At 39.2% G+C, this 111,222-nt stretch overlaps 2 protein-coding genes and 1 long non-coding RNA gene across 8 annotated transcripts; 1 reads left to right on the top strand and 2 right to left on the bottom strand.

The window, feature by feature from the left end:
* Nucleotides 1–36,909: 36,909 nt before the first annotated feature.
* SLAMF6 (SLAM family member 6) lies at nucleotides 36,910–53,362 on the bottom strand. 4 transcript variants are annotated; one of them, XM_010955646.3, is made up of 8 exons: nucleotides 53,214–53,362; nucleotides 45,485–45,817; nucleotides 42,407–42,667; nucleotides 41,802–41,924; nucleotides 41,447–41,485; nucleotides 40,312–40,349; nucleotides 38,617–38,691; nucleotides 36,911–38,276 (listed from the first exon to the last, which is right to left on the bottom strand). In XM_010955646.3, exons 1-8 carry the CDS (start codon nucleotides 53,308–53,310, stop codon nucleotides 38,223–38,225), a joined length of 1,020 nt encoding a protein of 339 aa, XP_010953948.1. In that variant the 5' UTR covers nucleotides 53,311–53,362; the 3' UTR covers nucleotides 36,911–38,222. The 4 variants fall into 4 exon arrangements, with proteins under 4 accessions (XP_045373092.1, XP_045373090.1, XP_010953948.1 ...); XM_045517133.2 differs by having other exon boundaries at nucleotides 40,312–40,391; XM_045517136.2 differs by lacking the exon at nucleotides 38,617–38,691 and having other exon boundaries at nucleotides 36,910–38,276.
* On the top strand, nucleotides 51,418–94,091 carry LOC123617044 (uncharacterized). Of its 2 annotated transcripts, none has more exons than XR_006725133.2 (3): nucleotides 51,418–51,555; nucleotides 54,605–54,773; nucleotides 86,290–94,091. It is a non-coding gene; the product is annotated as an uncharacterized LOC123617044 (long non-coding RNA). The 2 variants fall into 2 exon arrangements; XR_006725132.2 differs by lacking the exon at nucleotides 51,418–51,555 and adding an exon at nucleotides 53,214–53,378.
* On the bottom strand, nucleotides 65,790–97,159 carry CD84 (CD84 molecule). 2 transcript variants are annotated; one of them, XM_010955647.3, is made up of 8 exons: nucleotides 96,783–97,151; nucleotides 81,579–81,926; nucleotides 75,573–75,824; nucleotides 75,059–75,178; nucleotides 74,373–74,405; nucleotides 72,834–72,931; nucleotides 71,900–71,962; nucleotides 65,790–70,237 (listed from the first exon to the last, which is right to left on the bottom strand). In XM_010955647.3, the coding sequence occupies exons 1-8, from the start codon at nucleotides 96,826–96,828 to the stop codon at nucleotides 70,172–70,174; spliced, it is 1,026 nt and encodes a 341-aa protein (XP_010953949.1). In that variant the 5' UTR covers nucleotides 96,829–97,151; the 3' UTR covers nucleotides 65,790–70,171. The 2 variants fall into 2 exon arrangements, with proteins under 2 accessions (XP_010953949.1, XP_074205788.1); XM_074349687.1 differs by lacking the exon at nucleotides 81,579–81,926 and having other exon boundaries at nucleotides 96,783–97,159.
* Between the last annotated feature and the right edge of the window lie 14,063 nt (nucleotides 97,160–111,222).

Below are 111,222 nucleotides of genomic sequence, written 5' to 3' on the forward strand. Positions count from 1 at the left end.
TAAGTCATTATGCTGCCTACCTTAAACCTATGCAGTGCTGGATGTCAATTCTGTCCCAATAAAACTGAGAGGAAAAATAAAGTCTATGAAAAACAAAACCAAACCAAGCATAACTTTGGTTCAAGACACAGATCTACTAATAAAGGTAATAGTATAGGCACTTGTGATTCAGAAAACACAAAAGTGATAGCATATGCCATTTCCCCAGGATTCCTTAACGTACGGGGTTTGGAAATCTGATAAAGCCAACGGAAGCAGAGAATTTGGTAGTCCATCAACAGAGTGACAGCTGAAAATGTGCAAGAGTTCACAGTGGTTTAACTTGGTTGTGGTTTTAGCTCCTGTCAAGTTCCTGTCAACGTTTGTTCTTTTTCTCATATGAATGTGTGACTTTAGGGTGAGTTGAGTGGGATAGTTTTTACTGCAGTAAAGAACGGTTGTTGAAGGGTACTGAACTTTCCCTTTTGAGAAGAATAATCCCTGGGGGTTTAATGTACAGCATGGGGACTGTAGTTAATAAGTCTGTGCGGGGCACTTGAAATTTGTGAAGAGAGTAGAACTTAAGTGTCCTTATCACACATATAAAAATAACTATGTGAGTTGATGGCTGTCTTAACCTGACTGTGGCAATCATCTCACAAAATATACATGTATCAGATCATCACTTGTCCACTTTAAATATATAACATCTTGTCAATTATACCTCAATAAAGCTAAAAAATACAATTGTTCAAGAACTGCTTGTCTTCTGCCTTCTACATCCTAACATGGTACCTCTGGCCTCAAAGATGAAAATCAGTTGAAAAGGAAGCAGAGAAGGAAAGCTGACCCTGAAGGTTTCATTTTCAAGGATGGCTAGCAGTTTGATGCTTCTGGTTGGGCACGTACTGAAGAATTTGACGACAAAGAACTTGCTTCCTGGGTTGAAATGTTCTGATGGTTTTTATTCTATCTTGAAGGAGGTCCCTAAGATAGAACTTCTCAAACTTTGATTGTGTCATATGGCAAGGAGGAAAAGCACTTGAAAAGTTTACAATAATGCAGATTCTGATTCCACTGGTCTGAGCTAGGGGCTGAAATTCAGCTGTTCTTACAAGCTCCCAGGGGTCTTAACTCAGGTTGCCATGAAAATTACCATAGACTGAGTGACTTAAACAAAAGAAATTTGTTTTCTCACAGTTCTTAAGGCTGAGATCAAGGTGCTTGTGTGGTCAAGTTCTGGTTAGAGCTGTCTTCCTGGCTTGCTGGAGAGAGAAAGCAAGCAAGCTCTGGTCTCTCTCCCTCTTCTTACATGGACAGTAATCTCATCGTGGGGCCCCTACCTTCATGACCTCATCTAAACCTAATTACCTCCCAAAGACCCTAACTCCAACCACATTGGGAGTTAGGGTTTCAACTCATCAATTTTGGGGAGGTTGCAATTTAGTCCATAGTGCCAAGCGATGCTGCCGCTGCTCTGCAGAACTTATTTTGAGGAGCAAGACCCTAAAAGAAGCTTTGTGTTCCTGTGACAGTTTGAGGGGCTCAAACGTACCTTACTTAACACTATAACACTTGATCCAGGAGATTTGTTGAGATCTAAATTTCATGAAGGTGTAAATAGCCTGGTAAAGTCATTATTGCTTATGTTATAGAATTGCACCATCTATATCAGATTGTCATTTATGAGACTCTTAAATGATATGTTGTGAGATGGCCTTAATGTGTAGAGTTTACACAAAAGCAGTTCATTGGACCTCTTAACTGACCCAGAGGGACATTCAAAATGACATAAAAAAAGAGCCAAGCTGGTGAGACTTTATCACTAGAGGCCACAAATTTCTTGCCAACATGAGATATAGAAGAGAGGAAAGTAAGAGTCTTACCAAGTTTGGAGAGTTTCAGATAAGATTCTTTAACGTGTTTCAATACTTATGTTAATTGCTATGAGTATAGAATGACAGTTAACTATCATCATAGGTCAATAATTTAGAAGTGCTTTCTCAAGTTTCTTTGGGAAAGTCCTTGTGATTACTATGCAAACTTCAAGATCATAATGATCACGTAGTTGATGTTGCTGGAAGCTGCCTTATCTGTGTCCAGTGTTTTCCACTCATTTAGTCATTCAACAAATATTTGTTGAGCATCTTCTATGTGCCAGGAACTATACGGGGTGTTGATGATATGGCAATGAATAATACAGCTGTGGTCTTTGTTTACAGATATTATCACATAATTTCAAATGTGATGAATGTCATGAGGGAGTAATGGGACATTATAATAGGAAAATAACCAAGAGGGGCCATCAGGAAAAGTTTCCTTGAAAAAATATCATTTTGGCTCCACGAAAAAACTTCTGCTTGAAAATGTGGGGCACAAAAACTTTTTGACCAGAAAGAGCCTTTCTTTCTCCCCAGTGAGGAAACTGTGTGCAGGTTATTGCTAAAAAGTGATTGTCAAAATCATGGAACTTTAGGAAGTTATCAGTAGGTTTCCTGGAGAAATGAGGGAATTACTTTATTAAGATCAGTGATGGTAAATGAAATAAAAATTATAAGTAAATTTTTAAAAAAAAATAAATCTTTTGTTTTAGGAATAAAATGAAAAGGGAGAGGGAAAGAATAAAATACCTAGGAATAACCTTAACCAAGGAGGTGAAAGATCTAAATTCTCAAAACCGTAAAACATTGATGAAGGAAATTGAAGACAGTACAAATAAATGGAAAGTTATGCCATGTTCATAAATAGAAGAATTAATATTGTTAAAATGTCCATACAACCCAAAGCAATCCATAGATTTAATGCAATCCCTATCAATGACATTCTCCACAGAACTAGAGCAAATAATCCTAAAACAATCCTGAGAAAAGAGAACAAAGCTGGAGGTTTCACACTTTCTGACTTCAGACTATAACTACAAAGCTACAGTAATTAAAACAGTATGAAACCGGTATGGTAATAAAAGCAGAAACATAGATCAGTGGAACAGAATAGAGCGCCCAGAAATAAACCCATGCACTTATCAATCAATCTATGATAAAGGAGTAAGAATATACAGTGGAGAAAAGACAATCTCTTCAATAAGTGATGTTGGGAAAACTGGACAGCTACATGTAAAATAATGAAATCAGAACACTTTCTTACACCATAAACAAAAATAAACTCAAAGTGGACTGAAGACCTGAATGTAAGACCTGAAGCCATAAAACTCCTAGAAGAAAACATAGGTCTTAGCAATACCTTTTTCAGTGAATCTTCTCAGACAAGAGAAACAAAAGCAAAAACAAATAAATAGGACCTAATCAAACTTAAAAGCTTTTGCACAGCAAAGGAAACCGTCAACAAAACAAAAAGGCAACCTACTGAATGGAAGAAGATATCAGCAAATGTTATGCCTGATAAAGGGTTAATATCCATAATATATAAAGAATTAATACAATTTAGTATTAAAAAATTTGATTAAAAAAAGAGCAGAGAACCTGAATATGCATTTTTCCAAAGAAGACATATAGATGCTCAATAGGCACATGAAAAGATGCTCAACATCATCAATCATCAGAGAAATGCAAATCAAAACAATGAGTTATCAACTCACACCAGTAAGAATGGCTATTATCAAAAAGAATACAAATTAACAAATGTTGGTGAAGTTGTGGAGAAAGGGAATCCTCATACACTGTTGGTGATAATGTAAATTTGTGCAGCCGCTGTGGAAAACAGTATGGAGGTTTGTCAAAAAACTAAACATAGAAGTATCATATGACTCAGCAATTCCACCCTTGGGTATATAACTGAAATAAATGAAAACACTAATTCGGAAAGATACATGCACCCCGATGTTCATAGCAGCACTATTTACAATTGTCAAGATATGGAAGGAACCTAAATGTCCATCAACAGATAAACGAATAAGGAAGATGAAACACACACACACACACACACACACACACACACACACACACGCACACACAGATATACAATGGCATTCCTTTCAGCCATAAAAAAAAAATGAAATTTTGCCATTTGCAACAACATGGATGGACCTGGAGGGTATCATGCTAAGTGAAATATATCAGACACAGAAAGACAAACACTGTAAGATGTCACTTATATGTGGAATCGAAAAAATAAAACAAGCTAGTGAATATAACAGTAAAGAAACAGATTCACAGATACAGAGAACAAACTAGTGGTTACCAGAAGGGAGAGGGAAGGAGGAGGGGTAATATAAGGGTAGGAGATTAAGAGGTACAAACTACTATGTATAAAATAAATAAGCTACAAGGATATATTGTACAACACAGGGGATATAGCCAATGTTTTACAATAACTATAAATGGAATATAACTTTAAAATTGTGAATCACTATGTTGTACACTGGAAACAAATATCGTACAGCAACTACATTTCAATAAAAAAAGAAAAGATATATACACACCAATATTCATAGCAGCATTATTCACAATAGCCAAGATATGGAAACAAGCTTAGTGTCCATCAACTGACAAATGGATAAAGAAGAGGTGGCATAGTATACATATAATAATCTATAATCTATAAAATAAGAGATCACTATGTTGTACACTTGAAACTAATATAATATGGTAAGTCAACTATACTTTAATTTAAAAAAGACAGAGAGGGAGAGAGAGAACTGAAGCATCTAATGTGCCCTGCTGATGTATATATATCTATACCAATTGTTCAAAACTAAAGAAAAGAAGAATTTTGTGGAAATCCCTCATGTTTAGACCACAGTGTCCAGACCTGCTACTCGCTGGTCCTCAGCTGCCATAGTTCTTCTTGAGGGCAAGGTCTTTGTGTTGTCAAAGCTTATACATAGTTGCTGAAACAGTGTGTACTGTTTGAGGAAAATCCTGAGTTAAGCATTTTCAGTTCAGAATTTCATTTTCCTTGAATTTTGAACAAGCCACATGGAACCCAACTTTCCAGAATTCCTGGAATGACATGCATTATGGCTCAAGAGATGCCCAGGAAAGCCAGCTGGATGCTTCAGCTAGGACCCCACAGAGTTTTAGCATCTTGGAAGGTCACCACTTGTCCAGACATTCTATTTTATTGATTAACCAAAGGGAAATAATGGAATCAAACCAGCCATATATACAATTACAAATAAGAATTCTATTTTATTAATTTATAACAGCTAGTAGGTCTCATTTGGGAACTGGGGTTGGTCATCTGTGCAGGCAGATTCTTGGTGAGACAGATCAAATTGATAAATCTTATCTGGTAAGCACAGAACCAGACAGAGGAAATTGTACATTCTGAAAGGACTGACTAAATGCTTACAGCCCTCCAGGGCCTTTTCTCTTCATCTACACACTGCCCCTGGGTGACCTTATCTGGTCCCATGGCTTTAAATATCATCGTGTACCAGGTAACATAGCATTGTGGTCATAAACCTGGGCTCTGAAGTCAGCCTGCATGGGTTTTTCTTCTGACTTCAACTCCATTGGCTGAATGACCTTGGGGAAATTTTCTCTGTATCTTCATCTTCAGGATGAAGGTAATAATCCAAGGCTGACCCCATACGCATATTGAGAGTGTGACTAAAAGAACGTTCATAAACTGCTTAGATAGTTCCCGGCACACAGTAAGAACCTCATAAATGTTAGTTATATGCCAAGGGCTCTTAAACCTCTATTTCTTGTCCTGGCTTCTCCCCAGAACTCTAGCGCTGATTCCCTGCTCAAATCTGCTTCTTTCCTGCTGATCCTGTTTCATTACACAGCATCACCATCCACTTATTTGCTCAACACAAAAAACATAGAGGTTATCTTTGATGCCTTTCTTTTTCTCATTCCCTGCATTCAGTCCTTCTGTCTGTTCCTGGAGCATGTTTTGCCCATTTTCAATGGAGGGTCTTTGCATTAGGTGTTCTCTGCCTGGAATGCTGGCCACGTGATCTTCACTTCCCAGGCTCTTGTCATTCAAATGCCAGCTTAATATCACCTCCTAGAGAGGCGTTCTATAAACAGCTCATATAGAGTAGCTCAACCTGTAATAACCTTGAAGACAAAGATAGTGCTTCTCTCTGGAGCAGAAGGCAATGACTTAACCAGATTTTTGAGTGTGGTTCTGTCTCAGTAAGCAAGTCTTTGCACTGATTTTCTGTGTAACATAGTGAGGCTAGGCTCAAGTACCAAACTTCTGATTTTGGCCTACCCAGAGCTCTATTTCCTCTCTACTGACACCATTAACTTTAACTTCAGGGCTATCCTGACTAAGTGACACTGCCTTATTGCCTTATGGCTGATACTTGTGGAGTGTGCTGTTGCAATTGTCACAATAACCTCTTTTTCCTCCCACTCCGCAGAAAATGAACAGCCAAACACCGTTTGGACAGCTTGCCTCAATCTTAACTTTCACTTCTCAGCTGCATTAAGAGGTAGAACTGGGGGACCCTCACTCCCCAGCTCTTGCCCACCACTCAGATGAGAGCACTTACCGCTGGGTCCCAGGGAGTCTCTCCTGACTCCCAACCACAAAAAGCCCTTGAGCTTTCCTCTTCAAGAAAGCCATGTGTCTCAGCATTTCATCCTCATTGCCAAAACTGTCAATGACTGTGATGGAGCTGAGATTTTATCCCACTCGCAAGCTAACAGGTTTGTCTGCCACTGTTCCACAGATGCTGACAAAAGACACAAGACTCCTGGATCAGAGACAAAGGGCGTTATTACTCACAGCCCAGGAGTCAGCAAGAGCTTCATGTTTGCATCTGTTTCCTTTGCCCCTAAGTCCCATTGGATGATGCAGAGACGTCTGGGGGGATGCTCTGCACACAGCAGGTTTGTGTCAGAGCTGAGGAATCTTGAGTTTTGGAAATCCCAGTATTACAAAGGACCTTTACGTGGGGCACAAATGTCTTTACACTTTGACCGTTTTCACAGATGTCCTTTTCACCAGTCTTCACATTTTGTTTTTCTTTGAAGAGTCTGACCAGTTTGGTCTGAACAGGCCAATCTGTTAGATGTGCACAAGTCACGTGAATACGAACACAAAGCCATCTCCTTCCCAACAAAGTGGACGACTAGATATGTGGCCTGGGGTTCTGCCTACTGGAGAGATTTTCTTCCACTGACGTTGAAACTGCCACTGAGTGGGGTTCTAGTGGAGAAGCCATTCTGTCCTGCTTGGAGCTGGCGTAGTGTGCAGATCCATATCTTCTCTTTCTCCACTAATGGTTCATAGGGCACTCACTACGAGGCCTAGGGCTGGGGTGGGAAAGCATTTGGAGCAGTTACTATGCCTCCTGCTTATGCAGCTCATGTGTGCGTGTTTTGTTTGTTTCTGCATATTCTGCCCAGGTGGCAAAACACTGCCTCCGCAGAGCGGGTACTCTTCTCCAAATTAACATTTAGACTGATGCTGGCTATGCTTCTGGGTACTTCATTAATTGTGAAAACAAGGGTTTCTCGCTTCTGGGCGAATAAACATTTCTCAAGTTCCTTTCTTTCTGGTTTGGTTGTTATAAAATGGTTAGTTTGGTTAACAATACAGCCAGGGCTGTGGTCATTTTCTATTCACAGGTATTTTTGTTCTTATCTTTATCAACTGACTATATTCCCCTGACAATTCTATCAAATATGGCACTTCTCCAAACTCAGAGCCCACATTCAGAATTCTTGGAGACTGATAAGGTGTTTTGCTTCCTCTTTATTTTGATACCCAGATCATCTTCAGGGCTCCTTAAGTGGCTGCTAGGTGGCCCCAGCCTTGTGTAGCCTATCACACGACACACATGAACGAGAAGGGCTCTGGGAATTATTAAGCAGGGCTGGCTTGCTCCGTGGGTCCAGAGTGGCTCAACGGTGTTACACAAGTTATCCTACTACCAAGCCTCAAGGGAGAGAAGGCAGCTCATCCTCCCTCATGGGGACTTTGGTAAATAAATACTTGGGTTGATTTTATACAAGTGAGATGTTGTTCACCTGCATATGCTTTAGTGACCGTGTGTACCTTTATTCCTTTATACCTTACAGCGTATACGTGTAAATACTTCATAAATACGTGCTTATGACCAGTGATGGTCAGCAAAAGATTTCTAAAGACATTATCTCTCAGTTTGTAATATCTTTGTCTACTAATAGTCATTGGGGCACACGTTTTATGGGAGAGATGATAAAATTTGAAAACCTGGAGATTCACTGCCTCAAGATCCAATGATTTCATGGCCAACTTCTTACAGAATGAAAAGAGGGCAATAAAACATCAATACAGAATTTAAAAAAGCCAAACTGGCCTAGGGTTGTGCCAGTTTATTTATCCAAACTATGGCGGCCAGACATTCTGTCTATAACATTAATAAATATGAATGTTATAGCAAATAGAAGGCTAGGATTTTTTCACATGAAACACCAATGGGTTGGCCCATGAGATGGCTGGTCACTATGGCCACACACTGGTGAAACACCTACGTGACGGACAATGTCGTGTTAAATTATCATAAAGTGTTAAGGGCAATTCATTCACAGGTTCAAGAAGCTCTGACTCGGTGAGTTCAAATCGAGTTGCATTTTCAGAGGACATTGCTTGAACTTTGCAGAGAGTTTTCAACTTTTCTTTTGTTGAAAAGGAAGTCTCACTTCTGACTTCATTTATTTGTTCCTGAAGTGTAATCTAGATTGTAACTAGATTCTTTTATTTGTTCCTAACTAGATTGTCCGCCTGTTGTGCCCTGCACAACACTTGCACCACTGCCTTCAACTCAAAAGTTAATAGTTTCTTGTGTATCCTTCCAAATTTTCTTTATATGTGTACGAAATACAATTATATCTTCTTCCCTACCCACCTTCCATACAAATGATAGTCTACTGTATCTTCACTACTTGACACATTGTATGACAACACAAAATGGGCAAACTGTAAAAGATAATATTGACAAATTTCACTGCATTAAAAGAAAACAACTTTTGTTCATCTAAAAATTTTCTTGAAGGGAGTAAGAAAGATACGCCATAGATTGGGAGAAGATATTTGCAATGCATATACTTACATTATTATAAAGGATAAATATATGTAGATCATCTATAAATCAAAAGAGAAAGACAAATGATTCATTTAAAATTGGGCTGAAGAGATGGCAGGTAATTCACAGAAGAGGAAACCAAAATGACCAGTAAACTATTAAAAGATCAGAGAAATACAAACTAAAGCTGCAATGAGAAGAAAACCTCATTTTGTATTTATAAGATTGGCAAAAATGTGAGTCTGATAATATCAGGTGTTAGTTGTAGGTGAGGCAACAGACATGAGAATTGCTTCAATCATTTGGAAAACAATTTGATAACATCTGGTAATCTTAATAAGGTCCTCATCTAATAAACTTGTAATTCTGCTGTTAGGTTGAGGGCCTAGAGAAACTCTGAATATGTGCAGAAGAAGACATGTGCATTTCAGCCTTCTTTTAAATAGAAAAAGCAAAGCAAAAGAAAAAATAACTCAAACATCCACCATTGTGGTTTATTCATACAGTGGAATACTACACAGTAGTGAAAGCAAACTATAGCATCATGAATAAACATGAGTGACTTTTTCAAACACAGTATTGTTCAAAGAAGAAAGTTATAGAAGACTGTATATAGTGTAGAGTCTAAAAAATGAGACAAATGAACTTATTTACAAAACAGAAACAGACTCACAGACATAGAAAACAAACTTATGGTTACCGGGGGGGAAAAGGCAGGTGGAGGGGTAAATTGGGAGTTTGGGATTTACAGATACTACCTACTATATATAAAATAGATAAACAATAAGGTCCTACTGTATAGTACAGGGGACTATATTCAATATCTTATAATAGTCTACAATGAAAAAGAACATTAAAAGGAATATATGTATCTATACCTACATGTATATAACTGATCACTATGCTGTACGCCAGAAATTAACACAACATTATAAACTTACTTTAGTTTAAAACAAAAAAGAACTCACAGAAACAGACTCACAGACATAGAGTACAAACTTATGGTTGCCAGGGTATAAAGGGGGTGGGAAGGGATAAATTGGGAAGTCGAAATTTGTACTTCTTGGGGAGTGATGGAAATGTCAGCTATCTTGATTGTGGTGGTAGTTTCATTGGTGGATACATCCATCAAAATTCATCAAATTGTACATCTGAAATATGTGTAGTTTACTGTACAGGAACCACACCATAATAAAGTTGATTAAAAAAAAAAAAGAACTCTTTGCCAGCAAGGCAAAGGCATTAGCCCAAGGTCACACACCTGGTGGCAGGGCAGGAAGTGAGGTAAGTGGTAGCAAAGAGACAGGATAATCTAGTAGAAAATTTTAAGCTCAGGCAACAGATAGCTAGGGGTGTGATTCCAGGACCCACTACTCTCTAGCTTAGTGACCTTGGACAAGTCACTTAACCACTTTTTGCTTGGATTTCTATATCTGCAAAATGAGAATTGTAATGATTAACTGGGTTCTTCCTGGTACCGAATAGGCACTCAACAAATATTTGATAAATGAATTAATAAAGCGTTCAGGCAGCTTGGGGAAATAAAGAAGAATATATATAGTACACTACTTGAACCCATGCGTCACAATACCTTGTGTTGTCTAGGGATACAGATGCAGTCAAAGTTTAAAAAAAATACACAGGAATAATCAGCATCAGGACACTTGGCAAGTAAACTTTAAGTTTTTAAGAAAAAATAATTTATATGTTTATTTTAGTTTACTAAACTAGGTGCTGACTACATCGCTTTTTATTATTATCCTTTTTATTTTTCTTTCATCTGGAATATTGAAAAATAAATTGTGTGATTCTGTGTAGCACTGTTAACTTTACATTATTGAAGCTAACTGAATATTTGAACTTTTAAACTTCCAAAGCATTTTCTTGTTATTTTATTTAATCTACAGCACGTGATTTTTGATCATTAGTTGTAAAGAAATCTGCTAAGTCACATAACAAAATAACAAGTTTACCAATATAGGGGGACTCTCTACATGAGCTACAGAGTCTGAGCCCAGGTACCAGCTTTCCATTGCATCCTTGTTTCCCTCTGTTGTCTTATCCATGGTTTTTTTTTTTTTTTTCCATTTATGCCATTATGGCCCAACAGTGGACTCACAAATTTCCACTTCCTTCCTCAGAGTATGACCAAGACCTTCCCTTCAGGAAAAACTTCACTCTTGCCCAGAGGGGTGAGGTGTTTCCTTGGGGCCTCAACAGATCCACCAGGTAAGGATTGAATGTCAAAGCTCCCCATAAGCAACATGTCATTGACAGGAGGGCTGGAGGAGTTAACTTAAAAAATCAATGGATAAGAACCTTACCTACCATTGTGACCCTCATCCACTGCAAGCTAATGACCAGGCCAAAATAATAGTGCAGACTGCTGCGGGTCCCTGAAGTGGTCTGACAGAGGGTAGCAGTCACTAAGATTTGCCAGGTTTCCCATCACTTGCAACGTGTCATTCTAAACTCAGGAACTGGACCCTTTTAAATGATTAATAGGGTGATATCTCAGTTTTAGCTTCACTATCTCAGACTGGAATAAGGATTGAATTAGACAAGAATCTTCTTCATATCCTGCTATGTCTGCAGCTGGACCACAATCTTCACTCAATTTTAACCACTGGATTTGTCTCTCTGAGTAACAATGGCATTGGATCAAGGTGAGTTTTGGCCAGTGCAACTGAGGAGCTAGGGCCTTTCTCATACAAGCTTAGGACTGAGAAGAGTCCATACAGTACTTTCATATTGACAGCCTTTGCAGGGTCCTCACAAGGTAACTCAACAGTAGCAGAACCATTCACAATTTTTCACTACTGGGCCACACTTCGTGGAATCGGCCAGCTTCACGATGTGAAATAAGTAATCATAGATGACTCAAGTCACACATACCCCTCCTTGAAAAGGGCTTCCTCTGAGTAAAAGATAATGCAAACTAAATGAAGGAAGTGTAATGTGGATGCTCAGTCTTAGTATTTATTTTCATTTTGATTTTTTAAAATAAGTGTTTTGTTTCTTTAGAATTTCTGCAGTAGTGCTGTGCCAAACATAATTTATGGTGGGGGTTACCAAGGGGAGTTTTTGTGCTAATAAATGATTAATTCAATAAAACAGAGGCCCAGTGATTAGACCTAGATATCTGTGATATCATGGGCTGAGGGTATCTTAGGAATTTTCTGAAGGATGCAGCTGGGCACTTGGCTTTCAATGTGCAGAAGCCCGTTGCTTTATCTTAATTCATCTGACAGTGCCAGCCAAACTGTAACAGTTCTTGAAGGTCTCATCAGAAATCTGAAAGAGAGAGATACACTATGTTTACATTTTTATATACTTTGCTTTCCTTTACATGCCTCTTTTTTTGTTTTAACGGAGCTGGTTAAAACTGAATATAAAATAAGCTAGAGATTTTAAGCGTTCTCTGGGTCCAGATTTTAGCTGAGCTTCCAGCCTTTGGTGCCTCTTGTTGATGGGGAGTGGGGTGGGGTAACTTATGAAGGTGGAATTGGAACTATTGGTATGGTCCATCCTGTTTTTGCAGGGGATAACACCCACTTCCTATTTATTTTTTTTAATGTTCTATATAGAAATAGCACAACTCCAAATCGAAAAATAGAAGAAGGAGTTTCAGAATAGAAAAACCAAACCGCCTGCTGACCCTGGTGAGGCAGAAATCCACCCTGGTTTGAGCAGCCTTCAGCTCTGTCTGAAAAGGGACCTTAGACACCCATGAGCTGCTGCCACTTCTGTCTTGGAAGTCTCGTTTGACCAAACCTCACTGGTGGAGCTGGGTCCCCTGCAAAGGCAGCTTGGAATTTGTCTTAGACTCCCTTCTGGGCTTTGGTTCTTTGTGAGTCTGGGAGGTTCAACTGGTTGACTTTTAGGTAGCTATTTGAAGTCTTGTTCTCTTGAGTTCAAGACTCCCAATTTTGCACTAAGAAGTTGAGGTTAGGAAGAGTATGGTTTAATTCTCTGTTGAGAAACCCAGGTGTTGTGTTCACCTCTGACACCATGTGGAAGGCAGTGGTGGCTCTATCCCAACTCCTCAGTATAGTCAGGGTGATCATGATAATGGACTAACGTGGACGTGTTAAACTTCAGGGATGTCAGCATCTCTAAGGAACATTGCTTATCTTTGCTCATGTCTTTCTGTAAATGGGTCATACCACATATGTTCTTGTGACTTACTTTTTCATTCATTACAATGTGAGATTGAGCTAGACTGATGCATGTAACTACAGTTTTTTGGGTTGTTGTATCATATTCTATTACGTGAATAAGTCATAGTTTATACATTTTACTGTTTGAAGAGCATTTGGGTTGTTCCTGGGTTTGAGCTAATAAGCATAAAGCTTCTGTGAACATTCTTGTGTATGTATCTTGGTGCACCTGTCAGGAATTGCTCCAAGTTTAGGGTGTATACTTATGGGTAGAACTTCTAAGTGGAGGAAAAGACTAAACTATTTATACTGAATTACTCTGCACCCAGTAGGTATAACTTATACTAAGTTTCCATTGCTCTGTGTTCTCTCTTACACTTGGTATTATCAGGCTTAAATATTTTTATCTGAGGATGTGTAATGGTACTTCATTGTGGTTTTAATTTGCATTTCTCTTATTAAAGAGGTCAAGCAACTTCTCATGTCTTCTTTGACATTTGGATTTCTCCTTTGCCCTTTGGGAAATGCCTGTTTATATCTTTTGCCTCTATTTTACTTCATCATTTTTCTCTCTCTCTTCATAGGAATTCATTATATGTTTCTGGATATTAGTCCTTTGTCAGTTATATATATTAAAAATATCTACTCCCAGTTTGTGACTTGGCTTTTCACTTTCTTCATGATTTCTTTAGGTGAGCACATATACTGTTGTATCTTTTACATTATACATTATATATGTTTAAAGTATATGCTACGACTTGGGATATTTTTAAAAGACTAGGTAGTCAAGTGAGAAGTTAGATCTAATGCCTGGAAAATTGTCTAGAGTATTTAAAAATGAATGATGTAAACTTTTAAAGAAATGAATGTGAATCACCACTGAAGCTATTCACTTATACTTTAAAAAATTATTTAATTAGTTTTAAATTTATATACAATGAAATTCATTCTTTGTGATATATGCTTCTGTGGGTCTTCTCAAACGCGTATATTCATATAACCACAATCACAATCAAGATATGAAACAGCTCCATCACACTCAAAAACCCCTTGTTCTGCCCATTAGTTCTTAGCTTGTCTTCCACCAGCTGGCCATGGCAACCACCGATCTGTTCTCTGTCCCTATAGTTTTGGCTTTTCAAGGCCATTACATGATATATAAATTTTGAAAAGATTTTCAAACTTAACAATTATTAATTTAATTTTTGACTGAGATAAATTTGACATATAACATTATGTTTCAGGTGTACAAAATGATGATTCAATATTTGTACATATTGTGAAATGATCACTACAATATATCTAGTTAACATCCATCACCATACATAGTTAACAGACTTTTTTTCTTGTGATGAGAACTTTTAAGATCTACTCTTTTAGCAACTTTCAAACGTACAATATGGTATTATTAACTATAGTCACCATACTGTACATTACATCTTTATGACTTATGTATTTTATAACTGGAAATTCTTATTTTTGGACTGCTTCTACCTATTTTGCAGCACCTCTCCAACCCCTCGCATATGACAACCACCAGTCTGTTCTCTTTATCCATAATGTTGTTGTTTTTCTTTCTTTCTGTTTTTTTGGAGTGGAGGGGAAGGTTTAGATTCCACATATGATGTCATACAATACTTGTCTTTCTCTATCTGACTTATTTCGCTTAGCATAATGCTGTCAATGTCCATCTATGTTGTCAAATTTTAATTTTTGAATTATAAACATAATGGCTATTTTGGGGTTGTGGAAATTCCCCTGCTGATAACTAGTCAGACTGAGAAGGCTGAGATGGTCACAGACAGGATGAGGTTAGTCTGAATTCAGTTATACTCACAGACTCACAGGCAGTTAGAACTAGAAGGATTTTTAGAATCATTTAACCAAAATCCTAATGGTAAATATGAAGAAATAGGTCCAAAGAGAAGAGTGAGTCTCAGGCTTACATAACTCATTGCAGAATCAGCTTAGCACTCAGTTTCTTATGAGTCAGCTTCAGTGTGATTTTAACTACTATATACCCTAAAAACTCCACACAAAAACTACTAGAGCTGATAAAAGAATTCAGCAACATAGCAGGATATACGATTAACATACAGAAATCAGTTGCATTTCTTTACACTAACAGTGAAATATAAGAAAAAGAAAGTAAAGAAACAATCCCTTTTAAAATCACATCCAAAAAATGAAATACTTAGGAATAAATCTGACCAAGGAGGTGAAAGACTTATACATGGAGAATTACAAAACTTTGATTAAGGAAATTAAAGGAACTTAAAGAAATGAAAAGACATCCCATGTTCTTGGATTGGAAGAATAAATATATGTAACAGTGGCCATACTACCCACAGTAATCTACAGATTTAATATGATCCCTATCAAATCACCCAAGACATTTTTCATAGAACTAGAACAAATAATCTTAAATTGTATATGGAATCACAAAAGGCCCAGAATTGCCAAAGTAATACTGAAGAAAAAGAATGAAGCTGGAGGAATAACTCTCCCAGATTTCAGATGATACTACAGAGCTACAGTAATCAAAACACCATGGTATTGGGGGAGAGAAAAAAAGACATATGGATCAATGGAAAAGAATAGAGAGCTCAGAAATAAACCCATAGGATTTTGGTCAATTAATCTTCAACAAAGAAGGCAAGAATATACAATGGAGGAATAGAAAGGTTCTGCAACAAGTGGTGTTGGGAAAACTGGACAGCAGCATGTAAATCAATGACTTTGGAACACTCCCTCACACCATACATGAAAATAAACTCAAAATGGCTTAAAGACTTAAACATAAGACAAGACACTATAAACTGCCTGCAAGAAAACATAGGCAAACATTTTCTGACATAAATCTTAGCAATGTTCTCTTAGGGCAGTCTAACCAGGCAATAGAAATAAAAGCAAAAATAAACAAATGGGACCTAATTAAACTTATAAGCTTTTGCACAGCAAAGGATACCATAAGCAAAACATAAAGACAACCTAAGAAAATATTTGCAAATGATGCGACTGACAAAGGTTTAATTTCCAGAATATATAAACAGCTCATACAACTTAATAACAAAAAACCAGCCCAATCCAAAAATGAGCAGAAGACCTACCTAATCAAGCAGTTCTCCAATGAAGACACACAAATAGCCAATGAAAAAATGCTCAACATCGTTAATTATCAGAGAAGTGCAAATGAAAACCAAAATGAGGTATCACCTCTTACCAATCAGAATGGCCATCATTCAAAAGCCGACAAATAATAAATGCTGGAGGGGGTGTGGAGAAGAGGGAACCCCCTTATACTGTTGGTGGGAATGTCGTTTGGTGCAGTCTTTATGGAAAACAGTATGGAGATTCCTCAAAAAACTAAAAATAGACTTACCATGTTATCCAGCAATCCCACTCCTGGGCATAAATCCAGAGGGAACTCAAATTTGAAAAAATACATGCACCCCAATGTTCATAGCAGCACTATATACAATAGCCAAGACATGGAAACAACCTAAATGTCCAGTGACAGATGACTGGATAAAGAAACTGTGGTATATTTATACAATGGAATACTATTCAGCCATAAAAAGGAATAAGATAATGCCATTTGCAGCAACATGGATGGATCTGGAGATGGTCATTCTAAGTGAAGTAAGCCAGAAAGAGAAAGAAAAATACCATATGATATCACTCATATCTGGAATCTAGAAAAAGAAAAAAAGAGGACACTAACGAACTCATCTACAAAACAGAAACAAACTCACAGACATAGAAAACAAACTTATGATTACTGGGGGAAAAGGCGATGGGAAGGGATAAATTGGGAACTTGAGATTTACAAATTCCAACTACTATATGTAAAATAGATGAACAACAAGTTTCTTCTGCATAGCACAGGGAGTTATATTCAATATCTTATAGTAACCTTTAATGAAAACAATATGAAAATGGAAACATGTATGTACATGTATAAGAGAAACATTATGCTGCACACCAGAAATCGGCACACTGTAAACTGACTATACTTGAAAAAAAAAAATAGTGCCGTATTTCACTGAGGTATTGTCTTTGTCCCTTAAATTTTTTTTTTCTCTGTTCTTCAGTTTGGATGCTTTTTATTACTATGTCATCAAAATCACTGATCATTTCTATTGCTGCTGTTAAGCTCAACTAGAGAATTGTCGTATCAGATATTGCATTTTTCAACTCTGTAACTTCTGTTTGGTTGTTTTCTGTATCTTCCATTTTTTCCCACGTGAACACAATAGAAAGTGGAAGATATAGAAAAGAACCAAATGCAATGTCTGCTTGAACTTTTTTTTTTTAAATTGAGGTAACCACAAAGTATGCCGCTGAGGTCTTTTGTTGCAGGAAGCCTAGTTGATTCATGACTCCAGCAGCATGCTCTGAATCTACTATTGTATGTACCAAAGTAACGGTTTTCATGAGCTGCTCCTAGTCAATGATTCAATGTGATATGAATACTAATGCAGGCCTTTTTCTGCAAGATGCAGACTCCCCTGATGGGTGACTTTGGCTTGAGGACTCATCACCCTAGCTGAGACTTTCTTAGACCTTTGTGGCAGTTGGAAACTATTAATTTAATCTTCCATCATTTCCTCTCTTTTTTCTAAGGGTCAGGTCTACATCATGATCTGAAGAGTCTCCTTCTCCAGCTCCTCCCTTTTTCCTCATAGCATCTCCCCCAATAAATCTTCGGCATCTTGTTTGTTGGAGGATCTTAACTAATGTATTTACTATTATTTTATTTTTATTTTCAGTCAGTACAGAGTTTTATTTAAATAAAAGTTTCCAGATCTAAAAGTTTTTGAGAACTAGTGATTTATTTTATGTCATTTATAGTTGAGAGACTGAAGCTCAGAGGTTCCTTCTGAATATTGAGTTTGCAAACTTAAACCAACCTAGATTATAGCAATAGGTCATAAAAGCTTGTTCTCCTATTTGGTGACCTGAGGCCCTGGACAAAGGATCAGCAGCCCTGGCACTACTACTAACTCTTTTTTGGTACTGGACAAGCCACTTAACTTCTCTAAGCTTGTTAAAGGGTTTGGGCTAGCTCATGTATACAGATATTTTAACTCTAAAATGTAATTTTGTAGGGAAGAAAGCTTATGCAATCATCTGACCAGTCATCTAAAATTGTGTTAGCGAATATCTGCATTGGGCTTTTTTTCTCTAACAGCCAATAAATGGCTAAGACTTTTCTCATATGGAATGGTCTTTACGAAAATACCTTGATAAACCATTTGTAGTAAACAATGTAATCTGAGGACATGGATTTTAGGACTGATATAATGAAAAAAGTAGGCAAACTGGTCTGCATACAGAAGGGAAGGCATTTACAGCAGTTTTGATTCTAGGAGGGAACAGAAAAGAGAAGAAGGGGAAGAGCAAGGAAAAAGAGTGAGTCATCAAAAGAGTAAGAAGCTAGAGAGCTACACGGGGGGACCATTCTTGGGGGTAGAATAGGGATTTTTAAGACTAGAGATACCAACATTTAATTAGGCTTCTTATGTTTGAAAGTGGCACAAACCCAATTCAAAGAAGTTTAAATAAAGAGATCTCATTGGCTCACAAAGTTTGGAAAGATACTAGGAGAATTTATATCATCTAAGGAAGAGTTACAGAAACCAGAGCTGCAGGAAACTGGAACCAGAAACTTGAATTAACATTGCCAGATCTCTCTCCTCTTTCCCTTTTTCCCTCCGTCTTTCTCTTCTTGTCTTGCTCATCTCTGCTTGACTCTATTTCTCTTTCTGTGTTGACTCCACTCTTCTCTACTGCAGACAGGACTTTGCCATGTGGCAGGAAACATGGTTGCTGCCCGACCCAGCTCAGCAACCATAGAAAGGGAAGATTTTTTTTTTTGGGTCCTGGTACATGTATAACAGTCCCAGGGACCTGTTCTAATTAGTTCTGCTTGGATTATATGTCTATCCCTTGGATCAACCATCAGTGCCAGTGACATAGAGCACTATGATTGTCCTTGACAAGTCATGTGACTACTTTTTTGCCTAGAAGTGACAGATTTATTTCCAGAAGAATGGGGATAGAAATGCTTGCTGGAAAGACAAAAATAATAGTCGATTCTTTGTGTTGCATAAACCAACCCCTCTTCCAAAAACCTTTGGAACAATCAGAACATTCTTCTAGCCATTCACAGCTTTGTGAAATGGGGCTTTTTAGGTGGAAATTTTGGAGAGGATCTTGGGCTTTGTATGGGTTTATGGCCATAAGGAATAGCGAAACACACATAGATGGTCAAATGATCCATAAACTAAACTAATTTATCAGAAGCAAGCATTTGGAGCCAGAAGTGACCATGAGGACAATGCCATGAAAGAAGGCATTGGATTGCCGAAGGATGCAGAGTAGAGATTAGAGCCTGTCTTATGTAACCCTGTGACCTGGAATGGGGCAGATGAACATTGTTGTCTTACTTTTTCTTATGGGGATTATAGGTTCTGCTGTGAATTTTTAACTGTAAATCCTGTCATGTGGGGGACACTTATTACCTGATTGACTAGTTTTAACTTCAGCTCTCAGGACTGAGCTTCCCACAGTCAATCACAGGGGACCTCTGTGGCGTGATAAACTTTCAGACTGACTCCAGCTCAATTCCATTTTAGCAAGCCTGTGCCTGGTATGAGGAAACACTCTTATTTCTGTTCCGCCATCTGTGGATGGTCAGTCTTCTTTCTTCTCTACTCTTTGGCCTCAGGCCCATCTGCCTGCATCTTCTTCACAGTCTTTATACACCCAAACTCCAGAGGATGCAGGTCACTCTGAGTTATCTGCTGCTTATGACTCTACTGAAGCCCCTATAATTGGCTTAAGGTAAAGGAAAGTCCCCTTTAGGTATACTGTCCCCATTTCACACATGAGGAAACAGGTTTAGAAGGGTCCTGTGACTTGTCTGAGATCATATAGATAGTAAGTGACAGGGCTATAATCTGAACCCAGATCTTTCTGACTCCAAAGTTTATGCTCTTTCCACTTTAAAACTGTTAATTGATTAGCAGGGAGACCTAGAGTCTTGTGGTTAAGGCTCTGAATCAGGCATAAGGAGCCTTGATCAAGTGCTGGTGCCTCTGACTCACTATGGTGTTTTTAGTCCATTTACCTTTGTGTCTAAGTTTTCCTTTATGTAAGCTGTGGAACATAAAAGTAACTTTTTTTTTTTTTTTAACTGCTTCCTTGTTGGTGTCATTGAGCAGGTTTGTGGGTAGAGAAGGACTTGCTGGGACTAAAATGTATTGAATATCCACTACTATGTTCCAGTCCAACTCTGTGACAGGCTCTCTACACACACTATTTAATCTAATCAGGATTGACTAAAAGCATTTAGCAATGGGCATAGCACAGTCAGTGACCAATCAGGATGATCCTGGCCATTAACAGCTGTGGGCTTTGCCCTTGAGGCTTGCCTGGGTGTGGGCCTTGAGGAAACAGTCTTACCGAGGTTGAGGTCTCACCCAGGTCAAACAGCCAGCAAGGAGGGGTCAGGACCACGCTCAGGGCTGACCCACGACAAAGTCCATGCTCTTTCCAGCTACCTGAATGAATCCTTCTGGAGAAAGTAGCCCCATAGAGTTGAGCTATTCTTATTCTTAGATGTAAGCACTCTGATGTTATTTAGAAAAGGTAAACAAGGCTAAGAGCTTTTGTTTTTATGGCTCCCCTTTCAAAGGAGAGCTGCTTTGCTTTTTTCTCTTATCTGTCTTTTTCTCATGCCTCTGGTGGACTAACGGTCATTCAGTTATGAACCTCAGAATCTTAGGCTCAGAATCTCACTTCCTCTCCTTGTGGAAGAGCACTCCTCAGTCAAGATATATGTAAATTACTGAGAACAACACAACAGAAAAAAGAAAGAAGGATGGAGGAGGAACAGGTCAAAAAGAAAGGGAGACATAGAAAGAGAACAAAAAGAAAGACAGAGGAAGGAGGGGAGAAAAAAAATTTAAAAAAAGAAGAAGCAAGCATTCAGCCCAGGGCTAGGTCTGGAGCTTCTATCTACAGTTTAATCAAAGAGACTCACAAGTGACTGGAAAGTTTGCAAATTTAGAAGTCGTTTCTGACTCCCAAACAGCTTTCAACATCAAAGTGCTTCAGAGTCCCGAGCGTATTCACCCAGCACCAAGGCTGCAGTAATCATCACCTGGGAGGGAGGTAAGGGTACAAGGTACAGACTCAACTTGTGGAAAAACCAGGGACAAACAGGAAGAATTAAAACAGGAAATGACTCACAACCCATAGGAGGGGGCACTCCCTTTACTTTGATCCTTCCTCTCGCAGAAAGAAGCATTTCCATTCTCTTTGCTTTTAGGATTTTTTCCCTCAACAACTCAGACTCTCCTAACTCCCACCTCTGAGGGGAGACTCAGCTTTTCCAAAGTCACGACAAACTTGCCTGCCGTCTTCTTTCACTCTGACTTCTCTTAAACATTTTAATACTGAATACTTACGTTCAGCATTTGTTATCGAAGAAAACAGGATTATTCAAAGACTTGTAAATGAATTGTTTGGGGGGAAAAAAAGCCCAACAAAACATGGCAGCAGTGGCAAATTTTATGGGCCTGGAAAATTCATGTTAGAAGTGAAAGGTTTAGAGAATCTCAGCAGGCTTCTTTTGTTCAGTTCTAGGCCCCAGAGCCTGTTCTGAAAAGGGAACTACCATGAAAAGGGTTCAGATGGGTCTGCATATAGAGTAACAGGTGTGTTTCAGTTTTCCCTTGAGGGGAGGGCAGGCGGTGTGTTAGCAAATATTTAAAAACCAAACTAATCAAAAACAACAACAAACAAACACAAAACCCCACAAAAGCCTAATTTTGTAGTACTTGCCAATTCTGTGGTAGTTTTTGCATAAAGATGTGCACCGTTGTATATAAAGTATTTCCACTCTGCAGGTACAATAGATGTAAATCATCTCAGGAGCGTAAAATAGTAAAGTCTAGTAAAATGATGAGGAAGTGATGCATTTTGAGTCCTTAATACCTTTTAAAAATATGCTTTATTTAAATGTAAGCTTATATAATTTAGTTTTTAATAATGGCTGTGTTTAACAATAAGCTTGTGAAATTCCTGAAAATTTAACAGTGGACTTACACAAGTCTGCTGGCATACCACTACTAGTTCTGGGAGCCCTGGACCTTTGAGAGGAGGAGAGAATGAGAATGGGCTCTCTAGAAAGGCATGTGCCAGAACCTAAAAATTGGGTATCTCATGAGAAGCTCTGAGCAGGGACGACCAAGGGACTTTGAGGACAGGGATTTAAAGAACTCAGTTTTAATTTGTTTTCTATTCCAGCCATTTCACTCAAATCTTTAAGTGCGTTAAAAAATGATTAAAGAAGACAATTTATGTGATACAAACTTTAACATTTTATCAAGCTGGTGGTCTCCATTTGGAGAGCTGCCAAATGGGACAGAGGGCAGGACGTTTTTACAAGATGAAGGATAATGAAAAAGCAAGTAAGTATCGAGCCCAGTTGGCTTGGCTGTTAGGGATTGGCTGACTGGATACACTGTGTCTCTAGTCAAGCAGAGTGTAGGAGATCAAAGCTTGCTACTCCAAAAATGTCTCTTTGGCATAAGGATTATTTTGAGGTGAAAATGATCAAGTCCCAAAAGATTCTGAAAGAAACTTTGGCCTTCCCCCTAATTGCCTAAAATAATTTAGATAGAGGGCCTTGTCAACTGAAATAAATGCACAGCATAAAAGTTGAGAGTTATATTTTATTAGGTGGACATTTTTGAGGACTTGACCCCCTTTGAGCCTGGGATGACAGCCTTTCTCAGATCACTCTGAGGGACTGCTCTGAAGAGGCAGGGGAGGAGCTAGGCTATACAGGAGCTTTACAGCAAAGACCAGGTAGTTGGAACATTGAAAGACTACTTGTTAACTAAAGAAAACCAGGCATCTCAAGTTAAAGAATTTAGCGCTTTTCTATGTATGGGAGGAAGCAAACATTTGGGCTCATTGAATTCATTCCTTTGACAAGCACCTAGCTATCTAGGGCCAGTATCCTGTCCTTTCTTATTCTGAGTCCCCTCAGGGTGCACCATGGTGAGTGGCTGCAGAGGCTGGGCTTCTTCACTGGGGGGTGGAGGCAGCCACTGATGACTTGATGGTTTCAGCATTCTTTGTTTGCGATATGGTTTGCAACATTTTTCGTTCACAGCCTATTCTTGGAACAGAGCTATCATCCGAGATGTCGGCAAAGAGTATGGGCTAGGTGTGGACTGGAAACTGCAGGGCCTAGAGATCTGAGTCCACCCTGTGTTCCATGTCTCTGCCTGGCCCAGCAAATTCTGCTTTACCAAATATTTGCTTTTCCATCTCCATGTGAATTGTCTTCCTCCCTTTGAAGTCCCAAACCACTACCTCCAACATCCTCTTTCATTTTTAACTGAAGATGATGTTTAAGTTCAGGGTTTTGGCTATTTTGGCAAGATACTCAATTTTCTTGGGTCTCTCCTAGGTCTTCATGTTATTAAACTTCTGTTTGATTTTCTCCTGTTAATCTGTCTCATGTCAATTTAATTCTTAGATCAGCCAGAAGAATCTAGAAAGGCAGAGGAAAATTTCTTCTTCTCTGACTGATGCAGGAAAACAGATGTGGGCCATGAGAAGTGCTGTGTCCCAGGCTTCGGTTAAGCCCCTGGGATGTGGCCTGCCAAGTGTAGGTCCTTGGCCTCGGGTAGGAAGGAATTCAAGAGCGAGCCACAGTTGAATAAATGTAGATTTATTCAGAGAGATACATTGAAGGCAAGAGGAAGGCCACGAGGTGTTGGGGTTGGGTGCTCAGATTAAAAGTACGTACACACTCCATAGACAGAGTGCTGGCTGTTTCCGAACAGAGAGAGAGTGAGAGGCGATGGTGAGGCGCTGTGTTGCCAGTTTTTATGGGCTTGGTGGCTTCAATATGCTAATAAGTGGAAGGATCAGTCTAGCTAGCCTGGGGAAGGGTCTGGGCTTCCCAGGAAGTTGGCCATCTTCCACTTTGACTTTTATAGCTAGCCTTGGAACTGCCACGGGCCTGTGGGCATGTTATTCACCATGTTAATATATTACAATGAATGTATAATAAAGCTCAAGGTTTACGAAGTTAAATCTCCCATCATCTTGAGCCTCAAGGCCTCCTGGGGGTTGAATCTTTCACCATTTTGATGTTAATTGCTGCAGCATTCCTTGAATGGCTGTGCCCCGCCCCTTTCCAGTCTCATGACAACAACATTTACTAGGACATGAAAGTTGTCTAAATTTTGATTTGATGACATGGCACCTGGGGCAGGCACAGCTCCATTTTGGGCCTAGAAAGTTATGTCAACAAGTGAAAGTGTGGTAGATAGACTAGTGTTTGGTGGTACTTTGAGGGTCAGAGTCCATGCTAGTGTAAAACAAAAAATGTTGCGCACCATCCAGTTCTACAAGAATTCAGTCCTTAGCTGCTGCAGTTGCTGACTGACAGTAGACCTTGAAAGGAATTCAGGATGAAAAACAGGATAAGGCATTCTGCTTTGGAAAAACAGTCCCCTTAGATAGTTAGATACCGCAGGAAGGACTTTAATAAACCCAGATTCTTGCATCTTCCCATACATAGAAAAAAAGCACTAAAATCGTTACCTGTTCTCCATGACTACCTGTAACCTCTTCTCCTCGGTAACTGTAAGACTGTTTACTAAGTCTGCGAGTCTGTTTCTGTTTTGTAGATGAGTTCATTAGTGTCCTCTTATTTTCTTTTTTTTTGATTCCACATATGAATGATATCATATGGTATTTTTCTCTTTCTGGCTTACTTCAGTTAGAATGATGATCTCTAGGTCCATCCATGTTGCTGCAAATAACATTATTTTACCTTTTCAAAATAAATGAGTAAATGTAAAAAATGTTTCCTTGAGTTCTGTGAACCTAAGGAAGGAGCTGTGGGAACCCTGATTTATAGCTGATTGGACAGAAGTATAGGTAACAACTGGGGACTTGTGACTGGCATCTAAAGTGAGGGGATGGTGCAGTTTTGTGGGACTGATATCTTAACCTGTGGGATCTGGTACTAACTCCAGGCTGATAGTGTCAGAACTGAATTGAATTGTAGCATACCCAGCTGGTGTTGGAGAATTGCTGGCTGTGTAGAACACCACACATCTGGTGTCAGAAATGTTGTATGGGAGTATTGTGAGAGTACAGGAGAAATGCAGGTGTGTTTTCCAGCACATCTCCCAAGCTGACTTCTCCACACGATCAAATTTCTGTTGTTGTACCATAATCATCAAGTGTGAGACCTTGGATTCATCTTTGAATAACTCTTCTTTATTTCCCATGCGGAATCAGTTTTAAAATTCCGTCAGTATTTCCTTGGTGATGTTGCTCTGTCCTTCCGTTTTTATTCTCCTGGTTAACCCTGTATCATTTTACACCTCATCCCAGAGCTCTCTAGCTGTAATAGTTTCTGGTTTTCCAGGCTCTTTCTCCAGACTATTCTGTAAACTGACTGTCATCACATTAGGCTTTTGAAACCCATTCTTTCTGTGGTTGCACTGATTGAAAGCATGGAATTTGCTTTTAGTCTTGGATTATAATCCTAACTCTACCTCTTTCTCTTGCGGGAACTTGCGGGATAAGTAACGTGGCTTCTAAACTTCAGCGGCGAGCCGATGCAGCAGCTCCACAATACCATCAGGAACACAAGTTCTTTCCATCGTTTTGCTCTGTCATCCTTGCTACGTACGCTAACTTTGTCCTCCCGCTTGTTGCCTCAAGGCTGCCAAGTGGCTCCTGCTTCTCTAGGCCTCCTGACTGTGCTCTAGGCAGAAGGAAGAGGAAAATAGAAGAGGCATTATTTGCAGACCCATGATTATGTCTCATTGATCAGAAGTGTGTCACATGGCTTCCCTGGCTGCAGGGGAGCTGGGAAATTAAGCGTTCAGCTTTTACTGTCTATACATTAGAGGTAGGCAAAGGAAAGGAGAGCTGGAAAGGGACAAAACCTAGTCGACAACTTGGATTGTATGCAGGATCCTAGCACTATACCTTACCTCTTTACCTGCCCTATAAGTCACCAACCACCTGCTGGTTCTACAAACCATTCTGTGTTTGAGAGTGCTGAATATTATTGGATAAAACCCACAGAATTGTAGAGAACAGAGCCTCTACCAATTAATGGCTCTTAATATTATTTAGGCATTCAGAATTGTTTGTTAGTTCCTTTTTATTTTGGTTTGATTAGTTTTCTCTTCTTTTCCCTCTAATTATTGCTGAATCTTTAACCTGCACTACCTTCCTTAAGCCTGATTCTCACATTCCCTTTACTCTCAACAGATGGCAGTCTCTGGTTTCCTGAGAAAATCGAGGCCATCAAACATCAAGTTCCTCAATTTCCTATAACCAACCCTTTTCTTCTTTCTTTGCTTCCCTTCAGTTTTAAGACCAGAATCCGTAGTTATAGTCTTAACCTCACCCACATCCATTATGCTACAATCTATTTGATGTTTATTCCATTTATTGTTACATGCCAACACCTGGCATCCTGTGGTAGTAGGTACAGCATAAATATTTGTTGGATGCTATTGAATCCTCTTTGCAGGACTTTGCTGTATCAGTTATCCCTTGCCTCTGCTGAATCTTTCACATCTCCCTCTTTTACCACCTGCCTTTTAGTGTGTAAACAAATTAACGCTTTTAATTTACCCTAAAGGACAAAAAGACAGGAATTCCAAGAGAATAAAAACTTTCCTTCTCATGTACCTGCATCTACCTTCTAGCTAAAATCTAAACCCTCTCTTTCTCTACTGAACCAAGCTTCTCAAAATAATAATCTCCAGCTTCGGTCTCTACTTTCATATCTTCCAGGCATTTCTCAAGTCATTGCTTACGAGCTTCAACCCTATCAAGTCAGTGAAACTGTTCTCCCTAAGATCCCTGATGACTTCCTACTCATCAAACCACACATATCACATAAGTTTACTGTAAAATTTATTTACACATTTCCTATTCCTTGCAATTCTCCCTTTCCTTGAATTTTGTGACACTAGGATTTTTTTGGTCTTTCTAAAATCTCTTTTGATTCCTTTTTCTTCTTCAGGTGAGATTCTTTTCCTCAGTGGTGTTACTTATGGCTCTATAGGTAATCATCTTCTCTTTTTACTATATACACACTCCTTACCAATAATATAACTTCAGCCATTACCTACATACAAACAGTTCTCAAATCTATATCTCCAGCTTCACCCATGTTCTTTTGTTTAGACATAAAAAAGTGACAATTGAGCAAAGACCAGAAGGAGGTGAGGGAGTGAGCCATGGAAATATCTGCAAGACTATCATTCCAGAGAGTGGAAATAGCAAGTGTAAAGGCCCCCAGGTGGGCGTATGCTTGGTATCAAAGAATGACTGAGAGAATGAGGGGGAAACTAGAAAATGAGGTCAGAGAAGTAGTGGATGAGGGGGAGGTCAAGTCACAGAAGGCTTTCTAGATCATTTTAGTGATCCTAACTTCTGCTGGGAGAGAGATGAAAATCCAATTTTGAGTTTGGGTTAGAGCAGAAGAGTGATGTGTTCTGACTGAAGTTTTAAAAGGATCATTCTGTGTTGAGAATAGATTGAAAAGAGCAAGATAGGAAGCTGGGCTACCTGATAAGAAGGCTGTTGCAGTAATTTAGATGACGGATGTTGGTGATCTAGACCAGGGTGGTAGCAGTGAAGTATCTGATTATGGATCTATTTTAAAGGAAGGACTAATAGCATATGATAGATTGGATGTGGGGTCTGAGAAATAAGAAGGAATCAAAGATTTTTGTTCAGAGTAATTGGAAGGATAGAGTTGCAGTTTACTGAGATGGGGAACATTGTGAGAAAAGCAGGTTGGGGGGAAGATTAGGACATCAGGTTTGAACCAATTAAATATGAGATACTTATTAGACATTCAAGTGTAGAAGTCTTGAGGCAACTGGATAAAGTATAGAGTTTAGTGGTTAAGTGGATTAGAGATATTACTTTTTGGGGATCATCTTCTTGTAGATGGCATTTAAATTTATGAAAGTAGATGAGATTATCACTAGAATGAGAATAAATAGAAAAGGTAAATCTTCTAAGAACTGAGCTTTGAAATAATCTAGTGATAAAAGGTAGGGGAGGTAAGAATGAACCCATAAAGGAGACTGAGGAATGAGCATTAAGTGGGAAGAAAATCAGGAGAGTTTTGTATCCTGGAAGATGATTTAAGAGCTGTTTCAAGAAGAAAGGCGGGATTGAACAAATGTTGCTGATAGGTCAAGTAAGTTGAGGACTGAGTGTTTCAGTGGGTCAAGAAAAATAGGAATTTCACTGTAAAAAGGAGAGAAGTGGAGCAGTAGCTAGAGAGAGAAGTGGGATCAACAGAGTTGTGTTTTATTTATTAGATTGAATAGTAACAACGTGTTTGTAATCTGATGAGAAAGATCCCATAGAAAGGGAATTTGCTAAAACAGAAAGAGAAAGGGGAAAATTTCTGGAGCAATGTCCTTGAATAGGGCATTGCTACTCAATGCTATTCCTATAGAGAGGAGATGGCTTATAGTGAGTAAGTAGAAGGACTGTCCCTTGCCTGACACAGGTAAATTCATCCATAGTAACTGGAGAGAAGATAGAGTGGGATACAGATTCAGGTAAGTAGATAGATGTTACAGTGGCAGCAAATGGAAATATCCTTCAGATTGTTTCTACTTTTCTCAATAAGGAAAATGAGAAAAAAAAAAAAAAGTGAGACTAATCATAGCATGGTATGCTTTTCTCTAGCTACCTTTAGTTATGCAAATTCAAACAAGAAAGAGCCCAAGAGTTGGATTTAATCAGTATTGACTTTTATTTATTTATTTATTTATTTTTCGGTCAAGCTAGTTCAACCCAAAATAGAATAAGGAAGTTGAGGGTATATGGGAAGGAGTGATGATGATAACTGAACATGGAATTTTGATCAGAGGATGGCAGTTAGAGGATTGCTGGAGTTGGGGTAAAAGAGAGAGAAATGAGAAGACAGAAGGTAGTAATTAGAGAGATGGGATGCTTGGAATTAAATTATGGAAGGATTATATCTGTTGGTACTAAAGGGTATGACTACAGGAGGTCTCCAGTCAGTAGAATCTAGGGAAATATGTCTATTTATGGGACAAGAATCATACGAGAAGCCAAGCCAAGTAGAGGCAAGGAGGAGCTAGAAAAGACAGAGGAGAATAGTAGGATGGTGCAACTGAAGGCTAAAGAAGTAAAAGGGGTGAAGGACAAGATCATTGGAAGAGAAGAAGTCAAGGATGTGAAAAGCAAATGGAAGGACCATCTACATGAACAGATTTATGGAAGTAGTAATGTTGAAGAATGTAAGAGTCAGGCAGGAGTTAAACTCTTTAGGGAATGGAGGGGGGCAGTGACCTGAGGATAGCAGATGACTATAACAGAAGTAGTGGTGTTACAGCCTTATAACATCGACTCAAAGCTAAAATTGCTCATCTTTTGGTCACATGTGACCTCCTACTTACCAAAAATTTTAAGTTTTCTGAAGAATTTGTCATCACTTCCACTTTCTTGAACTTCTCTTTTCTTGAAATTGTGTGACCCTGAATCTGTTGGTTCTCCTACTTCTCTGACAACTCCTTCTGTTGTCATCTCTTGGATTCATTCCCCTTCTCAGTGGTGTTATCCAAGGCTCCCTAGATGTCCTTTTCTCTTCTCACTGTACATACACTCTCTGGGTGATCTTACCAACCTTTTGGATTTAGCTGCCACCCAAATGCATGGGGCACTCCAATCTGTGGCTCCAGCCCCAATTATGCTCCCTTGCTCTAGTCCTGTTCCTCTGACTGTCCACTGAATAGCATTTAGATGTGCTTCAGACAGCTTAAATTCATTCAAGACTGAATTAATTATTTTCTTCACCAAACTTCCCGTCTCTTCATTTTTGAATTTTAGTCAATCACTAAGATATATTTGACTCATCATAGTCAAAATTCCTCTTCCTCATCTTCCAAATGTGAACAAATCACAAATTCCTGTGAATTCTTTTTCTCTAGAATGAATTCTGTTTCTGAATTGTCAGCACTGGTTAAACTCTAAATTTGTCAGCACTAATAAACTCTTTGACTCCTTCAAACCTATATCTATATAACAAAAAGCTGATGAAGAAAACACAAAGGCATTGCCCTAGTCTCATGGAAGTCTAGTTTGTATAGTTTATATTTCACATTGTAATTTTGGGCCTAGCTAATTTGCATCTTTGACCAGCATGAGGTGAGGCTATCAGTTGGAAACTTAAACACTTATAGGTGTCAGGCAGATTTAATAAATAAATGAAGTAGGCAAGGCAGTCCAGGGGTGAAGTGTAGAGTGCAATCCCTATTTAAAATAGGACAAATGCTGCTCAGCACCAGATAATTGTTGCCCTGTAGGAATGTGGTCCCAGTGTGGTCAGATATCTGAAAAACATTTTTCTTTTTAAAGAAAAAACAGAAAATCAGGATCTCTAGGTGAACTGGTCCAATTTCTCATGTTACTAATTAAAAAAAAAAAAAAGCACTGTGGGGGCCACACATTTATAGAGAGGATCCTGATCTCCAGCTGCCAATTTGTGATTTCTGGTTTAGAACTTAAGTAAGTACGCCAAAGGAATACTTTCCTTATTCTTCATTACTGATCACTCCCCACCCCTACAGCACTTCCATCTTGGTGTCCTGGTCCCCCTTTCCTCAGGCTCTTACTGAACTTGGACTAGTTTCTCCTGCATCCTTGTCTGTTGGCTCTGAGGGAAGTAGAGGGATGGGCAATACCCTATAGATAGAAGCAGGGGAAAGACTGGAGCTTTTTCAATGCAGTTTAGTTTCTCAAATCCACAAGGATGTCATCAGTTTTCTCTTAAAATACTCACTGAGAAAGTTTATTTCTTCTTGAAGACCACCCCATGTAATCTACATACCAAAATGAATGTTCCTCCTGTTAAGTAGACTGGAATCACCTGAAAGTTAAAAAAATACTGCTGCTGGAGTGCCAGCTTGGACCAATTAAATCAATATTTCTTGGCAATGGTAGCTTTAAAAGCCCCTTAGGTGGTTCTAAAGAGCAACTAGGGGGTGAAGAACCACTAGATAGTTGATATTGGGGGTATCATTGAGAATATGTGAAGAATGAGAGTTTGGAGTAGCTGAAGGGTAAAAGTATCACTGAATGGAGAAAAGACCCAAAGATAAATTGAATGGATCTGTGGTGTGCTGCATGGTTCATTAATTTTTCTCTAATGGACTTTGCAGGTTGAGTGTAGTCATTGGGAAGTCAGGATGGGAGACAGAGAATCCTTTGGACTGGATATTGGCCCAGCAAAGTGAAAAGCTAAGGAAGAGGGCACATAGAGCATTAATAGTGACTTTGTTGATCTGTGGACAGGGAATGAAAGATATTTAGATAGGGACTAAGGCTCTGGAGGACTTAAAATGCATGAAGTAGGGTGGAAACACCAGTGAGTGTAGGGGAAGTGTAAGGAAGAGGAATAGAGGTAATTGTAAATTTGAGATTTCAGAGGCCGATCAGGCCATTGTGATGAGAAAGTTTGGGGTTTGTCTTCTTGGTGTGACTCCATTGAAGAACTGACTTGTTGTTTAGAAGGAGCCCCCTCTGGTGTTGCCAGCATTCACCAACATTTGTTGTATTTAACAATTTTAATGTCATCCATTCTGTACCTTGGTCCTTTCTCTAGTCTTTAAATTCACTTCTCCACCCTCTCAACCAAATTTACTTTCTATCTATTGTTAGTTCATTTATTCAACAAGTATTTACTGAAGGTCTACTTTGATGGACTAAGTACCTTGTGAGGTTCTGGGGACATAGTCATTATCTTCTCGGAATTTCAAGTCCAGTGGAGATATATATCTAGATATATAAATATATCAAACATAAAACCACATAAATGCTTATAAAATCACAATTTTTATAAATGGAGAAATACAGGGAGCTAGGAGACCATGTAACAGGGATAGCTGACTTAACTGAAGGTGAGGGTGAATATGTCAGAGAAGGCTTCTCTAGAGGAATGATGTAGAAGCTGAGTCCTGAAGACTAGAAAGGAATTAGCTAGCCTGCCTCTGTGTGTGTGTGTGTGTGTGTGTGTGTGTGTGTGTGTGTGTGTATAAGGTATTGCAGAGGGAACTGAATGTGTAAAAGCACAAAAGCAGGAAAGGGAATTTAGATAATTCTAGGAACTGAATAAAGACCAGTGTGGCTGGGATGCTGTGAAATAAGGAGCGGTGATGTAGTAGGGGTCTCAGAGGCCATGCCAAAGGTTTGGGACTGCCAGCTGGTGTGAAGGGGAAAGGATTTTTCTTCCCTTTTATTACCTTCCCAGACAGCCAATCTCAACCTTACCTCAGTCAAAGTAGTTTAATGATAATGCAATTTCCTCCATTCTACAATGAAAACATTAAAGAACAAGCTTACCTTCTGGACAAAGAAAGGTTTTTGGGGTTTTTTGTTTGTTTGTTTGTTTTGTAGAAATTTTGTAAATTCAAAATGCATTATTTGTCTCTTGGGACTGGAGCATCCAGGTCTTACTGTGTTTACCTACAGAATAATAGATTATTTACTGTTGGTTAATTCCTTTTGTTTCCCACAAGAAAGGGAAAACAATGATTAATTATATGGTGAGTGTCGGGTGGTCTTCAGGCCTAGAAAGGAGATCTGATTGCAAGTGTCCTTTAACAGTGGTACTATTTACTCTTATGAGAAAGAGCAGTAGAAGAAAAGACTAGGAGAGGGAAATTCAGAGTTTTCTTTCTTTTTTTCTTTTTTTTAATTCTTTTTGACATCTTAAGTTTGATATGTGTATTAGACTTACAAGGGGAGATTCCAAATAGGGATTTGTGAGGTAAACCAGGATGCCAGGGCTAAAAATAAAAACTTGGGAACCATTAGCATATAAATGGTATTAAGGCAATGAGAATGGTTGACATCATATGAGAACAACACGTAGATGGAAAAGTGAAAGGGGCCCATGTCTTAGCCTTAGCTCCAGTCCTACTGGTCCTACAGAGGAGAAGGAGGTTCAGAAGGAGACTGAGAAGCAACTGGTAAGGAAGGAGGAAAACTAGAGGAATGCATTGTCACAGAAGCCAAGGGAAGAGAGTGTCATTGATAATAAATATGGAGGAAGTTTAAAAGCTTCAAGGAAATATAAGAATCCAGATGTCTCTATTTTATTACCAGGTCTATTGTGAAATGTAAGCTTAGTTTTTCTTATAAACTTTTTTCTCACTCACCACTTAGATATTCATAGACACATTCCTAGTTACTGTTTTAGTTGTGATCCTCCCCAGTGCTTTTCAGACTCGAGGTGGATTCTGGTAGGTTTCCTGCCCTTGATGGGTTAGCAGTCCCTTCCACACCATGATCTCTTTTTCTTGCTGATTTTGGGCATCCTAGATGTTGAAAACATTTCTTTACCTGTGCTGACTTCCAGATTATTCCTTCTTCCCCTCTGAAAGACCTTGAAAGTCTTATTTTTGTCTTGCTTACCTTGATAAGGAAGGTACTCTCTTACTTACTCAAAGAGGTTCCTCTCAAACTTCAGGCCAGCTTGCATGGATATGGCAGTAACTCTCTTCTCTTTTCTTTGATGCCTTTTGACTTTATTCCTGGAAGTTTTTTTATTTCTTTCTCCTGATCAAATTTATCAGCCCTGTCCTGTTTCACTGACTGATAATGTAATTAATAGTCAGTATTTGAGATTAATTTAACTTTGGTGAATTTCATTCTGCTCATCTATTGTTTGCAGCCATTATTTCAGGTCTTCCCTACTCTAACTCTTCCATCCCTTCCATTGAATCTTGAGGTCTTGAGAGCTGGTCTTCACTACATAGTCTCTAGCACTGGGGCTGTCTCCAAAAGTCCTGGGCTGTTTAAAAGTTTGTACTTATTTAAAAAATCATTTAACATTTTAGAAGATTTTAATTGGCTTAAAATCACAAAGTAATACACTATTACTATAACTATTTAAACAATCCAGAGATATATAGAGGAAATCATGGGATACAAAAGTTAGAGTATCTCACAGTGGATATAGGTAAAATAGTTCTCTAAGGTGATGACAAAGGAAGTCCCAAAACAATTGCTGTGCATCAGCATAGAAAATACCAGCTTAGGATGGAATATGAAGTCAGTTGTTCCACAAATCATGTCTCTAGAAGAACATGAAGCTGATAAATTATGTAGCAGACTTGACTGGGTGGAAAATTATATTGAAATCACTTTTTGCAGAGCTAGTGGAGGGTGTGGGTAGACAGTCGGATGTTCAATGAAAACAAAGCAAAGGGGAAAATAAGGCAATTAACTCCAAGAAAAACTGAAAACTATACAAGAAGGTAAATGAAATCATTATTACTTCTTGGCTCAGTAACCAATAGTATTTTACATGGTCATAATGATTAAAGCATTTGAATAAATACTTAACCAAAATTGAGATGACTTTATATTAAGAGGATGGGGTGGGGTAAAGGATGAATCTCTAAACAAATAAGAAGTCAATATGTAATGTGTTTTTTGTGTGATGTGTGGAGAAGGGGAAGTATGGGAGAGGGGAATATAAAATAGGAGACTGTAGTTAGTTGTTATATGCATTTTAAAGTATTATTTGAATTTTAGCTATTTATAGATAAAATTGATCAAATTTAATCAAAAGCAAAAATAATGCAGCAGAGCTACATATTTTGAAGTTGGAAAGCTGTTTAAGAAATATTCTTAAGCAAAAAACCCCCCACAAATTCCAAAACAAATTTTCATTATGGTAAAAAGTTATTATTTTAATATAGAAATATTCCCAAACCTGGGGAAAGAAATGGATATCCAGATTCATGAAACCTAAAGGATCCCAAATAAGTTGCCCCTAAAAAGGTCTTACACCAAGACACATTATAATTAAATTGTTGAAAGTCAAAGAGAGAATTTTGAAAGCAGCAAGAGAGAAGTGACTTGTCAAATACAAAAAAAAAAAAAAAAAAAAGGAACTCCCCATAAAACTGTCGTGGGTTTCTTAAAAGTAACCAAGTAACCTTGCAGGCCAGGAGGGAGTGGGATGATATATTTAAAGTGCTGACAAAAGACAGTTGCCAACAAGATTATTATACCTGGCAAAACTGTCCTTTAAAAATGAAGGAGAGATAAATACTTTCCCAGACAAACAAAAATTGAGGGAGTTCATCATCACTGGACCTGCCTTCATGTTGAACTTACAGGATGCTGAACAGCAACACCAAGACATAGGAAGGTATAAATCTCACTGGCAAAGGTAAACACAGACAGTCACTGACTTACGATGGTTTAACTTAATTTTTTTTAAACTCTTTTGTGAAAGTGATACACATTCAGTAGAAACCATACTTTGAATTTTGAAGTTTGATCTTTCCCGGGCTAATGATAAGTGGTATTCTACTCTTGTAATACTGGGCAGCTGCAGCCCCTAGTCAGTCACATGATCATGAGGGTAAACAGCTGATACACTTACAACCATTCTGCATGTATATAACCATTCTTTTTTGACTTTCAGTACAGAATTCAATAACTTACATCAGATAGTCAACACTTTATTAAAAAATGAGCTTTATGTTAGATGATTTTGCCCAACTGTAGGCTAATATATGTGTTCTGAACATATTTAAGGTAGACTAGGCTAAGCTATGATGTTTGGTAGATTAAGTGTATTAAATGCATTTTCTGCTTATAATATATTCAACTTACATTGGGGTTTTTTGGGAACATAACCGCATTGTAAGTTGAGAAAGATAGATTGAAGTTGTCTGTAGATAGACAACTGGAGAATAATGTAATATTGTAATGGTGGTGCATAAATCACTTTTAACTCTACTATAAAAGTTAAAAGATTAAGATATTAAAATGACTATTAACAACAGTCTGTTAATGGATACACAATTTAAAAAATGTGAATTATGACATCAATAGCATAAAGGATGAGAAAGAAAAATGAAAAGCTTTTGTATGCAACTAAAGTTAAACTATGATCAGCTTAAAATAGACTGTTAAAGATATTTTGTGTAAGCCTCAGGGAAACCACAAAGAAAATACCTAAAGAAGATACACAAAAGAAAAAGAGAAAGAAATAAAATGATATCAGTACAAAAACTCATCAAATCACAGAGGAAGAGAGCAAAAGAACTACAAAATAGGAAATAGATAGAAAATATAAAAAATTTAACAAATGGCTGTAGTAAGAACTTACATATCAATAATTACTTATCAATTTAAATGCAAATGGATAAACTTCCCAATCAAAAGCCTTAGAGTGCTTGAACGGATAAAATAGTAAGATCCAACTATATCCTTTCTACAAGAGCCTCACTTTAGGTTTAAGGACAGACATAGGCTGACAGTAAAGGGATGGAAAAAGATATTCTATGCAAATGATAACAGGAAATGAAAGGGTGCTCAACATCACTAATTGTCAAGGAAATGCAAGTCAAAACCACAGCGAGACATCATCTCTCACCTTTTAGGATGGCTATTACTAAAAACATCAAAAGATAAGCGTTGGTGAGAATGTGGAGAAAGGAGAACCCTTGTACACTGTTGGAATGTAAATTGGTGCAGCTACAGTGGAAAACAGTATGGAGTTTCCTGAAAAAAAAAAAAAAAAAAAAAACCAAAAAAAACCCAAAAAACAACTGTATGATCCAGCAATTCTACTTCTGAGTGTATATCAAAAGGATATGAAATTCATGGATGAACTTAGCATAGTGAAATAATCCAGACATAGAACAAATACTACATAATCCTATTTACATGAGGAATCTAAAAGAATTAAACTTATAGAAGCAGAGAGTAGAATGGTGGTTACCAGGGGATAGAAGGAGCTGGAACAGGGAAGGTAGAATAGGGAAGGTGCAGGTCAAAGGATAGAGTTTCAGAGTTTCAGTTACACAAGAGGAGCAAGTCCCAGAGATTTACTGCCTAGCATAGTGCCTATAGTTAACAATATTGTATTTTCTACTTAAAAATTTAAGAGGGTAGACTTTTTTTTTCTTTTTTCATTTTTTAATCAAAGTGTAGTTGATTTATAATGTTTTAGTTTCCGGTGTACAGCAAAGTCATTCAGTTATACACATTTCAATATAGATTATTACAAGCTATTGAATATAGTTCCTGTGCTATACAGTAGGACCTAGCTGTTTACTATTTTGTATATAGTAGCTGGTATCTGATAATCCCGTGCTATCCAAAGCCATGTAGACTCAAGTTTTATCCTAAGTACATTGAGAAGTCTTGCTGGATTTTAAGCAGAGTAGTGAAGGATCTGACTTATATTAAAAACATTACTTTGGCTGTGTCATGTAGAATGGATTGGAGGGAGCCAAGAGCAAAAGTTGGGGAGAGTTGCTTGGAGTTTATTGTAGTATTCCACGTTGAGATGATAATGGTTGTATATAGAGTGGTGGTTGAAGATTTGGAGAAGAGTAGATACGTCCACTATTTGGAGGTAGAGTCCAAAGGGCCTGGTGATAGAAAAGTTGAAGCCAAGGATAACTCAGGTTCCTGGTTTGAGTAAAAGGGCTGATGTACTGCTATCCTCCTTTTTCGGTCTAGAAGACCAAAACTCCAAGAGGTTAGGTAATATGTCCCAGGAGGTATATCTGGTAAATGATGTATCAGGATTTGAGCACAGGTCTGTTCAACTCCAGAGGCAACACATGTAACCACCAGACTGTACTCTCTTCCAGTGAGTCAAAATCCTTCTGCTTTCTAAAAGGAGAGAAGTGGTTGTCTTCTGAACTATAATCTTCTGCCAACCATGACTCCATTTGCTCAGTTACCAAAGGAAAATTCACCATCCATGCATGTTACCTGATGTACTGTCTGGCCTGGAGCAGATTAGAAAATGCTCTTTGCATCATATGCTGGAAATGATGTTATTCCTTGGATGGTTGACCAAGGTAAGCAGGTTCAAGTCTGAAGGACTGGAAGTGATAATCCTAGATATTCAAATTCTGTTGCCAGGCAGAAACTAAGCTCTGTTCTCTCATAGGATCAGGAGAAGAAGTATCATTCCTGAATTCTTTTGAGGTCTTTCAGCAACTTATATGACATGGTGAAGGGTGGTTTACATGGAGTAAATGGGCTTCCTGTAACAGGAAAAAGAGAAAAATAAAGTAGGTCAGTAGGGACCAGAAACTCTTGTGGCTGCAGAGGAGGTACGGAGAGTGCTAATAGGCAGATAGGGATATTGATAGGATAAGGCAGGATTTAAATTAAAAAACAAGTAGATTAAACACTCAGTTTTGTGTCATGATCCTAATACAAGAGAGCTTCTTGGATATGTTTTGGGGATGTCCTGAGATTTTCTGTATCCTCATGGGATTTGTGCATCTGTAAAATGGCTTCTTTACTTTTATTATGTTTGCAAAGTCGTAGGTCTGAGGAGAGAGGTAAGAATCTATGAATAGGGGGCAATCATGGGCTTACCTCTTTGTGTTGATGAACTTTAGAGTAAATTGTGGGGGAATCGCTATTTTTCAAAGGTGTTCGGATTTCTGTTCCCTGTAAAACATAATCATACCGCTCTGGCTCACACAGACAGTGAGAACACGTACTTATGCAGAGATATATTCTTGGGAAAGGCAGTGTGACGAAGGAGAAATTATGTCAAAATTCTTCAGGAGGAAGGCTAGGGAGTGCTTAGCAAGAGTAACTGGAAACCAAGCATCACCAGCTCTCAAACCTGTGAAGGATTAGTCACCTTTCCTGAGCCCCAGACAGAAGTACAACACCCCAGCAAACCAGGGGGTGGGCTTGAGAACCAGAGCGAGATGGAAGGGTGGCCTTGTTGGCAGGTGACGTGAAGGAAAGAAAGCACTCTTGCCCTGCATCCTACCCTACTCTGCCTCCTCCAAGTTTCAAGAACTAACTTGCACACCAGATAGTTATTGTATTATATCTTTACTAACTGTAACAGGAGGTATCACCGGCTCTGTTTTGCCCCTGTGATTCTAATTGCCTGGTCATCACATCATTGGAGTCTACTCAAACTTGGGGAACTGGTAGAAGAGAAACATTTGGTCTTAATAATGGCCCTGTGTGAAATACAAATTCCAGCCATAAAAGAAGTCCCCATGTTCATAGTTTTTACTTGAAAGTTTCAGAGGATTTGATAATAACCTAAATATTCCTTAATTTATTGAAAATGTCACAATGCTTTGCTAAAGAAAAAGTTAACAGATTTGCTGGAGATGAGTTTCTTGGTTTGTTGAGAATGATTCACCTTGTTTTCAAGAGGAAATTGAGAAAGCAGTTGAAATATCTGAAAAAGTGAGAGCACCTCTTTTTGTTTGCTATCTTCAAGAAGCCTACTTTGCAAATACCCATGAGGGGCTTTGTGAGGGGAGATCTGCTCACGGAATCCAAGATTTCTAGCTAGACCATTGCTTCCATCAGTCGAAGAATGCTAGGCTCTCTTGGCTTATTTTTCAGAAGACACGGAAAACTGGCCTCCCAGGATGTGTGGTGTTATTTAGAAATCTATCACTTGCAGGTGCTTTATTTTTGGGTTGATGGGGAGTTACTGATGCATGGCAAGGAGTTCCTGATGCCTGACCAAGGCCATCCTGTTACGTGCTAGAGGGGAGGGGATGTTTGTGGGCTGCTTGTGCCTTTAGTGTCTGCTACTATTGAGGGATTGCAAATTTTTGTTTCTCTTTCCCTCTGAAAAGACTCTTCTGAGCGCCCCTATTTCCCCTACTTCCAGGATGAGACACCCCCTACTACAGAATTATCTCCTTTGGGAACTCTCAAACTTAATTAAGCTCTGATTCATCCAGCAAGTATTTACTGAGCATCGTGCTAAGACACAGGGGAAGAAAGAGGAAGACATAATTTTCACTTCCAGGCAGCTTGTAATTAAGCTGAAGGGACAAGGCTTACTGATGCATTAAGCAGTTAGATGAGGCACTGTAAAGCAGGGTGTAAGTAAGCATTCCGCTGGTGTGAGAGCAGTGGGGGCTAGAAAGTTCCTGCACATAACTCTGCAGCTCCTGGTGCTGCCTTAGCCTCCTCTCAATGGTGTTCGTCATTTGAACCAGTCAGATGATTGTGGTGACAAGTTCTTGAATAATGGCTATAAAAATAATGACTATGGTGGAGTATAAAGTTGAAAGTACTCACCCTGTTTGCAGGGGTGACCTGGGCATACACAGTGTTCCCTGAAGAGAAAGAAGCATACTCTAAGTTCCTCCTGGTCTCTGCTATATTAACACAGGAAGGCACAATCAGTGGCTGAATGAAGGACTCTGGTCTGTTCTCCCAGGACCTTGCCTACATCAGGTCACTTTCTGGCTCCAGGGAGGCAGTTGTTCAAAGCATTGCCCTTCCTTAGGGTTCATTCATTTTTGACAGTCTTTAGAGTTCTAGGTTGAACCAGAACCTGCTCAGCCATGTGATCTATTTCTGACCTCACCTCTTGGGGGTGACATGGTCTTGAGGTACCCCAGCTTCAGAGTCTCTCTCTAGATTCACAGGAAGGGAAGCTTCTGGGACCAAACAGTGGTGCCTACACACTTGCTAGAGAACCTCACTGGCGGGGATAATGGACCCAGGCTGTTTCACATGTATAATACTGTTAAACTTCTCAGAGCTCCTTGGAGTGGGTTTGATTATATTAGAAATAAGGAACTGGAGGCTCAGAAGGTTTTACTGACGTGGACCAAATGCACGTAGAAGTGATGGCACAGGAATTTAAATGCATGCCTGCTGATTCCAAACCTCATGCCATGTCCTCTGTACGTGAAGTCATGTATCTCTCACCCATGAGATGAGACTCAAAGCCAATCTGAGTCCAGAGCCCGTGTTCCTATCTCTGTATCATACTCTCTCCTTTGACTTTGTCTACTCAATGTCCAAGCCCTGGCTGAACAGAGTGATGGGGTCATGCGGTTTCTCTTTGGGACTCTGATGCTCTGCTCCTGTCGTACACTGCACCTGCTGTTGACGATGGGCAGGCCATGAGCCCTGTCACTGATACTTAGTCTCTCCACCAGCAGGGCGGGGAATGACCCTAAGCCCACTCCAAGAAATTGCATGAGTGACTTGTTTGCATTCTTGTAAGGGACCTTGTAGGTCCCACAAGGGACAAACATGCACAGTTTCAGGTCATCTCCCTTTGCACCATCTGGTCCATCTGAGTAATGACATTCCGACTCCCTTCTCTCTCATTATCCAGCCCTCTGACTGGCCCCCTTCCTCTTCCATTTGGCTCTTCCCATCTGTTTTAGGATTGGGAGTTCAGAGTCTGGAAACTCACCAGGACTCTGTGTTTGCCGAGTAGACAAATGGAAGAAACCTGAAAAATAAAATCAGTGAAATTGAAATTTGTGACTGTAGTGAGAGAGGCGTTCCACCCCCTACTCCCATGGGTCTCTCTCTAGAGCGTGTGGTGGAAGGGAACCCGAAAGGGAAGGGCAGGCAGGACCTGAGGCTGGGTCCTGCATTTTCCAGTAGGACAATTTCCTTAGGAGATTAGCACATGAGTATTCACAACCTGAGTGTTGTCCCAGTGAACTAGCTGAGCCAGTCCCTCCTCCCTTTATCTGTCTCCCACAGGAGAGACTCTGAGTTTCTGGAACCTTGGAGGAGAGACAAGTAGGAAGAAAGGAAACCTGTTAATCTTCCCTTCCGAACAAGCAGCCACACAAAGATGACTATGATGACTATACATATCAAAGAAAACACAATTATAATCCATTTGATATCCATGTGTTCACTTTCTTCATTAATAACATCTGAAAAGAAAAAAAAGAAGGAAATTGCACTTGAGACACATTGAGTGAGGCCCAGAATGTTTTTTTAGAACCTGTACTGTGCCAAGTCTTCGAGGCCACGTTTAGGTGCCAGGTGGGTTCATCAATACCCAGAGACACAGGGGGATCTGGGCAGGCTTTCTGGGAGTGGGAGTCCCATATGGCAGACAGGGCAGGGTGCAGCCTGGTAGAGCTGGGGGAGGAAGCAATCCTGCCTTTCCAAGGACTTTGCTCTTCTTGGGCTTTGAGTGGGCTGGAGAAAGGGTTGATGGAGGGGGAGGGGAGTAGGATAGACTTGTAGGGAGAAGTGAGAAGCACAGAGCTCTGGAATGCATCTGTCCTCTCCCAGCATCTCTTGGCTGCCTCCCACTGGGCCACTGTTTTGGGAATCCTGTAGGGCATGAGGGACACTCTGTACCCCACGGCTGCTCAAGGCTCTCAGAGAGACCTGTTCAGACCATTACCTTTGCAGAGACTCTGCACAGGGACAGAGAAGGATGAATTGCTGACAGGATTCTCAGCTATGCAAGTGTAGGTCTCTTCACTGTCATTTTTGGGGTCCCAGGAGATAGTGAGGTTTGCTTCCCTCAGAAGTGTTTTTCCTGAGATCTGCCACCTGAATATGACATCATTTGGATTCTCCACAGAGCAAGTCAGGTGGATCTCACAGGTCACATTGCTAGGTCTTTCAATGTGAGTGACAACTTGTAAGTTCCTTAGTCGTCCTGTATGCAGGAAAAAAAGGCCTGGATTAAGGACAAATGGCTTGGCTCAGCCCTCTGTGAAAAATATCCCTCACCTCAATGTTCTGCATTCCACCTGATACTGCTGTATACTCTGTAAAGAACTCTGCTTGTTCTTCCTAATTGATGGGAATGAGGTCTGGGGTGACCAGATGATGATGACCATCAGTACGTGACAGAGTAGCCCGTGAGAAAAGTGGGAAGGCAAAGACTGGGGTTGCCACCGACTAGTTGAGTGATTTGGGGCTGACCACTTTAGTTTTCTGAGCTCCAGTTTATCCCTGGGGTCCTTTCTAGCCCTTGTTCACTGTCCTTTGTATAAAGGTAATTTGGAGACTAAGCTAAGGGCCAGTCTTCCCTTAGCCAGGTCAGAAACCAGAAGACCAGGCACAAGAGCCCTGTTTCCTTCATCGTCAGACTTCCCTACCTGGAGTGGAAAATAGAAGCTTACCTTCCTTGGGGAACCATATTTCCCCAAAATCTGTGACAATATTGGCTCTCCTTGCGTCTGATGCTGGCTCAAATGATGACAAGGAGACCTTGATGCAGAATGCCAGCAAGTCAGAAAGGGAAATGTTGAGAACTAAAGAATTAGGGAAGGGAGATGTGAAGAAACTGAGAGAGCAAGCAAGCAATTCTGGGGAACAAAGAAATGCACTATATTTGGGCATTTGACAATACATATGATGGAGAAATTTCTGAGAGCAGAGACCTAGTAAGATGACAGTAGCTGTGAATCAATGGGGACATGGAAGCAGTACAGAAAAGCCCACTGACCTAGACTTGGCCTGTGGGCTGAAATAAAGATGACCCAGTGAAGAGCAGAATGACTCCAACTGTCTGATTAGAAGAGACTGAGCAATGCTTTAAGCTTAGCAAACTGAGTAGAGGTGGCAAAACGTACCTTGCTAGAACAGAAGTTTCATGTAGCGGCAAGAGTGTTGGATACGAAGTTAGGAAGATCTAGGTTAGAATCATGGCTTTGTCATTTACTGGCTACATGACCATGGACAAATTTTAATCTCTTCATGCCTCACTCTCCTCATCTGTAAAACTGAGCAATAATACCTACTTCTTGGGCAATTATGAGAATTGAGTGAGAGAGTGCCTAGCATAGCAATGGCAAATTTGGCATGAATATTACATCTCCTTTAACCAGTGTCCATTGCTGACCTCACAAATCTGTCTTGATACATTTCTCCACTTGAGGTATATATAGTTACTTACTTGACATTTCCACCAGGATATAATGTTTTTCTCCAATTCAACATGTTCAAAAGGACTCCTGTTTTTTCTCCCCCAAAACTTCTCAGTCTGCAGCTTTCCCCATCTTAGTTGAGGACAACTGCATCCATCCAGTCGCCCAAGCCAAAAGCCCCAGAGTCATCTCTGACTCATCTTTTCATCTCATTGTCCCACATGAGGAAGTCTTGGTGGCTTTACCTTCAAAATATATCCAGAATCCAACCACTTCTCACTATCTCCACTGCTACCACTCTGGTTCAAGCCAGCATTATCTCTTGCTTGGATTGTTGTAATGTCTTCCTAATGGGTCCAGTGGCTTCCACCCTTGTCCCTTGCAGTCTAATCTCAACAGAGCAGCCAAAGAGATCCTTTAAACAAGTAAGTCAAACCATATTAATTCTCTACAAAACCCTCTGATAGTTCTCTGTTCACTAAGAGTAGAGGCTGAGATCCCTGTGATGGCTCTCAGAGCCTTATACGATGAGGCCCCCTACTTCCTGAATGACCTCACTTCCTGTTACTCTCCCCCTCACTCTGCTTCTTGCTGTTTGACTCCCCTGATGTTCCTTGAGCCTGCCAGACGCAGGGGAGTGCCTCTGCCAGATGGCTCTGCATCCAGATAGCTGCCTGGCTCACTCACCTACAACAGGTCTTGACTCAAATGTCATCTTCTCAATGAGGCCCTGTTATGATCACTCCATTTAAAATTGACCTCTGCTCTCTGGCACTCCTGATGCACCTTAAGCTGTTCTCATCTCTTTTCTCCATATTACTTTTGGCTTACTTACATACTGTGTCATTTGTTTATATATTGTGTATTGTTTACTATCTCCTCTGTATTCCCTACCTAGAATGTCAGCTCCATGAGGGCAGGGATCTTTGTCTGTTCTGCTCACTGATGTATTTCAAGTGCCTAAAACAGTGTCTCACCATTGCCTATGGTTAACAAATATTGTTGACTCAGTGAAAAAGATTAACATGGCTCTAACATATTTCTTAACATTGAGCCCTAGGCATTTACTCCCAATTAATTGATATTGGCCTGTAAGATCAAATCTTTGCTATCCCTAGCCTGGAACGTACAGAATAACTGGTCAATGTTTTTAAAAAAAAGACCTATATAGTTTATATCTTAACATTCCTTTGCACTATTGTAAAACATGTTGGTGTAGCTTACACGTCTGTTTGTGTATGAGCCTTTGAAGGAGAGGTACTCCAAAAGGCATTGAGAAATCTTTGGCATTGAGCCTCAGGAGTGTGATTGTTGCAGAAGAAGTAGTGCTTGGTCCTTTAAATATTGGCAGAAGAAAATTGTCTCAACAAGTGTGATGGAGTCTGGTATGAGGTCTAGGAGTGACAAGATGTAGGTTCTAATCTCAGATCTGTCACTAACTGTCATGCAATGCCACTGAATTGTTCTACTGCTGGACCTCAGTCTGTCTCCAAATGCCATGCTTTTAAGCACTAGACTGTAGTGCACACTTGCAGTCACACTGAATTGAAACATGTAATGTTTTTCAGTCCATACATAATTAAACCCCAAGTTTGACTCACTGAAGATCCTCAGATCGTAAGTGGACAACACTGAAGAGCTCACTGTGGTTTTCTGGGCCTTGTAAAATCCTGCGTCTGCCATTGTCAGATTGCTGAGCTGCAAGGAGTAGGAATCGGTGACAGTCAATCGATTTTTCCGTTGTGGATCAGTCACGTATTTTAGTGGACTTTGTTTTTCATTTAACTGTATGAAGGTGATAGATATTCCATTGTGAAGCCAGGTGATGGATGTGACATTCTCTTCTGCAGAAAACTTCAGGGGAAAAGTGACCGACTCCCCCAGAGCCCGGTTTACAATCAATGGGCTTGAGCTGGTTTGTGAAACTGTGTTCCCTGTGAACACAGAAAGGAGACTGCTATAACTTTCCCCACACTCCCCCTGCTCCCCGCACCCTTTCTCCTTACTTTGTCAAGTCTGTTGGAGCTCTCTGGTACAGAAGCTCAGAGATGTGATGAAGAGGGAAAGGATTAGGAGAAATGTTGAAATGGGCAATCAAGGAGGCTCCATTCTCAACAAAATATCTGGCATTTTTGGTTAATGAGTAGTTGGTCCAGATGATCCTGGCCAGTCTACCCTCCCACACTGGCTGGTCACTCCTGGGTCATGGCCACACTATCTGGCCCCAGCCTCTGAGTTATCTGGGCATGAGATGGAGAGGGAAGACTGCATCAACTCCCTGTTGCAGACTCCAAATTCCACAAGTCTCTGTTGATGAAATATAATTAAAGCCCGACATTTACTAAATACTTACTGTGTTCAACATAGTAGGCTTGTGAGACAGAGAACGAAAAATAGATATTTATAGTTCTTCTTATACATTGTTTCATCTGATGCCAACAACAATTCAGTGAGGTAGGTAGGATGAATATTATTATTGCCATTTATAGACAAGGAACTGAGGCACCGAGAGGTTAATTTTCCCAGGGTTACACAGTTAAAGAATAACAGAGTCAGGATTCAGACCCAACCACTTTGACTGTAACTATTTTTTGCTCTTTTCATGACACCAGAAGATATCTTTTCTGCTCTCAGAAAGATTATAGTCTAGCAGTTGAGAAGATAAAAACTGATAATTATAAAAGTGATGCCTGTAACTTCAAAGTAGCATACAATGGCCATACTCTCATGAGCTTATCTCAGAACCATTCATGTTTGAGCAAAAAAAGGTAAAATGGTTATAATCATTCTTAAAGAAGATGCTTCCTTAGCATCATTTGCCAAATTCCTAGCATTTATCAAACCATTTTGTAGTCCTCTGTTTACTTTTTGTCAGCACTGTGCCTGACATAAAGTAGGATCTGGAGTGTTTGAGTGAATCAATGAATAACCATTGCCACAACCTCAGCCTTCTCAAGAGCTCTTAGTTCTCAGGAGAGGATCTAAGTAGGGGAGGAAATGTCTCTTGAAAGTGTGATGCTCGGCTCCCGGGTAAGCTCACACTTCTCTCTGTCTTGAAATGTCATGTGCATGCCCATCACATGAACACCACAATCATCAAGTCCCCCTCTGTACTACATCTTTCCCATCAGCACTTTAACAGGCTGTTATTTGTCATCTTGACCCTTCTTCCCTTTTGGAATCACATGGGTGAGTACCACAAACAAATATCTTTTTTTTTGTCTGCAAAATTTTGTCATATATTCTTTGGTTCAGTGATATGCATCCTGTAAATTAGAGGTTGGTTAACATTTCCTATAAATTAGAGACAGAGAGTAAATAGTATTTTAGGCTTTTAGTTATGTGATATCCATCATAGCTACTCAAACTCTGCCTTTGTATCACAAAAACAACCATAGACAATAGGTAGACAAAATGGGTGTGGCTGTTCCTCAACAAGCAAAATCTTGAGCAAGAAAAAAAATCCAGATACAAATAGAACACAATGGTATGCTTCCATTTACTTAAAGTTAAAAAAAGGCAAAACAAATCAATTCTTTTAGAAGTTGGGATAGAGCTACCGTTGAGGAGGAGGGAGGGATAGCAATTAAGAGAGAGCATAAAGCGGGTATTCTAGGCTGCTGTTAACGTGCTATTTCTTAACCCGTGTTTGGATACACAGATTTGTTTATTCTTCATATGATAATTTATCAAGCTGACACTTGGGATTTGTACAGTTTTCTCTTTGTATGCTATATTTCAGTAAAAGAGGTTAAAAGTAACAACAGAAAACAAAATAGTTACAGTGATGTATAAGGACTGAGATGATCTGGTCATTTTTCTCTCTTTGACCTAATTTCCTATAACTCTCCCTCTCTTTCACTTTGTTCTCACTATGCTGGCCTGGCTATTCCTTGAACAGGCCAAGGTTGTACACTCACTTGTAATTCCCTCTTCCTGAATGCCCTTCCCCAGGTATCCACATGGCTCACTCTGTCATCTCCATAAGGCCTTTAATGCAGACATTAAACATGCAGATTGTTTTCCTCTATTTTCCATAATCTCAAGGGTAGAGATTATGCTTATTATCTCTTTAATCCTAGCACTTACAAAACTGGACAGTAGCATGTAAATCAATGAAGTTGGAACACTCCCTCATACCATACACAAAAATAAACTCAAAATGGTTTAAAGACTTAAACATAAGACAGGACACTGTACACCTCTTGGAAGAAAACACAGGCAAAACATTATCTGACATAAATCTCAGCAATGTTGTCCCAGGGCAGTCTACCAAGGCAATAGAAATAAGAGCAAAAATAAACAAATGGAACCTAATTAAACTTATAAACTTTTGCACAGCAAAGGAAAGCATAAGCAAAACAAAAAGACAACCTACACAATGGGAGAAAATATTTACAAATGGTTTAATTTCTAGAATATAAGAACAGCTCATACAACTTAGCAACAACAACAAAACAACCCAATCCAAAAATGGGCAGAAGACCTAAAGACGCAATTCTCCAATGAAAACACACAAATGGCCAATAGGCACATGAAAAAAATTATCAATAAACTAATTATCAGAGAAGTGCAAATCAAATCTAGTGAGGTATCACCTCACATCAGTCAGATTGGCCATCATTAAAAAGTCCACAAATGATAAATGCTGGAGAGGGTGTGCAGGAGAGGGAACCCTCCTACATTGTTGGTGGGAATGTAGTTTGGTGCAGTCATTATGGAAAACAGTATGGAGATTCCTCACAAAACTAAAAATAGACTTACCATATGATCCACCATTCCCACTCCTGGGCATATATCCTGAGGGAACTCAAATTTGAAAAGATACATGCACCCTGATGTTCATAGCAGCACTATATACAAGATCCAAGACATGGAAATAACCTAAATGTCCATTGACAGATGACTGGATAAAGAAGCTGTGGTATATTTACATAATGGAATACTACTCAGCCATAAAAAGGAATGAAATAATGCCATTTGCAGTAACATGGATAGATCTGGAGATGGTCATTCTAAGTGAAGTAAGCCAGAAAGAGCACTTATATGTGGAATCTAAAAAAAAAAAAAAAAAGAACTTATTTGCAAAACAGAAACAGACTCATAGACACAGAAAACAAACTTATGGTTACCAGGGCAGGAAGGGAGTGAGAAAGGATAAATTGGGAGTTTGAGACTTGCAGATACTAACTAAAATATATAAAATAGATAAACAGCAAGTTTATACTGTATAGCACAGGGAATCATATTCATTATCTTATAGTAACTTAAGGTGAAAAAGAATATGAAAATGAATATATGTGTGCTCATGTATGACTGAAGCATTATGCTGTACACAAGAAATTGACACAATATTGTAAACTGACTATACTTCAATAAAAATATATATACAAAAAAACTTAAAAAAAGAATGAATGATAAAATTTTTTTTTTAATTAAAAAAAGAAGTAGATAATGCTGCTCGGGGGAAGGAGAGTCATTGGATTACAATCTCTCAGCAGAAGAGTTTGCAAGTTTTTGATTCAAAACCTCAGAATCACTTGGCTGGCCCACATGTATTGGCTGTGTGTACATTTCCTACCACTGTTATTTCTTGGACATCAGGCTACCTATATCTGCTTCTTGCAGACACATTCAAAGAATTAGTTCTTATTTCTCCCTCCCTCCAACCTCAATATGAATAAAGTCTCATGTGTGTGGTCCATGGAGCAGCATTGGAGTTACCTGGAAGCTTGTTATAAATGCAGAATCTTAGCCAGAATCAGTGTTATAATAAGACTCCCTAATAGTTTGTATGCATATTAACACTTGACAAGTTCCCACCTAGAAAGAATAAAATGCAGAAACAAATGAGATTCATTTTCTCCAGGGCATAATGATGTCTGATTTCATTTATACCTATTAGGATTATTTCTTAACATGGTTTATCTTTTCAGCTAAATATTCTAAAAGAGCAAGTTATTGTCTGACCCACTTGAAAGAATGTAGGCTGGCATGCGTTGTCTTCCTTCCTGTTTGTTTTCAAGATTGATTTTATTTGGGTCATACTCTTGTCACAGTGGTTTTCTTTCCCTTCCTTAATGACTCCAAACTCTTCCCTGCATCACAGCCTTGGCACATGTGATTCCCACTGCTTCAAATGCTTTTTTATTAAATTGAAGTATAGTTAAGTTACAATGCTGTATTGTTTTCTGGTGTATAGCAAACTGACTCAGTTATATATACATAGATTCTTTTTCATTATAGGTTATTACAAGTTATCAAATATAGTTCTGTGTGCTATACAGTAGGACCTTGTTGTTTATCTATTCTGTATATAGTAGTTTGTATCTGCTAATCCCAAACTTCCAATTTATCTCTCCCCTTCTTTCCCCTTTGGTAACCATAAGCTTGTTTTCTATGTCTGTGAGTCTTTCTGTTTTGTAAATAAGTTCATTTATGTCATTTAAAAAGTTTCCACCACATAAGTGATACTGTATGGCTCAATAACAGAAAAACAAACAACTCATCAAAAAATGGGCAGAAGATCTAAACAGACATTTCTCTGAAGAAGACATACAGATGGGCAATAGGCACGTGAAAAAATGCTCGATATTGCTAATTATCAGAGAAATGCAAATCAAAACTACAATGAGGTATCACCTCACACCAGTCAGAATGGCCATCACTAAAAAGCCCACAAATGATAAATGCTGGAGAGGCTGCGGAGAAATGAGAACCTTCCTAACGCTGTTGGTGGGAAAGTTATTTGATGCAGCCACTATGGAGAACAGTATGGAGGTTCCTTAAAAACTAAAAATAGACTTACCATATGATTTAGCAATCCCACGCCTGAACATATATCGAGAGAAAACTCTAATTCAAAAAGACACATGCACCCTAATGTTCTTAGCAGCCTATTTACAATAGCCCAGACATGGAATGTCCATTGGCAGATGACTGGATAAAGAAGATGTGCTATATATACACAATGGAATACTACTCAACCATAAAAAGGAATGAAATAATGCCATTTGTAGCAACATGGATGGGCCTAAAGATTATCATACTAAGTGAAGGAAGTCAGGCAGAAATAAAAAGTATCATATGATATCACTTATATGTGGAATTGAATACTTCTTCATTAAACGACTCCTTGTTTGAATATTCACACTCTTTAAATATCAGATGGATGCTACCTTTCCAGAAAATCCTTTTCACATCGCCTCATCAAAAGCAGATCCCCTGGTTTTTCTCTCATATGGTAGGTACCCTGTTGTTTTCTTCCTAGCATCACAGTTTGTAATTACACACACATTTATGGGAATATGTAACTGTGTCTAAACTAAGTAGCATAGTGGAACAGTTAAAAGCACCGACTCTGTAGCCAGGCTCCCGGATTTCTAACCCTGGCAATCACTGCTCTCCTCCCGGGCCTCAGAACACCTGCAGACACATTCAACTATGTTTCTTTTTCTACCCCTTCCCCACTTCCTCCATAACAGTGTGACATTAAGCAGATTACTTAAGGGTATTTCCTCTTGCTTGAAGGGAGGAGAGGAACAGTGTATATTTCATAGGGCCCTTATGAGAAGTATTGATGGAGATGGGGAGAAGCAGGGGAATTTTAACCAGAAGACATCCTGAATATTTAATTTTAGAGATGGGCTCAGTTTTGCAAGGAGGCAAACAGGTGGGTCTCTGCTCCCAGGCCACCTCTCTGGCCCTTGAATGTATGAATTAATTCTTCCCTTTTCTGCATCTTATACATACTTTCCAATTTCCGTTCTCCTCCCACTTTTCTCCTTAGCTTCATCTATTATTTCTATGCTGTGACTTCAAAGCGTCCAGCCTTGGCTCTACTTCTAGTCCTAAATTTCCAGCTGTTTTCAGGAAATTTTCTCATAGATATCACACTAACATCATAAAATTAGTAAGTCCAAAATTGAAATCACCTTCGTCTTCATGGTTGCTCTCTCCTCCCCTCAATTTTGTCACCTTCTTTAGCTACCCTGTCTGAAATTTCACTGCCCCCAATATTTTATACCCTCTTTCCCTGCTTGATTTATTTCCTTCGTATCAGTTATCACTATCCACTATACTGTTTCATTTATTTATCTTGTTTATAGTTTGTCTCCCCTGCTAAAAATGTTGACTCCACAAGGGCAGGAATTTTTGCCTGCTTTGTTCATGGTGTATTCCCAGAAACTAGAACAGTGCCAAGTATCCAGTAGGTGCTAAATGGATATTGATTGGATGACAATAAATTCTCTTTACCCCTTATTCCCAATGCCAGGTCATCTAGTTAATTCTTCATCTGTGGTGATTCTTTCGTCTGTCCTTCTTTCTCTTGTACCGCTGCCATGTTTAACCGTCACTCTTTCTCAAGTGCGGGAGCTCATGAGTGTTTCTCAAGACTATTACAAGAGCTTGCCACCTACTGGCTAATGAAATTTGAGCGAGCTATTTAAAAAGAGGATGCTCATAGTATAGACTCACAGAACTGTCATAAAGCTTACGTATATAATGCAAGTACAGCATTTGACCCAGTGTCTGGGACAGTATAATGAATATCATACTTGTTTTTATCCGCTACCCTGGGCTAGTTCTGGGTTCAATGAATATTAACTATTTTTATCTGCTATCCCGGGCTAGTTCTGGGCGAGATTTCCTGTCTTGTCTCCTGCCCCATCTGTCCTTAATTTTTATACTTTGGCGCCAGTGGACCACTTGTGTTTCCCAAAATGTGGCATTATGTTTTCCATGGAATGGGCAGCAGGGGATGAGAAGCAGGCAGAATCAGTTAGTTCCTTTCCGTCTGCCGTATTAAGTACTGCTGGACTAGCTAGCCCCTGATTTGCATCAAAGGAAAGGAGAGATGGAGAATGCTTTTTTCCCCACAGTAAGCAAAAACAGAGAGGGCTATTTCTAGTGTTTCAGTTGGGCTCAGAAATCTTGACTAAACCTAATCATAGATTTTCAGTATTTTCAGTGAAGATCATGGGGCTCAGGAGGAACACGTAACCTACATGAGCTCACACAGCAAGATACTAGCTAAATTTGGTGAGCGGGCCTCTTTTCTTAATCATAGCCCCAGAAAAGCTCATTTCCCAAGCCCCAGCAGATAATTCCCTTAAATGCAGACACAGTTGATATTGTTAATTCTGAACCCTCTCAGGCCATAAGCTTTCTAAGTTGAGAGGCAAAAGCAGTTTCTCAGGCACCACTGTGAGCCCCACCCGATCCCCTGGCAGAGAGAAAGAGAGACAGACACCTAGGTGGTTTAGACTAAGCAAGCTGCACAAAACCAGGAGTCACTCAGTGACCACATGGGTCTGCGTCAGCATTTACCTGGGCCAAGGCAGAAGACAAGCGGGAGAGAGTGGAACAGCCAGATCATGCTGTCAGCAGTGGAGACTGGAGCTGGAGCCCTCACGGCAGTCAACATCCTTGCAATTCTGTCATAAACCGAAAATGCTTCTTTTGACACTTCCCCCTTCCTCTCTAGGAGGCGTGGTAAGATCTTCCTTCCTACTAACAGTCCTAATTTTATTATTTTTCTATTTACTCTTTTCTTCTGAGCAAAGCACAAAAATCTTAAGTGTGCAATGTGAATTGGAATTTTCACTTTGTATCTATATACCTTACAATTTTTCTTTTTGCTGTGGTAAAGCAATCTAAATTTTATATTGTGGTTAGGTAACCTGAATTTTGCTGTTTTAACTGTCAGTACATTTTCAGTGTTGTGCAGCCACCCACATCATGTATTTTTAAACCATTTTCATTACCTTTGATGTTTGAATTACAAGAAATATTTATTTGGTCATTCAGATGACCAAATTTCTCATATATATTTGGTCTTTGTCCACAGTTCCTGGCTCATGGCTCTCAAAACCCTTGGACTTTCTTGAGTCATTAGAGCAATGTGAACATCTTTTGTTATACTATTGGTCCCTTGTCCTTAGTTTCAGAAATCTCTGCAGAGTTTGGGTTTTTTGAGCATTAACCACCTGCGCTCCTTGTTTGGTGCCTACAATGAGTGCTGCACTATTCTTCACCACAACCTGGCATCAGTAGATTGTCTTTACTGTTCCCAGGCAAGCAGACCCAAGTTTGGTTCAGTAACAAGTCCTTAACCTGTGGAACCTGATGCTACCTCCGGGCAGAGAGTGTCAGAATTGAATTGCATTATAGGCTACCTACTGGTGTTGGAGAATTCCTAATTGGTGTGGAACCAGCCCCCCACCTGCAACATTGGAATTGCATGCAGAATCTTCTGCTACCCCAAATGGTATCTCTGTAACCATTAAGCAACAGCTCCCTGTTTACCCTGTCCCTCAGTCCCTAGTAACCTCTTATCTATTTTCTGTTTCTATGAGTTCTAGATACCTCATATAAGTGGACCCATACAATATTTGCTCTTTTGTGTCTGGCTTATTTCACATGGCATGACATCCTCTAGATGTATCCCTGTTGTAGCATGTATCCGAATGTCATTCTATTTTTAATGGCTGAATAGTATTCCATGATTTATATACACTATGTTCATTCATTCATCTGCTTATGAACACTTTTGCATATGCATATCCCCCACTTTTCTAAAGTTCATTTTATGCCGCTATGCTTTTATGAAAGACCTACATTAGTACTTATTTTTGCTAACTAAAATAAATCTAAAGAGGATTTTCACATTGATGAGAAGAGGTGAAAAGCGAAAACAGTGATCAGTGTTTGTTCTGCAGGAGCCAGAGGCAGTGTGCACCCTGAGCAGTGAGAACGGCACTACCAAGCTCCTTCCCCAAGAACTACACTCAGTATCTCAATGTCAACCCATCATGGCTTTGAACTCTGTGAGCATCTGTGCTTCATCTTTACTTATTTTGTGAGTCTGTAAGCAAGATGTGTCCTAAGGTAATTGTTTCTTTGCTTTATGTCTTCTCTGCTTACATAAGGTTTCATAGGAACACTCTACTTTTGGATAGTGGGGAAACCTGTACTGTGAATAATGTTGTGGTGAACATTGATGTATATGTGTCTGTTTTAGTGCTTGCTTTCAATGCCTTTGGATATATCCCCAGGAGCAGAATTACTGGAGCACAGAGTAATTCTATGTTTAGCTTTTTGAGGAATTGCCAAAATGTTTTCCATAGTGGCTGCACAATTTTACATTCACACCAGCAATGTGTAAGAGTTCTGATTTCTCCATATCCTTGCCAACATTTGTTATTTCTGTTTCTTTTGTATTTAAATTGTTTTATTAGTTCTAATTTTAAAAATTGAAGTATAGGTGATTCACAATATTGTGTTAGTTTCTGTGTACAGCGAAGTGATTCAGTTATACATAAATATATTGTTTTTCATATTCTTTTCCATTATAGATTATCACAAGGTAGCAAATATAGTTTCCTGTGCTATACAATGGGACATTGTTGTTTACTCATTTTATATATAGTAGTTTGTATCTGCTGATCTCAGATTCCTAATTTTATCCCACTCCCTTCTTTCCCCTTTGGTAACTGTAAGTTTGTTTTCTATGTCTATGAGTCTGTATCTGTTTTGTAAATAAGTTTATTTGTATCATATTTTAGATTCCACCTATAAGTGTTCCACCTATAAGTGATATCATATGATATTTTTCTTTCTCTTTCTGGCTTAACTTCACTTAGTATGTCAATCTCCAGATCTATCCATGTTGTTGCAAATGGCATTATTTCATTCTTTTTTATGGCTGAGTAGTATTCCTGTGTGTGTGTGTGTGTGTGTGTGTGTGTGTGTGTGTGTGTGTGTATCACATCTTCTTTATCCATTTATCTGTTGATGGACATTTAGGTTGCTTCCATGCTTCCATGTCTTGGTTATTGTAAATAGTGCTCCTATGAACATTGAGGTACATGTATCTTTTTGAATTAGAGTTTTCTCTGGATATATGCCCAGGAGCGGGACTGCTGGATCATATGGAAACTCTATTTTCAGTTTTTTGAGAAACCTCCCTACTGTTTTCCATAGTGGCTGCGCCAATTTACATTCCCATCAACAGTGTAGGAGGATTCCCTTTTCTCCACACCCTCTCTAGCACTTATCATTTGCGGACTTTTTAATGATGGACATTCTGACTGGTGTGAGGTGATACCTCATGCAGTTTTGATTTGCATTTCTCTGATAATTAATGATTTTGAGCATCTTCTCATATGCCAATTGTCCATCTGTATGTCTTCTTCAGAGAAATGTCTGTTTACATCTTCTGCCCATTTTCTGAAAAAAATTTTTTTGTTATTGAATTGTATGAACTGTTTATATATTCTAGAAATTAAGCCCTTGTCAGTGGCATCATTTGCAAATATTTTCTCCCAATCTGTAGGTTGTCTTTTCACTTTGTTTGTAATTTCCTTTGCTATGCAAAAGCTTATAAGTTTGATCAGGTCCCTTTTGTTTATTTTTGCTTTTTTTCTATTGTCTTGGGAGACTGACCTAAGAACACATTAAATCTGTAGATTGCTTTGGGCATTTTAACAATATTAATTCTTCCAGTCCAGGAGTATGGAATATCTTTCCATTTAAAAAAATCATCTTTAATTTCCTTTACCAATGTTTTATAATTTTCAGCATATAAGTCTGCCAGATCCTTGATCAGGTATATTTCTAAGTATTTTATTTTTTTGGTGAAATTTTAAAAGGGAATTTTTATTACTTTCCCTTTCTGACATTTCATTGTTAGTGTAAAGAAATGCAATGGATTTCTCTGTGTTAATCCTGTATCCTACTACCTTGCTTTTTTTTTTTTTTTTTTTTTTTTTTGTGGGTAATAGCCGTTAAATGGATGTTAAGTAGTATCACATTGTGGCTCTGATTTGCATTTCATTAATGATTAGTGATGTTGATCATCTTTTCATGTGCATATTGGCCATTTGTAATTCTTCTTTGGAGAAATGTCCATTCAAGTCCTTTGCCCCTTTAAAAAGTTTTGTTTGTTTGGGTTTGCTGTTTTTGTTGTTAATTGAGTTGTAGGAGCTGTTAGTAGATTCTGGACATTAATCACTTATCAGATATATGATTTGCAATTTTTTTTCTCTCATTTTGGGGTTGTGTTACTTGATAGTGTCTTTTGATGCACAAAATTTTTAGTTTTGATGAAGGCCAATTTATCTATTTTTTTCTTTTGTTGCCTATGCTTTTGATGTCATACCCAAGAAACCACTGCCAAATCCAGGGTTATGAAGATTTTCCCTTGTGTTGTTTTCTAAGAGTTTTATAGTCTTAGCTTTTATATACAGGTCTTTGATTCATCTGAGTTAATTTTTGTGTCATTTAAGGTAAGAGTCCAACTTCATTCTTTTGCATGTGGATATCTAGTTTTCCATTTGTTGAAGAGTGTCCTTTCCCTATTGAATATTCTTGGAATCTTTGTCAAAAATCATTTGACCATATATTTGAGGGTTTATATCTGAGTTCTCTGTTTCATTCCACCAGTCTCTATGTCTATCTTATGTCCATGCCACACTGTTTTGATTACTGTAATTTTGTAGTAAGTTTTGAAATCAGGAAGTGTGGGTTCTCCAACTTTGTTCTTTTTCAAGATTGTTTTGGCCATTCAGGGTCCCTTGAGATTCCTATGAATTTTAGGATGAGTTTTTTTATTTTGGCAGAAGACTGTTGGGATTTTGATAGGGATTACACTGAATCTGTAGATCACTTTGGGTAGTACTGTCATCCTTACAATATTAAATCTTTCAATTCATGGACATGGGATGTTTTTCATTTATTTTTGTCTTTAATTTATTTCAGTAATGTTTTGTAATTTTTAGTGTTTAAGTGTTTGGCCTCCTTGGTTAGATTTATTCCTAAGTATTTTATTCTTTTTAATGCTATTGTAAAAGGAATTATTTTTGTAATTTCCTGTTTGTATTGTTCATTGTTAGTGTACAGAAATAACTGTGTTTTGTGTGTTAATTTTGTATCCTGCAACTTTGCTTAATTTGTTTATTTGCTATAATAATTTTGTGTGTGTGTGTGTGTGGAATATTTAGGGTTTTCTATATATAAGACCATGTCATCTTCAGACAGAGATAATTTTACTTCTACCTTTCCAATCTAGATACCTTTCACTTATTTTTCTTGCCTAATTGTTCTGGCTAGGACTTCCAATACTATGTTGAATATAAATTGTGAAAGTGAGCATCCTGTCTTGATCCTGATCCTAGGGGAAAAGCTTTTTGCCCTTTATCATTAAGTATGATGCTAGATTGGGTTTTCCAAGTATAGGCTGAATTACAGGTATGTGATTTATAGATCCAATCAGTCATTTCAGAAGAATCCAGAAATAGAGATGGGGTTATCTAGGAAATATCTGTGGAGGACCCTCTTGTCTGATGGCTTGGACCCTCATGAATTGCATGGGAGGCCAAGGTTTTTGAGAATTTTGTACCAGCAGAAAAGCTCTCAGCTTGAATGGAAGGGGACAGAGACAGGACTAGATGAAGGAAGGCCATCAATGCCTGGGATTCTAGAGGACAGGCTGATAGAGCTATCCAGCTGCAAATGTGTTATTCTTCAAGAAAAGGGAAAAATTATTCCAAAGGTGGTTCAGAGGTTGGTAAGGCTGATACTGCCACCATAGGCCCTAAGGCACAAGCTCAAGTGTCAGGGCTGTTTTCTTCTCCGTTCCAAAGGGGTGGGGGCCACTGCCCAGGGCTGAGGGAATGGACCTGGTGGGCCTAGAAGGCAGAATCACCTAGATGGATCCAGAATACAAGAACATGGAGCTAAAGAGGATTATTCTCAAGTCTTAAAATCTAATAGACTCTTCCCTGCTAGATTTTAGACTTACTTGGGACTTGTGACCCTTTTCTTTTTTTCTATTTCTTCCTTTTGGAACGGGAATATCTATCCTTTGTTCTACCATTGTGTTTTTGGAATATGTAAATTGTCTGGTTTCAAAACTGGAAAGGAATCTTCCCATAAGATGAATCATACCTTGAGTTTCCCTTATACCTGATTTAGATACTATTTATATAAGATTTTGGACTTTGAGTTGATGTTGGATGGGTTAAGACTTTGGGGGCTGTGTTCTATTATATTGATTAATTTTTGTATGTTGAACCATCCTGGCATTCCAGGAGTAAATCCAACTTGGTCATGATGGAAAACCATTATATATATATATGCTGCTGAATTTGATTTGCTAGTATTTTGTTGAGGATTTTTGCATCAATACACATCAGGAATATTGTTCTATAGTTTTATCAGTGGGTAGTACTGGTGAAAGACTGGAAGTTGGGAAGAAGGAAGAAATAATGTTTTTTTTTTTTTTCCCATCTTGGTTTCTGGTAATGTCTCCAGCAGCAGCCGTAGTGGAAAATGAGTGCAACTCCAGAGTAATGAAGTTCTAGAAGTCATTCCAGAAGTCTTGGCAGTGTGGTATTTATGGGCTCTGGTTCCAGTGGTGGCAGCTGCAGTGGTGGGTGACCTTAGGCTGCCAGGCTCTTGTAGTTTTGGTGGAAATATGGATTCCTGGCATCCTGCAATGTGGTAGTAGTACTGGTTCCCAAGGCAAGTTCCCCTAGATGTGGTAAAAACGTCCTGAAATTACTAATTGCTTAGTAACCTCATCTTCTCTGTTTTACTTCTCAAATCCTTCCATCACTTTTGTATTCAATTTCTTATATTCAAAAGGGTTCTCCATATTTAACATAGTTTCAGTTTTTCTGATCAAACATTGAGAGAAACACCTTTTAGTTTTAGTTTGCTATTTCATTTTCTAATCATTCATGGGTGTTGAATCTTATCAAATATATTTTTTGAAATCTATCAAGATGATTATGCTTTTTTCTCCCTTTTTAATGGGTTTAAACAACACAGTGCAATAAAAGATTTCTTAAAGATAAATCATCCTTGTATTCTGGGGATAAACCCTACTCAATTGCATTTTTCCTTTTAATGCATTGCTTGGTTCAATTTACTAAAATTTAAATTAAGATTTTTAACATGTGTATTTGTAAGTGAGACTGGTCTATATCAGGAGTTGACAGTTTTTTTTTCAGTAAAGGTCAAGATAGTGAATATTTTAGACTTCATGGGTCATATGGTTTCCATTGCAACTATTCAACTTTGCTGTTGTAGCATGAAAGCAGCCACAGTCAACACGTAACTGAATGAGTGTTAGGACTGTCTCAGTAACATTTGACTTATGAACACTGAAATTTGAATTTCATTTCATTTTCACATCACCAAATGTTATTATTCTTTTGAGTTTTTTCAGCCTTTTTATATTGTAAAAACTATCTTAACCCTTGTATAAAACCCTTGGCAGGCTGGATTTACACACAGGATGTAGTTTGCTGATCCCTGATCTATATTTTTCTTTTTGGGGAATTATCCTCATCTAGTTTGGAATCAGTGCTCAATGAATTTTGAAGTTCCTCACTATTTTTTTTTTTTTTTTTTTTTTTTATGTTTTGGAACAGGTGAAATTACATAGAAATTACCCTGTCATTGAATGGGGGTAGAACTAGTTAATAAGCCCATCTAGGCTTGGTACCTTTTGGGGAATTAGATAACTGAATATCTTTTCCATTTTTTCTTTGATTGTAGAAGTTCTTCCAGTTATAAATCTTCAACTTATAAACTATTATAGGTATAAAGCTATAAACCAGAGCAATCCATTGGTTCTTCCTGCCACCAGATGGCATTATCATATTTGTGTTTTGGAAAGATTACTCTGGCTGTAGAGAATGGATTGGACGAGGGCAAGTGTGGCTTCAGGAGGCAAGGTGCTGTTGTCCAGGTATGAGATGATACTGGCTTACCCTATCTGGTGTATAAAAGAAGAAAAGTTGGATAGATTATAAAATTATTCAAGAGCTGTGTTAGGGATTTTCAAGACCACCATCAGGTTTAATGGTTCACTAGGAGGACTTACAGGGTTCAGCATACAGTTATACTCATGGCTATGATTTATTACAATGAATAGATACAGAAGGATAGATAAATCAGTAAAAGGAGATGGTACATAGAATGGTGCCCAGAAGAAACCAGATACAAGCTTCCAAGAGTCTTTTCACAGTGGAGTCACACGGGATGTGCTTAATTCCTCTAGCATGTGACATGTGATGACAACACATGTGAAATGTTGTCTACCACGGAAGCTTGCCTGAGCCTAGGATTCTAGAGTTTTTGTCGATAGTCAGGAACATAGGCACTGACTGCCTAGCACGTACCAAATTCCAGAATCTCAAGGAAAGCGGGAGTTCAGCACAAAGCAAACTGTACAACAGTTTAAACTCAGTGAACCCCTCTGGATCGAACTTCCCCCAGATCCCAGTTCTCAGACACCAGCTAAGGGCCAACCTTGTAAGCCTACCTTTCAGAGAATAGCTGTCTTAGGCCTACATTGTTAATGTTAACTGTTTTCTGTGTTTTCTAAATCTCAACTATGTTTTCTGTACAGGTAGACAAGGCAATTTTTTTTTCTACTGCATTTCTGTCCAAAGGCTGGAAACTTATTAAGGGAATATACTTAGGAATAAATTCCTTTGTCACTGAGACGTATGACAAAGGATTGCCACATTCCAGTGAAGGGAAGGCAGCTAAAGGCTGCACAAACTGTTGCATCTTCATTAGTTAATCAAAACATTGTACAGTGAGGACTTCCTCTGTAACTAGCAGCACAGGAGACACTGTGGCTATAAATCGGTGAGCAAAATCAGCTGTGGTCTGTGTCCTGCTAGAGCTCACAGTCCAGTGGGGAAAGGGAGACATTAACCAAATAACCACAAGGAGAAATATTTAAGGATAAAATCTGAAAGCCGCTATAGCAGAAAGAGATGTAGTGCGATGAAAGCAAAAATGGGCATCAGACATGGTCGGAGGCAACAAGGAGACTTCTCTCAGGAATGAGAAGCAGATAAAGTATTTCAGGCACAGGGAGAGTCCTAAGGCTAATGTGTAGATTAAATTAGATGAAATGCTCCAGAACTTCAGAGGGCACTAGAAAAACATCACCTAAAAATTAAAAAAAAAAATAATCTCAAGTGGTTCCGGTATCTGCTTACAGAGTTTTACACAGGGGCTCTGAAAATCTTCCGGGTAGTAGTTCAATGTCAGGTCAACAAGAAAAGGATGAAGAAATGCTGCTGAGGGGGCTGGAGCCCCAGCACATTTGCGAAGAGTTGTTCTGAGTAGAGGATCTGAGGCTTCTTTGATAAGCAGCAAGTAAAGGAAGTGGTTTCAGATCTAGAAGCCTCTATCTGCTATTTCACATACCACTTCTTAGCAAATCACTTTTCCTTCAACGTTTTACAAAACATCCTGAGGCCCTGCGCATGTTGTTCTGAGGGAACCACACCCTTAATCTCCTCAGTGAGAGCCTAGCTTTTTTATCTCATTCCTCCAAGTCGCACTGTGTGTGACCTAGACAACCCCTACTCTCCGATTCCTTAGAAACAGACTCAAAGTGGTTTCCAAGACTCTTTTTTTTTACTCCTGATGTCTGGGTCCCAGTCTGAGTTCAGTTCAACAAATATTTATTAAGCTCTATGAAGCATTGGTTTCTGTGCTGAAGTGCAGTGAGTGGAAAGAGGAGTAAGACAAAGCTGTTGTCCTGGAGAGAGATGGACCCCAACCAAAACACATGATTTAAGTGCCCAATTCCTCTGTCTCTAGGATGATCAAGGCAGAACTACCTGCTTTACCTCTAGCCATAAGCCTCTATTGCGCTCTGGTTTCTTGTTGTTTCTGGAATTGGTCCTCCCTCTCTAGCTTTCCCATCCTTCCTCAGGATCCTGGTGGTCTTTCTCACAGCAGACTTCCTTTTCCCATTCTCTGTTTTACCACCTTCAGTCCTTCGGTGCCTTTGCATCTACTCAGGGTCTGAGTTCTCAGTCTGCACACAGCCTTTGTCATGTTGTTGAAAGAGCCTTGGCTGCTTCAGCTACTTGTTTTTTCTCTTCTTTAAAAAGCAAAATAAGACACAAAAAGAATAGATACATCATCAAATATTTTTGTGTTTACTTGCTAAAACGTAGTCTGTGATCTCATTTTTTAGGCACTTACAAGGTGTAGCCAATACTTTATCAGTGGAAGTTTACAAATGCATGAACTAAAAGGTAATATGTAGAAAGGATACAATACTCTGTTACAAACATGGCATCTAGCCTCTGAAACAGGTTTAGCAGCATTTGCTACCAGTGAGCATAATCTTCAGGTTTGTGTTAATTAAGTTATTCGATTATTTGAGGATCTGAGGTTCATTAAGTTCACTGTAGACACAAAGAAGAGGAAGAAGTTTATGACCTCAAATGATTATTGGCCGGTTGGGGAGACATTTAAGAAAAAGCTACATAATTATCCTAGAATGCGATAAATGCTACTACTATGCACTTAGGTACTAAATGCTATAGGAATATAAACAGGGAGCTATAGATTTAGCTGTGAGTGGGAGGCTTTGGAAGTCTACACAAAGAGGGGATGCTTGGTCTGATCTCTGAAATATGAAAGATCCAGAGATGGAAAGGAGAGAAAGGCATTTCAGGTGGAGGACACAGCATGGACAAAGGCATGGAAGTGGGAAAAGATTTGGTGAGTTCATGGACCCATGGTATCTCTATGCGGCTGGAACCTAAGGAGCAGGCAGGAGGGTGGCCTGGAAGATCTGATGGGTCAGCTTGCTAAGGAGTCTTGTCTCACAGGAAAAAATTTTCAGTAGGAAAATGAAGTGATAAGTTCCATGTTTTAGAAAGATTATTCTTTAGGATAACAACTTGGATAATAAATGGTAAGGAAAAGAACTGACAGTGTGGGTGTGGAGAGGAAGGGTGTGTCTGAGAATTAGCCAGACTGAGGGGACATGGTTGAGAGGAGCCGCACAGAGGAGTTGAAATTGATTAAATGTAGCCATGAGTAGAGGTGACAGGAAGAAAGAAAGAAGACTCTAGGATAAGAGTTTTCTGCTTTGGGTAGCTGCTATTTGATGAAGCAGTGAAAAATAACAGTTCAGGACACAGCTCTTAGAGTTGGATGACTAAGAATTTATTTCAGTTTTTTTTAAGGTTTTTTCAGATCAATCTTTTTTTTTTTTTTTTTTTTTTTTGGTGGGGGGAGGTAACCAGATTTATTCTTTCTTTAATGGAGGTACTGGGGATTGAACCCAGGACCTCATGCATGCTAAGCACACACTCTACCACTGAGCTATATCCTCCCCACCCCCATTCCTGGTTTTAATATTTATTTGGATGAGTTACTTAGCCTTTCTGTAACTCAGTTTCTTAATTTGGAAACTGGAGGATGATTGCATCTACATCAGTGGTAGATGAGATTTAATGTTTCTTGTAGACTTTAAATGAGGAAATACATATAAAACCTTAGGGTGGAGAATGGTACATAGTAAGCCCTCAAGAAGTATTAGCTATTAAGATTATGGTGGGTCATTAATTAGTATCAGGGAAACAGACAGAAAGCAAGGTAGGGAGGTCAAGGAAAGATCTGTGAGTTCAATTCTGGGCATATTGAATTTAAGGTGACTTCCGACATCTATGCAGAAATGACCCACAAACAGTTGAAAATAAATGAAATGATTGAGATTATATGTATTAAAAATTTCTCTGACAGATTATTTATGTAATTATTTGTCTATAACAAGACCTCATAAGAAAAATCTCTATTTCTCACTTGCAAGGATATGGCCCAGCATTGATGCATCCAAACCCAGAGACCTGCACAGAGCTGTTCAAAACTGTCTGGGGAATCAGCCAGCAAGAGTTAATAATTATCATCCAAAGAGGAGATAGTTCTGTTCTCTTATGCAGTCTCAAAATAAATTTCTCAAAGTCTGCAAATTTCTAGAGAATGTACTAATCCATAACTTTGTTTCCTCAAGTCAGAACGTCAGGACTTTTATGAATGGTCCTTTGTCAAAATATACTAACTCTCTAATTTGATTTGAACGACCATCCAGGGATCCTCACATTTGGATGGGGGATCATTAAAAACTAAAGGTGCACAGCTGTTTCTTAACCATGAAATAGTGTAGCACAACTCTTCAATTCTTACCTCTCCTGTTCTGTTATTCTTGTGCTATCAACTGTGGAAGTTCACACTGTGTTTCTCTCATTTTGTCATTCATCAGAAATGCTTAAGATCTGGATCCCTTGTTTGCTAGGAAGCCAGCTCTGCCCCAAATGCAGACAAAGAGCTCTATCCAAGCTTCTTTCATGGATGTTTCCAACAGGAGAGTTGAGTGATTGCCCAGAGAACAAAGGAATTAACATATGAACACGTTTACTTGGAGCTGCTCTCAGTGTCTTTAAAATATTATTATATGTATATATTCATTCAACAAATATTTGTGGGCCACTTATTAGTGTCAAGCAAAGTGCCAGGTGTGTGTTATACCTGAAGCAAAGTGCCAGGTGGTGGGGATCCAGAGCAGGTAAAGGGCGGCAGCACGGTCAGGTGCAAGAATACGGTCCTCTATGATAAGAAGTCTTGAGTTCAAATCCTGTCTTCCCAAGCTTCCTGACTTTGCTAAGGCACTTATTCCCTCAGCCTCAGGCTTAACGTAAAATACAAGAATTAATTTCTACTTTATAGCATCTAGTGTGGCAGTTGGTATATAAAGTACACCCTCAGTTAACTATTACAGGCTCCCTGCCCTCAAGCAGCTCTCCATGTCCATCATTATTATTCAGACATAGCCCTCGTGCTCTCAGTCTAGTTGAGGAGACATGGTATAGGATCAGGTAATTAGGGTGTAGTGTAGTAAGTGAAAGAAGACATTGAGTTAGGAGGACTGAGAGTTAAAAGTTTGATGTATGGCGTGAATTTAGCATAATATCAGATACATTTCTGTTGCAAGAACCTTATTTCATAATTTTGGTTTAGCATCTCGTGAAGGTTTCAGGGCTATAAGAACAAGCTGATACAATGATCCAGGGCTTTACTATGTGCAAAGATGTAACATCTCATTTAATCCCCACATCCACACTACAAAATAGGAACCAGTATTATCCCCATTTTACAGATGGGCAAACCAAGGCACAGAGAAGTTAAAATAACTTGTCCAAGGTCACATAACTAGGAAACCAGGATTCAGATCCAGGTACTCTAGCATCAGAGCCCGCATTTGTGCCCACGCTCTACACTTCTTCTGATCGTTTCCTTCTTCAAGCTTCATATTATAACCAGTAGGGACTGTCACTAATTATTTACAAATTGAGGGAAGTTCAGGAAAAAGTCAAACAGAAGAAAAGTAGTGGATCTTGAAGAAATATAGCTTGCCATTTCTTTTCTTCAGGCGGAATATGAGAAGTGCTCTGTTGACATAGCCTGGACCAGCCAGGCTCTTTCCTTCTTCCCATGCCCACGTTCTAGAGGTGGCCCAGTCAAGCTCTTCTCTCGTGGACTGTGCAAAGTGTTCTATAGCTTTGAAAAAAAAAAGAGCCCTCATTTTGAATCAGCTTCACTTTGTATTTCTGAGAAGCATTAACTGTAATGTTTTTCAATTTCTCAGTTCCCTGATACAAGATCCTGTTCCACTGAAAGAATACTTTGATTTTATAAACCTGTTGGCCATCATCTAGTTTGTCTGGAAAGCTGTGAAGGGGAAAATAAAATTGCACTCATTTTACAGAAGGAGAATCTGAGAACTGAGCCCTTGGGAATGGAAGTAGCTTATGTCTTCATTAATCAGAAGATTTGTAGGAAAGAGTGAGAGATAAGCACTGTGGTCTTGAGTCCCAAAGGCCACTTGAAGAATTTCTGGTGCACTGGTTCCTTCTCATGTTTGTTCTCCTGGGAGACCTAAGGAACTCCTGCTTCTGGGTCTTCTTCCTTCTTTCTTCCTTCCCTCCCTTCCTTCCTCCTTCTTCCTTCTCCCTGCACTTTCCACTGGGGCATTCGGACCCTAGGGACTTGACTGAGTAAGCACACCAGAGAGAGGCAGGGACAGCAGATTCAAGAATGCAGATGTTCAGGAGTGATCCCTCAATGCATGTAAAGGTGAGGGATGCTTTAATTTTAGGAGAAACTCAGCTTGTTCTCTGTGACTCTGGAACTTCTCCATCCTTTAGGACCAAATCTCTTCATTTCTTCCTTCATGTCCCTCCCTAGGGTGACTGCCTTTCACCTCCTCACACCAGGCTCCTTGCTTCAGTTGACATCATAGTTGGTCTAAAGCCCTCCCAAATGCTCTTATACTTGAAATAGCCTCTGATGTCTGCATCTTGATATTTAATGCTTGCCATAATTTGATTCCACTATTTTTATTGGCTTCTATCCATCAATGCTTCCAACATGTACCTTCTTTTCAAGCTGGCTGGTCACTTTCAATTCCATTCAACAGCATTTGTAGCTCACCAGCAGAGTACGTGCAAGGCACCATATTGGCTGGTGTTTGATGCAGAGATGAAAGTTATCATCTCTCATGATCACTTCATGACCATGAAGTCATGGACCTGCCCTTTAAGTAATGGACAATGTGGAAGGAAGCAAATAATTCTCTATACTGTAAGGTAGAATGAAATGAGCTTTAGTGATAGAAGGGCCAAAGGGTAAGGAAGAAGTGCAAAAAGAGCCATGATCAATTTGACTAGTGATACCAGGAGAAGCTTCAAAGAGAAGGTGACATTTGAGCTGAGTATTGAAGGGTGTGTAGATGGACAGGGGATGGGGGCACACGTTCCAGCTGAGGCACTCTGCCATGCATAGGTGTATCTGAGGAGGTGCCCAGAACACACCACACAGATCCAGGCCTTTGCTCTCTTTTATGCTTTCCTCACTTGGATGCCCTCTGTCTTCTTCATTCTCTACTAAATCCCACCCACTATTTAAGGCCCAGCTTCAGCTGCACCTCCTCCATAAGGTCTTCTCTGACTGTGCTAGCTTGTGCCACTCCTTGCAGCATGGAATTCAGGATTTAACTGTAGTGTCTATGCTGTAATTAGACCCGGGCAGACATTATGCTCATCTTATACTTTGGAGACGTTGCAGCCTCCAACACAGTGCTAATGACAGTTGGGGCTAGATAGTTCTATGGATCCATTAACTGGGACTAAACCTTCATTCTGCCTAAAGGCAGTTTATTTCTGCTGTCCAGCCTGGGATTGGTCATGAGGGTTTAGGATTTAGCTGGTTATGTTTGCTAACACATAAGGGAAACAGTTTCTCAAATGCTTACTTGAATGTTCTGCTCAGCCATGGGTGATTCCTCCTAAGTGCTGGCAGGGAGAAGGGGCGGGTCACTAAACTCAGCTTGAACTCTAGGGCCCCCTGGGCTGAGCCTCAGGAACTGGGGCGAATCAGGTTTCATCATCAACACTGTCATCTCGCAAGCTCCCCCTCGAGAGAGACTACTTCCTTCGAGGTCTCTTGTTTTGATGGCTGAATTCCCCTAAAGTGCCAGAAATATAGCTAAGCAATTTCTTTTGGAGAATGAGTGTACTGGATATGGCTTCCTCTTCTTGCTAAGCCTGCTTGGAGTGTGGAATAGCCTGGTTATACAGAGAAGCAGAACCAACAGGGAGCAGCTATATATAAAAAGGAACTAAGTCTTGTGGTTATGGAGACCGAGAAGTTCCGAGATCTGTAGTCCGCAGGCTGGAGAGGCAATGGTATAGTTCCAGTCAGAGTCCAAAGGCCTAAGAACCAGGAGAGCTGAGGGTGCAAATTCCAGTCCAAGTCCAAGTCTAAGTCCAAAGGCAGGAGAAGACTGATGTCTCAGCTCAAAGACAGTGAGGCAGAGAGAGAGAATGAATTCTCCCCTACTCCTCCTTTTTGTTCTATTCAGGTTTTCAATAGATTTGGTGATGCCCCTCCATGCTGGAGAGGAGGATTAGTCTGCTTTCCTCAGTTTACCAATTCAAGTGTTCATCTCATCCAGAGACACTCTCACACTCTCACCTGGAATAATGTTTAACCAAATATCTGGGTACCCCATGGCCCAGTCAAGTTGGCACATCACAGAGTGATATAGAAGGAAAACTTGGCCAGAAAGAAAATCTTATGCGGTTTCTGAAGTAGAGCATGAAAAAAAAAAAAGCCCCAGCAGTCTAGTGCCTCTAGAAAGAGCATTTTCCAACACTCCATTTGGAGAGTGTGTCTGCATAGCTGAGAGCCACAACTCTGATGGCTTTCCATGAGACACAGTCATGTATGGTTGGGCTGGTCCAGACAGTTGTACCCTGCACAAAGGTTTCCAGACAAAGGGAAAGACAGAGGTTGAAATGCAGTCCTCATTCTACACACCAAGCCATGCACTTAGGTGAGGGGCTTCATCTGCCCGAGGTGCCGTGCGTACTGGGGGAGGAGACCATGCACCAGGGATCCTCGTATATTATGGGAATACAGAACAATGTGAGGTCTCCTAAGGAATAAGGAATGTACAAAGTTCCCTTGTGACAGGTTAAGGCTGTTAAACAGAAACCAATGCTTCCTGGAGGCAAACAATGTTAGTCTCAGAAAACTGAGCTAACGAGCAGAAAACTGCTCTGGCACTTAAACCTTGCCATTGCTAAAGGGAAGTCAAAAGCTTATCTGTGACCAGACCTGACCTATTCACAAGTCAGAAAAATGAAGCCAGGAGGAGACAGGATGATGACTATATTTTAATGACTACTCTAGACTGTTGGGGGCCTGGTGATTGCTATTAGGCTTCAGTAATCTTCAGAACTATTCTTAGATTATTTCTGGCTAGAGAATCATAATAAATATGATGCAGACCGGGCATTCAGGGCTCTTGGTCCATGGGGGTCTTGAGTCCCCTGGTCCCATCTTTGATTTGACTCTTGTGTCTGTCTTTCTTAATTGCCACGTCACCCATCCATTTACAGGAACCATTGTTGTGCTGGCCACAACAGTATATATTGAGCATGAGTAGAGAATCCTAAGTTGCATGCCACTGGCATATTACAGGTGTGCAAAATATTGATCTTCCACATATGGGGTTACTGGGAAGGGTCATTTCCTCTAGTCATAGGCAGCCTTCAGACATGAGCAATCTTGACTGTTTGCCCATCGTGCCATAAAAATATTATTTTCTTCATGTGCTGCAATATGAAGAAGGTTGGGAAGAACTATGGCAGGGGACCTGCCTTGTCATTCATCTGGAAGGGAGCCATTCCAGAAAGGGCATGTGTCCATTTTGTCTATCTAGGCACAAGCTATACCCAGCAACAGAGTGCTTCCTTCTTTGCTTATGTGTTGGGATTTGGTGATTTGCAATCTCCAGGCAAAACCATGGCCGAGAAAGTCTGGGTCTGGGGCATCTGCCAGTATCTACAGTTGTAGCTCAGTTTCCATAGGGAGGAACGCCATCGGGGAGCCTAGATCACAATTTCATAGCTTGAAGTCCCAGGAGGTTTGCTGTCCTGAGTGCTGGGTTTCTCCGACTGCACAAAAGGGAGATGGAGGACATGTTAGCTGAAAGGTGCTGCTAGGGAATTCCAGTCCCACGAGGTACCCAGGAGAGTTATGTAAATGGCACAGGGAGATGCCTTAGATTTCCCTTGTTCTGGGGTGATCTGGGGTAGCAGGGCCTTGCCCTTTGCTGAGTTCCCTCAGCTCTGTTCCAGCCACCCCATTTGCAAGCCCTTGGGTCATCAACTTCTTAGCCTAGAAAACAGCAGCAGGAGGGAATGGGGATATTTGCATTAATTTTGATTATAGACTTGAGGCAACATCCAGGCTCAGGCTACCTTCCTTCCTGGTTCCTACTCGAGCCTTCATTCATTCTGTGCCCTAATAACTGTCCCTTGGCCCAGATGTAGTGGTGAGTCACCTCCATCAGTGTCATGTGCTCGTTACCCAGAGTACTGCAGGCAACCCTCCCACTGGCTTGAGGAGTCTCAGATTTAGAATTACATACTGTCAGGTGAATAACTGTCCTTCAGCTTGTCTAGATTTACTTGGAGATGTCTCAGTCCAGGGCTCCCTGATTAATCTTTCAAGTAGAGTTCTTTCCTGTTGTATCTCCTTCTCGGTTTCCTCCCACTCTGCTTCAGATCCCGGCTCAAACATGCAGGCACCTGCTCCTCACTTCCTGCTTCCCCTTCCCCTTTCCTCGTCCTCCTCTTCTCTGATCACTCACCTCCTTCCTTTTCTTCTTACTCTTTCCCTCTTCTGATCACTGAGGAAGTCAAGGTCCTTCTGTCTTGCTCTTCAGGGCTCTTGGCTTTTTACATTCAAACTGACCCATGCATTGAGTCCCCTTACAACCTTCCTGCTTGTCCAGCTCATAGATGCCTTATAGAATCAGCTCTTAATTTTTATTCATGGATTCATTTGCATTCCATTCCAATTTCCCAACATTTCCTCCCACTATTCTTATGTTATCATTATTATCCCTTTCCCTTAGACTTCTGGATTCCAGTTTCTTTCTTGATTAGCTTCCTGCCTATTAACTCAGCTTTTAAACAGGAACACTTACAAAACGTTTGATTCACCCAGAGATCCCAAAGCTGTCCTGACTACAGCAGAAATGAGGACTCACAGACAGCGACAACCCCTCATGTGGTCCCCAAAACTGAAAGTCTTATCTGTATATCTGAGAGGACACTGAGGTACAGGGAACTGTGAATGTCACTGGACCACTACAAATGCTTGTGCAGGCTGCACACTGTGAACGCCTGCTGAGGGAGGAAATGGACACTGAAATTCAGCCTGTATTCTACTGGCCAAGCTGTGTACCTGCTGTGGGCCTGTGTCTGCCTAGAGTTGGGTAGGGGGGCACTTGGTTTCCAGTTTTTACACTGTGAGCCATCTACGGCCCTGGGTGCTGTAGAGGCTGGAGTTTCCACACTGCAGTTCAGAGGCCCGGAGTCTCCTGCAGTAGGAAGGGTGGGCTCAGCACTCAAGCTGGCCAGCCTGTGGATGGCCATGGACCTGGGGGACAGGGCTATGTGCATGTGTGGAAGCGGACCAGGCCCTTGGCAATGAATCCCGAGAAGCATAGAGCCCCAAGGGACCAGCTGGCACCTGGCTGAATGGGCGAGGTACAGCAGAAAGACTGGAACAGACAGGACAACAGGGATAAAAAGTTGGAAAGGCTTTACCTTATCAGAGCAGTGCACCATGGAATAAATTGTGTTCACTGGCTCCTCCTTGGTGGGGAGCACCTGTAAAACACCCACCTTCCCTTCAGTGAGGGAGCCCAGGCACAACCTTATGAGTCCCGCTTCCTACCTCTGCCCCCGCCCATCACCTCTCCCTGGTCCCACCTTCACTAGGTGGCCTCCTCTCCCAGCCTCAGCTCTGGTTTCATCCAGCTTTGGAGAGGATCAGGGTCAGGTCACGGGCGGGGAGCAGGGAAGAGTGGGTAGCAGTCGGGCTCAGTCTTAGCCAGACTTTTAGCTTTCCACGGGCTCTGCTGGACCCAGCTGACCTATCAGCCCAAGCACAGTGCTAGATTGACCAGGCAGACCTCGTTTTCCCCTTCACTCCTTGGAGACTTCGGGAGAGCAGTCTGGTGGGGGCACAGAAGAAGGCGATACCATGGAGAACCCTGACTCAGGGTGGGGGGGGGCAGGCAGGTGAAAGACGAGTGGGAGGGGAGGCAGTGAGACAGTGCATCAGCGTGAGGAAAGCCAGCTGCTGCTGCAGCCAGACCAACAGGTCAAGTTCAAGGGGACCCCTCTCCATTCTGTGCCCTTGAAACCCCTTTAGCAACCCATTCACAAGTCAGGGACCACGTAACAGCCCTCACCTCACTGCAGGGACCCCCTTGTCGGTCCCCTATAGAGGGTGCTTTACTCTTAGTCATGACTCTCATCTAAGCTGGAGTCGGGCCTCCACGTGGAAGCTTAGGGCCTCAACCACTGGGGGCTGCCATGGGGTGACACTTGGCCACACTCCGTTCTCACAGAAGGACTCAGGGAGACATTTCCCTTCCATGGCATTTCCTGGTCGGACCCCCCAGGCCCTTGGCTCAGGCTGCTGTCTAAGCAGCAGTGAGCAGAGGTCTGCTGCCCCCGACTCCTGTCACCTCACCTTGGACGGGGGGATTTCATCATAGATTCTCGACTCTGCTCGCTGGGTGTCTCTCGAAGCCGTGATGTATGCGTATACAGTTCTCTTTGAGGCAGCATCTGTGTCACAAACAAACATAGAAGCACAGTCTGTGAAAGGTGGCTGAAGTCTTAGAGATGATCTATCCTAATGTTCTCTTTTTGAGATGGAGACACGACACCCAAAGAGGTTAAGTGACTCCCATCCTCTTGAGATGGATGCTTGGACCCCTGACTGTCTGTCCCTTTTCGAGGGATAACAGGTGGTAGGAGAAGCGCCTGGCTCAGGCCTCGCCCAGAGTTCACCGGGAATTCCTCTTTAACCCCAGAGCCCACATTAGGATAAGGAGATCCTCCCTAATCCTGGTGTGGGGACCCAAGGGCTTTCCTTAGTGTCTCTGGCACTTCGCATCCACTGCCTTGCATGGCTAGCTGTCTTTCCATGTGAGGGTCTTAGTTTTTTCCACTAGTCTGAGTCTTTCTAGGTATGCACTGTGTGGGACTCTTGTGGTGCACACCTTAATGTTACCGCCTCAGTGCTAAGCACACAGTTGGTGCTCCACAAACACGCGTTGCTCACTTGATTGATTCACACAGTCAAACACTTGTTAAGCTCCCTCTCTGTGCCGAGCTCTGTGAGGTCCTTGAGAAGCAGGCAGGAGAGATAAGTCTCTACTTTGAAGAACTCATAGGCTGGTAGAGGCATTTCTCCCCCTGTACTGCTTTTCTTTCCTCCTGATGTGGAACATTTCAGGGTCAAGTTGAAAAGAGATGGCCAGAATTTGGGGTCTTCATAGTCCAGGACACCAACATATCCACAGACAACAAGTCTGAGCTGAGCACTATTACAGGATCCAATTTCAGAATTTAGTCCTTCCACAGACCCTGCTTCAGACTTAGTGGGTGAGCCAGACGGAATGCTCTCAAAGGACATTTATTTCTGTCCCACCTTGGATAAATGACTTCAGTCCCAGAAAGAAGGAAGGTGCATTTCCACATTTATCTCATTTGCAGATGAAAAACAGCCCTTTTTCCTTCCCAAGAGGCTGTGAGGGATTGACAACAGATGTGTCTTTGAGGAACCCTGAAGATCACCTCTGGCCCGGGAAGGTTGTGTGACTTCTCCCCATCATGAGACTCTTTGAGTTACGGTTTGTGTCATCAACTCTCTTCCCCCAGAGTGCCTCCTTCTGTGTCAAGCCCAGCCCCATCAGTTACAAGTGGAGTAGCCAACATTTACCGAGTACTTATGATGTACTTGGCACTGGGCCAAGGATTTTATATGTGTGATTCCATTTAATCCATTTAATAAGTCTATGCAGCATGCCCTACTTTTATACATTTTTTTTAACCACTGAGAAAATGGAGACTTACAGTGATAAAATAACTGGTAGTTCATAAAAGGTCAAGCTGGGACCTTCACCCCAGACTGCCTGCAAAGTACGAGCTCAGGCTTGACTACTCTGCTGTGAACTCATCTCTTCTAGTCATCATCCGGGGAAAATTGTGACTGAGAACTTACCAGGGTTCTTACTGAAGATCTTCAAGTAGGAACCTGAGAAATCAAACACAATGAGAGTCAGGAACGTGGACTCAGAGGTACAGCCTCTCTACATCCAGGCTCATTATTAGGATTGGTGGGAAAGGAAGATTTTTGGGCGGACATTTTGGGTTAGGAGGAATGGGACAGTATAGTAATCCCCTGGGGCCTAAGATCAGGTTTCCTAATTGCAAATGGCACAATTACAGAATGATCTAAAGGGATCTAATGACCATGGAATACAAAATTAGTACATGTCCCTCAATGACCTCCAAAGGTCATAGTCAAAATAGCATGGCCTTGGAAGAGACCCAGGACACCCTCTAGTCCAGTCCTCATTTCACATGTGAGAACACCGAATCAGAGAGGTAAAGATACATGTTCAGTGAAGCACAGCTTGTTAATGACAGGGCTAAATGTGAACCTAAGTTCTGGGCCCACCACACCCTGGTGATCTCAGTAACAGATTTTGAAGACCATTCAGGGTAATGACATAAGCATTTAGGGCCATCTTTCTGGGAGAAGGTGAGGTGGTGGGGTGGGGACTGTAGGAAGGCTGAGTCCCTGGAACAAAGGACATTTATTTCCGCCCCACCTTGGATAAATGACTTCAGTCCCAGAAGGAAGGAAGGTGCATTTCCACATTTTACTGTCTGGGAAAATCATACCTTGTCTTCTCTTGCATAAAAGGAACAAAAGCACTGAAGATAGAATGATTATCAACAGAGCGAGTACAGCCAGCCCACTCAGCAGCCCAGTGCGGCGTGCATGGAGGCCCAATGCGATGTCTGCAAATAGAAGATGCAGTGAGGTTGACTCTGGGGAAATAGTCCCAAGAGGCTGGCAAGCTTGTCTACATTCGGGGCGCCATCGATTCTGGGTGTCCTCTAAGGGAGGGCCAAAACTCTGAGGGAAACTGCTTTCTGCTATTAAAAGTCAGGATCAGAAACTGAATCAGAGAGCCAAGCGGAGGCTGCCTCAGAGCACCCTGATGTGCCTGGCATCTCTCAGAAGTCTTTGGACTCTTTTCCAGGGCTTCCTGGGAGGAGAAGCCCCCGGGGTCCAGGCCTGGCATAAAGGAAGCACCTTCCCCGGGAGGACGAGGCCCAGATTCAGGCCTTCCAGCAGGTCAGAGTCAGAGTCATATCTGAGACTCCAGGAGAGAGGGACAGAGCTGGTTACCTGTACAGAGCTGCTGGGCAGAGATGGAGTTAGAATTGTTGCTGACAGGGTTCCAGGCTGTACACGTGTAAGTCAGCTTTTGGTTGTCAGAGGTCTGGAAGATTTGAACGACATTACCCACTTCCCCCAGGGGACTCCAACTGTATGTCACATTCTTTTCTTCTTTCTCCATAGAGCATGTCAGTGTGACATTACAGGTGTTGTTCACAGATGTCATTAAACTCTGAGTAATTTTTGGCTTCCCAAGCCGACCTATGAAGGGAAAAACACACGAGCGAGTGGTAAGCTAGAGCTGGCTTCTACCAGCTTGTGAGAACTGACTGTTAAGTTTTCAGAAAATTTTCATGATGATTGTTAAAAACTTACAGTGAAATAAATTATATTAAAAACAAAGCTAATAAATACTCAAAACTCATCACTTTCTAAATTTTTTGGACAATTTACTATTATCTATGCTCTAGAAGTTATTTATATCTAGTATATCTGTCCTTGGTAATGATGTGCAAAGTCTTCCCGACTCTGCATGTCTTAAAATCAGCCACCCTGGGAGTATTTACACCATATTGTTTGGCAAATGCTACAAAGTAGCTTGATTTTCTGCTTTGTTGACTGTCACTCTAGACTTAAGAAAGCAAAAGACGAAAGGGTACTAAAGCAAATTAAACTAAAAAGTGCATCCCGTCTGCTGCTGCCACATTATGAACAGCACCAAAAATGTTGGAAATGTTCTTCCAGTATTTGAAAACCATTATCCAGTTCAGCAAAGAAGTTGCTCGCATCATTGACGAACAAGTGAAGTTCCGATACATATGTCTTTGTTGAATCACTTTTTTCTTATTAGTTAAATTAAAGCATGTACCAATCTTCATACTGGTTGCATTCATCCATTCCTCATGTTGGTTCATTCATCAATTGCAGCTGTAGAATGGCTGGGATTTAACTGTTCATCAAAAATCAGTGAAAGCAAAAAAAAAAAAAATATGTGCAGTATATTGTGTGTATGTATTTACATGCAATATTTTGTATATGTGCAGTCACATTGTAACATTTCTACCTAATAAAACTGAAAAATGAAAAGATATCCAGTGAAGGCATTCTGTGACAATTGACTATGTGGAATTTACATTAAAAACTATTGTATATTTTATTATCACTTGTGCAACTGGGTGTCATACACCTTTTATGGAAATAAAATTCACAGTGTGCACACACAGCCTTTCTGACACCATTAAGAATCAGTTGAATATTTATCAGCACACCACTGCATGAAACACTCGTTAAGAACCTTTTTTTGGGCTCTGTTTTCTGGTGAATGTGTGTCCTCTTTAAGTTTTGTTGTTGTTTTTAGTTTTGTTTTAAAGTGCCCATGGTGAAAGTTAAAACCTCTTTAAAAGTTCATTTAAAAAATGTTTTTACTAAAGCAATCAAAAGGTAAACTGTAAAAGTTGTAAGTAGTACAAGATTACTAAAAAGCAATTATATGTAAGTTGAGGCAATGGCTAGATCTGGAGCTGACAGAAGGAAAGGAAAGCTCTTTTACCAGGAGATAAGAAAATGACCACATTCAGAGTTGGTAAGTTTAGTTTGTTCTTGGCAAAGCTGCTGTGTTGCGGTTTGTTCCTTCGACTACAGCCATGTGAGGGAGGGAATAGAGGAAGGAACCGGCACATAGCTTTCTAATTAACATGCAGTCTACAGAGGCAAAAGATTCAGCAGTGTAAATACAGGAATCATTTGTGGGTACTTGTGAGGGAGTAGAACATGAGAAGTTAGCGCTGCAGGTCTTTGAATCCAACCTAACCAGGAACCCTGGTCCTAAGAGTCTCTTAGAGGGAACCATTCCAGATCAGAATTAGTGAAGGCTTGGCAAAAGAACTTCTAAACAAGTTTGGAGCAAAGACTTGATTAACTCTAACAGTGATGAATATGTGTATGCATAATGAAATGTGAAACTTGATTTATAAGATTTATATAATTGATTTATATACATCTCTGCTTTTGGTTCACTTATTTTTAGAAAGACTTTTTGTGTGTGTGGGTGTCAAGGTAGGGATGGTGGTGAAGAATAGGATCCCATCTCATTTTTCTCAGCAGGACCAGAGATGTTACCTATGCAAAACTGATGGGCAGAGAAGGTCAAAGTTGTGGCTGACAAGCCTTCATCCTTCCAAGTCAAAGAGTGTGGAAGCCATTGGAGACCTGGTTCAGAATCCACGCTCCACTATTGCCTAACTATGGAATGATGGCGAAGGTATCCAGCTTCACCAAGCGTTAGTGCCCTCAATTATAACACGGGGATAACAATTTTCTCCAGCTAGAGTGGTTGTGATTTATAAAGACCACTCTAAGACCTGTCTGTCTGCCTATGTATCTGTGTATCTATGTATCTATGTATCTGTGTATCTATGTATCTGTGTATCTATGCATCTATCTATCTATCTATCTATCTATCTATCTATCTATCTATCTGTCTGTCTGTCTATCTAATTATCAGTCTACCTGTGCTTGTATGTACATTAATTTTCTATTGGAGAGGCAAAATAAACTGACAACAGTCACTGCCTCTGGGAAGGGAGAATTGTATTTCACTGTATTATCTTTTGCTCTCTTTCTGCATATATTGCCTAAATATGTATAATCTTCATGTATTTTTAAAAATTAGGTGGTAGAAGCCCAGACACATAGGTAGTATTCAATAAATGTCAGTCTCCTTTTCTTTGCCTTCTTAGCTAACTGGCCCCAAAGTACAGATTTTGTCGTAAGAGCTTTCTCTAAGATTTTACAGTAGTCTGCCCTAATTACTGATGGTGTAACACCTCCTAAAGACTGAGTAGGTAAAACTAAATGTATAAAGGTATGAAAACAAATGTCACAAAATTGAATGACCTCTTTATTTTCTCAACCAAAGCTCCTGAATGAGTCAGATACTTTCTGAAGTGTCTACACTTGGATATGATTCTTTGACTTTGTCACTCAGGCCCAATTCAGAGTCTTCTTCATCAAGGGAAACCTTCATAACTAGAATCTAAAAGGGGCTAAGGGTTAAAAAATTAGTAATGACTGCTAGTTATTAAGTATCTAAGGCCATGCACTGTACTAGGAGCTCAATTAACACTATCTCATTTTATCCCAACTATTACAATCTATATTCTTTAGATAAGGAAATTTAGGCACAGAGAAGGTAAACAACTTGCCAAGGTCACACAGTTGGCAAGAGTTCTAATTCCAACATTAATACTCTTTCCAGTATGCCTTCCGTCCAGATACAACACGATTCAATTATGCTATGTTAATTAAGCACTTACAATTGCAAGCACTGTATTAGAACCTGAGGCTATTATGATTAATTCATTTCTCCAGTCAATACTTCTGCAGTACCTGCTATGTGCCAGGCAAGATAGGCGCTGGGGAATAGTGATAAACTTCATATACAAGTCCCTGCCTTTATGGAACTTGGAATTTTAGTGGATTAACTGTTTACCTGAATTGTATATATTAGCCACATTTCTGGTGGGGCAGATGGATGGTAAATCTTTGAGTCATGGCTCAAATATTCTCTGTGCTAGAAATTAGTGCTATCCAAATGGAAATAAAATGTGAATCACTTATATAATTTAAAATTTTCTAATAGCCACATTGAAATAGTAAAAAAAAAAAAAAAGGTAATATAATGATGTATTTTATTTAACTCAATATATCCAAAATGTTATCTTAACCTGTAACCAATATAGAAATAATTAATGAGGTATTTTGTGGGATTTTTTTTTTTTTTTTGTGCAAAGACTTTGAAGTCTAGTGTGTATTTAACACTTAGAGCACATCTTAATTTGTACTCATCACATTTCAAATACTTAAGAACTGCATGTGGCTAGTGGCTACCATATTGCACAGGCTAGATTAGCACTTCTCAAACTTCACCACACGTAGAAATAGTCCAGAGAGAATGTTAAAATACAGATTCCTGGACTTCACCACCAAAGATAAGAGTTGAGGCCTTAGAATCTGCATTTCCAGTAAGTTCCCAGGGCATGCGGATGCTGCCAGTGCACAGACCACACTTTGAATAGCATTACATAACACACCATGGATATCTCCCGGTGAATTGTGGTAATTTAAATGATGATAATAATGCTTTTAAAAGCATTTTGCATTAGCTACTGGAGAAATTAAAATTAAAACCAAAATGACATATACTACATACCCATCAGAATGGCCCAAATTTACAAAAATGGTGATAACGCTAAATGCTGGTGAGGATGCTGAAACATTGGATCATTCATATGTTCTTGGTGGAAATGTAAAATAGTTTGGCAATTCTTTTAAAACTAAGATGACTCTTAAAAGTTCTGGAGAGCGCTATCAAACCATGAAAAGACATGAAGGTAATGTAAATGCATATTACTAAGTGGAAGAAGTCAACTTGAAAGGGTTACATACTGTATGATTCCAACTACATGACATTCTGAAAAAGACAAAATTATGGAGACAGTAAAAAGATCAGTGGTTGCCAGGGGCTGGGGAGAGGAATGAATAAACAGAACACAGGAGGTTTTTAAGGCAGTGAAACGATTCTGAATGACACTATAATGGTGGCTAACTATCTATGTATTTGTCATTACCCATAGAATGTATGACACCAAAAGTAGACCCAAATGTAAACTATAGATTTTTGATGATTATGATGTATCACTGTATATTATCAATTGTACTAAATGTATCACTCTGATGGGAAAAGTAGATAATGAAGGAGGCTGTGCATGTTGTGGGGGGCAGGGTGCCACTGGGAACTCCCGTACTTTCGTACTCAATTTTTCTATGAACCTTGAACTGCTCTAAAAAAATAGAATCTATTTAAAAAGGGGAGAAAAAAGTTCTGGAGCTGAAGAGAGACGATGATCTCATAACAATGTGAATATACTTAATGCCACCGAACTGTACACTTAAAATGATGAATATGTTAAATGTTCCGCATATTTTATCATGATAAAATTTTAACAAATGGATTTACCAGATGATTTCATTCTTGGGCATTTATTTTCAAGAGACAAAAACATATCTCATGCAAAAACTTGTACACAAACATTCATAGCAGCTTTTTTTTTTTATAATAGCCCTCAAACTGGAAACAACTAAAATGTCTCTCCATAGGTGGATGGTTAAACAAAGTAGTACATCTATTCCATGAAATACTATCCAACAATAAAAAGATGTAACCTATTGATACTTGCAATAATTAGGATGACTCAAAAAATAATTAGGATGAGTGAAAAAAGCCAATCTCAAAAGCATGCTTACTGCATATTCTATATATGCAAAATTCGTGAAGTAACATAGTTTTAGATATGAAGAATGGATTAATGTTTCACAGGAGTTTGGGAGGGGAAAGGGGGTGGTAATGAGACAACAAAGGAATAAAGGAATCTTGTAACATTGGTACAGTTAAGTATCTTGATTGCAGTAGTGGTTATGCGAAGATACATATTGTACAACTGTTGTACAGAGCTACACATATACACGTAAATGAGTGCCTGTATAACAGATGAAATCTAAATAAGCTCAATAGATTGTGCCAATACTGATTTCCTGGTTTTGACATTGTCCTGTACGTACGGAAGATGTTACAACTGGGAGAGCCTGGGTGACATGCACACAGGACCTCCCTGTACATTTCTTTACACTTTTCTATGCATCTATAATTATTTCAAAATAAAAAAAGTTATTAAAAGTACTTTGCATACACTATCTTACTTGATCCTCACAATAACTATAGGAAGTAAACAGTATGATTATTCACACTTTATAGAAAAGGAAAATAAAGCCCACAGGAAGAGTATATAGCTAAAGGCAAGCAAAGCCACATCCTCTTGATAAGTATTGATATATTTATGTAAGTAGTTATAAGTATAAAAAGATTTAGGGAACCCAATTGTCAGATATATAGATATTCTTTGGATAGAAAAGTGCAAAGTAAAAATGAAAAACGAGCCCTGTCTTCCCACAACTTACGGTAGACTTGAAGGTTGTAGCACCTGGTGGTGGTGGTGAACTTCTCAGGGGTCTTTGTATTTATGTCAGCTTTGTAGATCCCTGAATCTTCCATCCTTAGATTTCTGAGCTCCAGGTTGTAGTTCTGACCTGAGACATTTATTCGTTCATGGTAATTTTGGTGGGTTATAGAAACTGTAGGTTCTGCTCCTGAGTTTCCTGGTACTACAAAAGCAACAGATGTTTTGGAATTCCAAGCAATGCTGGTAACCTCCTGTGATTCTTGGATATTTAAGGGGAAAGTGACTGACTCCCCCAGAATCCCATTCAACATGAGGATGTCTGTGTCACTTCCAGCTGCTTCCATATCTAAGGACATAAATAGAAAATTACAGCCATTTGACTTTTTCATCTTTTAGAGTTCCCTGTCTCCCCAGGCTTGAATCTCCCTGAGGGGCAGCTCATCCAGTTTCTTGAGGATATCTTTTTTTTTTTTTTTTTTTTGCATTCTACTATAGGTATATTCTAAAAGATTCTTATTCAAAAACTAAGTTTCCCAGTAAATTTTAAGGGATCCATTTCATTAAAAACATATTTATCTAGACGTATAGACTCTGAGAGCTAAAAGGAATTTGAGACCATAAACCTCCAAGAGATCTGAGATATTAAGTGTTTTTCTCCCCAGGATCATATTGTCAAGTGGCGGAAGACCTGGGACAAGAGCCTGAGATGATTACTATGGTCTTCACAAAAAACAAAGTTAACATTTATGCCTCTATTCTGAGAAGGCAGAGAGTGCTTTAGAGGCTCTGGAGTAAACATTCCCCACGTTGGTAATTTTGAGGGGTCTTTTTTGTTCACTGCTGTATCCCCAGTCTTTAGATGAGTACTTGACACAGGGTGGATGCTTAGTATATATTTGTGGAATGAATTAATAAATGGAATTCACCTATGTGTTGCCTAGGCTCTCTTGGAACAACTTCTGAAGTAAGCAAAGTTCATTTATGAATGAATGAATGAATGTATTTATTAAAGTTCAGCTTTGTTTGAGATACTATGGTAGGTATTTATTAGTTTATAATACAAATGTTTGTTGAGGCAAGGAGCCGGGGGGGACAATGGTGAATAAAAACAGATGCAGTTCCTGCTCTCTGCAACTTAACCCTTAAAGGAGGAGAAAGATGTTGATCAGGTAACTAACTACCAATGACGTAAATGTCACTGTACTTTGAGAGAGAATAGGAAGGGAACTTGATTTGTTCTGGGAATCCAGAAATACTTTCAGGTAAAAGCTGAAGGGTGAGTTCTTGTTGAAATCTAACACGGGAAAAATGAAAAATTAATCTTCTTCTCTTCCCCTTCATCATGTTACAAAGATAAAATCATCTGATACATATTTTATAAAATGAAAGGCAATATAATCACAAAGTGTTACTGTCTTTTCTTCCTCCTCTTCTTTCGTTGCTCTGTTACTCTCACTGAGCTCTGTTTGGTGTGAAATAGCATTTTGAGCCAGCATGAGTGATATTCAAAATCCTTAATAAACAATAAACACAGCACTGACCAATCAGAAAAGGCTTCAGTCATAAACATTAACAATAATGGGGCCATTCTAATGAGTACTGGTTGCACGTAAGCCCCAAAGAGCAGAACCAAAGTTTCCCATGTAAGTGAGTTCAGAGTGACCCTAAAGTTTATCCAGGGCTTGGCATAAAGAGGGCAAGAATAAAGGTCACTGAGAATATAAGTTATTCTGAAATGTCAGAAGAACAAAGAGATTTCTTAATCTGATGGTGGTGTCTCACTATGGCCACCTTACCCTCTAACCCATAACTCCTGGATGGCCAGGGACTACTGATCTATACCTATTTCCTCTCAGAACACCCACGATTTTCCCTTAGGAGGAAGATCCTAGGCAAGGACTGGAGACTTAGCTGGGGTGGGCTAAGTGCAGAGGGAGATGTAACAAAGTCCTGGGGGAAAGGGGTACACTAAGGACCCTTTTCTACATTTATTAAGTGCAAACTAAGTGCCAGATGCTGTGTTAGGGACTCAGGGGTAACTAGGAGGTGGCAGACCCAAGGAGCTCACAGCCCAGGGAATAAGGCATTTGTGTATACAGTTGAACAATAACACAATGTGATGGGTGAGAGCAAACCACAGGGGGAACAGAAGGAGAGACTAAGCTTGCCTTGGGTGGCAGGAATCAAAGTTTACCAAAATCCATTTCCTTGAACATTAATTCTCTGCAGATAAACTCTTCCACTGGGCTGATGATGTCTGGAATAGGGACACTTGGAGTGTCCCAGCCTACATCTTTGAATGTCCCAGACATGGACATGTGGCCTGTGCAGTCATACAGAGCCTTGAGCTCAGAAGGACCTGAACTTGATTTAATGCTGCTGTGTCACTTTGGATTTCATAATATTATTTGAACAAGGGTCCCCATATTTTCATGTTGTACTGGGTTCTGCAAATTATATAGCTGGTCCTGGTGTCAGATCTCCCAAATCTTGTAAGTTTTTGTTTTTGTTTTTGTTTTTTTTTGATATCAGGCCCTGGTACCTAATTTCCATTCTACACTTTGGATTCAGGTTCACATGTGAGAAGGCAAAAAAGGGTGGGTTCCATATATTTATAATTCTGGTGGGTTCTCTCATCAAACTCAGGAAGTGTGTAAGCAGTTTGCTAAGGCTGAGACCTTCTCAGTAAGAGGGGAGTAGTACAGTCACAAGTTGGTTGGTGTATGATGCTGATTTTGAAGTATGTCTTATCTCCTGTAGCAAGTCATTCAGGAAGTGATGCTGGGGTGAAGTGGTGGGAGTGGCAGAAAGGCAAAGCTGGGGGAAGTCCTGCTGCTTTTTTGTACTCTGGTGTTGTTGGGCTTGCTGAGAACAGACGTAGGGCTTGCAGTTCTGTCACCTTCAAACACTCCAGTGAGGTCTGAAAGAGGCAGCTGCAAAAGCATAGCATGTTGTGGAAAGATAGCGAGGCTGAAGACATAGGTGCCAGTACTTCTACTTATGAGCTGGGCAACCTTATTAAAGTCACAGGAATTTTCTGAATCTCAGTTTTTTCATCCATAGAATGGAAACAATAACTATAAAATTTGCCTATCTAATTAGTGATCAGAAAATCATAGAATATGAGTGGAAATGCTTTGTTAACCATCACAGCAAAATAAATGTCAGTTATTTCTGAGGCTATTAATGATAATGACTCTCATCTTCATCATCATCTTAACAATTAGTACATGCCCTTTGGGGTTTCCCTAACCCATTTCTATGATGGCCTTGGTGACACCAGGACCATATTGAAGAATTTATAAAGAGCCATTATTAAGGGCTGATTCAAGTAAAGTCTAGAGGGATAGTTTTTGGTTTCACTCCACCTGGTAGACTTTATTCTTCTCTTTAAGACTGCAGTTAAAACAAAAAGAATCCCCATATCAACCAACCCCAATATTTATTTTTCTAGATCCTGAAAGGACTCAAACATTATATTAGTGTTGGAGGAGACCTTAAGAAAACCCAATTTCAGAGAGAACTTGTGGCACAAAATATCTTAAGGACTTACCATGAAATGCATTATGCAAGTCTATGACCAAGAAATTTCCCTGTCTTTTTTAGAAATTTCATATCTGGTAAGGGAAATAAGACACACACATACACATAACTCTCCTTTGCAATGTTAGGTGGTACATAATAAATTCAGATGAATGGTAGAGACAGTCATTGCAGCAGGAATTCAAAGAAGGGAGAGATCACTTTGAGCTGCAGTGGTCAGGGAAAACTTCTTGGAGAAAACAGAATTTAAGAAAAACCTGAAGAATGAGTAGAATTTTACTGGATAGAGGGAAAGGATGGGTGTCTTGGGTCCTCAGGCCCTGAATAAAAATTTAGAAGCGAAGAATGTGTGATGTAGGTTGCATAAGCATAGATTTGCATAACAGAGTAGAGATAGATAAGGCTGGAGATATAAATTAGGTTTAGATTTGGGACAGCCTTGAGTTTGAAGTCTATACCACAGGCAGAGGGGAGCTATTAAAGTTTTTGAGAATAAAGATTAAAATAATGTTTTAGAATCATAGTGATATGGTAATGAAGTGTAGGAAGAATGAGAGGAAAGAGAAACTGGACTTGAGAGACCATGTCAGAGGCTATTGTAGCCATCTGGGCATGAACCAGGGAATGATAATAAGAATAGAAAGGAAGGGCTGTATTTGAGAGATAGTGCAAAGAAAAACAAGCAATAAGGAGGCATCTAATTAAATTCAGCTGTTCAACAATATATTTTGTGTGTCTACTTCATGTCAATAGAAAACTAATTAAGTTGACTACAGGAAAATTGATTAAGTTTATGCTGGAAAGACACCAAAAGGAGAAGACAAGTTTAGGGTTAAAAATACTGAATATGGGATGATGATGGACCATCTAAGTAAGCAGTTCGAAGGATGGTAGATAAGAAGAGAGAATGGGTTTAAAGTATTGTTTTGGGGCGGGCTGTGGCAGAATCTGCTAACTGCTTTCCAATGGTTCTTTTTGCCCCTAATTTTTAGCCTGGAATATGGACACCCAGAATAAACACTATATTGCCCAGCCTTCTGCTAGCTCAGTTTGGTCATGTGACTAAGTTCAGGTCAATGGGATGAAAGTTCAAAATGTTGTATTGACTTTTATGTCTTTAAGAAGAGGACACTTGGCTTTCTTCATCACTTCTTCACTTCTTGCAGGCTGGAATGCCATGACAACTGGATCTCAGACATTTTGGATCAAGAAGAGGAAGCCAAGTATTGAGAATTGTGGAGCAGGAAGATTGAAAAAGTATGGATCCCTGATGATCTTGTGAACTATTCTACCAATGGAGCTGCCAACTCCAGATATTTCACATGGGCAAGAAATAAACTTCTTTCTTCTTTAAGCCATTCTTATTTTTGAGTCTCTGTCACTTGCCATCAAACTGAAATCCAAGTCGTTTAGGAACCATCTATGGAAAAGAGGTGATTGAAGAAGAGGGTCACTTGGGAAGAGTAAGGCTGAAGTCCAAGGCTGAGCCTGTGAACCGTGCCCACAGTCATAGAAGAGGCACTATCAAAAGAAACTGAATAGACCAAGTGGTAGGAGTGGCAAGACAGTCATCAATGGTGGGTAATATCTTGGAACCCAAGAGGAGAAAGAATCTCAAGAAGATGTCTAATTGATTAGTCAGTCTGATGTCTAATTATTCAAAGTGTTCAAGTGAGATAAAGACTGAAAATGGCCCCTAAATCTGCCCATTAGGAGACTACTGTTGGCCTTTGAGAATGTAGTGCAATTTAAGATGTTTCAAGTGGAAGCCAGAGTATAGAGGATTTGAGGATAAAATAGGTGGTAAGGGAGTGGAGAAGCCTGATAGTGAAAGAAAGGTTATAAAATAGAACCATAGCTAGAGGGTCAAGCAAAGCTGACTTATTTGATTTTATTTTAAAATAAAAGATATTGGTGGGGAGAGAGTGGTAGGGAGGGAGAGAAGAGAGATATTTCCTTGATGGCATCTGCTCTAGGTTAGGTGCTCCTACTCACGCAGTTGTGTTTCTCTCTCATAGTACATGCCACGTTGGGTGGTAGTCACGAATCCTGTTTCTGGACACCGTGAATCACTTGAAGCTGGGGACCTTGAATTCAAATCCCCAACCCAGCACAGTGGCCACTAATGCTTGGGTGGAACAAAAGATGGAATGGCAATGTCACACAGCGAAAGGTTTTCAACCAGAGGAAGGCCGTGTCTTCATCTGAAGTGGAAGGAAAAAAGGAAAGGAAGAGCAGAATGATAAGGGTATTTTGAGGTGTTTTGGGGGGTAGGGATTGAAGAAAGTCTGCTTGGTGAGGTGGAGGGAACACAGGTTTGATGGGTGTATGATCAAGTTCAACCCCTGACTCTATGGAGGCCCTTATCTTCCTTTACTACAGGCTAGGATGTAATAACGTCTGCCTCACAGAATTATTGTGAGGGCACATGGAAGGTGCTTAATGCATAGTGGGCATTTTGGAGCAGGGAGAATAAAATAGCAGACAGTCATGCTTGCTGGCCTTCACTTCTTCCATAATGTAGGAGGCGAGAATGGGCAAGGGTTGGACTAGTTAGGAAATACAAGGGTAAGGGTCGCAGGTTTTGAATCCAGGTATATTTGAACCTAGATATGTTATATTAAGAAAATTATTTAAATTCTCTGGTCCTCAGGTTTCTCACCTCTAAAATGTGGATAATTATTAAGTGCAATTATGAAGATAAAGCACTTAATAAAGCACTTGCACATATAAATGGTAGTTGCTATTATTATTTTTGATGATCATAAAACATTTGAGGAAATGCAACTCTAAGGAACACCCTAGGGAGTTAAGAAGAGATTGATTATGGGGATAAAGGGACTGTCGAGCAGCCTTAGGAGCCCAATGAAGAAGTGATGACCCACAGTCAAAACATCCCCCAATGAGTGTGATTTCTTGACTCCCACAGCCAGACCACACAGCAGAGAAGGGTCAGAGAAAAGCAACACTTCTAGAGAAGAAGCAAAGGCAAGAAAAGGCTGGAACCCTGGGGAGTGGGCTTGGATGGAAAAATGTTTCACTGTGACCCCAGGTAGCTATAGTGAAGAAGGAACCTGAGGGGTAGGGTGACACCAGTTTGGACAGAGAGCACTGTGAACAGCCTATTCATTGGAGCTGGATTTCCCCTCCTGGAGGAGAAGCTGGGGGCTTTTCCCAGCCTAATATACCTTTCTATGTCTTAGGTGGTCACTCCTATTTCCCTGGATGAAGCCTTGTGTATGGATGGACTTTACAAATATACCATTCATGATAAAGTAGCTACCAAAACCACTGACTGGAAGAAAGCAAAAGAGAATATGAGAAAAAGAAATGTGTTTGGAAAAAAAAACAATCAGAAACTTCATCTGGGTTAGAAATATTGATGGAATAGGAGGACTTTAACTGGATAGAAGAAAATTCTTCATAGCTGAGCAAGAGAAACTTACTAAAGAAGTGTTGGGTGGAATCCAAAGTGATTTTGAAATATCAAATATTGATGACAGTGGATGGGTGTTCAGACCTAAAATGTCGTAGTTCTCCTTAGAGTCTATTAAAAACAAAGATAGCATACACTTGGGGTTTTGAGGGGCTCCCTAGTCTCCTTTCATATACTTTGCCATTTTCTTCTAGACCGTGTCTGTTCTGGTCCCTCCCGCTCCCTCCTCATTGCCTACCCTTCTCTCCCCTACTCACTCCAATCACACTGGCTTCCTCATCCTTCAGACCAGTTGGGAACAATTGCTGTTGCCTTAGAGACTCTGTACTTGCTGCCCTCCTTGTCTACAGCACTCTTTCCAGCACTCTCTCACTGTGAAACAGCTCCCATATCATCTCATCAGAGAGAGCTTTCCTAATCGCCCAGTTTAAGTAGCACTCCCCTCCCCATCACTCTCTATTGCCTTGCCTTACTTCCTTTTTCTTCCTAGCCGTAACGACTACTAAAACATTGCGCGTATTTACTTACTGTCTATCCCACCCCGCACTCCCATGAGAATATAATTGCCATAAATGCAGTCTTTGTTTTGGTCACTATTATTTCCCTAACAGTTAGTGGATGATTATTAAATATTTGTTGAAAGAATAAATACTTTTTTGGCTACTGACCCAATTACCCACTTTCTAGCAATAAAAAGGAAGGTAGAAAATTCAGAGCAAGAGTAAGACTGAGGGCAAGAGAGAACTCTACTGGTCTCTGGGTCTTAGTGTGGGATGTCCGGAATGTAAACTGATTAACAAGGAAGAGCAATTGGCTAACTGTAACTTCTTTCCACTCCAATATTCTTATGCTGTTAACAAATTTTTTTTTGTGTAGATCCTCGGGCTGGGGAAATCATAACCTGGTTAGTAAAAGTGTCTTGAGCTAGGGATCAAGAAACATGTTCTAGTCAAGGCTCTGTTGCCAACCAGCTAACTGACCATGACTAAGTCACTTACCTGCTAAACCTCAGGATTCTAGTTGGTAAATTAAATAAAATTCCTCCTCCACTTTGAGAAATTATGAGGATCAAATGACAAGAGAGTGCTGTCAAGTGTGTACAGTAACAGAGAAGAATCTAGAGACCCCAAAGGGAGTCTTGCCCCGAGGAGCACTGTCTTTCTGCCCCCGTGTCAGGCACTAGGAGTTAGTGATGAAGAGCCAGGCTGCCTGAGCTTGAATTCTGCTTCTGCCCAATTCTAGCCAGGAGACCATGGGAAAGTTAACAACCTCTCTGTGTCTCGGTTTTATCAGCTTCAAAATGAAGCTAATAGGCTAATAATAGCACTTACTTCAAAGAAATGTTATGACAGTTAAATGAGTTAATATCTGTAAGCCTCTTAGAAAAGTACCTGCCATCTACTAGGCACCATATGTGTTTGTTATATAAAACAAAAAAGCACTGTTACAGAGATTAAAATAACAGCCCCAGGCAACTCTTATGGGAAAAAGAAGAGTTGGAGTGTTGGGAAGATCTTGGAGAAGCTCAACATGAAGGTATTCACAAGCGTGGAAATAAAGAAGGGTGTATGGTTGCTTAACAGCTACCTACACCCCCTCATTTCTTTAGGATCCTTCAAATAAGCATTTCTTGTTCTTTTTTCAGCACTAACTAACCTTCCCCATCTCTCCTCCCATCTACTGCTTCCCTTAATCCAGGCCTAGAAGGGTGACCAGAGGTAGACACACTCCGTGGCACTCAGAAGGGTGATGGTTGTAATCAGTTTTTCTCAGTGAAGGGAAGTAGCAGGCAAAGAGGAAGCAAAGGGTTAGCAGCCATAAGTTTTGTGTCATTCTCCATGATGATGAAAAGCCCTTGGTCATATGGTTTTTAAAAGGAGGAACCTAAATTACATCAAAAAAAATAAAATGCTTGGGAATAACCCTGACCAAGGAAGTGAAAGACTTAGAAGCTCAGAATTATAAAATGTTCATAAAGGAAATTAAAGATAATTTAAAGAAATGGAAAGATATCCCATGCTCCTGGACTAGAAGAATTAGTATTGTTAACAATAGCTATTCTACCCAAAGCAATCTATAGATTTAATGTGACCCCTATCAAATTACCCAGGACACTTTTTACAGAAATAGAAAAAAATAATCCTAAAATTTATGGAATCACAAAAGACCCAGAATTGCCAAAGCAATACTGAAGAAAAAGAACAAAGTTGGCAGCATAACCCTCTCAGACTTCAAACAATACTACAAAGCTACAGTAATTAAAACAGCACGGTATTGGCACAAAAATAGACATATGGATCAATGGAACAGGATAGAGAGCCCAGAAATAAACCCACATACCTACAGTTAATTAATCTTCAACAGAGGAGTCAAGAGTACACAATGGAGGAAAGACAGTTTGTTTGGCAAATAGTGTTGGGAAAGATGGACAGCCACATGTAAATCAATGAAGTTAGAACACTCTCGCACACCATACACAAAAATAAACTCAAAATGGCTTAAAGATTTAAATATAAGACAAGACACCATAAATTTCCTAGAAGAAAACATAGACAAAACATTCTCTGACATAATTGTAGCAATGTTTTCTTAGGTCAGGCTCCCAAGGCAATAGAAATAAAAGCAAAAATAAAGAAATCAGACTTACAAGCTTTTGCACAGGAAAGGAAACCATAAAGAAAACAAAAAGACAACTACAGACTGGGAGAAAATATCTGCAAATGATGCAACTGACAAGGGCTTAATTTCCAGAGTACACAAAACAGCTCATACAACTCAATAACAAAAAAACAAACAACCTAATCAAAAAATGGGCAGAATTGCTAAACAGATATTTCTCTAATGAAGACATACAGATGGCCAATAGGCACATGAAAAATGCTCAATGTCACTAATTATCAGAGAAGTGCAAATAAAAACTACAATGAGGTACAACCTCACACTGTTCAGAATGGCTATCATTAAAAAGTCCACAAACAATAAATGCTGGAGAAGGTGTGGGAAAAAGGGAACCCTCCTACACTGTTGATGAGAATGTAATTTGGTGCAGTCACTATGGAAAACAGTATGGAGGTTCATTATAAAAGTAAAAACAGAGCTATGATCCAGGAATCCCACTCCTGGGCGTATATCTGGAGAAAACTCCAGTTTAAAAAGATATATTCACCCCATTGTTCATAGCAGCATTATTTACAATAGCCAAGACATGGAAACAACCTAAATGTCCATTGACAGATGATTGGATAAGGAAATTGTTATACAAATATAAACATATATATATACACACACATATATATACATGCACACACACACATACACAATGGAATACTACTCAGCCATAAAAATGAAATAATGCCATTGCAGCAGTAGATGGACTGAGAGATTCTAATACTAAGTGAAATAAGTCAGACAGAAAAAGACAAGTGTCATATGATATCACTTATATGTGAAATCTGAAAAAAGAGACAAATGAACTTATTCACAAAATAGAAACAGACTCACAAACATAGAAAACAAACTTATGGTTATCAAAGGGAAAACAAGGGTCAAGGGGAAGGATAAAATAGGAGTTTGGGATTAGCAGATATGAGCTACTATATATAAAATAAATAAACAGCAGTGTCCTACAGTATAGCACAGAGAACTATATTCATTATCTTGTAATAACCTATAATGAAAAAGAATGTGTGTGTGTGTATATGTATATATACATATACACACAAATTCTCAAAACAGAGATGGGATCCTGGCCATCCATTGTTTTAGCACTACTCCATTCAAGAAGCATATAATAAACAGTTGAATATAACAAAGGAAAAGTGGGTATGTTCCTCCACCAACATCAGTCCCCCAATTAATTGCTCATACCTCTTTATTTACCAGCTTCCACATAGACAAGTCTAGTTACCCCCAAACTTACATATTCATCCTCTAAGGTTCTAAAGAAAAAAGGTTTGACTCAGGAAATACTTGAGTAGCCTGAGTGACCCAGCATTCCTTAGGGCTCCTGTTGTGAAGGCACTTGGCCGCTCTGTGGGTCACCATATTGATCTCCAGGGACGCCTCGGCAGATTGGAGTCGTGTCTTATCACAAGGATGCAGCTTCCAGCCTCTCCTTGGAGCATGGGTTTTTAAGCTGATGTCCTGATGCTCAGTTTTCCCAATACATAATATGCTTTTCCATTTCTTTAACTGCTATAACTGGGCTTTTGCTTTTAAGGCCTTTCTAAGTGTCCATAGTAATAGTCTGCTTAAATCTCTTTCTAGAATAGAGGCTTTGTCTTTATCTTGAAGATTCTTCTCTATTAGGACTTTGGACCAGTGGCAAATTAACCCTTGGCAGGATTCTTCTCCAGTCATGAAATCCTGTCTCTAACCCCAGGATGATGGTCGGAGCTGATTTACCCATGCATAGATATCCAGATGGGCCCACTCACTTCTCTTGGACTTTAAAGCATCAACTGCTGGAACACTCTGTGATTGTATTCTACATTCAACAGGACATCAAGACCCTGATGATACTGGACCCTTGTTTGTTCTGAAGAAGCTAATTCAAGTCAACCCAAATCATGCTGATGTCAACGGTACTTGAATCGTGTCTAGATACAGTCATTTCCTTGGCTCTTCTGCCTTGCTGGCCTGTCTAAACTCCTGTTATTGGCAAAGGCCTGCCCACTAGCCCACCTATAGAGGTGGGTGTAGAGATAGGCCCATCCTCTGCTGAATAATATTTTCTTGTTGGGAATACATCACCACTCTTCAGTGATAAATCTCAAAGTGTGATAACCATCAATAGTAGGGACAATATTTTATTCCACTTTGGCATCAAAGTGGGTGAAGGCGGCACTGCTCAGTGGTTAAGTCTAAAGACACTGGAGTTCAAATCTGGCTTCCTCCACTTTTTGGCTAAATGACCTCTAATTTTCTGTGTTTCAATATTTTCATTTATAAAATTTGGATATTAATAATACCCACCTCATAGGATATTGTGAGGATTAAACAAAATAACAAATGTAGGCTACTTGGAGTAATGCTAGTTGTGTAGTGATTGTTCTGTAAATGGTTAGTTATTAACTCTTATTGGTGGGAGAGAGGAGAAGGGTGCAAGAGGAGAGAATGAAGAAACTAAAGCAAGAAAGGCGTGGAGAAATAAAAGAGTTAAAGGAGTGTGAAAGAGAACATGTGGAGGGAAATGGGCATGGAGCAAAAGTGGTGGACTCTTCTGCTTTCTACCCCAAAGGGTGGACGGTTAGTAGAATAGTTGGAGGGACAGTCAGAATCACGGTGTTCACAAGTCATGATGAGAAAATTGACATCAGAGCACAAGACAGTGAGTCTTGGTTCTTAGAGAAAACTTTTCCAACATGGAATGATCATGAGTGCGCACACTCAGACTTCTCTTATTTCAAGGGAAAAATGGGGATTTCTGACCTTGTTTTCCCATTGCCTCTTAGCTGATTCAATTGCTTTGAACTCCAGGTAAGTACAAAAAAGTCAGTGTTGACTTCTAAGCCCAATGCTAAATATAAGGGACCACCTCTGCCAGGAAGAGCAGCAGGAGGGGTTTAAGGTATATTTTTGCACTCAGGATATGTCTGTGGAATAATCTTTTTAAGAGGCAAGCAGATCCACTTAGCAAAGGCAAATGGTACATGAAAGTACTTCTGATTTTGCTGCTGTAAAAACAAGCCCCTACCCCTCCTTCCCAGGTCCCTGACAAAATGAACATTTCATCCCTGGTTTCCTCTTCCAGAACCCCAAAAGCCCACACCTCAGCTCATATTCCTACCTTCTTTTCTCCTGCTCATGTTCCTTGGATCATTCTAAACAGAGGAATCTTGCCTAGGATCTCTGTGGGAGAAAGCCCTGGCTCTTCCTAACACTAGGTAAAAAGCAAGTGTGAAAAGCAACAGCGGCATTAGCTGATACTCGTTAAGCACTTATTATATTCAGGTACCACGCTAAGCATTGTACATGAATTATCATTTTGATTCTCAAAACAATCCTATGGTACTAACGGTCTCCCCATTTTGAAGTCTAAATAGCAGCCCTGGGGCCCAGGACAGGCCGCCTCAAAATATGCCAAAATGGCATATTGATTATTTTGAATTGAAGTTGCTTAAGAAGCAGACACTGCAGGAGGGAAACTCTGGCCCTTCTCTGTCCCCCCGAAAGCAGAAAATACATCTCCATGTGCAAGGTGCATTCCTGCATCTGAAGGTAGAGGCCATCCTTATTGCCAGATACAGGGAACTCAGGGCAAGAAGCCTGTATAAACGTTAATTTACTACCCCAAGCCAAACTCTGTTTAGATTCTTCACTAATTAAGCACCCAGAACCTAAGTATCTCTGTCTTGTCAATTTCCCACAAATTTATTGTTTCTTTGTCTAAAAAGTATAAAAGTTGCCTGCTTTAGCCACTCCTTAGTTCCCATTTCTATGAGACCTCTGTGTGCATCAATTAAAATTTGTTTCTTTTCCCCTGTTAATCTGTTTTGTGTCAATTGTATTATTAATCCAGCCACAAGAACTCAAGAGGGATAGAGGGGGAAATAGCCCCCTTCCTGACAACAGGTGGAGTTCATATAACTTTCCCAAAGTCAATCCAGCTAGTGGATGAATGATTTACTGACAGCTGATTTGACAACTTCGATTTCAGTTTCACAGATGAGGCAAGTGTATCTTAGTGCTACCTTTTACCTTAGCACGTGTTAGCCCTTTGAAGAGCATCAAGTACTTTAAAACTGAGTGACTGAAGAGGTCAGAAAAGAGTGGAGCAGAAAGAGCTATAGCCTTGGGATTAGAAGAACAAATGTCCATTTCCAGTTCTACCAATTTCAGGTTGTGAAATTCCAGGTGAATTGTTTAACCTGAATCTTAGTCTATTTTACATGATGGGATTAATAAAATCTATCTTGCTTCTTATTTCAATGATTTTAGTATGTCTCACATAAGAACATAGGCATAAAAATTGTAGAATGCTTTGTAAATTAGTGGTATCAAATACCACCCTGTCCAGCCCTTCTTTGGAATATTGGGGACATCCCTAGATTTCCATTTAGGTTCTATCCAGCTTTTTCGCCATCTACTTGCATTTTCTACTTGTGTGTCAGGGTGACTAGCATGGGCTCCAAAAACTTGGTGTGCCTAGTGGCTGCAATCTCCATGAAGCTCACCTTAAAGGAACTGCGCTCTAAATGATCAAAGGAACCAGAGAGACCAAGGCCCACTGATACTTCCTTTTCAGGAAATTCTAACCCACTAGATCCTGTGTTCTAACTCAGGGGAAGAATTTACATTTCCTGGGTTGGTGAGAGATACTGTAAGTAGATTTAGCAATGCCAAACTGAGTCAGTTTTTATATAAACAAGGCAGTTGTTTGGATTCAATGAGATGATATATGCAACGATGAAACAATCCCAGAGCTATGTTAATGTTACAGAGTTTCTTTGTCCTAACAAACAACCACCAATATTCATCTGCCCTTTATACTTTAAAGCCGTAAGTAAGAAAAACAGAATTTTTAGTTCGTTTCTTTTTCGAGAACTAACTTATTTGTAAAACAGGGATATTAATCTCAATTACTTTAATAATCCAATTATCTTAGAGTTTTTGGAGGACAGAAACAGAGTAAGAGCTCTGAATATGCTTTGAAAATAAAAGGAGTGAAGTCCTCGCTTCAATCCCCAGTACCTCCATTAAAAAGATTTTTTTTTTTAAGAAAATAAAGTGAGCTTATAGAGATTAAGTTTTTACAGTGCGGATTATAGTCACCCATCACTCGAATCTGCTGGAGCAATGAAATATAACTAAGAAGGGCATATTTCTAAAAGAATTTTTTTTTAAAAAAGGCCATATTTCTTTTAAAATCTATGTAACACATTCTAATGCTGAAAAGAAATTGCTTTTAAGTTTTCCCAGGTTTTGGATTTATCTATTCTTTTGTTGGTTTTCTGGGCAAGTCTATCACACGCTGACTCTTCTGAACAGAAGGGTTTGTCTCAGACCTTTAGAGGCTGAGTGCAGATAAAATTCAGATAAATAAACTGTAAAGATGAAAAAGTTATTTAGATCTTAAGTCTCTCCCCAGACATTTGGATCTCTTTTGAGACCCAGAGTGTTTCTGTTAAAACAGATCCAAAGGCCACTTCAATGTCTTCCTTAAGGGCAATTTCTAAAACTTAGCAGAAAACTAGGTGGGGATCAGCAAGGATCAGAACTCACAGGTTTGTAGGTTAAGGAGTAAGATCCACAGGTGGTGACACGCCATCTTCTTCCAGGGTACAATCTTCTTCGGACGTGTATGGCAGTCTTCCAACAGGGAGCCAGTTTCTTTTCAGTTTTCTTGCTCCTTTTTATAGTCACATCTAAAAAAGGAAGTGTGAGCTAACAGATGTAAGACAGGCTAGTTTTTCCTGTTGTTGAAAGTGCCTTGCATTAATTATTTATTCAACAAATATTTATTGAATGCCTACTATGTGCCAGGCACTATTCTGGGCACTAGCAATATAAACAGCAACAAAGCAATTGGTCTCCCTCCTTTCTTGGGGCTCATGTTCTTGTTGGGGGGAATCAACAATTAACAGGCAGTATAGTGTGGTAAGTGTTGTAAAAGGGAAAAAAAGGGGAACTGAGAGGGTAGCACGAGCAGTGGACAGGCTAGGACAGTGTCGAGAAGGCTTCCTGAAGGAAACTTCCTGAAGGAATTGACAGCCAAGCTGAGCCAGATCTGAAGAGTAAATTAGCATTATTAAGTGAAAGGTGGGAGGGAATAGGGAATAGGAAGAATGTGTTAATGCTATAGGAGCTTAATAAATGGTAAAAACTAATGTTATATAGAATTATATAATCATATAGTTATTCGTATATAATCATTATAAAATTATATGTGATAATAGTATATGTATGTGATCAGACAGCATATGCTTATGTTATATATAATTATATAAATTATATATTATGTATATAATTATAATTGAGCTACATGTAACACAGGACTGTTCTCTAGTAGAGGCCCCCAATCCCTGTTAGGATAACAAAGGCCTTGTATGTATATGAAGTGTGAATTTCATTATTAATGAGAATAAATATTTGGGTCCAGATGCCAAGCAGTTTGGACTTAGCTGCTTTGGGGAGTGCAGGGAAAGCTGAAGACACAGGCCCTGAGATCTGGAGGAAGTAAGATTATGTACAGCCTTGCCCACTGAGAGGAATCCTCAGCCAGCTAGCTCATTCCTAGGCAGTGTGAGCCTCTGGAGTCATTTACTGAACAATCCTTAGTGGTTGACTTTGAGAAAGGAAGTGTCATTGCGTTCTCTGTGATATACCCCAAACAACTATAACCAGGAATCCACACATATTTAAAATGCTTTCAAATATTTTTTGTTTTATTTTTCACAATAAAATCTTTAAAAATCTTGTCATTAATTTTTCATGCTTTATTATGTCCTTTTTAGTGTCTGTCTTTTATTTTATTTTTCGTTATTTTCTTTTATGGCAAATTGTCTTATGGCCAATTATCTGGGCAGGGAAACTGCTTGTGGCAAAGATTCTTACTGTGAAAAATACCAGTAACTTTTCATGAACCTGTTGGCCATCTGTGTCTTTTTTGGATAAATGTTTATTTAGTTCCTCTGCTCATTTTTAAATTGGATTTTTTTGTATTTTTGCTATTTATTTATATGAATTTTTATATATTTTAGATACTAATCCTTTATCATATATTTATTCTGCAAATATCTTCTCCAGTTACTTAGGTTACCTTTGCATTTTGTTGATGGTTTCTTTTCCTGTGCAGTTTTTAGTTTGATGAATCTGACTTGTTGATTTTCTCTTTTGCTATGTTTGCTTTTTGTGTCAAATCCAAGAAATCATTGCCAAGACTAACGTCAAGCAGCTTACTGTTCATGCTTTCTCCCAGGAGTCTTATGGTTTCAGGTTTTACATTTTTAATCCATTTTGAGTTGATTTTTGTGTATAGTGTAAAATACGGGTCCAGTTTTATTCTTTTGAAAATACATATACAGTTTTCCAAACACTATTGAAGGGACTGTTTTTTATCTGTTGTACATTCTTGGCTCCTTTGTCGTAAAGTAATTGGCTATAAAATTTATTTCTGGGCTCTTTGTTCTATTAATCTATGTGTCTATTTTTATGCCAATATTGTACTATTTTGATTACTGTAGCTTTGTAATATAGTTTGAGAACAGGAGTGTCATATCTCCAGATTTGTTTTTCTTTCTCAAAATTGCTTTGGCTATTCAGTCTTTTGTGGTTCCATATAAATTTTAGTATTTTTTTTTCTGTTTCTATGAAAATGCCATTGGAATTTTCATAGCAGTTTTCATTGAGGAGTATGGACAGTTTAACAATATTCATTATTCTAATTTATGGGCATGGGACACATTTTCATTAATTTGTGTTTTCTTCACTTTCTTTCATCAATGTCTTACAGTTGTTATGCACAGACTTTTCACCTCCTTCATTAAATTTATTCCTAGGTATTTTATCCTTTTTGATTCAATTGTATTTGGGATTGTTTTCTTAATTTCTCTTTCTGATACTTTGTTATTAGTGCATATAAAATACAAATAATTTTTGCATATTGGTTTTGTACCTTGCAACTTCACTGAATTTTAAAAATTAGTTTTAACTGGCTTTTGGTGGAGTTTTTAGGGTTTTCTATATATACTATCATGCCATCTGCAAATAAAGTTTTACTTCTTCCTTTTCAATTGGGATGCCTTTTATTTCTTTTTCTTGTCTAATTGCTCTGTCTAGGACATCAAGTACTATGTTGAATAAAAGTAGTGAGAGTGATCATCCTTGTCTTGTTCTTAATTTTAGAGGAAAAGCTTTCAGGTCTTCACTGTTGAGTATGACACTACCTCTGGGCTTGTCATATATGGCCTCTATAATGTTAAAATACATTCCCTATATGTCCAGTTTGTTGAGAATTTTTATCATGAATTAACATCAAATTTTTTTCCAAATTTTTTTGCATCTAGTGAGATAATCATATTATTTTTAATTTTTCACTCTATTAATGTGTGATTGATTTGCAGATGTTAAATGATTCTTGGATTTCAGGGATAAATCCCACCTGGTCATGGTGTATGATCTTCTTAATGTATTGTTGAATTGGTTTGCCAATATTTTGTTGAGGATTTTTGCACCTATGCTCATCAGGGATATTGGCCTTTAATTTTCTTTTCTTGTAGTGTCCTTGTTTGGTTTTAGAATAATACTGGCTTTGTAAAATGAGTTTGGAAGTAGTCTCTCTTCTTCTATTTTTTGGAAAAGATTGAGAAAGATTGGTATGAATTCTTCTTTAAATGTTTGGAAGAATTCACCAGTGAAGTCATTTGGTCCTGCGGTTTTCTACGTTGATATATTGTTGATTATTAGTTCAGTCCCCTTACTCATTATCGATCTGTTCAGACTTTCTATTTTTTCATGATTCAGTCTTTGTAGGTTGTATATTTCTAGAAATTTATCTATTTCTTCTAGGTTCTCTAGTTTGTTGCTGTATAATTGTTCATATTCAGCAAGATTTTTAATAGAAATGCACGAGCTGATTTTAAAAGGGAAATGCAAAGAACCTAAATAGGCAAGACAACTATGAAAAATATAAAAATTGGGGAGCTACAACTACCTGATTTCAGTAATTATAAATTTAGAATTGAATAATGTTGTATTAGCTTAAAGATAGACAATAGATCAATGGAATAGAAAAGAGAGTCCAGAAATAGACTCACACATACATGGAAAAAGGGGTTTTGATGAAAGCGCAGAAGCTATAAAGTACAGAAAGAAAGACTTTTGCACAAATGGTTTTAGAACAATTGAATATCCATATGCAAAAGAAAAAAGAAATAAGGGAAGAAAAGAAAAAAGAACAAGAAAGAAAAAGAATGTAAAGAAAGCAAAAAAGAGCTTTGATTCATAACTTGTACCATATTTAAAAACTACATTCAAAATAGAATGTGATCTAAAGGTAAAACTTAAAATTACAAAACTTCTGGGAGAAAACATAAAAGAAAATATTTGTCAAATATTTGTAATCTTGCGGTAGATGAAGATTTCTCAGACACAGCACCAAAATAGACAAATTAGACCTCATTAAAATCAAGAACTTCTGATTTTCAAAAGACTTCATTAAGAGAATGAAAAGACAAGCCACAGCCTGGGAGAAAATTTTTGCAAATTACATATCTGATAAAGGACTTGTATCTAGAATATATAGAGAGTTCTCAAAACTCAACACTAAGAAAACAAACAACCCCCCAAAATAAATGGGCAAAGGTTTAAATAGACACTTCACCAAAGAAGATAAAGGGTTGACAACTAAGCTGACAACAAGATTAAATGGCTAAAATTAAAAAGACCCACTGTGATGGTTAATTTTATGTGCCAGCTTTTCTGGGCCATGGGATGCCCAGATATCTGGTTACACATTATTTCTGAGTGTGTTGTGAGAGTGTTTCTGGAAGACATAAAGATTTGAACTGGGGGACTGAATAAAGTGGGTTGTTTTCCCCAAAGTGGGTGGGTATCACCCAATCTATTGAGGGCCAATAGAACAAAAAGGCAGTGGAAGGTTGAACTGGCTCTCTGACTGCATGATCTGAGACATTGGTCTTCTGCCCTTGGTCTGGGATTTACATCATCAGTGTTCTTGGTTCTCAGGCCTTCAGACTCAGGACTGGAATTTACAGCACCAGCTTTCCTGGTTCTCCAGCTTGCAGACAGCAGATAGTGGGACTTTTCAGCTTCCATAATCAGAGGAGCCAATTTCTTATAATAAATCTCATTCTAGTTATATCAGTAGCAATCCTACTGGTTCGATTTCTCTGGAGAACCTTGACTAATACACTCACCACACCAAATGTTGGCAAAAACTAGAACTTTTATACACAGCTGGTGTGTATGTATGTAAAATGGCTGCCATAAACTTAATGTTTGTGTCCTCCTAAAATTCATATATTGAAACCTAATCCCTAATATGATGGTATTAGGAGGTGGGGGCTATAGAAATTGACTTGATCATGAAGATGCAACACTCATGAAAAGAATCTGCCCGTATAAAAGAGGTTCCAGAGAGCTTCCTCTGCCCTTCTATGTGTGAGGACACAGCAAAATGAGCCATCTATGAACCAGGTATTTTCCCTCACCAGACACAGAACCTGTTGGCACCTTGATCTTGGACTTCCCAGCCTCCAAAACTCTGAGAAATAAATTTCTGTTGTTTATAAGCTGCTCAGTTTATGATATTTTGTTACAGCAGCCTGAATGGAATTAAGACAATGGTACAGCCACTTTAGGAAACAGTGACAACTACTTAAAAATTCAAACTATCCCTACCATAGAATTCAGCTATTCCATTTCTACATATTTACTAAAGAATATGAAAGCATACATCTGTACAAGGACTTATACATGAAAGTTTATTATCACTTTATTTATAATTGCCCAAAACTGGAAATAACCCAAATGTCTATCAATAGGTAAATGAAAAAACAAATTTTTGTGTTATAGTTATATAATAGAATACTACTCAGCAGCAAAAAGGAATGAACCATTAATACACTTGAGATATGACAACATAGATGAATCACAGCATAATTATGCCAAGTGAAAGGAGTCAGACACAAAATATACTCTAAGTTCCAGTTATAAAAATGTTTACAGGCTCACACAGGCACCTCTTGTCTATGTGGCCAACTATTGTCCATGGCAGTGTAAACTAATAAAGTTCTTTTCTAATCTAAAAAAAAAATGTTTAGAAAATGCAAACTTATCTATAGGGATAGAAAGCAGATCAATGGTTACCTGGTTGGTGGGGGGTGGACATATGAGTGGGATCACAAAGGACACAAAAATCTTTTGGAGGTAATGGATGTGTTCATTATCTTGAGTGTAGTAATTATTCGATATATATATATGAAAAACGTTTATATTCACATATTTAAGCAAAGAACTTTTGGATTCTCCTACATGTGCTCCCTTGAGTAGAGAGCAACTTGGGTACCTGAAGCTCAATTTACACTATTTACAATTTTTGTTTTAAGTATGCAGATTTGACTGAATATCCATAAATGTCATGCTCTTGATATTACTGTTGGGCATTTCAAATAACTGGTTTCACCTCTCTTTGGAAAATGATAGGTGGTGTATCATGTAATTCCAAGTCCTCAAATTTATCTCAAATTGTCGACACTGGGTGTCACCACACCTCCAACATAATTCCTAAATTTCTTTTTTATTGTGAGCTTTGTGCAATGAACACATTATAGTGTGTGATTTGAATAAGAAAATGCACAAGGATAAAAAGTATATGCAATCTACTTAAATGATATACTGATCATAAAACTTTAGGCACCAAACAACATAGCATTTTCATTCATAAAGCAAAATTTGCTTGAAATACAAGTAAAGTCTGTCAGAAGGATAGTCATGTTTCTTTTCATTCCAATTAATTTGATCAGTTAACATTCTCATGGTGGTGTGCCTCTTGACCCACTCGCTGCAGTGTTTCCCTCTATTTCTTTGCAGTGGAGGTACCTAGCCTCATACCCACAGACTGGTTGGCCAGAAACCAGCTTTTCTATTGCCATTTTTTTTCTTCCACCAATATGTCACAATGCCTTCACAGACTGAGCCAAATCTTGAAACTAATCTGTTCTATCAGTAATCGCACATAACATTTTAGGAAACATACAAATCTAGATTTTTCTATCAGTAACAAGGATTAATCAGTATTGATATCCCTAACTCCCAGCAAGATGAAATATTAGCATTTATTTCTCTCAATCTCTTAATTTTGTTGAAATAAGCTAGAGTTTTATTTCTTTATTCCTTTAAGGAACCATTTCCCGTTTTATGAATCCTCCTAGGAATACTTGTATCAGCAACTTTACTGTCAACAGTTTGGAAATTTACTATTATTGTTTTCTTTTCTCACCAGTATATCTTGAGTTCCATAACTTCTCTCCCTTTTGGAAATATTTATTTTAATCTATTATTTAAGTTGAATTATAGTTGATTTATGGCATCATACTAGTTTCAGGTGTATATCACAGCAACTCAACATTTTTATAGATTACACTCCATTTAAAGTCACCATAGAATAATAACTATATTTCCTTGTGTTGCACAATACATCCCTGTAGCCTATCTGCTTTACATACTTGTATTTCTGAATCCCCTACCCACATCCCATCTCTCCTCACCTCCCTCTCTCTTCTGGTAGCCACCAGTCTGTTGTCTATGTGAATCTGTTTCTGTTTTGCTGTATTGATTCCTTTGTTTTATTTTTTATATTCCACATATAAATGACAACATACAGTATTTATCTTTCTGTCTGACTTATTTCACTTAGCATAATAACTTCAGGATCCATGCATGCTGTTGCAAATGGCAAATTTTCATCCTTTTTTATGCTTGAGTAGTATTCCATTATATATATATATATATATATACACACAAACACACACACGTGAAGATTATATATATATATATAAAGAAGATTTCATATATATATATATGATGTTTTATATATATATATATAAAACAGAATATATATATAATCTTCTTTATTCATTCATCTGTTGACGGACACTTAGTTTGCTTCCATATCTTGGCTAAATAATGTGTTGCGAACATTGAGGTGCATGTATCTTTTCAAATCAAAGCTTTCTTTTTCTTCGAATATATACCCAGGAGTGGAATTGCTGGATCGTATGTTAGTTCCATTTCAATTTTTCAAGAAACCATCATACTGTTTTCCACTGTGGCTGCACCAATTTACATTCCGACCAACAGTGTACAAGGGTTCTCTTTTCTCCACATCCTTGCCAGCATTTGTTATTTGTGTTCTTTTTGATGATAGCCATTCTGACAGGTGTGAAGTGATATCTCATGGTGGTTTTGATTTACATTTCTCTGATGATTAGCTATTCAAACATCTTTTCTTGTGCCAGTTGGTCATTTGTATATCTTCTCTGGAAGAATGTTTATTCATGTCTTCTGCCCACTTTTTAATCAGATTGTTTGTTTTTCTCAATCTACTTTTTATTTTGCTAGCGTGTGCCCTTGAGTAAATTTTTAAAAGTGTATACTTGAGAAGTATACATTCTGAGTCCATAAGTATCTACAAATGTCTTCATTTGTTCTCTTATGTAAATAACTTTGTTGGCTATGCGCTCCTTTTTTTTTTTTTTAAGCATGTAGATTTACATTCAAGAGAATTATGCTGTTTTTGTTCTTGTTCTTTAATTTCTCTGTCTGGAAACATTTAGGATTTTCTCTTTATCCTTGGATTCCTAGATTTTACCAGGTTGTGTCCAGGTATGTTTTCCTTATATACCCCTGCCTGGCATCTGGTTGTATTTTCAGTCTGACGATTCAAGCCTTTCTTCAGGAGAGGGGAATTTTCTTCTGTTTCCTTGATTATTACTTCTTTTCTGGCCTCTCTACTTTTTCTTCCTGAAATTGCTATTAAAATATGTGAAGCTATCCTCCAATGGCTGAATTAACATCTCTCAGTTTTCTCTTTGTCTTTTTGTTTTATATCGAATGCCTTTCAAACATGGATTTCAATCCTGTGCATAGTGCTTTTCAGCTTTTTGCTTGAGTTTTAAATTTTGGTAATATTCTTTACTTTCCAAGAGTCTTTTCTTAGCCTCCAGTTGTAGCTGATTCTTGATTTATGATTATCTTTAATTCTATGTTTGGAAATTCTCTACACTAGAGAAAGTGTAGATGAAAAAACAAAACATAAGGACAAAACCCTGTGGAAAAGAACTATGACTGGAAAAGAAGGAAACTGAGAGACAATTGTACAAGCAGTCAGAGGAAAACAGGAGAGGTGATTCCATGCAACTAGAACAAAGAAGGGTTTACATAAGAAAGGAATGTTGAATCATTTTTAACTTTGCATATAATGAAAAGAGAAATCAAAGAGCATATGCAGTTTTTCAAATAACGTAAGCAAAGTTTAGGTTCTGGGAAAGAAATAAATGTAGTAATCAAGTAGCATAAAGAGGCTCCAGATCCACTTACCTGTATGACCATAGCTTTGAGTTTAAGAACAACAAAAAAGCTATCAAGAAGTGGGTAAAAGAAGGATACCACAATTTAAATGAGAAACAAGGGGAAAGTTATAAGACGACAATGTTACACAAATGGTTGAAGGCCTGGGAGAAAATACAGGCCACTACAGTCCCCACCCCTTGGCTATATTACCCTATCAGGTTTCTTATCCATTCTAGGCTTGGTTTCCTTATCTGTAAAATAAAAACAAACCACAATAATGTCTTAAGTTTGTTTTGAGGATTCCATGAGAGTGCCTGTAAATACTTGGCAAAGTGTTTGACACATGTAAGCTTTCAATAAATGTTAGTTCATAATATTATCATCACTGAGAGAAATGAGTAGTAAATAGCACATCATTTGAACAACATTAAGGATCAGGAAATTCTCCACTAGAGGGCAACTGATGGTGAAACATCAGGCACTGATAACAATAAGAAAGACATAATCATTTGTCGAGGGCCAAGTTTGTTTCCACAACTATGTTAAAAGCATCCATATGAGAAACAGATGAAGGAACTGGGGTTGGTTAGTCTGAAAAAGAGAAAACCTAGTGAGGGGACTGGGACTAAGCGAGTGGGACAGCGTAATAACCATGGCCAGATATCTGAAACACTGCTGTTTAGATGGTGTCAAAGTGTCTCCATGAGACAGAATACATCACCATGGATCTTGTTCCAGGAAAGCTGACTTCAGTTCAACATAAGAATTCCCCACCACCACCAACGGTAGTCATCCCACAATAGACAGAAGATTTCAAGCCAAGCCTGGATGGACCGCTGAAAGGTGGATATTATTGTGAGAATGGTCACTTTGTAGTTGGATTTTGAATGTCCCCAACCAAAAATTTTAAACTTCTGTGTTTCATTCTTATGAAATCCTCCCAGCTACCTAGCGTGTAAGGCCATGAACCTAGAGGTTGTTTATTTAATAGATTTTATTCTTCTAGCTAGCCTGAAAAACCATCAGCAGCTTGTGGGTAACCTAACATGATAAATATCAGTGGATGAGGGGATAAATTCTGCGACAATTTTGATATTCTCAGAATACAAGCTGAAATGAAAGGAGCTAATTACTTCTTTATATCAATATATGAAAGTCTATTTTGAGGTCCTGAAAAACATAGCTGGTTGCGTTTAACTGTTAATCACACAGAGCATGAAACAACTAAAGCTTATTAGTGCTCTCTCCAGTTCTTTGGAGAAAAAACCATGAGAACAGTAAGCCCCTCCCCACCACTCAAATTCTCAAGTGCACATCCTCCTTAAGTTATTTGTTCAGAGTCCTTTATTAGCATATAATCCATATAATCCATAGGGAGTGTTTCAAATTTTAAATAAATTTTAAATTTAAATAAATTTTAAATAAAACTTTTTCTTTTCCTCTTTATTCCTCTCTCTTACTCTTTTTCCTCTTCTATTTTTTTCAAAAATTATTTAAAGAGAGGATAAAGGAATTAACTTAAAACAATAAGATCAATATTAGTTAAAATATATTCTTCTAACAAATTCCAGTAACCTGGAATTAGAAACAGATACAGCCAAAAACTAAGAAAATTCCATGACTATGTATCAGGAATAATTATTCTACTATGTTATTCTATTTATGTGGCTATGCTAACAACAATAACAAAAAGACAAATAATCATGGAAATTAAGCAGAACAAAGAAGAGAAAAACAAATATGTCTACCAGAAGAGACAATATGGTGGCACCAAGCGAAAGATCAGTCTCCCTCCTTGTTCTTTGGACTTCACTCTTTTTCCTCTCTCCATCATATACCACCAATTTCTAGTTCATTACTGGCCAGCAGTGTAAACAAACAAATATGCTTTATAAACTAACCCCCAAAGTGTAGTATCCTGACCTCATTTCTTCTCCCATATACCATCTCATTTTCTTTCCTCCTGTTAAAAGCAAAACTCATTGAAATATGAATATATTGTTACCATCTTCAGCAGCTAGAAAAATTTCAATGTCTATCAAGAAGGAAATAGATGAAAAAAATGTAGCATGTCTGTAGGGTGTAATACTGAACAGTATTTTTAAAAATTGAAGTAAATCTACATGTTTCAACTTGGAAAGATCTAAAAATCACCATATTGAGTAACAAAACCAAAATGAAACTGAGAAGCAGAATGAGAGGTCTACATATGTAACTTGAAAACAATTCTGGGTTTATATATCTAGACTAGTAAACACACACAAAAATAAATGTATGGATAATGGACTAAAGGGCACACATTAGACAGATGAGAATGTGTCTATTTGGGGACATGGAGGTGGGAAGCATAAAGAGAACAAGGATGTAGTATGAAGAGGAAAAATATAAGAATAAAATAAAAAGGAATAAAAGAGGTGTGGTACATAGGCCAGTGATGATTATTTATCATGAATTGAGGAATATGTTTAAGTGTATTCATCCAATTCTGTTGACCTGAGTCCAACCAAAAAACCAAAATGACTGTATATTGCTCATATAATGGGAGATAACAGTTCCGCTCTTGCCTGCATTAGTATGTTTCACATCTGAAGCAGCGTTTGATCTCAAGCAGCAAATTTTAAGAGGCATTGACAAACCAGACTGTGCTCAGAGGAGAGCCGTCAGTTCAGTGGGAGAGGCACAGAAGGGGCATGAGTCATGTCATAGATAATTGAAGAAAGGAGACTTAAACACAATAGAATTTTAGGAGAAGGAGCCCTTCATTTCCACTGTTACTTAAAACTTTTTAACGAAAATAAGCTTCCTCTTCTCACTCTTGAAGTTTGAGTTTTGTGCATCTTCTGTGTGCTTACTGAACATCCCTTACTTTGTCATTAGGGTGACTACACATTCTGGTTTGCCCAGCCATTGCCCTGGTATAATTATTAATAGCATCTCCTTTTACTTTCCAGGGGTAACCACAGTAGATCATGTGGTTGTCTACCTATCATAGTATTTTAGTTGCCTGTGTTCTTTGTATCTCCCACTGGATGACAACCTCTAACACTTAGTAGGAACTGAATAACTATTTGTTGAATGAATGAAGCATTGTGTCGAAGTCTTTTGTGAATTAAACTTATTGTAGTTAACCTTGATTAGAGTCTGTCATCGATTTACATTGGGCCTCCTTATCTCTAAGGGAGGGGTCAGCTCTCCCTCCAGCTTGTGAGGGCTGTGAACTGATGAGAATCCAGCCACAGTTTCAATGACGCTGTGACTAAATCCACATCCTTCAGTTGCAAGTGGTGCTGGGGATGCTTGAGTAGGGTGGACTATATTGCTACATCTCCCTCTTGTGGTTGCTGTGTGGAACTCTTCGCAAAATCCTTTCTGGATATAACCATAGCCTCTAAGTCGGTATTTCTATAGATTTCTACCCAGATATCATTTGGGTTTGGGGTAGGGTTTGGGCATCAGTATTTTTTTAATTGAAGTACAGTCAGTTACAATGCATCAATTTCTGGTGTACAGCACAATGCCCCAGTCATGTGTATATATATATATATATATATACATTCATCGTCATATTCTTTTTCATTAAAGGTTATTACAAGATATTGAATACAGTTCCCTGTGTGCTATACGAAAGAAATTTGTTTTTTAAATTTATTTTTATAAATAGTGGCTAACATTTGCAAATCTCAAACTCCCAAATTTATCCCTTGCCACCCCCTCTCCCCTGGTAATGATAAGATTGTTTACTATATCTACAAGTCTGTTTCTGTTTTGTAGATGAGTTTATTAGTGTCCTCTTTTTCTCCTTTTTTATATTTAGATGAGTGATATCATATGGTATTTTCCTTTCTCTTTCTGGCTTACTTCACTTAGAATGACAATCTCTAGGTCCATTGTGTTGCTGCAAATGGCATTATTTTATTCTTTTATGAGGCTGAGTAGTATTCCGTTGTATAAATATACCGTATAAATAGAAATAGCTTCTTAATCCAGTCATCTGTTGATGGACATTTAGGTTGTGTCTGTGTCTTGGCTATTGTATATAGTGCTGCTGTGAACATTGGGGAGCGTATATCTTTTTGAATTAGAGTTCCCTCCGGATATATGGGCATCAGTATTTTTTAAAAGCTACTCAGGGAGCTCAAATATTTATATAACCTTGGTAATATTGGCAGATGTGAGCCATGCTTAAGTGACTAGATGACCATTTTCAAAGTATGGTTTTTAATAAATTTGCTTCTTGGTATATAGATGTATGTTTAGTCTACACAAAGATGACTAAAGGGCCAGGATGTTTCTAGACCAGCAGTTCTTAATTTAGTGGTTCTCAATCAGTGGGAAGATTTTGCCCAGCAAGGAATATCTCGTGATATCTAGAAGCATTTTTAATTGTCATGACCGGGGACAGGATGTGCTACTGGCACCTAGTGGGCAGAGGCTGAGGATGCTGCGGATGCTGCAAATACCACATAATGCATAGAACAGCCTCCGTGTCAAACAATTATCTAGACCAAAATCTCAATAGTGCTGCAACTGAGAAACCCAGTCTAGATTTGCTCCACCAGGGGAATTTGGAGAAATCCAGGGAAGGCAATTACCCTGGCAGTGACAAAAATTAAGCAGTCCTTTAAAAACAGTTATCTTTGTGTGGAGCATGGCTCCTCATTTTGGTGAAGAGGGCACAGAGCTTACCCACCCTTCAGGATAAGATAGCCTCACAGCTTATCAAATCAAATCAGCCACCTTCAGTGTTTCACAGCTACAGCTGTAGAGACACAAGGTCATAAAACTTGTCTTGCTGTACTGTTATGCTCTTTTTTTTTTTTTTACATTTTTTTTATTGAGTTATAGTCAGTATACAAGGTTGTGTCAGTTTCCAGTGTAGAGCACAATTTTTCATTTATACATGAACATACACATATTCATTGTCACATTATTTTTTGTTGTGAGCTACCACAAGATCTTGTATATATTTCCCTGTGCTATACAGTATAATCTTGTTTATCTATTCTGCATATGCCTGTCAGCATCTACACATTTTGAAATCCCAGTCTGTCCCTTCCCACCCTCTGCTATGTTCTGAATTCTCTAGGCAACACAAAGACAAAAGTGCAATTTCATGGATGGACTGTCTGTATTTTACTGATTTCCAGGCAGTAGAAACAAAATCTGGAAGAAGGGAAATCACTTACTATAATCAGTGGTTTTCAGTCAGCATATGGAAGCGTCGCAGAGGCTGAAGGCTACGCCCAGTTGAATTTCAGAACCCCAGTCCCTTAAATCTGAGAATGGGTCTGTTCCTCCTGAGTTCTGTAGAATTCAGACCTACTCAGTCAAAAGAAAACAGTAAAGAAGAAACACGGGGAAACCAGCCTCTAAAGTATCAGTTTTATTTTTTTCAAGTCTGAGGAAAAAGAGAGTTCCAGCTCACCCACAGTGCCTCTGGGGAATAATCCGAGGGGTTCTCTGCTTTCCCACTCGAACCCTAGGCCTGGTGATGAAGGATGGCCTGAAAGACTCCAAGGCACAGCCATCCTCTCCAGTGAGATCTTGAGCCTCAGTCAGGGAATTTTGAGAGAATAGCTTCTTCTTTCCTCCTTTGTTTCTGCCCTTCCATGAGGTAGATTTCAGCCAC

This window comes from Camelus bactrianus, chromosome 21 (genome assembly GCF_048773025.1).
Source record: "Camelus bactrianus isolate YW-2024 breed Bactrian camel chromosome 21, ASM4877302v1, whole genome shotgun sequence".
NCBI lineage: Eukaryota > Metazoa > Chordata > Mammalia > Artiodactyla > Camelidae > Camelus > Camelus bactrianus.

Coding starts and splice junctions, on each gene's coding strand:
- CD84 (XM_010955647.3), bottom strand. CDS start 96,828: ATGGCGTGTCACCACCTGTGGATCTTACTCCTTAACCTACAAACCT. Junction 72,932..74,372: donor GATCTTCAGTAAGAACCCTG/GTAAGTTCTCAG, acceptor TTTGTGACACAG/ATGCTGCCTCAAAGAGAACT. Junction 70,238..71,899: donor TGGTGCACTGCTCTGATAAG/GTAAAGCCTTTC, acceptor CCTTTTGTGCAG/TCGGAGAAACCCAGCACTCA.
- SLAMF6 (XM_045517133.2), bottom strand. CDS start 53,310: ATGTTGACTGCCGTGAGGGCTCCAGCTCCAGTCTCCACTGCTGACAGC. Junction 41,925..42,406: donor TGTGCAGAGTCTCTGCAAAG/GTAATGGTCTGA, acceptor TTTTCTTTTCAG/ATGTTATTAATGAAGAAAGT. Junction 38,277..38,616: donor AAGTTCATCAACACAAAGAG/GTAAGCCCATGA, acceptor TTCCTGTTACAG/GAAGCCCATTTACTCCATGT.